At 43.8% G+C, this 144,179-nt stretch overlaps 3 protein-coding genes across 7 annotated transcripts; 1 reads left to right on the top strand and 2 right to left on the bottom strand.

Moving 5' to 3' along the window:
• Positions 1-6,409: 6,409 nt before the first annotated feature.
• LOC115142272 (E3 ubiquitin-protein ligase RNF26-like) lies at positions 6,410-10,246 on the bottom strand. The gene has a single exon (XM_065000184.1). It carries the CDS (start codon positions 9,650-9,652, stop codon positions 8,297-8,299), a length of 1,356 nt encoding a protein of 451 aa, XP_064856256.1. The 5' UTR covers positions 9,653-10,246; the 3' UTR covers positions 6,410-8,296.
• A 17,126-nt stretch (positions 10,247-27,372) lies between these two features.
• Positions 27,373-99,404, top strand: LOC115141496 (cell surface glycoprotein MUC18-like). 5 transcript variants are annotated; one of them, XM_029680403.2, is made up of 17 exons: positions 27,373-27,555; positions 85,833-85,957; positions 86,282-86,513; positions 86,629-86,699; positions 86,944-87,031; positions 87,577-87,756; positions 88,117-88,244; positions 88,470-88,605; positions 88,990-89,105; positions 90,244-90,385; positions 90,475-90,605; positions 90,980-91,121; positions 93,042-93,077; positions 94,287-94,340; positions 95,339-95,465; positions 95,923-96,028; positions 96,254-99,404. In XM_029680403.2, the coding sequence occupies exons 1-17, from the start codon at positions 27,492-27,494 to the stop codon at positions 96,281-96,283; spliced, it is 1,908 nt and encodes a 635-aa protein (XP_029536263.1). In that variant the 5' UTR covers positions 27,373-27,491; the 3' UTR covers positions 96,284-99,404. The 5 variants fall into 5 exon arrangements, with proteins under 5 accessions (XP_029536263.1, XP_029536266.1, XP_029536267.1 ...); XM_029680405.2 differs by having other exon boundaries at positions 27,374-27,555; positions 85,830-85,957; positions 96,249-99,404; XM_029680402.2 differs by having other exon boundaries at positions 27,378-27,555; positions 85,830-85,957.
• A 2,538-nt stretch (positions 99,405-101,942) lies between these two features.
• On the bottom strand, positions 101,943-140,906 carry LOC115141495 (E3 ubiquitin-protein ligase CBL-like). The gene is given in 18 exon segments (XM_029680401.2): positions 101,943-110,096; positions 110,612-110,818; positions 111,131-111,237; positions 111,507-111,677; positions 111,875-111,969; positions 112,133-112,498; positions 112,794-112,870; positions 112,873-112,924; positions 113,614-113,835; positions 114,005-114,136; positions 114,478-114,565; positions 116,117-116,254; positions 117,526-117,647; positions 120,950-121,106; positions 121,707-121,853; positions 131,251-131,344; positions 131,347-131,497; positions 140,077-140,906. Coding segments are annotated over 18 exon segments (2,781 nt in total). The 5' UTR covers positions 140,221-140,906; the 3' UTR covers positions 101,943-109,785.
• Positions 140,907-144,179: the final 3,273 nt, after the last annotated feature.

The following is a 144,179-nucleotide window of genomic DNA, read 5'->3' as shown; positions in this document are numbered from 1 at the left end:
GGTGCTTTCACCTTATGACATCCAGTGGAACAGCCACTTTACAATAGTGCATCTAGGTCTTTTAAGGGGGGGGGGGGGAGAGGGATTACTTTATCCTATCCTAGGTATTCCTTAAAGAGGTGGGGTTTCAGGTGTCTCCGGAAGGTGGTGATTGACTCCGCTGTCCTGGCGTCGTGAGGGAGTTTGTTCCACCATTGGGGGGCCAGAGCAGCGAACAGTTTTGACTGGGCTGAGCGGGAACTGTACTTCCTCAGTGGTAGGGAGGCGAGCAGGCCAGAGGTGGATGAACGCAGTGCCCTTGTTTGGGTGTAGGGCCTGATCAGAGCCTGGAGGTAGTGAGGTGCCGTTCCCCTCACAGCTCCGTAGGCAAGCACCATGGTCTTGTAGCGGATGCGAGCTTCAACTGGAAGCCAGTGGTGGAGAGCGGAGGAGCGGGGTGACGTGAGAGAACTTGGGAAGGTTGAACACCAGACGGGCTGCGGCGTTCTGGATAAGTTGTAGGGGTTTAATGGCACAGGCAGGGAGCCCAGCCAACAGCGAGTTGCAGTAATCCAGACGGGAGATGACAAGTGCCTGGATTAGGACCTGCGCCGCTTCCTGTGTGAGGCAGGGTCGTACTCTGCGGATGTTGTAGAGCATGAACCTACAGGAACGGGCCACCGCCTTGATGTTATTTGAGAACGACAGGGTGTTGTCCAGGATCACGCCAAGGTTCTTAGCGCTCTGGGACGAGGACACAATGGAGTTGTCAACCGTGATGGCGAGATCATGGAACGGGCAGTCCTTCCCCAGGAGGAAGAGCAGCTCCGTCTTGCCGAGGTTCAGCTTGAGGTGATGATCCGTCATCCACACTGATATGTCTGCCAGACATGCAGAGATGCGATTCGCCACCTGGTCGTCAGAAGGGGGAAAGGAGAAGATTAATTGTGTGTCGTCTGCATAGCAATGATAGGAGAGACCATGTGAGGTTATGACAGAGCCAAGTGACTTGGTGTATAGCGAGAATAGGAGAGGGCCTAGAACAGAGCCCTGGGGGACACCAGTGGTGAGAGCACGTGGTGAGGAGACGGATTCTCGCCACGCCACCTGGTAGGAGCGACCTGTCAGGTAGGACGCAATCCAAGCGTGGGCCGCGCCGGAGATGCCCAACTCGGAGAGGGTGGAGAGGAGGATCTGATGGTTCACAGTATCGAAGGCAGCCGATAGGTCTAGAAGGATGAGAGCAGAGGAGAGAGAGTTAGCTTTAGCAGTGCGGAGCGCCTCCGTGATACAGAGAAGAGCAGTCTCAGTTGAATGACTAGTCTTGAAACCTGACTGATTTGGATCAAGAAGGTCATTCTGAGAGAGATAGCGGGAGAGCTGGCCAAGGACGGCACGTTCAAGAGTTTTGGAGAGAAAAGAAAGAAGGGATACTGGTCTGTAGTTGTTGACATCGGAGGGATCGAGTGTAGGTTTTTTCAGAAGGGGTGCAACTCTCGCTCTCTTGAAGACGGGAGGGACGTAGCCAGCGGTCAGGGATGAGTTGATGAGCGAGGTGAGGTAAGGGAGAAGGTCACCGGAGATGGTCTGGAGAAGAGAGGAGGGGATAGGGTCAAGCGGGCAGGTTGTTGGGCGGCCGGCCGTCACAAGACGTGAGATGTCATCTGGAGAGAGAGGGGAGAAAGAGGTCAGAGCACAGGGTAGGGCAGTGTGAGCAGAACCAGCGGTGTCGTTTGACTTAGCAAACGAGGATCGGATGTCGTCGACCTTCTTTTCAAAATGGTTGACGAAGTCATCTGCAGAGAGGGAGGAGGGGGGGGAGGGGGAGGAGGATTCAAGAGGGAGGAGAAGGTGGCAAAGAGCTTCCTAGGGTTAGAGGCAGATGCTTGGAATTTAGAGTGGTAGAAAGTGGCTTTAGCAGCAGAGACAGAGGAGGAAAATGTAGAGAGGAGGGAGTGAAAGGATGCCAGGTCTGCAGGGAGGCGAGTTTTCCTCCATTTCCGCTCGGCTGCCCGGAGCCCTGTTCTGTGAGCTCGCAATGAGTCGTCTGCATACCCCTGTTACCTCCTTTGTCCCACCTCCCACACATGCGGTGACCTCACCCATTACAACCAGCATGTCCAGAGATACAACCTGTCTCATCATCACCCAGTGCCTGGGCTTACCTCCGCTGTACCCGCACCCCACCATACCCCTGTCTGCGCATTATGCCCTGAATATATTCTACCATGCCCAGAAACCTGCTCCTCTTATCCTCTGCCCCCAACGCTCTAGGCGACCAGTTTTGATAGCCTTTAGCCGCACCCTCATACTACTCCTTCTCTGTTCCGCGGGTGATGTGGAGGTAAACCCAGGCCCTGCATGTCCCCAGGTACCCTCATTTGTTGACTTCTGTGATCGAAAAAGCCTTGGTTTTATGCATGTCAACATCAGAAGCCTCCTCCCTAAGTTTGTTTTACTCACTGCTTTAGCACACTCTGCTAACCCTGATGTCCTTGCCGTGTCTGAATCCTGGCTCAGGAAGGCCACCAAAAATTCAGAGATTTCCATACCCAACTATAACATCTTCCGTCAAGATAGAACTACCAAAGGGGGCGGAGTTGCAGTCTACTGCAGAGATAGCCTGCAAAGTAATGTCATACTTTCCAGGTCCATACCCAAACAGTTCGAACTACTAATTTTGAAAATTACCCTCTCCAGAAATAAGTCTCTCACTGTTGCCGCCTGCTACCGGCCACCCTCAGCTCCCAGCTGTGCCCTGGACACCATTTGTGAATTGATCGCCCCCATCTAGCTTCAGAGTTTGTTCTGTTAGGTGACCTAAACTGGGATATGCTTAACACCCCGGCAGTCCTACAATGTAAGCTAGATGCCCTCAATCTCACTCAAATCATCAAGGAACCCACCAGGTACAACCCTAACTCTGTAAACAAGGGCACCCTCATAGACGTCATCCTGACCAACTGGCCCTCCAAATACACCTCCGCTGTCTTCAACCAGGATCTCAGCGATCACTGCCTCATTGCCTGTATCCGCCACGGAGCCGCAGTCAAACGACCACCCCTCATCACTGTCAAACGCTCCCTAAAACACTTCTGTGAGCAGGCCTTTCTAATCGACCTGGCCCGGGTATCCTGGAAGGACATTGACCTCATCCCGTCAGTTGAGGATGCCTGGTCATTCTTTAAAAGTAACTTCCTCACCATTTTAGATAAGCATGCTCCGTTCAAAAAATGCAGAACCAAGAACAGATACAGCCCTTGGTTCACTCCAGACCTGACTGCCCTCGACCAGCACAAAAACATCCTGTGGCGGACTGCAATAGCATCGAATAGCCCCCGTGATATGCAACTGTTCAGGGAAGTCAGGAACCAATACACGCAGTCAGTCAGGAAAGCTAAGGCCAGCTTCTTCAGGCAGAAGTTTGCATCCTGTAAAAAAGTCGGCCCGAGAATTGAACTTCCAACTTCCCTCGAACAGCAAGACTTTCCTCACTGCAGCCTGCCTGAGTTGTTATGTGGAGATTTAGCTGGCTCGGAATTCAGCGACCAGGGTGTGGAAACTGGACATCTGAGCAGCAATCTCAGCGGAGCCTCCAAAAATGTTACGCCCCTGAAAACAGGGGAGAAATAATCACGAGAGTGATACGGTGTTGTATTCTCAATTCAACCTATAGTTCAATCATTTCACAAAAGTAACACATTACATAACAGAAAACCCATTATACAAATAACACAGCAAAATATCTTATTAACAACACATGCTATCCTTCACTTCAACCGAGCAGGGCTAATATTACTCTCTTCAAACTTAACTCTAACTTCCTCAAGACGTTACTAAAACACACCTTAAACACTCTTGACATGTTCGCTAGTTATAACATTTAAATTACTATTTTTATCATCAATAAAGTACATTCAACGTATAGTTCAATGAGAAAAGACCGCGATATTCCCCAGGAATATGGGTGGAGACCAGAGCAATCGATCTCCGGCTCATAGATTAAGAACATTTCGTAGATCACAGATTAACACTTTTAGGCACCACAAAATAAAGTAATCAACATAACGTTTACACATTACTCTCACAATTCGTACCCTTTGACAGATTTGAACTTTAACACAATTATATGAATGTTATCAATCTCTATCAACTAATACTGAATGCATCTTTTTAACCTTAGATGTTTTAAGATCCTCAAATACTATGAACTTACTAATACTTTTCAATGTATAACAGACTATGAATATGTCCTTTAACCTGTCACATTAGCATAATGGCTACATTTATACTGCCTTCAGAAAGTATTCAGACCGCTTCACTTTTTCCACATTTTGTTATGTTACAGCCTTATTCTAAAATGGATTAAATACTTTTCAATCTACAAACAATATCCCATAATGACAGTGCAAAAACAGGTTTCTTTATGCAAATGTATATATGTATATATGTAAATATTACATTTACATAAGTGTTCAGACGCTTTACTCAGTACTTTGTTGAAGCACCTTTGGCAGAAATTACAGCCTCATGTCTTTTTGGATATGAGGCAACAAGCATGGCACACTTGTATTTGGGGAGTTTCTCCCATTCTTCTCTACAGATCCTTTCAAGCTCTGCCAGGTTGGATGGGGAGCGTCGCTGCACAGCTATTTTCAGGTCTCTCCAGAGGTGTTTGATTGGGTTCAAGTCCGTGCTCTGGCTGGGCCACTCAAGGACATTCAGAGACTTTCCCAAAGCCACTCCTGCGTTGTCTTGGCTGTGTGCATAGGGTCATTGTCCTGTTGGAAGGTGAACCTTCGCCCCAGTCTGAGGTCCTGAGCACTCTGGAGCAGGTTTCATCAAGGATCTCTCTGTACATCTTTCCCTCAATCCTGACTAGTCTCCCAGTACCTGCTGCTGAAAAACATCTCCACAGCATAATGTTGCCACCACCACGCGTCACCGTAGGGATGGTGCCAGGTTTCCTCCAGACGTGACACTTGGCGTTCAGTTCAAAGATTTCGATCTTGGTTTCATCAGACCAGATAATCTTGTTTCTCATGGTCTGAGAGTCTTTAGGTGCCTTTTGGCAAACTCCAAGCAAGCTGTCATGTGCCGTTAAATTAGGAGTGGCTTCCATCTGGCCACTACCATAAAGCCCTGATTGATAAAGTGCTGCAGAGATGGGAAAACCTTCCAGAAGGACAACCATCTCCAGAGGAATTCTGGAGCTCTGTCAGAGTGACCATAAGGTTCTTGGTCACCTCCCTGACCAAAGCCCTTCCCCCCCGATTGCTCAGTTTTTCTGGGCGGCCAGCTCTAGGAAGAGTCTTGGGGGTAACAAACTTATTTCATTTAAGAATGATGGAGGGCCACTGTGTTCTACGGGACCTTCAATGCTGCAGACATTATTTTGGTACCCTTCCCCCCTTCGACCTCATGGCTTTGTTTTCGCTCTGACATGTACTGTCAACTGTGGGACATTATATAGACAGGTGTGTGCCTTTCCAAATCATGTCCAATTGACTTTACCACAGGTGGACTCCAATCAAGTTGTAGAAACATCTCAAGGATGATCAATGGAAACAGGATGCCCCTGAGCCCAATTTCAAGTCTCATTTCTGGACCCCAGGAAGAGTAGCTGCTGCTTTTGCAACAGCTAATGCCGATCCTAATAAAATACCAAATAGTAAAGAGACTGAATACTTATATAAGTAACTTATGTAACATTGTTTCATATATACATTTGCAAAACTGTCTAAAAACCTGTTTTCGCTTTGTATTGTGTGTAGATTGATGGGGGAAATGTTTTAATAAATCGATTTTAGAATAAGGCTGTAACGTAACAAAATGTGAAAGAAGTCCAGGAGTCTGAATACTTTCCGAATGCACTGTATATGGAATCTTCAACATCTCCATTCTACTTGGTTTTCACGAAAATCTAGCAGTTTAGTGAACTTCAGAGTGGTGGATCAATATAGAAATCTTGGCAATGGTGGCATAGCAATGGTAGGAAATATGGGTTTTAACTCAAAATGTATGTTGGAAACACTGTCCTATCATCACGGAATTTGACACAACATGTTACCAATGTCTAGTGCGTGTAATGCGAAACCCTTATTTGGGGATTCATTGGTCAAGAGGACCGGAATCAATTACACATTCAACATTGGTTTATCAACAAGGAAATAATAGCCTTGATTATGTCGCAGATAATAATAGCCTTGATTATCTCATATTATGATGAGCAAAATATCCTGTGAAACAGAACTGGCCGTGGTTCTCTTTCTGGTGGATTGTAAAATCAGGGCCTAGGTTTGCTCACACAAGCAGGTAAACCCAGTCTGTAACAAAAACACAGTCGATTGACTGCTCTGAACTGGAACGCGAAGTAAACAGTGAAAATACATAAAATAAATGGTTTTCCCACAATAGAAAAAGACAGAAAAACAGTACCAAGATATGTTTGTTTATTGTCTCACAGACATTTGTCATTCACATTAGTGAGTCTGGCCACATTCATAAACCTTTATAAAACAAAATACATGCTTACAATTAAGTCATTTAGCGGACTCTTATTCAGAGACTTACAGGAACAATAAGGGTTAAGTGCCTTGCTAAAAGGCACAGACATATTTTTCACCTAGTCAGCTCAGGATTCGAACCAGCTACCTTTCATGTCCCCCGGATACACAGGTCAGTCTTCCTAGATAAAATAAGCTGTGTGAATGGCCACATGTCTGTGATAAGAGTCCACTGTATCTGTAGATAGGAATGTCACGCAATGAATAAAGGCCTTTGGGGAAACCTGACAGGAAAAGAGGTCAACTCAGAATATAACCTAGGATTTACTCTGGACTCAAATATATGCCCATCTTTTTTCATAGATTAGTATCAATACAATGTCACGTCATAGACAATTCATGGGCCCAACTTTTTTCTCTCCAGATTTTTATCAAGATGTCACATCATAGACAATTGTTGGTTTCATAATTACTATAAAAATAAAGAAAAAATGGGGCTGTTAAGAAAATGCTAGGCTGCTTGAAAATAGTTGGTTTGGTACTAGATAAAAGGGATAAAGGGCAAAATTATTGAATGAGTGATTACAGAACCTGTTGAAATAACAGAAAAGACATTAGGAAATTATTGTAGGCTACACAATGTCAATGAGACTAAAACAACCACAGAAGGACATCAGTGTGGTTCACGTTCGAGGTTGTCTGTCACAATATTGAAGTCACTCCGTCATGTTTGACCCCCAAAAAATCTTACAGGCAGAGCCCATCCAAGATGTATTTATGAAACCTTGGTCCAAATAAAAGGCATATCAAATATGCCTTTTATTGTCACTTAAACGGGCCTTTCTCCAACACTTGCAAACTAATTCAATAACCATTTGCAGTTTGTGTAACATGGCATTTCACAGAGCTTTGATCAATACTTATTTTGAGCAAAGAAAAAAAAAAAGGAATTATGAAGCCATTACTGACTAATGGTGGTCATTTTGAACAGCATGTCAATGTTTGATCACAAGACAAAAACATTACAATAACTATAAAGGAGAATATACCTTGTGTGGAGCATAAATTAGGTAGCGTTCATATGTCAGCATAGTGGAAAGAACTGGCTTACACTACAGTGATCCAAATGATGGCATAATCATTAGAACAAAACAAACCTGTGTAATATGACAAGACATAGATCTGGTAAATAATTTCTCTTGACACTGATATTTTTTTAGACAACCATAGCTTATGAAATTAACCCCCGATCCCACAATAGAAAATTATTTCACACTTTTTACAGGTCCCTGAATATGAACTGCTTGGAACAATATTGGCTATTGACAAATTTCATTTGAGAGGTTGTCACCATTTAAATCTAAGCATAGGCTACAAAATGTGTTCTTACGATAACATGTCGTACTGTACTGACGCCTGCGTTTTAAACTTCCATTGAATGCGTTCAAACTGAACCTATGCTGAATAAAGGAAATGAACTGCTACACAGCAAACATTCCTTTAAGTTCACACACCACATACAGTTTGGAATGACCATGAAGTGTTCAGTAATATGAACAAGCAAGTATAAAAATAAATGTAGGCAAGCACTGCCATGGTTGTCTGAACAAAACACAGGCATCATTTAAGACATCAGCCATGGGTGACAAGCAACTCAAGCACAGTGGACTGGACATGGATAGCAGTGTGCCTGAGCTGCAACGTACTGCTAGTGTAGATGTAGCCTAAAGTCTCTGCACGTTCGAAACCTGAGATTCAACACGTTAACAATGCAGCGCTCTGGGCCACACGCCCCACCCTCGTTCGGTCCCTCACAGATACACATCCATGGTATTAAGGATCATATGGCGGCAGAGCGGACAGTTCTGCTGGTAGATGGGCTGGCGCAGCAATATGTTGGTACAGTCCCGACACAAACACAGGTGGCGGCAAGGCAGCAGCACCACTGTCTTAGTACTGTCCTGGCAGATTATGCACTTCTTCCTCTCTTCCTGCTCCTGGAGAAGAGTCAGTAGGCTGTCTTTTGGGGGACCCTTGGAACTGGTGCCCCCCTCCTCTGAGGAGAGGTTATGTTTCTGTATAGGCCTGTATGTGCCGCTAGAGCTGGGGAATGCTAGGTCCCACAGGTCATCCATTAGCTGGCGAGGCCGAGCAGCGTGTTCAGCGTGTGGTGCAGTGTCTCCTGCCCTACCGTCCGGAAGAGCCCTCTGCTCTCTGTCACTGGGTTCAGGTTGCCTGGTGTGGCCCTCACCCCTCACTCTGATGTTCCTGTAGACTGGTGTTATCGTTTGGTATAGGAGGCTGGCCTGCCGCTGAAGCCTTTGCCACACGCCCCTCCCCAGCATGCAGAGGCGATGGAGCACCCTCTGTAGGACCTGCAGGGTGGGGAAAGAGTTGAAGTAACCGACGGCGTGGCGGGCTCCAAGACGGGTCAGCTCAGGGTTCATGTAGATTGTGGCGGTGACAACAATGGCAGCCGTGAGAATGAGGCCATAAATGTTCAGGAGGAAGACGCTGACGAAAATGTGTCCGAGCAAGCCTAGGAAGTCCAGGGCTAGCCTGACGGGAGTCCAGAGTACGACTGAGGTGCCGACCAGGCTGCTGTAGAGGAAGGTGAAGAGTGTGAGGGTGAGCTCCATAGCCTTCTGCAGTGGGTAGGAGACCGCCTCCCACATGCTGACTACAACAGAGTAGACGTTCTGGGTCCCGATGAGCAGCAGGTTGACCACCGTGTTGACCAGGTAGAGCACCAGGCTGACTGCAATGCCACAGCCCTCCCACACCTGCTGCAGCAAACAGAGGCCACACAGCAGCCCACGGTGGAAGAGATCCCTGACATGCAAGAGAACATGTGAGGACAAGTAGCCCACCATTTTGAAACTCTCCAAAATACCTCCCAAGAGCTGCAGCCAGCGCCCTAACATGTTAACTGTCCCCTGGGCCAGAAGTGATACGCTGTCCATCATGGCAACCATGCAGAACACAGTGAAGTTCCAGCACTTCACCATTGAGTTGGTCAGTATCATGGGTAGCTTATTCACAAAGTTGATACATGCCGCCAGGAGCCGTATCACTGAATGGACTATTAAGAAATTTAGGTCCAGGAGGAAGAATATGAAATCGAAACATTTCCCAATAGTGCAAAAGACAAGGTTCACCAGACCCATGATACAGCTCTTACTCGAGTTGGTCCACTGTCTTGATCAATTAACTTTGTCTGGCCAGCAAAGGTTACATAGCTAGCTAGATAACGTTAGCTACTTCGTCCTCGGATGCGTTCACTTCTCCTTCGGTTCAATTAGCCAGTTTAGCTAGCTAGCATAACAAAGCTAGCTCTACTAGCTAACATAACTATCTGCCAAACACGTTGGTCGGGCACATTCCAGTTGCAATTTGAAATAACCAGCTGTGCAACCGCGTTTGTTTTGGCTAAAGGGCGAACATATGCACACACTGTAATCAGCGGATGTTTACTTTCAAACTTGAGCTGGCTATAGTAACTAGCTAGCTCTTCGGTTAGCCGATTAGCTAACAAACTGTTCTTCCTAAATAAATTCCCGTCTTGCGATCACAAAATGTTCCATCTCCTCATGCCCCGTCTTCAATAACGTATATCCTTGTGCAAAATCCACCATAATCCAATGCAAGATAAAGGAAGTTGACGACGAAAAGTCACAAAACAGACACGGGCTGTTACCTGTACGGTGGCCGCCATAATGGTTTCGGGTTGGTCACATGATCTTCTCCTCTAACGAATCACGTCCGCGAAGCGTGTTACTCTAAACTTCTTCTTCTTCTTCTTCTTCTTCTATGAGGTTTAACGGAAGTTGGCATCCAATATATTTTGCATTACCGCTACTTACTAGATTGGAGTACAACTCCCTTATACTTTCCTTTAATACAAATAAAAAAAGTTTTTAATTTTTAAAAATATATTTTTAAATACCTTACCATCTAACACTACACTCACAAAAAAATAACACCACCCTACTCCACTATTTAAATATATTTAGGGCCTCCCGGGTGGCGCAGTGGTCTAAGGCTGTGCCACCAGAGATACTGGATTCGAGCCCAGGCTCTGTCGCAGCTGGCCGCGACCGGGAGGTCCATGGGGCGACGCACAATTGGCCCGGCATCTTCCGGGTTAGGGAGGGTTTGGCCGGCAGGGATATTCTTGTCTCATCGCGCACTAGTGACTCATGTGGCGGGCCGGGTGCAGTGCACCCTGACCAGGTCGCCAGGTGTACAGTGTTTCCTCCGACACATTGGTGCGGCTGGCTTCTGGGTTGGATGTGCATTGTGTCAAGAAGCAGTGCGGCTAGGTTGGGTTGTGTTTCGGAGGATGCATGGTTCTCGACTTTTGCCTCCCCCGAGTCCGTACGGGAGTTGCAGCGATGAGACAAGACAGTAACTACTACCAATTGGATACCACGAAATTGGGGAGAAAAAAGGGGTAAAATATTTAAAAAACAAACAAACAAAAAATATATATATATTTAGTCCTACCTCATGCCAACAGCCTGAAAGGATGGGACATCACCACTTAACACACCCTGTAACTCTTCTGATGTCAAGTCTCGCACACCATTGCTATAAATGCTAAAAATCAATTCTTACTGAAACATATATCACTTGTTGGTCTATCCCTCTGTACTGGTACAGATCTACTGCTAAACACCACTCCTCTCAAGATCCCTCCCTTTTGACCCATCTTCCTCTACTTTCTTCACTGCCTCAGAATAGGACAACTTCTGCACTACTCTAACCCTTGAAACCTCAACCTCCCTCTCTCACACGACACATTTCTGATCCCCAGCCCCCATGGGCACCCCTACAATTAACACATACCACCTCTTTCCCCAATGCTACCCATTCCTTTGTCTCATGCCCTTCTGCACACTTCTCACACCTAGGAACCTCCCTCCTACACACTGCTGCCAAATGCCCATAAGCTTGACACCTGTAACAACGTAATGTATTTGACACGAAAGCTTGTACAGGGTAACTTATATATCCTAACATCACTTTGTCGGGCAAAGACTCAACATCAGAACTCAAAAGAACAGACAATGACTCTTCTGTTTCCCCACTCTCGCCACCCTGTCTGTGTCGCACCAAACGACAAGCATCACTCACACAGGAATTTTCCCCTTCAGTTGGTCAACTTTTACATTTACTGCTATCCCAGTAACCACTCCTTTCAATGGCGCCCTTTTCTGGAGAGCGAAACAATTCACATTTCTTGCACCCGTTCGTTTAACGCCGAGCGCCTTCTTCCTCTGACCAGCAGAAACACAAACAATTATTGCAAGACCCCTTCTGGTTACTCTCACTAATTCCACAGTACCCAATTCTGTTTTCACCCACCCTGAAACCACAAATGGATCAGCCAAAAGGCAAGGGTCCACCTTTTCCATAAACTTCACTCCTACTGTCACAGACTCATCTTTATCCTGACCCTCGGTGCAAGCCTCGACATCATCACTTCAACATCATTCACTTCTATTTCTCCTCCTGTCTTCATCTCACTTTGCTTACACTTTCTACCATTCTTCTTTAACAAACCATCTCCCTTTTTTCAGCCATTTCCTCCCTCTCTCTCTTAGACCTCCTCTGCCTCTCTTTTTCCCTCCATTCCTCCTCCATATTCCAAGTATACATCTCCTTATTATAATACTGCACTTCTCCTGACATACATCTTGTTCCTGCTTTCTCAAGGAACGCCATTTGACCGGCTGTCACAATCTCCGTACAATGAACACGAACCCCTCGGGATCTAATCAAAATTCATTCCCTGAATTGAAGTCAATGTACATAGTTGGAAAATAACTTTGATGAAACTACATTCAACAATTCTACCGGTGCGCTGGTTTTTGTGTGACTGATTTTTGGGACTAATCATAATTTCACAGGTGTGCACGTTCACCTATAGGCAGGGGCGCAACTTTGGTTTTAGAAGTATTAATATTTTTTGTTTAAAAACATTTATTCACTTCAAACAGCCTACCCCACCACTCGGAGGCGTCCGCATGGTCCTAAAGCACACCGTAGCCCCAGTTTTGTATCACATTTCAATGATAAAACAGTGGGGGACAAAATTCAAATTCAGAATGGGGGGGGGGGACATGTCCCCCCGTCCCCCTGTCCCCTATGAAAGTTACGCCCCTGCCTATAGGGTACATGGCTAGATTTGTACTGGGTTGCCGAGATTGCAAGGCGAACACCAAATTATCTCAGATGACGATTAGGACTAAATGTCATGCAATTTTGCATGCCTTTGATCCACAAATAACTAAGCAATAAACTTCCCATCAATGTGAACAAAAAATCTCAAATGGGCCTTGGGAGTCTGAAGTTTTTTGAAGGCCTCAATATACTTACAAATGAATCTCTTAAATTACTGCATAGATTTTACACAGTAGGCATTCGTTCTAAGGAGGATCTAGATTTTCATCTTAACCAAGACAAATATGTTTATTTTCCATACTCTTACAAAACCCAGTCAGAGGTTTATCGGTAGTATGGAGCGGCGTATCCCTATATTCACCATACAAAGACAAGCAGCCGATGACCGACAGGAGCATTTTTTCCTCACTTTAAACATTTGTCAGAGACGACAGTCCCACAATTTACAACCTCATGCTCTAGAGCCAAAATGGAAACGGTCTCGTTAGAGGCCCTGGGTAAAATAAACAAACAATATTGAAATGGATCCCAGATTGGAGAACAACAGAAGCCACCCATGGTAAAATAAGAAAACACCTTGACGCACTTCCCACTTCCTACCCGCTAAGGACTCATTTTCTACAATTGATTTTCCCGCCCACCACTTTATTTCCATGCTGTAATAGAGAATGTGACTGGCTGACCCTCCCTTACATCCTTCTACATGATCGGCAGGCCTGATTGCGGTATGGGCTGAAAAAAAGAGGGTCATCCTTTTAACACAGGAAGTGAGGCACTGAGAAATATCAGAAAAAAAATAAAACTACTGTTGAACGTGGAAATTCCCCAGGAGTACATTCTTGCTCTGTGAAAGTTTCCCTTCCCAGGACCATGGGGATGGCTTTACTTGGTCGATATGGTCGTCACTTGTTAGCTCAATTTCATTTCTAATGTTAGAAAGCCATGCTCAATGTTATGATTCATTTAAAAAACGTTTTAGGAATGAGTTCAGAGATTTGAGAATTAATCCATGCTTTTGTCACTTCTAGGTTAGACTACTGCAATGCTCTATTTTCCGGCTACCCGGATAAAGCACTAAATAAACTTCAGTTAGTGCTGAATACGGCTGCTAGAATCCTGACTAGAACCAAAAAATTTGATCATATTACTCCAGTGCTAGCCTCTCTACACTGGCTTCCTGTCAAAGCAAGGGCTGATTTCAAGGTTTTACTGCTAACCTACAAAGCATTACATGGGCTTGCTCCTACCTATCTCTCTGATTTGGTCCTGCCGTACATACCTACACATACGCTACGGTCACAAGACGCAGGCCTCCTAATTGTCCCTAGAATTTCTAAGCAAACAGCTGGAGGCAGGGCTTTCTCCTATAGAGCTCCATTTTTATGGAACGGTCTGCCTACCCATGTCAGAGACGCAAACTCGGTCTCAACCTTTAAGTCTTTACTGAAGACTCATCTCTTCAGTGGGTCATATGATTGAGTGTAGTCTGGCCCAGGAGTGGGAAGGTGAACGGAAAGGCTCTGGAGCAACGAACCGCCCTTGCTGTCTCTGCCTGGCCGATTCCCTCTTTCCACTGGGATTCTCTGCCTCTACCCTGTTACGGGGGCTGAGTCACTGGCTTACTGGGGCTCTCTCATGCCGTCCCTGGGGGGGTGCGTCACCTGGGTGGGTTGATTCACTGTTGTGGTCGGCCTGTCTGGGTTGGCGCCCCCCTTGGGTTGTGCCGTGGCAGAGATCTTTGTGGGCTATACTCGGCCTTGTCTCAGGATGGTAAGTTGGTGGTTGAAGATATCCCTCTAGTGGTGTGGGGGCTGTGCTTTGGCAAAGTGGGTGGGGTTATATCCTTCCTGTTTGGCCCTGTCCGGGGGTGTCATCGGATGGGGCCACAGTGTCTCCTGACCCCTCCTGTCTCAGCCTCCAGTATTTATGCTGCATTAGTTTATGTGTCGGGGGGCTAGGGTCAGTTTGTTATATCTGGAGTACTTCTCCTGTCCTATTCGGTGTCCTGTGTGAATCTAAGTGTGCGTTCTCTAATTCTCTCCTTCTCTCTTTCTTTCTCTCTCTCGGAGGACCTGAGCCCTAGGACCATGCCCCAGGACTACCTGACATGATGACTCCTTGCTGTCCCCAGTCCACCTGGCCATGCTGCTGCTCCAGTTTCAACTGGCCTGGGCCCTAGGACCATGTCCCAGGACTACCTGACATGATGACTCCTTGCTGTCCCCAGTCCACCTGGCCATGCTGCTGCTCCAGTTCAACTGTTCTGCCTTACTATTATTCAACCATGCTGGTCATTTATGAACATTTGAACATCTTGGCCACGTTCTGTTATAATCTCCACCCGGCACAGCCAGAAGAGGACTGGCCACCCCACATATGCTCTCTCTAATTCTCTCTTTCTTTCTTTCTCTCGGAGGACCTGAGCCCTAGGACCGTGCCCCAGGACTACCTGACATGATGACTCCTTGCTGTCCCCAGTCCACCTGACTGTGCTGCTGCTCCAGTTTCAACTGTTCTGCCTTATTATTATTCGACCATGCTGGTCATTTATGAACATTTGAACATCTTGGTCATGTTCTGTTATAATCTCTACCCGGCACAGCCAGAAGAGGACTGGCCACCCCACATAGCCTGGTTCCTCTCTAGGTTTCTTCCTAGGTTTTGGCCTTTCTAGGGAGTTTTTCCTAGCCACCGTGCTTTTACACCTGCATTGTTTGCTGTTTGGGGTTTTAGGCTGGGTTTCTGTACAGCACTTTGAGATATCAGCTGATGTACGAAGGGCTATATAAATACATTTGATTTGATTTGATCTGATTTGATTTGATTTGATTTGATTTGCCCATTTTCTTGTAAATGCCCCTTTGACATTCCAAAAATAGACATCACAGATGTGATAAACTGAGCTAGAACTCAGTTAGAATGGATGGACTCACTCTTCATGGTGTGGGGTAGGATTGGACATGCCCTGAAACACTGTCTGTGGGACGTGTAATGATTAATAGCCTCTAATTACTAATAATCACCATGGAGACAGGGATTTGCAAAAGCTTGCGTCTCTTATCAAAGTGTCCCTTTGTCACAGTTCATGTTATTGTGATGGAGTTTAGTAGAAACAGGACTCCAAATATCTCTCCCACTCTTCCCCCGAGCCCTCTTGCCCCCTGCACACACTCCGTGCTCCCACCCGTGTGCACATTGGACAATGGCCCTCTCTCATTCGAACAGACAACCCCAAAACAACTTGCTCTTAGGTCTGGCCTGGAAAGAATTACTTATTTTCCTCTTTCCTTCCTCTAGGCTCTCCTTAAAACTTAAGCTATCTCTTTCCACCACAGAGAGCGAGCGCCATAACAAACAAGAACAGTGTCCAGTCATCAATTACACTCGTGCAGGGACCAGGGTACACCAGGGGTATGTGCTAAAGGTGCTAGCCTAGAGAATACGTCAAAGGGGAAATGCCAGGGCAACCGGATTCATGGACAAAATGTAAGTGTGTTTATTCCCAACGGACGTAGATTAAGATTCTCATGGGTATAAAGTTTAATGTAAAGGGACACAAAGACAACCATCAATAAAGCACTTCCAAAACATCACCTAAAATGCTCAAATAAATAAGACATGCAGATCTGAAGTTGTGAAGATCCTGATTTCACAAGCAGAGATGTCAGTTTTGAATAAAAGCAGGACGTTTGTTTGGAACACCCCACGCAGGGTCTTCTGTGTCCCCTCACAAAATTCCAGAATGTCCTGACTTTCTGTCCCTATATGTCAGCCAAATTAAAAGCTTACTCTCTTGGGTCTTCTAGGGTCTTTGCAGTCCCTGGGAACTGCACGGAGGAGAGCCATCCAGGCACTTTGTTTGTGTTGTCTCAGTTCCAGTCTATTTTATTTCCCAAACTAAATGCTCCCAATCTTCCCAAACCCTCGGCCTAGGATTGTATATCATTACAGGTAAAGAGCGCACATTCTTAAGATGAATCCTGATATGACTTTGTAAAAAAAAAAGTTGACATCGGCAGCTTCTCTGTTTATAGTGTACATCGCAAATACAAAGCACATCTACTAAATATTTGACTTGTATAATTTGCAAATTTACATCATTCATGGTCAAGGGAAGAGCTGATGACAGCTACAATTGAAGTATAAACCCACTTACTATCAATAACCTCGGAAGAATAGAGCTGACACAACCTATCATAACAAAGTGGCAGTAAGACTTCTACCGTTCCAAAACCCACAACATCGAAGTCATGACGAATGCTGTTAAGGCCAAAGTTGCTGTGATATAGTAAATGACTGGCATTTCATTTTTATTGAACCTTTATTTAACTAGGCAAGTCAGTTAAGAACAAATTCTATTTACAATGACGGCCTAGGAACAGTGGGGCTAACTGCCTTGTTCAATGGGCAGAAACGACAGATCATTGATCATTGACCTTGTCAGCTCAGGGATTTGATCTCGCAACCTTTCGTTTACTGGCCCAACGCTCGAACCACTAGGCTACCTGCTGCTCCAAATAAAAAAATGACTATGCTATGGCAATTTGTTTCAATATAAGCGTCTTGTCTTCCAGGTATTTCTGGAAGGCTCTAATATACAGTAAACATGTTACATGACCTAGTTGTAAAACATGAGTGATCGGCGGAAACGACTGGATTGTCTTTCCATTTCCTCTCCTCTACACGTCAGCTATAAACTCCACCCTTCCTCATGTGCTCCCAGGCAGACTAAATCACTTTTTTGCCCGCTTTGAGGACAATACAGTGCCACTGACACGGCCTGCAACGAAAACATGCGGTCTCTCCTTCACTGCAGCCGAGGTGAGTAAGACATTTAAACGTGTTAACCCTCGCAAGGCTGCAGGCCCAGACGGCATCCCCAGCCGCGCCCTCAGAGCATGCGCAGACCAGCTGGCCGGTGTGTTTACGGACATATTCAATCAATCCCTATACCAGTCTGCTGTTCCCACATGCTTCAAGAGGGCCACCATTGTTCCTGTTCCCAAGAAAGCTAAGGTAACTGAGCTAAACGACTACCGCCCCGTAGCACTCACTTCCGTCATCATGAAGTGCTTTGAGAGACTAGTCAAGGACCATATCACCTCCACCCTACCTGACACCCTAGACCCACTCCAATTTGCTTACCGCCCAAATAGGTCCACAGACGATGCTATCTCAACCACACTGCACACTGCCCTAACCCATCTGGACAAGAGGAATACCTATGAGAATGCTGTTCATCGACTACAGCTCGGCATTCAACACCATAGTACCCTCCAAGCTCGTCATCAAGCTCGAGACCCTGGGTCTCGACCCCGCCCTGTGCAACTGGGTACTGGACTTCCTGACGGGCCGCCCCCAGGTGGTGAGGGTAGGCAACAACATCTCCTCCCCGCTGATCCTCAACACTGGGGCCCCACAAGGGTGTTTTCTGAGCCCTCTCCTGTACTCCCTGTTCACCCACGACTGCGTGGCCACGCACGCCTCCAACTCAATCATCAAGTTTGCGGACGACACAACAGTGGTAGGCTTGATTACCAACAACGACGAGACGGCCTACAGGGAGGAGGTGAGGGCCTACAGGGAGGAGGTGAGGGCCCTCGGAGTGTGGTGTCAGGAAAATAACCTCACACTCAACGTCAACAAAACTAAGGAGATGATTGTGGACTTCAGGAAACAGCAGAGGGAACACCCCTATCCACATCGATGGAACAGTAGTGGAGAGGGTAACAAGTTTTAAGTTCCTCGGCATACACATCACAGACAAACTGAATTGGTCCACTCACACAGACAGCATCGTGAAGAAGGTGCAGCAGCGCCTCTTCAACCTCAGGAGGCTGAAGAAATTCGGCTTGTCACCAAAAGCACTCACAAACTTCTACAGATGCACAATCGAGAGCATCCTGGCAGGCTGTATCACCGCCTGGTACGGCAACTGCTCCGCCCTCAACCGTAAGGCTCTCCAGAGGGTAGTGAGGTCTGCACAACGCATCACCGGGGGCAAACTACCTGCCCTCCAGGACACCTACACCACCCGATGTTACAGGAAGGCCATAAAGATCATCAAGGACATCAACCACCCGAACCACTGCCTGTTCACCCCGCTATCATCCAGAAGGCGAGGTCAGTACAGGTGCATCAAAGCTGGGACCGAGAGACTGAAAAACAGCTTCTATCTCAAGGCCATCAGACTGTTAAACAGCAATCACTAACATTGAGTGGCTGCTGCCAACACACTGTCATTGACACTGACCCAACTCCAGCCACTTTAATAATGGGAATTGATGGGAAATGATGTAAATATATCACTAGCCACTTTAAACAATGCTACCTTATATAATGTTACTTACCCTACACTATTCATCTCATATGCATATGTATATACTGTACTCTAGATCATCGACTGCATTCTTATGTCACTAGCCACTTTAACTATGCCACTTTGTTTACTTTGTCTACATACTCATCTCATATGTATATACTGTACTCGATACCATCTACTGTATGCTGCTCTGTACCATCACTCATTCATATATCCTTATGTACATATTCCTTATCCCCTTACACTGTGTATAAGACAGTAGTTTTGGAATTGTTAGTTAGATTACTTGTTGGTTATCACTGCATTGTCGGAACTAGAAGCACAAGCATTTCGCTACACTCGCATTAACATCTGCTAACCATGTGTATGTGACAAATAAAATTTGATTTGATTTGATTTGATTTGATTTGTGACACAATGATATGATGAGAATTGTCCATCCACCCGCTGATTGTGAAACCTCACCTGCTATAGCCTACATACCACTGCTAGAGTAGTCTGTGCTGGGCTGAAAGAATTGTAGGAACGAATTCCCAAGCTAATCCAATTACTGACAGCTGTGTCCTCTCACCTCACTCCTACCTCACTACTACTCACTACTACCAGAATGTCCATTGACCATACGGCTCTACTGTATTTAGATCAATACCTTTGTCTCACAAGAATACTGCACATTGTATTCTATCATGTGAATGCCAAAGAGGCAAGGCATGGTTCACCGTTGCTTCACTCTGTAGTAGCAGAATATGTGATCCTATTCATAATAAGTGACCCTCTGGGGATGCACCAATGTTTTTAACAATATACAAGCTGAGTTTTACAAAATATAAAAAACATTTTCACATCCCCCCATTTCCTGTATTCATGGCTGTTGTTGCAATACATTACATTGTGGATACAAAAAGTATTTCCTTCACCTTCATTATCTTCATAACAGAAAAGTGTAATATGATACATTCTGTTGACATTACAATTGTTAATTTGCCTAAACTGAGTGAATTAATGTGTGTTATATTTCACTGGCCTTGAGTGGTTAGGTTGAACAATGAGATTGTTTTAGAAACAGGGGCCCATGCTAGGCCATACAGGAAGTGGAAGCATCAACAACCCCTTTGTTTACATCTGCCTTTCATCCAGAGGTGTCATAATTTCCCTGTTTGACTTCTAAAGTTCATCCACACACCAGCCACCACACGGTTGGCCTCTGTCTTACCAAAGGTTACAGCACTAGTAGTCCTAAAGTAAAGCATACATTTTCACACACAAAAACTGAACCAAGATCATCTAGAGAATCTAAATCAAAGTTTCACCTGCAACATGAAGAAATATGTTGCCTTGAAATCTTTTCAAATAATGTCAAGCATATTTATGTATTGTGTGTGATAGGCATTGCTCATATACAGACCTGTTTCCCTCCCTAGGAGTACTCTGGGGGTGAGTGTCGTGGATTGGAGCTTTTACTGAACCAGATGAAATGGATTAGCTGTAGATTGAGGGTGGAGGATGAGGAAGAAGAGAAGAAGGAGGCAGTTGTGGTCCTTAATCTGCGTTGATCAGATTTTTTTCCCGAAATATAGGGGGGGGGGATAAAAGGAGATGTCCGGTTTGTTGAATGACCTTCGTTACGGGTTTAGAAAGTTTGAGCCCCCAGATGGCAACACACCGGCCCTGCACAGGACTACACAGCACTGCACAGGACTACACAGCACTACACAGCAGAAACAGCGCATTCGAAAAGTATTCAGACCCTTTGGCTCTTTACACATTTTGGCACGTTTACAGTCGTATTCTAAAATTGATTCGGAATTATTTTCCCCCATCAATCTATTCTCAATATGCCACAATGATAAACCAAAACGTTAAAAAAAAAAGTATTTTAGCTAATTTATTACAAATAAAAAAACAGAAATACCTTATTTATGTAAGTATTCAGACCCTTTGCTATGAGACTCATGTGTCAAAATTGAGCTCATGTGCATCCTATTTCGATTGGTCATCCTTGAGATGTTTCAACAACTTGATTGGAGTCCATCTAGGGTAAATTTAATTGATTGGACATTATTTGGAAAGGCACACACCTGTCTATATAAGGTCTCCCTGGTGAAGTTGCATGTCAGTGCAAAAACCCAGCCAAGAGGTGGAAGCAATTGTCCCTAGAGCGCCGAGACAGGATTGTGTCAAGGCACAGATCTGGGGAAGGGTACCAAAATATTTCTGCAGCATTTGAAGGTCCCCAAGAACACAGTGGCCTCCATCATTCATAAATGGAAGAAGTTTGGAACCAAAAATACTCTTCCTAGAGCTGGCCGCCCAGCCAAACTGAGCAATCGGGGGACAAGGGCCTTGGTCAGGGTTGTGACCAACAACCTGATGGCCGATCTGACAGAGCTCCAGGGTTCCTCTGTGGAGATGGGAAAACCTTCCAGAAGGACAACCATTTCTGCATCACTCCAGCAATCAGGCCTAAGCATGTTGGTGGCAACATTATGCTGTGGGGATGTTTTTCAGCAGCAGGGACTGGGAGACTAGTCACAATCGAGGGAAAGATGAATGGAGCAAAGTACAGAGAGATCCTTGATGAAAACTTGCTCCAGAGTGCTCAGGACCTCAGACTGAGGCGAAGGTTCACCTTCCAATAGGACAATGACCCTAAGCACACAGCCAAGACAATGCAGGAGTGGCTTCGGGACAAGTCTCTGAATGCCCTTGCGGGTCCCAGCCAGAGCCCTGACTTGAACCCTATCGAACATCTCTGGAAAGACCTGAAAATAGCTGTGCATCGACGCTCCACATCCAACCTGACAGAGCTTGAGAGGATATGCAGAGAATAATGGGAGAAACTCGCCAAATACAGGTGTGCCAAGCTTGTAGCGTCATACCCAAGAAGACTCGAGGCTGTAATCGCTGCCAAAGGTGCTTCAACAATGTACTAAGTAAAGGGTCTGAATAGTTATGTAAATGTGGTATTTCAGTTTTTATTTTTAATAAATTTGCAAAGAAAATCTAAAAAACAGTTTTTGCTTTGTTATTGTGTGTAGATTGATGAGGGAAAAAATGTCTTTAATAAATTGTAGAATAAGGCTGTAACGTAAAACCAAATTTAGAAAAAGTTTTAAAAAAAGACTGAATACTTTCCGAATGCATTGTAATGGGAAGCAACGATGAAAGACTAAAAGCTTTTGTCTCGAAGGAAGCACAAGCATCTCTTCCATCTTTAATCATGGTATCATTATTGATGCCCCTTGCATTTACCTCACTACAAAGGCTTTTAAGTTCACAGTAGTCTGATCAGGGGTGGGATTGGCAAAGTGCAGATAACTCCACAGAGGCCCCTCCCACGGCCTCCATTAGGTCACCACAACAAATAAATAAAATACATATCTTAACAAACACAGGCTTGAAATAAAGCAATAAACGTATCCAAACTAATGATGAAATATTTTAATTGTAATAGTTCACCATAATACTGTATATCATATCCCAATTAAATTTTTATAATGTACTCATTATATATCTCATTATAATATATAATTCCTATACACTGAGTATACAAACATTAGGAAGACATTCCTAATAGTTGCACCCCCTTTTGCCCTCAGAGGGAAATAGACTCTACAAGGTGTCAACAGTGTTGCATAGGGAGGCTGGCCCATGCTGACTCCAATGCTTCCCACAATTGTGTTAAGTTGTCTGGATGTCCTTTGGCTGGTGGACCATTCTTGATACACACCGGAAACTGTTGAGCATGAAAACCCCAGCAGCGTTGCAGTTCTTGACACACTCAAACCGGTGCGCCTGGCACCTACCACCATACCCTGTTTAAAGCGCTTAAATATTTTGTCTTGCCCACTAATATTCTTTCTTGACCACACATAGAGTACATTCAGAAAGTATTCACACCCCTTGACTTTTTCCACATTCTGTTTTGTTACAGCCTGAATTTAAAATGGATTAAATTTAGATTTTGTGTCACTGACTATACACAATACCCCATAATGTAAATAAGAATTTGTTCTTAACTGACTTGCATAGTTAAATAAAGGTTAAATATATATTTTTTTTAAAGTCAAGTTAACAAATGAACTTTAAAGTCAATTAATCCAAAATTAAAATCTGAAATGTTTTGAGTCAATAAGTATTCAACCCTGTTCTTATGGCAAGCCTTAATATTTTTGGGAGTAAAAATGTGCTTAACAAGTCACATAGTAAGTTGCATGGACTCACTCTGTGTGCAATTATAGTGTTTAAACAGTTAGAGTTTAATGGCTGTGATAAGAGACATGAAGATGGATCAACAACATTGTAGTTACACCACAATACTAATCTAAATGACAGTGAAAAGAATGAAGCCTGTACAGAATACAAATATTCCAAAACATGCATCCTGTTTGCAATAAGGCAAAAAAAAAGAAAAACTGTACTAAAAAAATCCTGAATACAAAGTGTTATGCTTGGGGCAAATCCAATACCAAACATCACCGAGTACCAGTCTTCATATTTTCAAACATGGTGGTGTCTGCATCATGTTATGGGTATGCTTTTCATCGGCAAGGACTAGGGAGTTTTTTTTTAGGATAAAAGGAAACAGAATAGAGCTAAGCACAGGCAAAATACTAGAGGAAAACCTGGTTCAGTCTGCTTTCCAACAGACACTGGGAGACAAATTCAAATTCACCTCAGCAGGTGTTTGCTTACCAAGACAACATGGAATGTTCTTGAGTGGCCTAGTTACAGTTTTGACTTATATCGTCTTTAAAATCTATGGCAAGACTTGAAAATGACTGTCTTGCAATGATCAACAACCAACTTGACAGAGCTTCAAGAATTAAAAAAGTATTATGTGCCAATATTGTACAATCCAGGTTTGCAAAGTTCTTAGAGACTTACACAGAAATAATCACAGCTGTAATCACTGCGAAAAGTTAGACTGTTTTTGGACTCCCTAAAAAGACCTCTGTCTACATGTACCGGATGTTTGCTTTCAGCAAAGAGTAGTAGTTTCTTCTTCTTGAGTCCACAAGTTCTTCATCATGCGGCAAATGTACTGGGGCTTGGGTTTCCAAAATCACAGATAAAGCACAGTTTAGGGGCAGAGGAATCAGCAGAGCAATCTAAGTTTTCTAATAGGCCTTGATTTATCAATTGGAACAGCTCTTAGTCAAGCAATGGAATGCTTGGGAATGCTCTGGAACTAACTGAAATGTAATTCCACGCCATGTCTGCGTTACGAATCCGGCAAGAGAACAGGTTGTAATTATTTCAGCATAATTACATTTTAAGGGATCCCCAGTCCGATCATATCTTTCACAATGGTTTTTCCCACCATTGATCTGTTATATAAGTCTGTGCTCACTGGTCAGTACTGTGGTCACCAAGGAAGTATTCATCACGGACCTGAGATCTGATAGGACAGCCATGACTGCAGGGGCCCCTGTAGGCCCCTAGGGCCCCACGACCCAACAGCTGTTGGCCAAGCTGAAATATGCAGATGAAATAAATAACTCCATTGGTGATTGTCTTCTCTGAGCTTTCTAAGATTTATGTAATGCTTTTCATAAAGCACATACCATGTCCATGTGGCTATGCTTACCCTACAATGGATACTATTCAATGTACAACTACATAGATTGGTAACATTTTTTTCTAATTTGGCGTACAGAAATTGAGGCCATGAGTGACTTGTTAAAAAAGAATGGTAACGATTGGCCCATAGTGGGCACTGTTATAAGCAGTCTCACTGAAAATCTTATATCCGTTGCCCCGTTTGACCTAGAGACTTGAAACGTTATATGTAGGTGTCTTTCTCCATGCTGAACAAAGGTTCATCAGGATAGATTTTCCTCCACCTTGGAAATGTTGGTAAACCTTTGAAAAACATATTTCCCATGAACCATAAGTCCAGATAACACATAATTACACCTCTTAACTCCCGAGAGTCGTGTTACATAAAATCCCAATCTATATCTATAGGCTTAAGCTAGAGATATTTGGCATCCACCAGTGTCGCACTTCCGCGTCTGCAGTGAAAAGTCACAGAGCTAGAGCGATGTTTGTCAGACCACGAGACATCCCGAAAATCGGTCTTCTCAGGTAAATGTCTGTAGCGTCCGAACGGTTTGACCTATAAAAACAATCATGCCCACTCTATGGAAAGGGGAGACTCTCACAAACACGATGGTGTGCCAACTTCTGTTTGGTAGCTTCCGAACCGTTTGGGCTAAAAATGAATGGGACCCCACTGTGGAAAGGGGATGTTCTCCCGAACACGTTCTCTCTATGACCCCCACAAGTGTCACAGGATTCATCTGAAGGTAACCGGTATCGGTTTAAAAAACGAATGGAAGTATGAAAGTAATTCTGTGCCTTAACCCAAATAATTGTTTTGATACTTAAAGGGGTACTACAATTCTAAATCAAACAGCTAAATGATCCATACTATGACCATCTTAAAACATTTTCAGTGATCAGCTTAGCACCCTCCACCTTCTCCAAACGTCTTAGACTTTAAATTATTAACTTAGTTTGAAAAAAGCTAATGGATTGGTTAAGAGATGGCTGAGTTATTGATAAATAAGGAAATCGTATTTTACGTGTCCATTTAAATCTTTTGTAAATACACTCAACAATGGCCTATCAACTTGAAACCTTTTAGGGTCATCAAAGACATTACCATGATGAACCATATTACATTTGCCACTAAAATCTTTAAAAAATAAGGAAACTATTTAACAATTACCTTTTTTTTTGACTATGTAGAGCTATTAAAATAATTCTAAAAGTCAGATTCACTCCAAATTGGGTCTTTGGAATAATCACAATAGTCCATAAAGAGTATGAGAAAATAATGTTGATGCATTCAAAGATGGCCACCAGTAGATGCATATTAGCAGATATGCTAATATGCTAAAATATGCTCAAATACTTTAAGAATCTTCTTATCTTGAACCATAGGACCAAATGACATCACATTTGGAATGTAGGCCCATGGTGCATGTCTTAAATACCCAAAAGATCGCTGAGTTATTGACAAATAAAAATAATCTGCTTTTACGTGTCCTTCAAAACCACTGTAAATACAGTCCACAACAGCTGGTCAACATGAAAATTGTCATCGCTATCACAGATGTCCCTAAAAATGAACCACATTGAATTAGGTATTGATATCTCAGAAAACAAGGATCTATTAACAACTCATTCTTTGCATATGTAACGTTAATGCTCAAAATCATCTGCAATCATCTTCTCCTCATGAACCATACTTCAGATCCACTCCAGATTTTGTATTTAGACTCATTACATCAGTCTTTAATGGTTTTGAGAAAACATTGTTGTTGCATTCAATATGGGTGCACAGTACCTATAGGTCCACGTTAGCACATGTGCTAAAAATACATAGGAACATCTTCTTCTCATGAACCATAAGTCAGATTGACTCCCGATTTGGTATATAGACTCAATAAATTAGCCATGGATGAATTTGAGAATGATTAGTTGCTGCATTCAAATACAGTCATGCTACACCACTAGGTGGCACTATATCACACCAGGGCTTCAAGAATTGAACAGATGGACATGGGGCCATGACATTTTGTAAATGTTAACCATATGTAAACCATATATACACTCTATCTAGAACCTAGAATGGTTCTACCTGGAACCAAAAAGGGTTCTCCTACTACCCTTTTTTCTGTGTGTATATGTTCTTAGAAGCTGTGTGAATAGGAAGTCACTGCAACCTAACATGTCTGCACCACCAGACTCTTACTTCAGAGTGATCTGGTCTTGCAATTTGTAGTCTATGACATTTCAGATTTAGATATGATAATTTATGTAGTTTGGATGTAGTGTAAGTACTTTTTAAATCTAACTTTAGTTAAGTGAACTATATTTTTCTTAAGGGTAGCTTTAGTGTAGCTTAACTTCTTCCAGTGGGACGTAATTGGTATCTTGGTAAACTAGATTTTCAGAGTAGCTTCCCCAACACTGAAACTCAATACATTAAGTAATGACTTTAAGAATGATTACCTGCATTCAAAGATAACCAACCTACAGCACTAGACTAAACTTCTCTTGGATCATCGTTGTGGACGCAAATGCTAATGTTTTCACTGGTTGCACATAAAATAAGATAGTTCCTACATGATGAGCGCTTGCTTTGTTGTCCAACAGATCTTGTGTCCTTTCTGTCATCCTCTGAACCCCGTTAATTGCTTCTCACTGCTATATTTTCTATTATATCCTATTCCATTCTAGACATTTGAGGAACCCTTGTACCAAACCATGTTATCATTTAGGCTATCTGTTCATAAAGATTAGGCAACTTACTGTATTGAGCTCCCTTCCCCTATAAGTTCCTCCTACCAACAGCACAGTCGCTGTCAACACTATCTGCCCTACATCTCTTGCCTCTCTTAACACCCTGCGTCTGTCTTGCCGTTTGCCAGGATCGGCCAGTCTTCACACTCACTCTCAGGACGACACTGGGCAGAAGAGACAACATGGCTTTACGAATGAACGCTTCCACGTTCGTGGGACTTTCCCTGCTTTCTCTGACCTGGAAAGGTATGTGACCTAATGCAGATCTAACTTCTTGGAAACTCTGCATAGGATGCGGTTTTCAGCGGTGTATCGTTTTGTGACTGTACTGTACTGTACATTGGAAACTTTGCGGGGTTGCTTGGCTACTGAAGGCTGGCTACTTGATGGAGCGCTACTCTGCCCCGCTCTGAATAAGGCTGCGTAGACCCAGCAAACTTCAAACATGTGATGTTGCTACCTTGTTCTGACATTTATCTGGTCAATCGTTTATGTAAGTTGAAATGCAAATTATATCTTATTATCACACATTTTTTATTTAGCTGCATGGGATGTAAAAAGCATATCTGTTTTCTACTGTCAGTTATAGTTCAATTATACTGTAAGGAATTAAACGTTTTTTTTTAAACCTTTATTTAACTAGGCAAGTCAGTTAAAAACAAATTATTATTTACAATGACGGCCTATCAGGGAACATATTTTTTTTACCTTGTCAGCTCAGGGATTCGATCCTGCAACTTCTCAGTTACTCTAACCACTCAGGCTACCTACCGATCCAATGTATGTAGACTAGTTACAATAACGAATTAATACACGTAACTGGAAATCTTTGCGCATTACACCAGAACACATGTACATGTCTAATGCGTTTAAAATAGTTATTTATTTGTCATCATATAAATAATAGTAGTAAGTGAACAGAATAAGTGGAATGAATTGGTCCCCTATACAGCGATTTCTGTCTTGAAAGATGGTTATACGATTGTGTCATTTAGCCTATGCATATTAACAAAAAAGGTAAGCTGTTTTTTTATGCTGCATGCATGCCCTCACTATTACTATATATGATTCTTTATTTTGTTTTGACTGAATACCCAGAGACTATAATTTTAAGAATGTGTGACTCTTGTGGAATGCAATCTGTAACTGGCTATGAAAAAATATGAAAATGGGCTCAGACCACTTTTCTAATCTGTTCTATAGCTTACTTTATTTATTTTTAGATCAAAACTATATTAGACTATTTATTCAGATAACTTCAATTGTGAAAAGCATTGCACTGATGTGATTATATATTTAAGCAATAAGGCACCTGTGGTGTGGTATATGGCCAATATACTACGGCTAAGGGTGGTTCTTAGGCAAGATGCAACGCGGAGTGCCTGGATTACAGCCCTTGGCCATGGTATATTGGCCATATACCACAAACCCCTGAGGTGCCTTATTGCTATTATGAACGGTTTGCCAATGTAATTAGAGCAGTAAAAATAAATGTTTTTCATATCCGTGGTATACGGTCTGATATCAGCCAATCTGCATTCAGGGCTTGAACCTCCCAGTTTATAATTGACCATAATGAAAGATTTAAATTATTTATAATTTTAGGGAGCCTACTCTAAGGTCTAGCTATGTTTTTGTTAGATGCTTCGCAGATATACTGGTTGTTACAAATGTTTTTGGGTCATTTGGTGGAATATGGAAAATCAGCTGCCTAGCTGCTTACCGTCAGGTCATGTCTTCCTACCAGGGTTAATCTTTGTCAGTCATGTTACAGTAGTGAATAGCATGTCTGTGTTATCACCAGACCACGAGACCTGAGTCAAACATCATCACTGTGTGATGGGTGCAGTAGGCCTGCACTTACCAAATCTACACATACATCAAACCAGAACGATTCCTAGGTGAAAAGGTGAGGGGAAATGAAGGAAAAATGTTTGCTTATGGATGGAAACAAGACACATTGTATTTGTATTTTTTAGGGATCCCCATTAGCTAGTCTTCCTTGGGTCCAAACACATTAAGTCACTTACATCACAAATAAAACAGTACATCATATAACATTATTACACCACAACATATCTACAATACAAAATGTATAACACCACCGTACAACAGTATTACACAATATACGTGTGTGTCGAGTGCGTGTGCTAGCATCTGTGTGCGAATGCATGTGTCTGTTCCTGTGTGTGTTTCTCTTCACAGTCTCCTCTGTTCCATAAGGTGTATTCTTATCTGTTTTTTAAAATCTGATTCTACTGCTTTGCATCAGTTATGTGATGTGGAATAGAGTTCCATATAGTCATGGCTATACTATGCACCTCCCATAGTCTGTTCTTGACTTGTGGATTGTGAAGTGACCTCTGGTAGCATGTCTTGTGGGGTATGCATGGGTGTCCAAGCTGTGTGTTAGTAGTTTGAACAGACATTTTGGTGCATTCAGCATGTCAACACTTCTTTCAAAAACAAGTAGTGATGAAGTCAATTTGTCCTCCTCTTTGAGCCATGAGAGATTTACATGCATATTATTAATGTTGGCTCTCTGTGTACATTTAGGGCCCAACCATGCTGCCCTGTTCTGAGCCAATTGTAATTTTACGAGGTCCCTCTTTGTGGCACGTAACCATATGACTGAACAGTAGTCCAGGTGCGACAAAACCTGTAGGACCTGCCTTGTTGATAGTGTTGTTAAGAAGGCAGAGTAGCGCTTTATTGAGGACAGACTTCTCCCCATCCTAGCTACTATTGTATCAACATGTTTTGACCATGACAGTTTATTACAATCCAGGGTTACTCCAAGCAGTTTAGTCAAATCAAATCAAAGTTTATTTGTCACGTGCGCCGAATACAACAGGTGTAGACCTTCCAGTGAAATGTTTACTTACAGGCTCTAACCAATAGCGCAAAAAAGGTATTAGGTGAACAATAGGTAAGTAAAGAAATAAAACAGTAAAACGACAGTGAAAAACATTAGTGAAGCAAAATACAATAGCAAAGCTATAAAAGTAGCGAGGCTACATACAGACAGTTAGTCAGGCTGATTGAGGTAGTATGTACATGTAGATATGGTTAAAGTGACTATGCATATATAATGAACAGAGAGTAGCAGTAGCGTAAAGAGGGGTTGGCGGGTGGTGGGTGGCGGGTGGCGGGACACAATGCAGATAGTCAATTCTACTTGCTCAATTTCCACATTATTCATAACAACATTTATGAATGAGATTTATCTAAGGTTTAGGGTTTAGTGAATGATTTGTCCCAAATACAATGCTTTTAGTGTTAATATTTAGGACTAACTTATTCCTTGCCACCCATTCTGAAACTATCTGCAGCTCTTTGTTAAGGGTTGCAGTGATTTCACTCGCTGTAGTAGTTAACGTGTATAGTGATTAGTTGCCTGCATACATAGACATACTGGCAAGTCATTAGTAAAGATTGAAAAAGTAAGGGGCCAAGACAGCTGCCCTAGGGAATTCCTGATTCTACTTGGATTATGTTGGAGAGGATTCCATTAAAGAACACCCTCTGTGTTCTGTTAGACAGTTAACTCTTTATCCACAATATAGCAGGGGGTGTAAAGCCATAACACGTGTTTTTTCAGCGGCAGACTATGATCTTTCAGCGGAAGACTATAATGTCAAAAGGCGCACTGAAGTCTAACAAAACAGCTCCCACAGTCTTTTTATCATAAATTTCTCTCAGCCAATAATCAGTAATTTGTGTAAGTGCCATGTTTGTTGAATGTCCTTCTCTATATGCGTGCTAAAGTCTGTTGTCAATTTGTTTACAGTAAAATAGCATTATATCTGCTCAAACACATTTTTTTCCAAAAGTATACTAAGGGTTGGTTACAGGCTGGTTGGTCGGCTATTTGAGCCAGTGAACGAGGCTTTACTATTCTTGGGAAGCGGAATGACTTTTGCTTCCCTCCACACACTTTCTAGTAGGCATAGACTAAAGATAATATTGCAAAAAGGAGTGGCAATATCATTCGCTATTATCCTCAGTAATTTTCCATCCAAGTTGTCATACCCCGGTGGCTTGTCATTGTTGATAGACAACAATATTTTTTCACCTCTTCCACACTGACTTAACGGGATTCAAAATTACAATGCTTGTCTTTCATAATTTGATCAGTTATACTTGGATGTTAAGGTTTTCTTCCGTCGAAAGAGAGGAAGACCAAAATGCAGCGTGGTTATTTGTATACATATTTAATAAAGATGAAAACACGAACAGTATACAAAAACAATAAACGTGAAAACCCGAAACAGCCCTTTCTGGTGCAACCAAACACAGAGACAGGAACAATCACCCACCAACAAACAGTGCACCCAGGCTACCTAAGTATGATTCTCAATCAGAGACCATTAATGACACCTGATATTGGCAATCTGATTGAAAACCATACTAGGCCGAAACATACAAATCTCCAAATCATAGAAAAACAAACATAGACTGCCCACCCCAACTCACGCCCTGACCATACTAAATAAATACAATACAAAGGAAATAAAGGTCAGGACATTGGATGTGTAGTGTCAGGATTTGTTGCTGGCGTGTCATGCATAACTTAGCTAATCTTGCCAGTAAAAAAATAATTCAAGTAATTGCCAATATCAGTGGGTTTTGTAATGAATGAGCCATCTGATTCAATGAATGATGGAGCCGAGTTTGTCTTCTTGCCCAAAATTTTATTTAAGTTTTTTATAGCCTTTAAAGATTTCCCTTGATGTCAAGCAAAGAGGCACTGAGTTTGAAGGTAGGCCTTGAATTACATCCACAGGTACACCTCCAATTGACTCAAATTATGTAAATTAGCCTATCAGAAGCTTCTAAAGCCATGACAGAATTTTCTGATATTTTCCAAGCTGTTTAAGGGCAGAGTCAACTTAATGCATGTAAACGTCTGACCCCCTGGAATTTCGATACAGTGAATTATAAGTGAAATAATCTAATGTCCTAACCGACTTGCCAAAACTATAGTTTGTTAACAAGAAATGTGTGGAGTTGTTGAAAAATGAGTTTTAATGACTCCAACCTAAGTATATGTAAACTTCCGTCTTCAACTGTATTATCCAGATACTGACTGTTAGCACTTGGTTGTTTATAGCAGCTTCCCACAAGAATGGGCTTTAAGTGAAGCAGATGAACCTGTAGCAATATTACTTCAACAGTATTTAACATGAGTTCCTCTCTAAGCTTTACAGGAATGTGCTTCTGAATATAAACAGCACCACCCCCACCATAACCATTTATTGCTACCACTGTATCATCAAATGTATTATCTAAGTGAGTTTCAGAATATGAATGCCATCTGTTATAAGCACGATATTGATTTATTTTTTTTAGCACTTTTCTGGGATGCTTGATTTTTTTATTGCATTAATTGGAAGCTTAGCAGAAGTAGACATGCTCATGTTATTTATGTTTTAGCTAATAGTGTAGGGTGAGCTGCACACAGTGGACGTCCTACTAGGGAACATGAACCCTGGTCATTGACAAATGATTACTGCATACAATAGCTGTAGGATCAACAGAGGCATTCAGGGCAGTTAGAGGGACATAAATTAGGTTACTTACATTATGTCTGCCAATGCCCCTGGGATAATGTACATTTGCTGCAGCATTATGACAACTCAGCGACAGAATGGTAGGGATTATCTGAGCTGGGCGTGGGTCATTGATAAGTCATTGTCTCAACGCAGCCTTGAAATGCGTGGACCGAGTCCAGGAGCCAAGACGATTCGGATGAAATCCATCATTCCTTTGGATCATCTTCTGTTTCCAGAAGGTGTCAAAGTTATCCTGCTGAATTCTTTAACACCCGCCTGAAATAATTGGTTGCTTTTTGGAATCTTTCAGTGCTAGAATCAGGTCTTTACAATCTATTATCAGATGTTCTGAGCTAGCCCCCCTAATGTAGATTGAAGCAGAAGCAGCCTTGTAATGTCAGTAATCCAGGATAGCACAGAGTTTTCCCCCCGGGAACCATGATGTTGCCTACCATAGAACTGCCGATGACGACAGCTGGTGCAATGGTTGAGGAGGTCCGGCCTTTCTTTCGCCTTTCGTGGTTTTGCAAAACCCTTGAGGACCAAAGGCTAGTGGGGCCCGATGGACCCGAGCCAGCTGTAGTATCCATTGTGGATAATGAATAGGCCGGAGACTCAGACAGCCTCACGGTCTGATGAGGATGGGATCTCTGAAGATCTGAACCTGAGGTACCGGAGAGGGAGACAGTACAGAGGACGAAGGCGCAGGTTCCTCCGGATCCGATCTCGAATCAGAAGCCGCCATGGAAGAAGGTGCCGAAGCCTCTGGATCGAGGGCAGCGAAGCTGTTTCTAGTGTCCGGTCCGGACATAACATCTCCAAGGAGATCCCCCGTTGCAAGAGGACAATGTTTTCAATTTACACTGCGAGTGACATTTCTCCATGTCTGGTTGGCAGGATTGAGAACAGGAACATCCCACCAACTCCAATCTCCAAAGAAGGGGGAGACGCCTTCTGGGAGGGATCCCTGCAGAGTTCCGGACAGTTGGCTGTGGACAGCCGACACGGCGGCGACACTTCCATCAGGCCAGAGTGGCGTCCGGCTACTTGTGTGGAGGAGAAAGAAAAAGCAGGCGGGCGTGGATTCCCAAGTAGCTTGGTTAGGTTCACTATCTGTTTGCTAAGAGTAGGCACTTTGCCCCTGTAGTCCTCTGCAAGCAAACAGCTGCTACATTGGAAGTCTTGTTGGTCCACATTGTCCCGGAATAAAAGAAAATTAAACACAGCTCCTGCAGCATTGAAAACTTTTGTTAGTGTCCTTCACTTGAGGCTCCATGCCAGCTAGGCTAGCTAAGCCAGCCGGGCTTCCATGTCACCCCTCTTGACAGGGAACTCCCAACTTGTCCGAGAGAGAACCACACGGTGATCAAAAATGTCAGGCCAAGGTAAGCTTACACCCAAACACATAATTAATGTAATTTTGTTTTTAAATTTACGATGTGAAAAATGAATGGTGGTGTAGAGTATTATAACTCAGGCTAGTAAAACACGTTTGTCAACAACACAATCCTTATTTATAGATCGGTCGTTTCAACCCCTTTTTAATCATACCGTTTGTCTGTTTTTGTTTGTTTAGACAGACGGTCATGGCTTCCCTCCTTTCCCCTAGAAACCTTCCTTTGCATGTCTGACTTCCCTTCCCTCTTACCCCTTTACATCCTCTTCCCACCTCCCCTTTTATCCCACACCCCTTGTCTCTCAGGAAGGTGATGCTAGTTTTGGACTACTGTCGGAATGCCATAGCTATCATGTTAAAAATGCAGATAGCAGGGGTCGATAGCAGGGGTCGATAGCAGGTCATGTGAATTTATAGGCTACGTCCTCAGTCTTTACTGTCGGTCATGTTCTTGATATCTTACTATGGATTTGGATTAACACCATTCAATTCATGTTGTCAAGTTTAATTTCAAACAAGTTCCCCTTTCCTGCAGTCAAATGACGTAATGGGCTTATGGATGGAATGTTATTAATCTTTTTTGTAATTTCATAATTAAATAAACTTTTTTTTACCTGCAGAAAATCTGGTGTTTCTATGTCAAACAGTTTGGTTATATTTCAGTCTTTTTCAGTATTATTGTTTTTTTTAGACTAGCAACTACCTCAAACACATGGTTATGGGCTTACAAAAAAAGAAGACACCTGCACCATGTCAAATATAGAGTTGAAATGTATTCAATTTTGAGTTTGCATCCCAATATAACACTTTATACACATCACAGAAGACTGAAATATAACAAAACTGTGTGACCCTGCAGTAAAAGGTTAAACACACATGATTTCGAATGTCCATACGCTGTCTGTCTGGTCTATTCTTTGATGGGCATCATTCACATCTGACAGCTGCATGAAACGTCAGATGCGTTCAGTCTGAAAAGAACGTGTCTAGTCTGGTCTTGCTGTGTTGGAATTCATATCAGCCTCAATTGATTACTATGCCAGAGTGATCAAAAGTTATCACCCTTATCCCCTTGCTATCCAGGCCAAGCGTTATATTGGATACAGAATGCCAGCATGCCAGCTTGTTACTGGCCACAAGGCCCCAGCAAATACTTTGATATTTACCCTCAAAGTAGCAACATTACTTTAATAATTTATCTAAATACATAAATGATGCTGCTTATGCCTAAATAAAACCTTATGTTTTCTGGGAAATGTATTGAGGGCTCTTTTCTGTCTCAGCTTTTCACGATAGTAAAAACATTCTATTCTGAGGCATCAAAGGAGGGATGGTAGCATCAGGGATTCCTATAACGACCCTTTGATAATGATAGAATGTACTTCCTGTAACACCAGACAATTACAGGGTCAAAGGGCATGCTCATCACAAAGACATCTCCCATTAAATGGCCATCTTTTTCACCATGGCTGAGAGAAGCTGGTGAGGGCCTGGGTGCCCCATTCCAGACAACTGCTACTGCGAGGGGCTGCCTGTCAATGTACACAATAAAAGTCCTTGTGCCCAACCTCACAACTTTTACATAATGAAGTGCAGATCTGGGCAGCGAATCAGCAGAGAGCTGTGCTTGAAACGGAAGTCCCTAAATTCAGGCCTCTGGCAGAGGGGATAGAGCGTGGAATGCCACTGTTTCACTTCCAAGCCCCATTTTAATTTTCACTGTGACACAGTTCTTACATTAGAAAGCCTTGTTCACCTTAGCCTTCTGATAAGAGCAACCAGTTACAGCCAGTGGAATGCATTCTCCATCCCCATCCTGTTTAGGTAGAACCCCCCTACAGTCAAATGTATCCAGGAATTCAAGTAGTAACCTGGGACGTGATCCTGCATAATTCATATATTTTTTCACACTCTGATTGGAATCATTGTGAGTGAAGCCTCACCACTGACACATGCCTGATGTCTTTAATGATCAGATATGGTGGTTGGGGAGAGTGTACGGTATGTACCTAGGTGCAATAATTAACATTTAGGCATAGATCAGTGGGCCCCATCATACTTTTTTTTTTTAAACAACTCAATATTCCACATATTTATCGTTAACTTTTTCATGAATCATTCATGCATGTGTAATGACAACATATACATCATCAATCAAATGTGTGACATAACAAATGTAACGGATCATATTACATCATGTGCAACACCTTAGAAATGTAGTTATGTAGGTCTATACAAACGGCTTTCTAATTTTACATTTGAAAGCAAGCCATAACCAACAGACACAAAGTCCTTGTGACAAAGTCAAGAAACAGGCCACCTGCGCTTTTCGATATCGTTTGTTGTTACTGTGCAACATCCATCAGAAATGTTTGCGTAATGTAAATTCACACAATGGCCATTCTTCACACAATGGCCATTCATCGGTTGTAGACCTGTGTGACAATGGCCAGATCTCTGTGCGGAATCAACAGGAAAAGCTAAAAACTCAAAGGACGAGCCCTTCTGATATATGCCTAAAGAGAAAGTTAATATCAGACCCCAAGCAATGATAAACATTTAAATCATATTGGCAAACATGAGGTACTATGAAATTGTTTTTTAAAGCAATATCTAAAATAAATACACATTCCTCATAAACTCTATCTTGCAAAGCATAAACTTGTAACCTACATCAGCACACGTACTAAAATTAATCATTTCAAAGAATTAGCAAGAAGGGACAGGAACAGAAACATGAATGTAGGACACTTCATGTGATTTCTTTTTCAGCATTTAGCATCTTGCACTGTCTTGCCTCATTCTTGTAATCTGACTAAAGAAAAAGAGGACAATGAGGCTGAGTTGTGATGATGTTGCTTGGTTACTGGTATGGTGCTCTGAAGTCTGAAGACACACCCATGGTAACTGGGAAAGTACCTGATTGATCGATAGTCACGATGTTGTAAAAACATGTTGTCCTCACCTCTAAATGGCTAGAGGCAGTTGTCAGGGTATGGTTTTTAGGGAAGTTATGGGTCATTAAGGAAACTTGGGGGCTTTTCCAAATTGCATTAGGTTAAAACAACAACCAGAGTCAGTTAAGGATCTGCTGGCGTAATGTTAGTTTAATTGTACCCCAAAGGATCTGTCCTGCAACCGTATTTTTGCTATATCTGGCTAGCTAGAAAGGAGCACATTATCTTTACGTTGAGCAGCCTGTCAAAGCTATTGAACAAAGCCAGGCTTCCTGAAGTACCCTCTCTAAGTAGTCTGCAGCCATACTCGTGTAAGGATTCAGGAAAGTTCCACAAGCCAAGTTAGTGATTATAAATAGAATTTTAAATAGAATCAATCTTCCAAACCATTAACAAGATGGCGAGATGGCACTGACAGAGAGGGTCGCCTCACTTCTAGTCCTTAGGAAACTATGCAGTATTTTTTTTTCTGTATTATTTCTTACATTGTTAGCCCAGAAAATCTTCAATGTTATTACATACAGCAGGGAAGAACTATTGGATATCAGAGCAACGTCAACTTACCAACATTATGTCCAGGAATATGACTTTCCCGAAGCGGATCCTTTGTTCACACCACCACCCAGGCATTTGATCTGATCCCAGAGTCCGACCCAAAACAACTTTGCCGCAGAAGATATAGACGAAGCGACCTCCTGGTCAGACTTCGGAGGCGTGCACACCACCCACCGCTTCCGATAACAAGGTAGACGGAATTAGGGCAAGGGTTGCCTTCCAGAGAGACATCAGGGTATGTTGTCGGAGTCGGCACAGCCACCAGGATTCCTTATGTGTCGTGCTGACAGAAATTAACATCTCTCTGGGAAGAAGAAGGGCGGGGGTGCATGCTTCATGATTAACGACTCATGGTGTAATCGTAACAACATAGAGGAGCTCAAGTCATTTTGTTCACCTGACCTAGAATTCCTCACAATCAATTGCCAACCACATTATCCTCCACGAGAATTCCTGTCGGTTATTGTCACAGCCGTGTATATACCTCCTCATGCCGATACCATGATGGCCCTCAAGGAACTTCACTGGACTCTATGTAAACTGGAAACCATGTATCCTGAGGCCTCATTTATTGTAGCTGGGAATTTGAACAAATTTGAGAACAAGGCTACCTAAATTCTATCAGCATATTTATTGTAGCACTCGTGCGGGAAATACACTGGATCACTGCTACTCTAACTTCCACGATGCATGCAAGGCCCTACCCTGCCCTACCTTCGGCAAATCTGACCATGTCTCCATTTTGCTCCTCCTGTCCTATAGGCAGAAACTCAAACAGGATGTACCCATGATGAGAAATATTCAACGCTGGTCTGACCAATCGGAATCCAAGATTGTTTTGATCACGCGGACTGGGAAATGTTCCGGGCAGCCTCAGAGAATAATATTGATTTATAAGCTGATTCGGTGAGTGAGTTTAAAAGGAATTCCGTTGGAGATGTTGTCCCCACTGTGACTATTAAAACCTACCCTAACCAGAAACCGTGTATAAATGGCAGCCTTTACGCAAAACTGAAAGCGTGAACCACCGCATTTATCCATGGCAAGATGACTGGCAATATGGCCGAATACAAACAGTGTAGTTATTCCCTCCGCAAGGCAATCAAACAAGCAAAATGTTGGTATAGGTGCAAAAGGGAGTCGCAATTCAATGGCTCAGACACAAGACATTTGTGGCAGGGTCTACAGGCAATCACAGACTAGATAAAGAAAACCAGCCACGGACACCGACGTCTTGCTTCCAGACAAACTAAACACATTCTTTGCTCGCTTTGAGGATAATACAGCGCCACAGATGTGGCCCGCTACCAAGGACTGTGGGCCCTCCCGCTCCTTCTCCATGGCCAACATGAATAAGACATTTAAACGTGTTAACCCTAGGGAAGGCTGCCGGCCCAGGCGGCATCCCTAGCCGCGCCCTCAGAGCATGCACAGACCAGCTAGCTGGTGTGTTTACGGACACATTCAATCTCTCCCTATCCCAGTCTGCTGTCCCCACATTCTTCAAGATGGCCACCATTGTTCCTGTACCCAAGAAGGCAAAGGTAACTGAACTAAATGACTATCGCCCCGTAGAACTTACTTCTGTCATCATGAAGAGCTTTGAGAGACTAGTCAAGGATCATATCACCACCTTACCTGCCACCCTAGACCCACTTCAATTTGCATACCGCCCCAATAGGTCCACAGACAATGAAATCGCCATCACACTGCACACTGCACACTGCCCTATCCCATCTGGACAAGAGGAATACCTATGTAAGAATGCTGTTCATTGGCTACAGCTCAGCATTCAACACTATAGTATCCTCCAAGCTCATCATTAAGCTTGAGGCCTTGGGTCTCAACCCCTCCCTGTGCAATTGGGTCCTGGACTTCCTGATGGTGGTGGTGAAGGTAGGAAACAACATCTCCACTTCGCTGATCCTCAACACTGGGGCCCCACAAGGGTGTGTGCTCAGCCTCCTCCTGTACTCCCTGTTCACCCATGACTGTGTGGCCATGCATGCCTACAACTCAATCATCAAGTTTGCAGACAACACAACAGTAGTGGGCTTGATTACCAACAACGACGAGACCTCCTACAGGGAGGAGGTGAGGGCACCCGGAGTGTGGTGTCAGGAAAACAAACTCTCACTCAACACCAACAAAACAAAGCAGATGATCGTGGACTTCAGGAAACAGCAGAGGGAGCACCCCCCTATCCACATCGACGGGACAGCAGTGGAGAAGGTGGAAAGTTTTAAGTTCCTCGGCGTACACATCACGGACAAATTGAAATGGTCCACCCACACAGACAGTGTGGTGAAGACAGCGCCTCTTAAACCTCAAGAGGCTGACGAAATTTGGATTGCCACCTAAAACCCTCACAAACTTTGACAGATTGTCACGCCTGCTCCCGCTCCTCCCCCCCTGGCACTCGAGGGCGCCAGGCTCCCCAGCATTGCGGACTCCTGCCACCATCATTACGTACACCTGCCTTCCCCCCGTCACGCGCATCAGCGTATTATTGGACTCACCTGGACTCAGCTGTTTATTACCTCCCCTATATTTTTCAGTTCCCCATCTCTGTTGCTGCATTGATTGTCGTTTGTCATTATGTATCTGTGTGTTGACGCTGTTTCTGTCTTGCTCTTTGTCTGTTCCTAATTAAATGTCAACTCCCCGTACCTGCTTCTCGTCTCCGGCGTCGGTCCTTACACAGATGCACAATTGATGCACAATTGAGACCGGGCTGTACGGCAACTGCACTGCCCACAACTGCAAGGCTCTCCAGAGGGTGGTGCGATCTGCACAACGCATCACTGGGGGCAAACTACCTGCCGTCCAGGACACCTACAGCCCCCAATGTCACAGGAAGGCCAAAAAGATCATCAAGGACAACAACCACCCGAGCCACTGCCTGTTCACCCCGCTACCATCAAGAAGGCGAGGTCAGTACAGGTGCATCAAAGCTGGGAACGAGAGACTGAAAAACAGCTTCTATCTCAATGCCATCAGACTGTTAAACAGCCATCACTAACACATGCATGCCTACATACAGACTTGAAATCATTGGTCATTAATAAATGGATCACTAGTCACTTTAATAATGCCACCTTAATAATGTTTACATATCTTGCATTACTCATCTCATATGTACAGTATATACTGTATTTCATACCATCTATTGCATCTTGCCTATGCCGCTCGGTCATCACTCATCCATATATTTATATGTACATATTCTTATTCCATCCCTTTACTTAGATTTGTGTGTATTAGGTAGTTGTTGTGGAATTGTTAGATTACTGTTAGATATTACTGCACTGCCGGAACTAGAAGCACAAGCATTTCGCTACACTCACAATAACATCTGCTAACCATGTGTATATGAACAATAAAATTTGATTTGAAGTTGTGGAGGACACCATCTGAATTGTGAAACAAGTTAGAGAGTACAGCAGTGGCTACCAGGACATTCTGTTTGCTGTGTTATCAGGATGAAAAGGCCTAATGGTTTAAGGCTGTTGTGAACGACTTTCAATACTAGAGATGGCACGAGTAGAGACAACAATGGACAGAAGCCAGGAAGGGGAATGTCCTCTGTGAAGTACAGATCAGAGGGTATGAATCGTCCCCACAGACAGGCATTACCACAATCAATACACTGTATGCTGGATCAGAATGGGGAAATTAAAGGAGCAGTCCATTGAGTTGTTTGTTTGTGTGGAGGCTCCCTCCCAGGCCCCTCCACTGTTTCCATCAGGGAATTGTTGACACGTTGTTACCACTGGCTAGCTTGCTTAAGCTAATTGGTTGCACACAACCACTGCTCGATCAATTAAGCAATCAGCAATCAGTTGAATTAAATCTCTGTTTTAAACAGCCATACAAATGTTTTTTATGATAAAGAAAGACAATTCTTTAGGCTTTTTTGTATTTTTTCCAGGTTCAGATTTGGTTTTGATTTTGATTGGTTCAACGCTGCATTCAATTATGCATTAACAGATTGGCTTGATGTGATATTGTTATTACAGTCTTTCAATGTCTGCAGATGTGCAATGAGGCAGCCCGTATGTAAGAAACCTACCACATGTTGCATTAATATCTGTTCTCCACTGGAGCTGTCGAACAATCCATTGATCCGTTAATGTTTAGTGTGTTTGAAATCGCTTCAGATGTTACCAGAAATGACACCACTATCTTGCCAACTGTACCTTATACCTTAGCTCTTTTGATTCCCTTTGAACTGATCTCAGTAGACAGATGCACACAGAACTGCAAACAGTGGTGTAAAAAGTACTTGATTTTCACACTTGAGTGAAAATAAAGATAACTTAATAGAAATTGCCTCAAGCAAAAGTGAAAGTCACCTATTAAAATACTACTTGAGTAAAATTCTAAAAGTATTTGGTTTTAAATATAATTTAGTATCAAAAGTCAATGTAGTTGCTAAAATATACTTGAAGTATCAAAAGTAAAAGTAAAAAGTACGGATAATAAAAAAATTCTAATGTTAATCAAACCAGGCGGCACAATTTTCTGTCCAACACTCAGACATAATTTAAAAACAAAGCCTTTGTGTTTAGTGAGTCCGCCAGATCAGAAGCAGTAGGGATGACCATGGATGATCTCGTGATAAGTGCGTGAATTGGACCATTTTCTGCCCTGCTAAGCATTCAAAATGTAACGAATACTTTTGGATGTCAGAGAAAATGTATGGAGTAAAAAGTACATCATTTTCTTCAGGAATGCAGTAAAGTAAAAGTAGAAGTTGTCAAAAATTTAAATAGTAAAGTAAAGTACAGATGCCCCAAAAAAACTACTTAAGTAGTACTTTAAAGTATTTTTACTTTACACGACTGGCTGCATACACCTGGCACTTAAACTGTCTGAGAGAACCCAGACTGAGGTTCAGGTTACTGAGGTCTTTATAATCCAGTATTCTGTCTGTCTTCATCCCCCTGGGGTCACTTCTCAAGTACTGCTGCTACCTGATTCCTCTAAAGTCCTCCAGCCTCTGGAATCCCCCTGTATTGGCCACCCACTCTCACTCCTCCGTCTAGCTCATGATCTCTGGTCATTTGCGTCGATACAGGCGAAGGGTTATGTCATTGGAGCTGAATAAGTGTCAGACTGGTGTCATTGACATAATGCTTGACTGCTGTAACTACATGCCTTGAACTACCTGTCATTTATCTAGCCTGGAGGAGACTGGTGGGAGTACCTATATGAGGACGGGCTCATTGTTATGGCTGGAATGGAATGAATGCATCGGAGTCAAACATGTCTTTTCCATATGTTTGGTATGTTTAATACCGTTCCATTCATTCCATTCCCGCCATTGCAATGAGCCCATCCTCCTATAGCTCCTCCCAACAGCCTCCTCTGATCTAGCCTAACAATTTAGCGGAAAATGCTAAATATATTACTGCGAGAATTGCTGCACTGCCCACACACGTTACGTGATCTCGCCATCACAACCACAGTCATGTAAAGCCCCCGTCATCAAACTCACAGAACAAGAGATTACAGAGACATTTGATTCATTGTTTCGATCACTGTACGTTGTGTCGTCTTGGACATTTTAACTGCAGGAATAACCAATAACTAGCCTGCTTTGTAAGAGAGAGGACATCTATTAGGTTACACATCCTTTGATTGGTTATTAGTAGCTTTTCACACAGAATACACAAACAAAACACTTAGTGACTTACTGCTGTGTCATCAGCAATTTAATATAAGGCTTCCTACTCTCTCTCTCTTCCCCTGAGCTCATGAGAAGAAACCAAGTTCATAGGAAATATTGCTCCTTTTGGTATCTGAAGTATCTTAGGTGTTTCTGTTTTGAGAGCAGACATTTTTTCTTATTGCAGTTGAGTCATTTTACTCCCTTGAATAGCTTACTAAGCCAGTCTTGGGTCTGGGTTAAAGCAACAAACCAAACCAAGTCAAACTCTGTAGGCCGGTGCTTGGCAGCCATAAATTGATGCTTTGTCCACTGAGGAAAAGTAATTTTGTTTTTTTCTTTGACAAATAGAGAGCTCTATTCCTGGCCAAGAACATCAGCGGTCACTTAAATTGCTGCTCTGCTTTTGCACAAATGTAATTAGTGAACTGAAGTTGGTCATTCATAAACATGAGTTTGATCAAGGTCCGGAATACAAATCTGACAACTGAATTTCGGTTCAATTTCTTTCATATCAGTTCAACTTAGCTCTACAGTTGTGGCAGTATCTTACATTGGGTATGCTCACAAAGTTGGTTTTTGAGTTGTTGGCGTTGTCCTCTAGTAAACCTTGATTCTTCGACTACGCCCACATTTTTGTCACTTTTATGGGCCTTGTGAAAACCTAGTGCCCATATCTATTTTTTTTTCAGTCTAAGAGTGACAAGGGAAAGACAGCTTTGAGTTGAAACTCAATGGTAATCAGTATATAACAACCCAATGTGGCCAGCCAGCAGTGGTAAGGAAACTGCCAGCTAGGCTATCCAGACAAACATCAGGAGGTAATAACAGTTTATAGGGCTAAGGCCTGATTTCCACCCTGGAATTGGAAGACAGCTTTACCAGAAACGACTCCTAGATCGGTGCCTTATTTTACTGACTGTCAAAGGATTTACACAGACTACACTTCACAAAACGGAAGCACTGCAATAACAGTAGGTCTCAATTTCATTACTCTTTTAGGTTGAAGGTTTTTATTGTCTCCACCTTAAATATATTGAGATGTTTGGAATCTAAATGAAGTCTGATGTGAATATGCCTCCTGTTCATAGAGCCCTGGGTCGTGTTCCTGTGGGCATACTGTACCAAAACACTTTGCAGCGGAGGACAAAAACAACTGTTTCTTTCACATAGTTTCACATAGTTCACATAGCTCTCGCTCCCCCTCCTTGGTGCTCGAGGGCGCCAGGCTGCCCATCATTACGCACACCTGTCACCAACGTTACGCGTACCAGCGCGTCTTTGGACTCACCAGGACTCCATTACTTTGTTGATTGCCCCTCCTATATCTGTCTGTTTGATCCCTTTGTCAGCATATAGTTGTTTTGTTTCCCCTGTCCAGACACTGTCCATGTTCTGTTTCATGTCCGTTGTTTATTAAATGTCCACTCCCTGTACTTGCTTCTCGTCTCCCAGCGTCTCTCCTTACACCTACTGAACATAGCGCTCCAAGAGAAAGTGCACCCTGGCTCTCTGGCTCCGTCCCTGTCTCCTGCTGCTACTGACTGTCATCAACCCCCAACCGTTTACCTTGCCACATGTTTACTAATGCAAATGATACATCGGGCTCATGTGACACAGTAAATTCCCACAATTACAGCATATAGGACAGAGAGGTTACTCACAGAGTATGAAAATACATTATTTCAATCCCAGACAAAAACCTCCTTTCTCCCAGATATTGTATCCTGAGTTTAACATCTTCTTGTAATCTATATGTTATTTATTTGAGGAAGTATAAGGCCAACCAGTTGCCTGTTTCTGTCACTTTCCCTCAGATAAATACCATGATATGGTTTACATATGGTAGGGCATAGTGAATATTTTTATGTTTGCAGACTGGAATTTTGGCAATAATAGGGTGAAACTGACACCATTCACACACTAACTAGTGGGATGTACAGTATGTGTGGTACAGATGTAGGATTTTAATTTGTTCACTCTTTTGTTGTTGAGAATTTTCCTGCACATCAGGAAATGCAAACTTGTAGTATATTCAATGTTTAAAATGGCTTTTACAGTTTGTAATTTCCATTTAAAATGTCAGACTTGATTTGCCCAAACAAAAAAATGTATCAATCCCTGCAAAAAATGTCCATTAATTATAATCCACATAATAATTCACAATTCCTCTTGATGCAGGTGTCACGTTCTGACCTTAGTTATTTTATTATGTCTTTGTTTTAGTATGGTCAGGGCGTGAGTTGGGTGGGTTGTCTATGTCTAGTTGCCTGTGTCTGCACTAGTATTATATAGCTTACGCTGCGCCTTGGTCTCCTCCGTACATCGAACGTGACAGAATGACCCACCAAACAAGGACCAAGCAGCATGAAAGGGAGGAACAGCGCTTTGTGGAGAAATGGACCCGGGAGAAGGACGAGTGGGTAACAACCTGGGAGGAGATTGAGAGGTGATCGATCGATCCAGAGAGAGTGCCAGTGCCCGCCTGGGATTCTATGGAACAGTGCGAGGAGGGATACAGGAGAATGGAGGAATGGCGATGATATAAGGGTACAAGGCTAGCACGGAAGCCCGAGAGGCAGCCCCAATATTTTTTGGGGGAGGGGGCACACAAGGAGATTGGCTGAGTCAGGTCGGAGACCTAAGCCTATTCCTCGTGCTTACCGTGGGGAGCGTGTCATTGGCCGGGCTAGAATGAGCATCCAGCCAGGAAAGAGGGTGCCGGCTCAGCGCTCCTGGTCTCCAGTGTACCTCCATGGACCAGGATATCCTGCGCTGGCTCTGCGTACTGTGAGTCTGCACAGCCCTGTGCGTCCTGTGCCAGCACCCTGCATTTGCAGGGCAAGTATAACCATCCAGCCAGGACGGGTTGTGTCAGCTCTACACTCCAGACCTCCAGTACGCCTCCACAGCACGGTAGGTCCTGTGCCTGCTCCCCGCACTCGCCCTGAGGTGCGTGTCCCCAGCCCAGTACCACCAGTGCCAACACCACGCACCAGGCTTCCTGTGCATCTCCAGAGCCCTGTATGCCCTGTTCCTCCTCCCCGCACTCTCGCCCTGAGGTGCGTGTCCTCAGCCCGGTACCACCAGTGCCGGTACCACACACCAGGCCTCCAGTGCGTCTCCAGGGTCCAGTACTCCCTGTTCCTGCCCCTCGCACTCGCCCTGATGTGCGTGTCCCCAGCCCGGTACCACCAGTGCCGGCACCACACACCAGGCCTATAGCGCCCCTCGGCAGTCCAGTACACCCTGTTCCTGCTCCTCGCACTCGCCCTGAGGTGCGTGTCCCCAGCCCGGTACCACCAGTGCCGGCACCACGCACCAGGCCTATAGTGCGCCTCGGCAGTCCAGTACACCCTGTTCCTGCTCCTCGCACTCGCCATGAGGTGCGTGTCCCCAGCCCGGTACCACCAGTGCCGGCACCACGCACCAGGCCTACAGTGAGCCTCGCCAGTCCAGAGCGTCCGGCGACAGTACCCAGTCCAGAGCGTCCGGCGACAGTACCCAGTCCAGAGCGTCCGGCAACAGTACCCAGTCCAGAGCGTCCGGCGACAGTCTACAGACCAGAACCTCCTACGACAGGCCGCAGACCGGAACCTCCTACGACGGGCCGCAGACCGGAACCTCCTACGACGGGCCGCAGACCGGAAACTACCACGACGGGTCACAGGCCGGAACCTACCACGACGGGTCACAGTCCGGAACCTACCACGATGGGTCAGAGTCCGGAACCTACCACGACAGGTCGGTCCCAGTCCGGATCTGCCAGAGTCTCCCGTCTGTCCTGAGCTGCCAGAGTCTCCCGTCTGTCCTGAGCTGCCAGAGTCTCCTGTCTGTCCTGAGCTGCCGGAGTCTCCCGTCTGTCCGGTGCTGCCGGAATCTCCCGTCCATTCTGGACCCATGGCTTGGGTCCCCAGTCCGAGGTCGGCGGCGAGGGTCGCCGCGTTAAAGAAGCCACGGAGGCGGGTAAAGAGGTGGAGAAGGACTATGGTGGAGTAGGGTCCACGTCCAGCGCCAGAGCCGCCACAGCGGACAGACACCCACCCAGACCCTCCCCTATAGGTTAGGTTTTGCGGCCGGAGTCTGACCTTAGTTCTTTTATTATGTCTTTGTTTTAGTATGGTCAGGGCGTGAGTTGGGTTTCTTGTCTATGTTCCTTTTTCTATGTTTTGGGATTTCTGTGTTTGGCCAGGTATGGTTCTCGATCAGAGGCAGCTGTTTATCGTTGTCCCTGATTGAGAACCATATTTAGGTAGCCTGGTTTCGCTTTTAAGTTGTGGGTGATTATTTTCCGTGTTAGTGTTTGTACCACACGGGACTGTTTCACTTTGTTATTTTGTGTGTTATAGTGTTCAGTTTGTCTTATTAAAAATGGACAATTACCACGCTGCAAATTGGTCCGATCTCTCTTACTCCTCATCAGAGGAAGACGACGAACGTTACAGCAGGATTATTTTCCTGTTGTAGCGAACTGTCTCAAATTACTATGCTACATCTGTACACGGGTCAGCTATGGAGGAATGCACTCAATTCCAGCACATTATCACTGAACCCACTTCATTGTGAAGCAATGCGTGGCTGTTATAACACTAGTGCACAATTTACAGTGTCTACATCAGTCATCCATGATTTCCAAAAATCCAAGGCACTCTTCAAAATTAATAAAAGTGAAGATGACTTCATTTTTAATGGGGGGGGGTTATAATATACCACGACTAAGAGCTGCTCTTATCCACGAAGCAAAGTGGAGTGCCTGGATTCAGACCCCTTCCCTTTTTCCACATTTTGTTACGTTACAGCCTTATTCTAAAATGGATTAAATAAATGTTTTCCTCATCAATCAACACACAATACCTCATAATGACGAAGTGAAAACAGTTTTTTTCTTTTTTCTTTATGAGACTTGAAATTGAGTTTAGGTTCATCCTGTTTATATTGATTAGAGTCCACCTGTAGTAAATTCAATTGATTGGACATGATTTGGAAAGGCATATACCTGTCTATACAAGATCCCACCATTGACAGTGCATGTCAGAGCAAAAACCAGTTGCTTTATATACACCATTTTAAAGATAACTTCTTGTAAATCCAACCACAGTGTCCGATTTCAAAAAGGCTTTACGGCGAAAGCACACCTAACGATTATGTTAGGTCAGCGCCTAGTCACAGAAAAACATACAGCCATTTTCCAGCCAAGGAGATGGCTCACAAAAGTCAGAAATTGCGATTAAATTAATCACTAACATTTGATGATCTTCATTAGATGGCACTCACAGGACTTCATGTTAGACAATAAATGTTAGTTTGTTCGATAATGTTCCTCTTATGACCAAAACCTCCTTTTTGTTTGTGCGTATAGTCCAGTGATCTGAATGCACAAGGCGCGGGCACTAAGTTCAGACGAAAAGTTTTAAAGTACAATAAAAGTTTGTGGAAACATGTCAAACGATGTTTTTAAATCAATCCTCAGGTTGTTTTTGTCATGAATAATCAATAATATTTCAACTGGACAAAAGCTTTGTCAATAGAAAAGGAGAAACAAGAAAGGCTTGGCTCATGTCTGGAAATTTCCACTGTCCACTCATTGAAAGTGGTGTATCTCCCTCATTTTTCAGAGTAAAAGCCTGGAACAAAGCCTAAAGACTGGCCACATGTAGAGGAAGCCATAGAGATTGTGAACTGGGTCCTAAGTCTTTCTTTGGTGGATAGGCTTTCAATGGAAAAACAGACTTTCAAAATAATAGTACTTCCTGGTTGGATTTTCCTCTGGTTTTCGCCTGCCATTACCGTTCTGTTATACTCACAGACATTATTTTAACAGTTTTGGAAACTTTAGAGTGTTGTCTATCCAAATCTACTAATTATATGCATATCCTAGCTTATGGGCCTGAGTAGCAGGCAGTTTAATTTGGGCACGCTTTTCATCCGGAGGTGAAAATACTGCCCCCTGCCCAAGAGAGGTTAACTAATTTGTCAGCTCAAGCCATCTCCAGTGACCATACGCCCAGATTAGCTGCAGGGAACTAGAGTGGAGCCCAGGAAAACACAGACACTAACTGCACAGAAATGTCTTACTTTTAGTTCAATATTAACCATTAATATAAAAGAAAACAGGTAAATATGTCATTTTTCTATCACAGTGGCCAGACAGAACAGCCCCCTTGTAGTTTGTCAAAAGGCACCTAATGGACTCTCAGATCATGAGAAACAAGATTCTCTGGTCTGAGGAAACTAAGATTGAAGTCTTTGGCCTGAATGCCAAGCATCACGTCTGGAGAAAACAAGGCACCGCTCATCACCTGGCCAATACCAGTAAAGCATGTGAAGCATGGTGGTGGCAGCATCATGCTGTGGGGATGTTTTTCAGAGGCAGGGACTGGGAGACTTGTCAGGATTCAGGGAACGTGAATGGAGTAAAGTACAGAGAGATCCTTGATGAAAACCTGTCCCAGAGCGCTCAGGACCTCCAACAGGGGCGTAAATTCACCTTCTAACAGAACAATGACCCAAAGCACACAGCCAAGACAATGCAGGAGTCACTTCGGGATAAGTCTCTGAATGTCCTTAAGTGACTTAGCCAGAGCTTGGACTTGAACCTGATTGAACGTCTCTGGAGAGATCCAAAAATAGCTGGCCAGCGACGCTCCACATCTAACCTGACAGCTTGAGAGGATCTGCAGAGACGAAAACTCCCCAAATACAAGTGTGCCAAGCTTGTAGCGTCATACCCAAGAAGACTTGAGGCTGTAATCGCTGCCAAAGGTGCTTCAACAAAGTACTGAGTAAAGACTGAGTACTGAGTGAATACTTCTGTAAATGTGATTTCATTTTTTAATACATGCAAACATTTGTTTTGTCATTTTGGAGTATTGTGTGTAGATTGATGATGATTGATAACAATTTAATCCATTTTGAATAAGGCTGTAACGTAACAAAATGTGGAAAAAGTAAAGGAGTCTTACCAATGTAATTAGAGCATTACAAATAAATGTCTTGTCATCAAATCAAATTTGTCACATGCGCTGAAAACAATAGATGTAGGCCTTACTGTGAAATGCTTACTTAAAAGCCCTTAACCAGCAATGCAGTTCAAGAAGGAATTAAGAAAATATGTACCAAATAAGCTAAAGTAAAAAATTATATTTAGTAACACAACAAAATAATAATAACAAGGCTATATACAGGGGGTACCGGTATCGATTCAATGTGCAGGGGTACAGGTTAGTCAAGGTAATTTGTACATGTAGGTAGGGGTAAAGTGACTTTACATGATAATAAACAACAATTCAGCAGCAGTGTAAAAACATATGGGGGGATAGAAGTTGTCATAACTCTCCTGTGACGATCTGAAGGATCAGGTTACAGTGGGTCCGCTCTACAGTGTGCTCTCTCTCATAGAGGGGGAGAGCGGGAAGTCGACTGTTTTATGGTCGGTCATAAAATACGCTGCCCCTGTGCTCTGTAGTGTTCGAGATTGGAATGTAAACTGTGGAACACTGGGAGAACCTTAGACATCAAAAGTTTGAATAATTAAACAATATTTCTATTGTTGAGAATGTGGGAGTGGTCCGTGTGTTTCATTTGGGGATCTCATGAAGGACAGGAAACACACATAACTGTATCTCTTAAAGTGTACATTTCCCAGCTGTCAGGTTTACATCTAAATGTTGTGAAACGTGATTAAACATGAAACAATTTGTGAAAATATGTAACGTGATGTTAACCTTCTAAATGAGAGTATGGATTTTCATGTAAAGTTTAACTAGTCAGTAGCCACACCCCTGTGAACCCAGACATCACATTAGGTGTCATAGAACCGCCCCTTCTTCCACAGAGTATAAAACCCACTTCCTACAAAGTTGGTGGTCTGCTTGGAACATGTAGGTATTACAGACTTGGTCAAGGAGAGGTTGAAAATGTCAGTGAAGACACTTGTCCGTGCATGCATTGAGTGCACATCCTGGTAATCCATCTGGCACCGCGGCTTTGTGAGTGTTGACCTGTTTAAAGGTCTTGCTCACACAGTCTTCCGGAACAGCTGGTGCTCTCATACACGCTGTTGCTTGCCTCGAAGCGAGCATAAAATACATTTAGCTCATCTGTTAGGCTTGCGTCACTGGGCAGCTCGCAGCTGGGTTTCCCTTTGTAGTCCATATTAGTTTTCAAGCCCTGCCACATCCGACGAGCGTCAGAGCCAGTGTAGTAGGATTCAATAATATTCCTGTATTGACGCTTTGCCTGTTTGTTGGTTCTTCTGAGGGCCTAGCGGGATTTCTTATACGCGTCTGGATTAGTGTCCTGCTCCTTGAAAGCGGCAGCTCTGGCCTTTAGCTCGATGCGGATGTTACCTGTAATCCATGGCTTCTGGTTGGGGATGACGTCGTCGATGCACTTATTGACGAAGCCAGTGACTGAGGTGGTATACTCCTCAATGCCATTGGATGAATCCCGCAACATATTCCAGTCTGTGCTAGCAAAACAGTCCTGTAGCGTAGCATCCACGTCATCTGACCACTTCCGTATTGAGCGAGTAACTGGCACTTCCTGCTTTAGTTTTTGCTTGTAAGCAGGAATCAGGAGGATATAATTATGGTCAGATTTGCCAAATGGAGGGTGAGGGAGAGCTTTGTATGCGTCTCTGTGTGTGGAGAAAAGGTGGTCTTGAGTTTTCTTCCCTCTGTTTACACGTGACATGCTGGTAGAAATGAGGTAAAATGGATTTAAGTTTGCCTGCATTAAAGTCCCTGGCCACTAGGAGCGCCACTTCTGAATGAGCATTTTCTTGTTTGCTTATGGCCTTATACAGCTGGTTGAGTGTGATGTTTGTGCCAGCATCGGTTTGTGGTAGTAAATAGACGGCTATGAATAATATAGATGAGAACTCTCTTGGTAGATATTGTGGTGTACATATCAAGGCACAAGGCGAGACCCAAATGCAGACACAGGAGGCAGATGGTTGGAGTCTTACAATGTTTATTAATCCAGTGGGGTAGGCAAGAGTATGGTCGTAGACAGGCAAAAAGGTCAAAACCAGATCAGAGTCCAGGAGGTACAGAGTGTCAGACAGGCTCGTGCTCAAGGCAGGCAGAATGGTTAGGCAGGCTGGTACAAAGTCCAGAAACAGGCAAGGGTCAAAACCGGGAGGACTAGAAAAAGGAGAATGCAAAAAGCAGGAGAACGGGAAAAAACACTGGTTGACTTGGAAACATACAAGACGAACTGGCACAGAGAGACAGGAAACACAGGGATACACTGCAGAAAATAAGCAACACCTGGAGGGGGTGGAGACAATCAAGGACAGGTTAAACAGATCAGGGCGTGACACTACAGCTTATCATAAGGTATTCTACCTCAGGCGAGCAATACCTTGAGACTTTTTTTAATGTTAGACATCGCGCACCAGCTGTTATTGGCAAATAGACACACCCCCCCGCCCCTCGTCTTACCAGACGTAGCTTCTCTGTCCTGCCGATGCATGGAAAATCCCTGCCAGCTATATTATCTGTGTCATCGTTCAGTCACAACTCAGTGAAACATAAGATATTACAGTTTTTAATGTCCCGTTGGTAGGATAGTCTTTCTCATATAGCATCCATTTTGTTTTCCAATGATTGCTCGTTGGCCAATAGAATGGATGGTAGTGGAGGTTTACTCACTCACCTACGAATTATTAGCCCGACCTTCGCCCCCTATTTCTCCGTCTTTTCCTCACGCAAATTATGGGGATTTGGGCCCGTTCCCGTCAGAGCTGTATAATACTTTGCGTCAGACTTGTTAAAGAAAGAATCTTTGTCCAGTTTGAGGTGAGTAATTGCTGTTCTGATGTCCAGAAGTTATTTTCGGTCATAAGAGCCGGTAGCAGCAACATTATGTACAAAGTAAGTTTAAAAAATAAGTTACAAACAATGCGGAAAAAACAAATGGAAGCCAACCCCCCCGGACCCATTAAGTCATATCCGTGGTATATGGTCTGATATACCATGGCTTTCAGCCAATCAGCATTCAGAATGCTGATTAGCTGACATTTATTTTTACTGCTCTAATTATGTTTGTAACCAGTTAATAGTATACACTATATATACAAAAGTATGTGGACACTGTAGCTGACAGGTATATAAAATTGAGCATACAGCTGTGCAATCTCCATAGACAAACATTGGCATTAGAATTACCTTACTGAAGAGCTCAGTGACTTTCAACGTGGCACCGTCATATGATGCCACGTTTCCAACAAGTCAGTTAGTCAGATTTCTGCCCTGCTATAGCTTTGCCGGTCAACTGTAAGTGCTGTGAAGTGGAAAAGTCTAGGAGCAACAATGGCTCAGCCGCAAAGTGTTATACCACACAAGCTCACAGAACGGGACATGCGAGTGCTGAAACGTGTAGCGTGTAGAAATCGTCTGCCCTCGGTTGCAACACTCACTGCAGAGTTCCAAACTGCCTCTGGAAGCAACGCCAGCACAATAACTTTTCGTTAGGAACTTCATGAAATAGGTTTCTATGGCCAAGCAGCCGCACGCACACAAGCCTCATGTGCAATGTGCAATAACCATGTGCAATGCCAAGCGTCTGCTGGAGTGGTGTAAAGCTCGCTGCGTTCTCTGGAGGGATGAATCACGCTTCACCATCTGGCAGTCCGATGGACAAATCTGGGTTTGGCAGATGCCAGGAGAACGCTACCTGCTTGAATGCATAGTGTCAAATGTAAAGTTTGGTGGAGGAGGAATAATGGTCTGGGACTGTTTTTCATGGTTCAGGCTAGGCCCCTTAGTTCAGGTGAAGGGAAATCTTAATACTACAGCATATAATGACATTCCAAACAATTATGTGCTTCCAACTTTGTGGCAACAGTTTGGGGAAGGCCCTTTCCTTTGTCAGCATGACAATGCCACTGTGCACAAAGCAAGGTACATACAGAAATGGTTTGTCGAGATCGGTGTGGAAGAACTTGACTGGCCTGGAAAGGGCACTGACCTCAACCCCATGGAAAACCTTTGGTATGAATTGGAATGCCGACTGCGAGCCAGGTCTAATCAAATCAAATCGTATTTGTCACATACACATGGTTAGCAGATGTTAATGCGAGTGTAGCGAAATGCTTGTGCTTCTAGTTCCGACAATGCAGTAATAACCAACGAGTAATCTAGCTAACAATTCCAAAACTACTACCTTATACACACAAGTGTAAAGGGATAAAGAATATATACATAAAGATATATGAATGAGTGATGGTACAGAGCGGCATAGGCAAGATGCAGTAGATGGTATCGAGTACAGTATATACATATGAGATGAGTATGTAAACAAAGTGGCATAGTTTAAAGTGGCTAGTGATACATGTATTACATAAAGATGCAGTAGATGATATAGAGTACAGTATATAGGTATACATATGAGATAAATAATGTAGGGTATGTAAACATTATATTAAGTAGCATTGTTTAAAGTGGCTAGTGATATATTTTACATCAATTCCCATCAATTCCCATTATTAAAGTGGCTGGAGTTGAGTCAGTGTGTTGGCAGCAGCCACTCAATGTTAGTGGTGGCTGTTTAACAGTCTGATGGCCTTGAGATAGAAGCTGTTTTTCAGTCTCTCGGTCCCAGATTTGATGCACCTGTACTGACCTCGCCTTCTGGATGATAGCGGGGTGAACAGGCAGTGGCTCGGGTGGTTGTTGTCCTTGATGATCTTTTTGGCCTTCCTGTGACATCGGGTGGTGTAGGTGTCCTGGAGGGCAGGTAGATTGCCCCCGGTGATGCGTTGTGCAGACCTCACTACCCTCTGGAGAGCCTTACGGTTGTGGGCGGAGCAGTTGCCGTACCAGGCGGTGATACAGCCCGACAGGATGCTCTCGATTGTGCATCAGTAGAAGTTTGTGAGTGCTTTTGGTGACAAGCCAAATTTCTTCAGCCCCCTGAGGTTGAAGAGGCACTGCTGCGCTTTCTTCACGATGCTGTCTGTGTGGGTGGACCAATTCAGTTTGTCTGTGATGTGTACGCCGAGGAACTTAAAACTTACTACCCTCTCCACTACTGTTCCATCGATGTGGATAGGGGGGTGTTCCCTCTGCTGTTTCCTGAAGTCGCCCAACATCAGTGCACGACACCACTAATGCTCTTGTGGCTGAATGGAAGCTAGTCCCCGCAGCAATGTTCCAACATTTAGTGGAAAGCCTTCCCAGAAGAGTGGAGGCTGTTGTAGCAGCAAAGGTGGGACCAACTCCTTATTAATGCCCATGATTTTGGAATGAGATGTTCAATGAGCATACATACTGTTGTGTCTTTGGCTATGCCGGATTAAGTGATATGACATGCTATTCTATAAAATAATTTTCCCGTAATTAATATTACCTGATTGAGCTAATCATGTAAATGTAATTAACTAGAGAGTCGGGCACCACAAAATAATATTTATAGAGCTGTTATCTTCCGAATAATTTCTTAAAGACCTAGTCATATTTTACATCAATAGCAGTCAATATTAATCGTCATCTTAATTCAGTCTCATCTGAAAGTTGTAAATTCTTGGTTATCTGCACGAACCCTGGCTAACAAGTTGGATCAGCAATATAAAATTGGGTTTAATTATTTATTTACTAAATACCTAACTAATCACACAGAATTACACATACACATATTTAAATCATAACTTGATTACAAATGACGTCTTAAAGGAAAACGTCCCTAGCGGGCTGGTTACACAAAAGAAAAGGGCTGGGTTTGAGTGAAAGAGCGGGAAGACTGAGGAACAAAGGGTGAAGCTGTGCTATCGTAAATACAATATCTTATGCATTCTAAATTACCGCCCATTTGGAAAAGGAAAATGCAATAAATATTTACTCTGAGCTGCGCTTCGGTAGGTTGGTGGTAGATGGCCGTGTTGCCCAACTGAGTCCTTTGTCCTTTGAAGAATGTCTCTGCTGGTACATTGAATACATTGTAGTAATGTTGTTGTGTGGTAGACGGGATACTCTGTCTTTTCCTTCCTAACCCTCGTTTGCAGTGGCTATTGCTAACTCAACGGCTAGGAGGTATCACTTCTGTAGTGAATAAGAGTTCAAAGTTCATACCATTCACAATCAAAGCTCACGCTGATGTTGGCTTCGTTCTGTAGTTATCTGAACCATTCTGACATCGGACCGTCGTCATCACATCCTCGGAACAGGAGGTTATATTGTCGTCAATGCTTTATATAGGAAGGGAGAGGAGGGCGTGTTTGAAAAGTTTTATAGCCCATGTCTCTTCACAGGGGCGGGCCACTGATTGAGCAGAGCCCTACCTTATGAAAGCCCAAATATCACATTTTAGAAGCTAAAATCAAATTTCATCCCATCACGAATAATTTCATATTCAAACATTTAAATTGAACAACAATTCCATGTGAATATGATAACTCTGATGTGTAGACTTTCCACTGTAGTGTTTATGTCATCTTATCATTGATGAGAATGTCTCAGATGACAACCGAACTGACATCATATTCATTAAGTACCACCGCATATGTTCAATTGGTCGGATTACCAGAATATAGTTCATTTCCCCCCACCTTCTGATGTTCCCAGAATCTCTATGTTAACCAAGGGTTTTGCAAATGTAACATCAGTAGGGTAGAGAGAGGAAAAAGGGGGGAAGAGGTATTTATGACTGTCATAAACCTACCCCCAGGCCAACGTCATGACAATACTTTTGGTTATGTTGTGTACCACAGCTAAGAGCTGTATGCAGGCGCTCCGGGTTGCGTCATTGGTCATACTCCACACCCCCTTGGGCATCCAGGACTATCCGGTTGATAAAATAATCAATAAGGCCCGAGGGGGTGTGGTATATGGCCAATATACGGCGGCTGAGGGCTGTTCTTACGTACAACGCAACGCCTGGATACCACAAACCCCAGAGGTGCCTTATTGCTATTATAAACTGGTCACCAACATAATTAGAGCAGTAAAAATACATTTTTCATATCCGTGGTATACGGTGTGATATACCACGACTGTCTGCCAATCAGCATTCAGGGCTCAAAATATTACACACTAGTCTGTTATGATTGCACCTTCATCATATTGTCTATCTGTATCAGTCTATGATTCTATTTCACACCTACACAATTAGTAATGACTCTCAATTTGTTTTGCTGTCTGGTGTTTTCTCAGAGGCCAAGGCATGATACCATAGAAGGACATTATTTAATGTTTTGGATACAATAACCAAACAAATTTGTCGGGACAAAGCCCTGTCGGTATGTAAACAGTTGCTTTAATATTTGACTCATCATCTGGTCGTGAAAGAGTATTGTTGTTTTCTCCAGATTTCTCATTTATTAAGATGTTATATGTGCCAATTCTTGCCGTCTCTGCCTGTTTTAGGAAGAAAATGTGGGGAGACAAAGGCTGAGAGCGAAATTAAATCCTGCTCGCTTTATTTTCCTCATTGCCCCTCTGGAGCAGTTGTGGTCATGTGTTTCAGCAATTGGCATATTTTTGAGGCTAAGCACCTCTCACTGTATTCGGTTATTAGATAATATAGCTCCACTCATTACAGTAGTGTCACGATAAAGGATTGGAGAGAGTCAGGGATGACAGCTGTGCTGTGTGAGTCTGTGTGAACCAATGGAGTGACATTGGTTTGAACTTTTCACCCCCTCAGCTGACAACACACACACACAGGCAGGGAGAAAGGCACGCATGCACACACACTTTGATCTTATTGACTGCTACATAAAATGTGTAAACATTCCATGCAAACCGTCCAAACTTATGAACTAGTTTGTTCCCTTTTTTGATCATGGATAGAGATACATATCGTTTCGATCACCGTAAGCCTTTATACCAAGTGCTAACATACCTAAGGTAGTACTAACAGCCTGATTGTGCCATGAATGAAAGAGGCCTGTTCTGTTCTGTGTGCTTCACTGTCCAGTGTCTACTGTCACATGAATTGTGTTGTTTGTAAGCCACATCTAAAGTCCAGAGCTATGTACTCGATTTTCAGGAATCTGAGCACTTAAAAAGGCTTTGCGTTTGGTAAAATGGTCCTTCTACACTGTCTTTGTCGAGTCATTTAGCGCCTAATTCCAGATCAAATTGAATAAGGCTCTTACATAGAGTAGACAATGGGCTAAATGAGTGAGGATGAACTCAAGGATAGCATTTTTATGTATTTTCATTCAGTTTGAAGGTAGTTTTGCGAGCTAATGACTAACTCGTGTTTGCACAATTACTTTGGTATCTACTATCATGCTAGCAGGCATCATAGACTTCCAGTCATTGAATTAATGCTAGTTAGCAATTGTGCTAACGCTAGTTAGCAACATCCTTCAAACTGCACGCAGCGGCATAAAAATGTATCTTTGGAAGTAGATAAAGGGCTTCATTGCCAAAATCCCGAAGTATCCCTTTAAAATTTGGAGATGGAACTCTGTGCTGTGTATTGTTTTGGTATAACTGGCATCATCATTGCTTAAATGTCAAATGTGAGAAAGTACAGACATGCTACTGTAAATATGCACATTTCTGTTTCTAACAGAAGCAACAGTACCATCTGGGCCATGTTTTGCCAACAAATTTGAAATCTTACAGATAGAGAGCTGATGTGATTCCTTATTCCTTATGTTCTATGTTATATGTGGTGTAGATTTTAAAAAGACGATAGTTCTCTTTGAGACGCTCTGCTATTTAGAATTCTACCGGTTCCTACCGATCTTTCAATGAGAAACACATTTAAATTAGATCAGATAGGTGTGTTGTAACTTTTGTAACATTGACATTAACATACAGCACCAGTCAAACGTTTGGACACACCTACTCATTCAAGGGTTTTTCTTTATTTAAACATTTTCGACACTGTGAAATAATAGTGAAGACATCAAAACTATGAAATAACACATATGGAATCATGTAGTAACCAAAAAAGTGTTAACTTCTTTGGGCTGGGGGCAGTATTGAGTAGCTTGGATGCGTAGCCTCTTCTGTAGCCTGTCAACTATGTGTCTGTCTATCCCTGTTCTCTCCTCTCTGCACAGACCATACAAACGCTCCACACCGCGTGGCCGCGGCCACCCTAATCTGGTGGTCCCAGCGCGCACGACCCACGTGGAGTTCCAGGTCTCCGGTAGCCTCTGGAACTGCCGATCTGTGGCCAACAAGGCAGAGTTCATCTCAGCCTATGCCTCCCTCCAGTCTCTCCAGTCCCTCGACTTCTTGGCACTGACGGAAACATGGATCACCACAGATAACACTGCTACTCCTACTGCTCTCTCTTCGTCCGCCCACGTGTTCTCGCACACCCCGAGAGCTTCTGGTCAGCGGGGTGGTGGCACCGGGATCCTCATCTCTCCCAAGTGGTCATTCTCTCTTTCTCCCCTTACCCATCTGTCTATCGCCTCCTTTGAATTCCATGCTGTCACAGTTACCAGCCCTTTCAAGCTTAACATCCTTATCATTTATCGCCTTCCAGGTTCCCTCGGAGAGTTCATCAATGAGCTTGATGCCTTGATAAGCTCCTTTCCTGAGGACGGCTCACCTCTCACAGTTCTGGGCGACTTTAACCTCCCCACGTCTACCTTTGACTCATTCCTCTCTGCCTCCTTCTTTCCACTCCTCTCCTCTTTTGACCTCACCCTCTCACCTTCCCCCTACTCACAAGGCAGGCAATACGCTCGACCTCATCTTTACTAGATGCTGTTCTTCCACTAACCTCACTGCAACTCCCCTCCAAGTCTCCGACCACTACCTTGTATCCTTTTCCCTCTCGCTCTCATCCAACACTTCCCACACTGCCCCTACTCGGATGGTATCGCGCCGTCCCAACCTTCGCTCTCTCTCCCCCGCTACTCTCTCCTCTTCCATCCTATCATCTCTTCCCTCTGCTCAAACCTTCTCCAACCTATCTCCTGATTCTGCCTCCTCAACCCTCCTCTCCTCCCTTTCTGCATCCTTTGACTCTCTATGTCCCCTATCCTCCAGGCCGGCTCGGTCCTCCCCTCCCGCTCCGTGGCTCGACGACTCATTGCGAGCTCACAGAACAGGGCTCCGGGCAGCCGAGCGGAAATGGAGGAAAACTCGCCTCCCTGCGGACCTGGCATCCTTTCACTCCCTCCTCTCTACATTTTCCTCTTCTGTCTCTGCTGCTAAAGCCACTTTCTACCACTCTAAATTCCAAGCATCTGCCTCTAACCCTAGGAAGCTCTTTGCCACCTTCTCCTCCCTCCTGAATCCTCCTCCCCCCCTCCTCCCTCTCTGCAGATGACTTCGTCAACCATTTTGAAAAGAAGGTCGACGACATCCGATCCTCGTTTGCTAAGTCAAACGACACCGCTGGTTCTGCTCACACTGCCCTACCCTGTGCTCTGACCTCTTTCTCTCTCTCTCTCCAGATGAAATCTCGCGTCTTGTGACGGCCGGCCGGCCGCCCAACAACCTGCCCGCTTGACCCTATCCCCTCCTCTCTTCTCCAGACCATTTCCGGAGACCTTCTCCCTTACCTCACCTCGCTCATCAACTCATCCCTGACCGCTGGCTACGTCCCTTCCGTCTTCAAGAGAGCGAGAGTTGCACCCCTTCTGAAAAAACCTACACTCGATCCCTCCGATGTCAACAACTACAGACCAGTATCCCTTCTTTCTTTTCTCTCCAAAACTCTTGAACGTGCCGTCCTTGGCCAGCTCTCCCGCTATCTCTCTCAGAATGACCTTCTTGATCCAAATCAGTCAGGTTTCAAGACTAGTCATTCAACTGAGACTGCTCTTCTCTGTATCACGGAGGCGCTCCGCACTGCTAAAGCTAACTCTCTCTCCTCTGCTCTCATCCTTCTAGACCTATCGGCTGCCTTCGATACTGTGAACCATCAGATCCTCCTCTCCACCCTCTCCGAGTTGGGCATCTCCGGCGCGGCCCACGCTTGGATTGCGTCCTACCTGACAGGTCGCTCCTACCAGGTGGCGTGGCGAGAATCTGTCTCCTCACCACGCGCTCTCACCACTGGCGCCTCCCTACCACTGAGGAAGTACAGTTCCCGCGCAGCCCAGTCAAAACTGTTCGCTGCTCTGGCCCCCAATGGTGGAACAAACTCCCTCACGATGCCAGGACACCGGAGTCAATCACCACCTTCCGGAGACACCTGAAACCCCACCTCTTTCAGGAATACCTAGGATAGGATAAAGTAATCCTTCTCACCCCCCCCCCCCCCTTAAAAGATTTAGATGCACTATTGTAAAGTGGCTGTTCCACTGGATGTCTTAAGGTGAACGCACCTATTTGTAAGTCGCTCTGGATAAGAGCGTCTGCTAAATGACTTAAATGTAATGATGTAAATGTAAATAAGTTTCCCAGAGTAAACTGTCTGCTACTCAGGCCCAGTTGCTAATATATGCATATTATTAGTAGATTTGGATAAAAAACACTCTGAATTTTCTAAAACTGTTTGAATGATGTCTGTATGAGTATAACAGAAGTCATATGGCAGGCAAACACCTGAGAAAAAATCCAAACAGGAGGTGGGAAATCTGAGGTTTGTAGTTTTTCAACTCTTGGCCTATCGAATACACAGTGTCTAAGGCTTCCACTAGATGTCAACAGTCTTTAGAACCTTGTTTGATGCTTCTACTGTGAAGTGGTGGCAAATGAGAGGGGAATGAGTCAGAGGTCTGCCAGAGAGCAACGAGCTGGTGACACGCGTTCACGTGAGAGATAGCTTGAGTTCCATTGCATTTCTGAAGACAAAGGAATTCTCCGGTTGGAACATTATTGAAGATTTATGTTAAAACATCCTAAAGATTGATTCTATACATTGTTTGACATGTTTCTACAGACTGTAATGGAACTTTTTGACTTTTCATCTGCTCCTAGTGATCGTGCGTCATGAATTTGGAATACTGGGCTAAACCCGCAAACAAAAAGGAGGTATTTGGACACAAATGATGGACATTATCGAACAAAACAATTTTTTTTTGTGGAACTGGGATTCCTGGGAGTGCATTCTGATGAAGCTCATCAAAGGTAAGTGAATATTTATAATGCTATTTCTGACTTCTGTTGACTACACAACATGGTGGATATCTGTTTGGGTTGTTTTGGTCTCTGAGCGCCGTACTCAGATTATTGCATGGTGTGCTTCTTCCGTAAAGTTTTTTTGAATTCTGACACAGCGGTTGCATTAAGGAGAAGTGTATCTATAATTCTGTGCATAATAGTTGTATCTTTTATCAATGTTTATTATGAGTATTTCTGTAAATTAATGTGGCTCTCTGCAAAATCACCAGATGTTTTGGTACTGAACGTAACGCACCAATGTAAACTGAGATTTTTGTGTATAAATATGAACTTTATCGAACAAAACATACATGTATTGTGTAACATGAAGTCATGTTGCCTTGATGACAGCTTTTACACACTCTTTGCATTCTCTCAACCAACCTTGTGGTCTTGATGTCTTCTACAATGTAGAAAATAGAAAAATAAAGAAAAACCCTTGAATGAGTAGGTTTGTCCAAACTTTTGACTCGTACTGTATATTGCTAAGAATGTGAGAGGAGGGAGACTCCCCAAGCAGGTCTCAAACTAGCACCAATGACGAAAACCCTAACTACTGTCCCAATAACAGATATCTTTAGGTTATGTGCCAGTATCGTTAGCCCCTGTCTAGAAGAAACCCTAACCCCTCCTCCCTGCACACGTGTGTAGATTTGAAACAATTTAGGTGTAAGCAACAGAGTGAATGCACTTCAAAGTGAAACTGTGCTCTGTTAAAAGTACACTCACGAAAAACGCTTAATGATCATAGTGATTCAGGAGTATCGTGAAAACAGGTAAATATGCCCCACAAAAATTAGACAACTATACAGAAAGTAAATAAGTAAATTAAATCAATGATAGTCAAATTAACTGATACCTGACACAGACATAGTGGCCTACCAGGAAGATCTGAATGCTGTGAACCAAGAGGCTGTGAGTTAAAATCCCAGGTGAGGACATAGTGAATAATAATTACTGTATAAATGGACATGCAACGTGTAGTCAAAGTGTGTTAAATATGTAAGTTGAAAACACTGCATGTTAAAATCAGTGTGTGTGAGTATTCCTAACCTTGCCAACAGACAAATGTAGCTGTGAATTGATCAGTGGTTCACCAATCAAGGCCTTGATGGGCTTGGCAACAGTAAAAATGTGTAATGGAACAATTTTGGGGGGGATGACGTCCTGACAAGTGATACACAAAAATGTTACTGCCACGTTCCCATTCAACTTTAATATCTTACATTATGAGAACATGGTAACCATGTTCTGTTTATGTTTGGTGGGGCGTTGACGGAATATTCTCCTAACCCTCAGAAAAACTGGACACAAAAATTAGGGGAACATTATAGGTAACATTGTAAAAACATTCTCTCTCCCTAGAATTGTTGGCTGGGATATGACTGATTCTCAGTCTGTGCTGAAGCTGGGAGCCTAGGATTATTATGAAACGCCTTCACAACGTCAAAAGCCCATTTCTACCTGCCGCTTACATGCGTCCTGTGTCCTGGTCTGTGCCCACATTCTGATGACCATGTGTAAACATGACAAACCTTGATCAGATAAAATAATTGTACAGGTTTGTACAACATGGCGCCGACAGAGATGGTCGCCTTGCTTCGCATTCTTTATGTATTATTTCTTACACTGTTACCCCAGGAAACCTTAAGTCTTATTACATACAGCCGGGAAAAACTGTTGGATATAAGAGCAACATCATGTTACCAACATTACGACCAGGAATACGACTTTCCCGAAGCGGATCCTCTGTTTGGACCACCACCCAGGACAATGGATCGGATCCCAGTAGGCGACCTAAAAAAACGGCGCCGCAGAAGGGGCAGACGGAGCCGTCTTCTGGTCAGGCTCCGTAGACGGGCAAATCGCTCACCGCTCCCGAGAATACTACTCGTCAATGTCCAGTCTCTTGACAACAAGGTAGACCAAATTCGAGCAAGGGTTGCCTTACAGAGAGACATCAGAGATTGTAACATTCTCTGTTTCACAGAAACATGGCTCACTCGGGATGCGTTATCAGAGTCGGTACAGCCACCCGGTTTCTTCACGCATCGTGCCGACAGAAACAAACATCTCTCTGGTAAGAAGAAGGGCGGGGGTGTATGCCTTATGATTAACGAGTGGTGGTGTGATCATAACAACATACAGGAACTCTTCACCTGACCTAGAATTCCTTACAATCAAATGCCGACCGCATTATCTACCAAGAGAATTCTCTTAGATTATAATCACAGCCGTGTATATCCCGTCCAAGCAGACACTTCGACAGGCCTGAAAGAACATCATTGGAGTCTATGTAAACTGGAAACCACGTATCCTGAGGCTCCATTTATTGTAGCTGGGGATTTTAACAAAGCTAATCTGAAAACAAGGTTCCCTAAATTTGATCAGCATATCGAATCTGCGACCCGTGCTGGCACCATTCTGGATCATTGCTACTCTAACTTCCGCGACGCATACAAAGCCCTCCCTCGCCCTCTTTTGGGAAATCTTACCACGACTGACCATTTTGTTTCTCCCAGCCTATAGACAGAAAACAAAAAAAGGAAACACCAGTGCTCAGGTCTGTTCAACGCTGGTCCGACCAATCTGATTCCACGCTTCAAGATTGCTTCGATCACGTGGGCTAGACCCACTCCAATTTGTTTACCGCCCCAATACGTCCACAGACGACACAATCGCAATCACACTGCACACTGCCCTAACCCATCTGGACAAGAGGAATACCTATGTATGAATGCTGTTCTTCGATTACAGCTCAGCATTTAACACCATAGTACTCTCCAAACTTGTTATTAAGCTCGAGACCCTGGGTCTCGACCCCGCCCTGTGCAACTGGGTCCTGGACTTTCTGACGGGCCGCCCCCAGGTGGTGAGGGTAGGAAACAACATCACCACCCTGCTGATTCTCAACACTGGGGCCCCACAAGGGTGCGTTCTCAGGCCTCTCCAGTACTCCCTGTTCACCCATGGCTGCGTGGCCATGCATGCCTCCAAATCAATCATCAAGTTTGCAGATGACACTACAGTGGTAGGCTTGATTACCAACAATGACGAGACGGCCTACAGGGAGGAGATGAGGGCCCTCAGAGTGTGATGTCAAGAAAATAACCTCACACTCAACATCAATCAACAAAACAAAGGAGATGATCGTGGACATCAGAAAACAGCAGAGGGAGCACCCCCCTATCCACATCGACGGGACAGTAGTGGAGAAGGTGGAAAGTTTTAAGTTCCTCGGCGTACACATCACGGACAAACTGAATAGGTCCACCCACACAGACAGTGTGGTGAAAAAGGCGCAACAATGCCTCTTCAACCTCACGAGGCTGAAGAAATTTGGCTTGTCACCAAAAACACTCACAAACTTTTACAGATGCACAATTGAGAGCATCCTGTCGGGCTGTATCACCGCCTGGTACGGCAACTGCTCCACCCACAACCGTAAGGCTCTCCAGAGGGTAGTGAGGTCTGCACAACGCATCACCGGGGGCAATCTACCTGCCCTCCAGGACACCTATACCACCCGATGTCACAGGAAGGCCAAAAAGATCATCAAGGACAACAACCACCCGAGCCACTGCCTGTTCACCACGCTATCATCCAGAAGGCGAGGTCAGTACAGGTGCATCAAATCTGGGACCGAGAGACTGAAATACAGCTTCTATCTCAAGGCCATCAGACTGTTAAACAGCCATCACTAACATTGAGTGGCTGCTGCCAACATACTGACTCAATCAGGCGCAGGAGGCAGAAAGTCAGGCACAGGAGGCAGAAAGTTCAGGATGGCGTTTATTCCGCACAGGGAAAAAAATAGCGCTCGCCAAGAATACCGGGCGCACAATAACAAATGCCCAACAACAAATGCCCAACACAATACGTACTGCCACACAGAAACACAGTGGGAAAAATAGTTAAGCCCGCACAAAGAGCAGGCGGGCCTACCGGCTTAAATAGCCCAACTAATCAACCTCAACAAGGAACAGGTGAAACTAAACAGACAAAACAAACAGAAAAGTGAAAAGGGATCGGTGGCAGCTAGTAGGCCGGTGACGACGACCGCCGAGCGCCACCCGAACAGGGAGAGGAGCCACCTTCGGTAAGAGTCGTGCCACTTTAAGAATTAAATATTGGATGTAATAAATATATCACTAGTCACTTTAAACAATGCCACTTTATATGTTTACATAACCTACATTACTCATCTCATATGTATATACTGTACTCTATACCATGTACTGCATCTTGGCTATCGCCGTACATATGTACATATTCTTATTCATTCCTTTACACTTGTGTGTACAGTGTAGTTGTTGTGAAATTGTTAGATTACTTGTTAGATTTTGCTGCAAGGTCGGAACTAGAAGCACAAGCATTTCGCTACACTCACATTAACATCTGCTAACCATGTGTATGTGACCAATTTTTTGAGTGATTTGATTTGATTTGATCATCTTGGAGCACGAAAACACACCATGCTAATGCAAGGTGAAACCAGGGGTAGAGATTCCCTTGATCCACTAAATGTACTTTATGCTGCACAGAAACATAAAACATATGCTAATTGAATCACTTGAACAGCTGTCATATGTCTTCCAATTTCCAATACTATCAGCTGGAGAGGCTTGTGGGAGACTCTTGTGGCGGCCAGATTCTCAGATGGTGGAATGCATCAGAAAAGTAGCTTCTGAAGCTCCCCTTGTCTGGCACACAGGCCATCGCTCACACAGCACAGAATTTATGTGGACACAGCTGATGCATTGAAGCAGATGTGCTTCTGATTTGCGAGGTGAAACAAACTACAGCATCTCAATGTGAAAGGCAGAAAGTTATTTTCGGTCATGTGAGTTTAGAATGTTCCAGCGAAAATGTTAATTTCCAGGAAGAAGCTAATATACACTATGTGTCTGGATTTTCATCATTTTGTGGAGAATCTGTTAAATATTCTGTGTGGAAAATATTGTAGATCTTCAATACAAAGTATTTCATGAACTTACTGTGAACTACAGAAAGCTTACATGACTCTTACTTAACTGTGGTATTTAATGTCATGACTGCAGGGTGCATTGGTCATTTCTAAAGCTATCTCTCAAGCTAAGCCTATGTGATTGTGGTTCTCAACCCCTTGACTTTTGCTCTGGGGTCAAACACACTAAAACACTATGGTGAGGTTTAATGACCTGAGAGAAAACACTCAACACCAGCCAGTCACCATCGAGCAGTAGAGGAGGAGGAGGATAAGGAAGAAGAGGACCCTTCCTGGTACTACCACTCCTTATGTTCTCTCCTTGACTCCTATAGACACAGTGGCCAATCGCTGTGGAGTGCTCACTCCTGTCTCACTGTCAAGTGAAATAGATAGACAATTCTGGACAGTGGACAGGGAACTGGGTTCAGTACTGTGAGTCTTCTGAGAGGGTGTGTGTGTGTGTGTTTATATGTGTGTGTGTTTATGTGTGCGAGCATTCATGTGTGTGTGCGCGTGTGGTTTGGCCCTTCCATAATGGCCACCTTATCCCAGTGGCAGCCATGATGGACTGAGAATGCTGAGCATTCCTCAGATATTCCTCCCCCTGCCTGCCTGCTTCTCTTCTCTTCTGTTCCCCCACCAGATTCAGGGGCATAGGGCCTCCGGCCCCTCAGACCAGCCCTAGATTCCTGCCACAGTTCTCAATTCAGCCACCGTGTTGAATAGTGCTTGGAATCCTACTGAATAGCTCTTTTAACACCCAAGGCGTCATCCACTTATCTCTCATCCATAGAAACCCTAGTGTCTTATTAGCCTATAACTATACTGAACAAAAATATAAATGCAACATGCGACAATTTCAATGATTTTACTGAGTTACAGTTCATATAAGAGAATCAGTCAATTGAAATAAATTCATTAGGACCTAGTCTATGGATTTCACATGACCTGGCAGGGGTGCAGCCATGGGTGGGCCAGGGAGGGCAATGGGCCTCACTTAGAAGCCAGGCCCACCCACTGGGGAGCCAGACCCAGCCAATCAAAATGAGTTTGTCCCCCCAAAAGGGCTTTATTACAGACAGAAATACTCCTCAGTTTCATCCGCTGTCCAGGAGGCTGATCTCAGATGATCCTGCAAGTGCAGAAGACGGATATGTAGGTCCTGGCCAGGCGTGGTTACATGAGGCCGGTTGGACGTACTGCCAAATGATCTAAAATGACGTTAGAGGCGGCTTATGGTAGAGAAAGGAACATTAAATTCTCTGGCAACAGCCCTGGTGGTCGTTCCTTCAGTCAGCATGCCAATTATGCGCTCACTCACTGACAAAACTGCATATTTTAGAGCTGCCTTTTATTGTCCCCAACACAAGGTGCACCTGTGCAATGATCATGCTGTTTAATCAGCTTCTTGATATGGGGAAATGCTCATTAATAGGGATGTAAACACATGTCTGCACAATGTTTGAGAGAAATAAGCTTTTTGTGCATATGGAACATTTCGGGGATCTTTTATTTCAGCCCATGAAACATGGGACCAACACTTAACTGTTGCGTTTATATTTTTGTTCGGTATATTTGATACAGCAGATGTGATTGAATGTCGTTGTAGATGAGCCAGACTAGCCAGAGAAAAAGAGAAGTTCCATTTCTGTAGTTGATGGTAAACATGACACATTGAATATTGTCTTTGGCATCAGCAACGTCCATTTGCATTTCGGATCTCGGATCAAAAGTGAGGGAACACCGGAGTCCCTCTTGCAGAGCCTCAAAGAGGCCTGCTTTTAGCTGAAGGCCTGAATATGTATTTGGAGAGCACTGGAATGGCCCTCGGGAGCTCATTTGATTGGTTGAAATGGGGGAGCAGAGGAGATCGCTCAGCCACAGACAGAAGCAGTGTGTCGTCCAATGCCATCAGTACACGCTGCTGCTTAATAATGGATGTTGTTTTCTGAAACACCAAACGTCTCTCTGCTGATCTATGGCACATTTGGAGCCTTTTAGTGCAGACCGCATTACTGACTCCCTGGATGGCTCCACCTGAGTGTTTGTGTTTGTGTGCGCGTGTGCAAGTGCATGTGCGCGCGTGTGTGTGTGTGTGTGTGTGTGTGTTTTTGCTGTTTCATGGAACATACATTAGAGCACTCTGGTAGTGTCAGCGTCTGTTTACATTCCAGACAGTGTTCTTCTCTCTGGCCTTACTGTACAGTTGCCATTAGCCTACTGTAACTCTGTTCGGACAGTGTGCAAATCATATCACGATTATATGTTGTATGGGGCCTCCTTATAGAGCTGTATTATTGGGTGAGGTCATTTAAATCTTAGCATCTTTCATGAAGAAGCACATGAAATAAATACACATTATTTTAATCTATCTTTGCAGTAGCTCTTCGTTATAGCTACTGTATGCTTTGGAGATTCAGGCTGCATCACATCCGGCTGCGATTGGGAGTCCCATAGGGCGGTGCACAATTGGCCCAGCATCGTCCGGGTTTGGCCGGGGTAGGCCGTCATTGTAAATAAGAATTTGTTCTTGCCTAGTTAAACAAAGGTTAAATTTAAAAAAAGAAAATAGCTATTTGGAGGATGGGACACCATTTAGCTAATCTAAGATGCTCTAAAGCATAAAATGTTCAACCCTTATAAGTCTATTGACAAACCCATGTGTCACTCTAAGTAACATAATAAAAAAATCCCCATCAAAATCTGTCTAAGCCTAAGCCTTCCGCATCTGCGGTGGAAGGTGGCCAGGCTACAGGCGTGTTTGTCAGTCCATGAGACATGCCGGAAATGGGTCTTCTTATGAAAACGTTTGTAGAGTCCTAACACAATTGCGTTCTCCGTTTTGCTCTACGACCCCCACAAGTGTCAAGGGACTTGTCTAAATGTAACCCATACGAAAATGAATGGAGGTGTGGAGGTAGGTTTGTGGCAAAAAAAATGGGGTTAAATATGTGTAAAAAACAACCATATTTACTGAGCTTTCTTATATCTCTTAGATATAGGACAGACACTTCAAAGTCTTATTCCTTCTTATTTATTTATTTTTTGGGCCATTTATGAATGTGTTATTCAATGCGTTTCTAAGGGTTATAGTAGTAAGGCTCAATATTCTATATATATATTTTTTTATTAAAAAAAATGTTTGATACCTAAATGAGTCCTAAAATTCACAGTTAAATAGCTAAATTATACATGGTATGACCATCTTAAAATGATGATATATGTTAACTTTAGTCCCCCCCCCTTATACTTTTAGATTAAGAGTACCTTCAAACTGTGAAATTGACGGTGACAAGAAATAGTCTTGTTAGTTCAGAATTGCTACAGATAACCTGAAGCACATTGGAAAAAGCTACTGCATTCTCTTGTCAGCCTGCATGTAAATCATTTGAAGTTTCTTCTCTTCTTCCATTGTTATGGGCTGTGTCCCAAATGGCAACCTTTTCCCTATATAGTGCACTACATTTGACAGGGGCCCATAGGGTGCCTTGGGACGTAGATAGGAGGTTCCAGAGCTCCATTGAGCCTCGGCCCAGACCAGCCAAGGGCACCGACTGGCAGACATTACACAGACAGGCTTATTGAGAAGTACTTGGCTGGGGCTCGTCCAGTTTTCCCCTCAGGCCTGGTTTCTAGAGGTGTGTCACTGTTAACATAGATTGTATTGTACATTTTTTAGGGCTGCATTGAATCACGACCGCCTAGTATTTGCAGGACACATTTTCTGAAACAATGTATGCAGTATTTGCTTTGCTCAGAGATGGTGTTGAGATGGTTCTGTGATTATTGTGAGTACAGTAAAGATATGGAGATAAGTTCCTCCTTGTTTTATTCAGTCCTTTAGCTATATTCAGTCCATTAGCCTATTTGCAGGACTAGCATACTGAGATGAAATAAACACTAGTTTTGATGTCACTATAATGTACCAATTCATTGCTCTGATTCGACACATACTTTTTAATAGGGAACAACTCTTGAGGTAAAATTAGCTCCAAAACAAAGGTGATTTTATTTTATCTCCACATCAAGGCCTTTTTTCACTGCATGGATATCGATTGCCTTTAAAACAGGGATCATCAACTAGATTCAGCCACGGGATGATTTTCTCTTGAGTGAATGGTTGGGGGGCTGGAACATAATTACAAATAATTTGCCAATTGCAAATTGATAGCAAGAAGCCCAAACAGATATTACATTTAGCTAAAAACATAATAATTTCAAACCTTGCTTACATTTGTATACAATGTATTATGCATGGGAATACTTGGGAATAGTTTTCCAAAATTAAAATCACTTGGAGCTGATTTCCTGGTGTTTTTACAGTCTTTTATATCCAACAATGATTAAAAATAATAATAATAATAATAAATACAAATTCAGACCACCTGTTGGGGAACCCTGCTTTAAAATATTACTCATGGGGGCCTTCTATGTCCTACATGGTGAATGGTTGCTTCTCTGGCACACTCAACCCCTTGTATAGTACTGTGTACTACCTGGTATTGATTCATGCCACTTTCAAGGTACACCAAAAAAGGAGAGAGCTGCTCTCGAATACTTCATTATGTTGGCTCGGCCTGCATGGGCCAATTGCTTCCAGAGGTGGCTATCTTTAGATCTGCCACTGAGAGAGAGACAGAGAGAGAGAGTTCCAGCATACATTTCATACTTCAGAAGGCATGTCATGGGATTTGCTCTGTCGTCACAATGAAGGCGGCACGAAAATAATATCGTCCCTACTGGCCATTCCCATACTTCTGTGTTATTTTAGCCTTTTCTTGAGTACACAAATCCTTTTGGAGGCCACATTTTTCAAAATGTGGGAAGGAGGATGGAAGGGTAAATTTGTACCACAATGTGACAAGGCATAAGGTGGGAACAGTTTGCAGTTACAATGCAGTTGTGAGATGGCGTCCATTTTGTTATGATTTCACTTATATCATCCCACATAATTTCAGAAGTCATGTATAAACTTTTATGCATAGGGTATGCAAACTGAGTGTTGGAGTGTGTGCGTGGAGGAGACCAACAGGTTTCCAAGTTATCAAAGCAGGAGAACACAGTGAACTCTCTTTGGTGTTCATCTTTTGAGGTAATGCCAAAGAAAAAACAAATATTTAAAGAGTGATTAGGCCAGTGATTCTGCTGAATCTTCAGTAGTAGTCTTCAGTCTCTTCACAGTGGGAGCCAGAGAATATTCTAGACTGGGCCGTGTTCAGTAGGGTACACCGTAGAAACAGTAACCTTATTGGACAGGTTCAGGTAGTACCTCCCTGTTTCACAACCTTTCTCTCTTACGGAACATGTCATTCTAGACAACATCCAGATGGACCAATAGAAGAGGAGTGTTAAGGTAAAAAAAAAAAAGAAAAATCCACCTTGAGGTCATTTTAGGAACAGGTGTGCTGCTGAAAGAGTAAGAAGGGATCGGATTCACTGAGAAAAAAATGTTCTCTTGCGTGTGTGGTCCCATTTCTCCATCTTATGTTTACTTTCTGCTCATCTTCCTACTCCTCCTAACTTATAAATCATTGGACTGTAACGGTATGTTGACTGGCCCCCAGAGTAGGCATTAGACGATGACCCAGGGGAAAGGATTTGGGTCATGGTGACCAGGCAGCCGCCGTTTGCTTTTGGCATGGGAATCTGCTTATTGCAGCTGCCCATGTCAGTACTCCTCTCAGCATGTAAAGTTTCACCTGAATCACAACCTCTTCCAGAACTAGCTAGCTACTGTAGCTAACTCAGCACAGTGAAGTTGGAGTTAGCTGTTAGCCAAGCTAGCATTAGAAAGGCTAACTCAGCAGGAGCCATAGCAGGTCTGATGAGTTGGAGCTCAGCCATAACGCTAACATTGTCCTAACGTTACGCCACTACTGTAGCTAGCACCATGAAGGCAGTATTTGGGACCCGTACACACTGTAATTAGGTCTCAAGACATTTCAGAATTGGCCCATTGTTGCTGTGATGACATATAAAAATGGCTCTGTGATGTTTTTGACCCCCTGTGTCTCCCTGTTTTATTTGTATTCTTTAGGGTTTCTTGTTGGAATGTATACTGTAGCCACTGTGTATTGGTTTACTCATGGTCCAATGCCAAGGGCTTTGCCTATTAGCCATGCCTTATTCAGGCAGGGGCCAAATTATTGTTGAACACATAATTTAACACATTTGTTCTAACTGGTTGGAATTGAATGCAAAGTACAGACATTTACAGAACTACTGCCATTACAATAATTGTTCAACATGGTACTACAGTTTTTGACATTAAAAGTAGCATGTTATACGGTACTGCATATGTATCAAAGGGAACCCAGTCGTCCCACTGGTGAAATCTGGGTTGTTATTCTTCACAACAGTGCTAATGATATACAGTATGTATGTGTTTTTAAGTTCTCGGTTATCTATAACAGGGTTTCCCAAACTCAGTCCTGCCCCCGGGTACATGTTTTTTTGTTTTTGTTGCCCTAGCACTACACAGCTGATTCAAATAATCCAAGCTTGATGATGAGTTGGTTATTTGGGGGGGGCTAGGACCGAGTTTGGGAAACCCTAGTCTATAGCTAGTAGTGAGACACGTTTTTCAATAGCTCTTCTGATAAGAAGTGTTGTCACCGTGCTGTTGCTATTCAAAACCTAGCAGGAAGTTGTAAATAAAATGCTCTGGGGTGAAGTTTCCACTAGGTACAGATCAAGGATCAGCTTCCCCTCCACAATCCTAAGTTTTACACATTAGTGGGAAAAATCATAAATTGATTTAACATCAGTGTCTAGGGGGTAACTACACTCTGCTCTTAAACTCCCAAAAGAGGATATTGAAAGTTAATGAGCCAGGCAATCATTAGGAGACGGCGAAGTCCTGGTGTCCTAGTGTCTGATGCTTCATAGTGGGCTTCTTCTCATTCGCTCTGAAGCATGCACGCCTGTGATCACGTTGCCATTCTCTTTGAAGGTCTAGTCACAAAGCATATTTGATGATAAGACTTTTAACATGTTCTGTGTGGGCAGACGTGCTTGTCTGCAAATTGTATGCCTGTGTCGCGTAACTTCTGAGGATCAGTGTTTTTGACAGATAAAAGGGCATTTGATGGATCTGATGATAAAAGGGGAACTCTTTCTTTGGTGCCTGTTAGGAAAGACAGAGGGTAAAGCAGCAGAACTCATTTGATTGAGGAGTTCATGACAAGGCCCTCATATTTACATCTTTGGGAATGCCTCAGAGAGAGATTCCTCTCAAGGATTTTAAGACTTCTAGTAAGGCAACAGGGGGAACTAGTGGTACACAACATAGCAAGGCAGCAACACATGACAACACAACATGGTAGCAACACAACATGGCAGCAGCACAAAACATTATTGGACACAGACAACAGCAAAGGGCAAAGAAGGTAGAGACAACAATACATCACGCAAAGCAGCCACATCTGTCAGTAAGAGTGTCCATGATTGAGCCTTTGAATTAAGAGATTGAGGCAAAAGTGTCCAATTTGAGTGTTGGTTGCAGCTCGTTCCAGTCGCTAGCTGCAGCAAACTGAAAAGACGAACAACTCAGAGATGTGTGTGTTTTGGGGACCTTTAACAGAATGTGACTGACAGAATGGGTGCTGTATGTGGAGGATGAGGGCTGCAGTAGATATCTCAGATATGGGGGAGTGAGGCCTAAGAGGGTTTTATAAATAAGCATCAACCAGTGGGTCTTGCGACAGGTATACCGAGATGACCAGTTTACAGAGGAGTATATAGTGCAGTGATGTGTCATTTAAGGAGCATTGGTGGCAAATCGGATGGCCGAATGGTAAAGAACATCTAGCCGCTCGAGAGCACCCTTACCTGTTAGTTTGGCAGCTGGGGTGAAAGAGGAGAGATTACGATAGAGGAAACAAAGTCTAGATTTAACTTTAGCCTGCAGCTTTGATATGTGCTGAGAGGGACAGTGTACCGTCTAGCCATACTCCCAAGTACTTGTATGAGGTGACTACCTCAAGCTCTAAACCCTCAGAGATCAGAGTAATCACACCTGTGGGGAGAGGGGCATTCTTCTTACCAAACCACATGACATTTGTTTTGGAAGTGTTCAAAACAAGGTTAAGGGCAGAGAAAGCTTGTTGGACACTAAGAACGCTTTGTTGTAGAGCATTTAACACAAAATATGAGGAGGGGCCAGCTGAGTATACGACTGTATCATCTGCATGTAAATAATGAGAGAGCTTCCTACTGCCTGACCTATGTTGTTGATGTAATTTGAGAAGAGCGTGGGGCCTAGGATCGAGCCTTGGGGTACTCCCTTGGTGACAGGCAATGGCTGAGACAGCAGATCTTCTGACTGTATACCCTGCACTCTTTGAGAGAGGTAGTTAGCAAAACAGGCCAAAGACCCCTCAGAGACACCAATACTCCTTAGCCGGCCCACAAGAATGGAATGGTCTACCGTATCAAAAGCTATGGCCAAGTCAATAAAAAAAGAGCACAACATTGCTTAGATTCAAGGGCAATGGTGACATCATTGAGGACCTTTAAGGTTGCAGTGACACATCCATAACCTGAGTGGAAACCAGATTGCATACCAGAGAGAATACTATAGACATCAAGAAAGCCAGTCAGTTGATAATTGACAAGTTTTTCCAACACTTTTGATAAACAGGAAAAAATAGAAATAGGCCGATAACAGATAGGATCAGCTTGATCTCCCCTTTTAAATAAAGGATGAACTATGGCTGCCTTCCAAGCAATTGGAACCTCCCCCAGAGAGGAGAGACAGGTTAAAAAGGTCAGAGATAGGCTTGGCGATGATAGGGGTTGCAACCTTAAAGAAGAAAGGGTCTAAACCATCTGACCCAGATTTTTTTATTTTACCTTTATTTAACCAGGTAGGCAAGTTGAGAACAAGTTCTCATTTACAATTGTGACCTGGCCAAGATAAAGCAAAGCAGTTCGACACATACAACGACACAGAGTTACACATGGAGTAAAACAAACATACAGTCAATAATACAGTATAAACAAGTCTATATATGATGTGAGCAAATGAAGTGAGATAAGGGAGGTAAAGGCAAAGAAAGGCCATGGTGGCAAAGTAAAATACAATATAGCAAGTAAAACACTGGAATGGTAGATTTGCAGTGGAAGAATGTGCAAAGTAGAAATAAAAATAATGGGGTGCAAAGGAGCAAAATAAATAAATAAATAAATAAAATGAATACAGTAGGGAAATAGGTAGTTGTTTGGGCTAAATTATAGGTGGGCTATGTACAGGTGCAGTAATCTGTGAGCTGCTCTGACAGTTGGCGCTTAAAGCTAGTGAGGGAGATAAGCGTTTCCAATTTCAGAGATTTTTGTAGTTCGTTCCAGTCATTGGCAGCAGAGAACTGGAAGGAGAGGCGGCCAAAGAAAGAATTGGTTTTGGGGGTGACTAGAGAGATATACCTGCTGGAGCGTGTGCTACAGGTGGGAGATGCTATGGACCAGCGAGCTGAGAATAAGGGGGGACTTTACCTAGCAAGGTCTTGTAGATGACATGGAGCCGGTGGGTTTGGCGATGAGTATGAAGCGAGGGCCAGCCAACGAGAGCGTACAGGTCGCAATGGTGGGTAGTATATGGGGCTTTGGTGACAAAATGGATTGCACTGTGATAGACTGCATCCAATTTGTTGAGTAGGGTATTGGAGGCTATTTTGTAAATGACATCGCCGAAGTCGAGGATTGGTAGGATGGTCAGTTTTACAAGGGTGTTTGGCAGCATGAGTGAAGGATGCTTTTTTGCGAAATAGGAAGCTAATTCTAGATTTAACTTTGGATTGGAGATGTTTGATGTGGGTCTGGAAGGAGAGTTTACAGTCTAACCAGACACCTAGGTATTTGTAGTTGTCCATATATTCTAAGTCAGAACCGTCCAGAGTAGTGATGTTGGACAGGTGGGCAGGTACAGGCAGCGATCGGTTGAAGAGGATGCATTTAGTTTTACTTGTATTTAAGAGCAATTGGAGGCCACGGAAGGAGAGTTGTATGGCATTGAAGCTTGCTTGGAGGGTTGTTAACAGTGTCCAAAGAAGGGCCAGAAGTATACAGAATGGTGTCGTCTGCGTAGAGGTGGATCAGAGACTCACCAGCAGCAAGAGCGACATCATTGATGTATACAGAGAAGAGAGTCGGCCCAAGAATTGAACCCTGTGGCACCCCCATAGAGACTGCCAGAGGTCCGGACAGCAGGCCCTCCGATTTGACACACTGAACTCTATCAGAGAAGTAGTTGGTGAACCAGGCGAGGCAATCATTAGAGAAACCAAGGCTGTCGAGTCTGCCGATGAGGATGTGGTGATTGACAGAGTCGAAAGCCTTGGCCAGATCAATGAATACGGCTGCACAGTAATGTTTCTTATCGATGGCGGTTAAGATATCGTTTAGGACCTTGAGCGTGGCTGAGGTGCACCCATGACCAGCTCTGAAACCAGATTGCATAGTAGAGAAGGTATGGTGAGATTCGAAATGGTCGGTAATCTGTTTGTTGACTTGGCTTTCGAAGACCTTAGAAAGGCAGGGTAGGATGGATATAGGTCTGTAGCAGTTTGGGTCAAGAGTGTCTCCCCCTTTGAAGAGGGGGATGACCGCAGCTGCTTTCCAATCTTTGGGAATCTCAGACGACACGAAAGAGAGGTTGAACAGGCTAGTAATAGGGGTGGCAACAATTTCGGCAGATCATTTTAGAAAGAAATGGTCCAGATTGTCTAGCCCGGCTGATTTGTAGGGGTCCAGATTTTGCAGCTCTTTCAGAACATCAGCTGACTGGATTTGGGAGAAGGAGAAATGGGGAATGCTTGGGCGAGTTGCTGTGGGGGGTGCAGTGCTGTTGACCGGGGTAGGAGTAGCCAGGTGGAAAGCATGGCCAGCCGTAGAAAAATGCTTATTGAAATTCTCAATTATGGTGGATTTATCAGTGGTGACAGTGTTTCCTATCTTCAGTGCAGTGGGCAGCTGGGAGGAGGTGTTCTTATTCTCCATGGACTTTACAGTGTCCCAAAACTGTTTTGAGTTAGTGTTGCAGGAAGCAAATTTCTGCTTGAAAAAGCTAGCCTTGGCTTTTCTAACTGCCTGTGCATAATGGTTTCTAGCTTCCCTGAACAGCTGCATATCACGGGGGCTGTTCGATGCTAATGCAGAACGCCATAGGATGTTTTTGTGTTGGTTAAGGGCAGTCAGGTCTGGGGAGAACCAAGGGCTATATCTGTTCCTGGTTCTAAATTTCTTGAATGGGGCATGCTTATTTAAGATGGTTAGGAAGGCATTTAAAAAAAATACCCAGGCATCCTCTACTGACGGGATGAGATCAATATCCTTCCTGGATACCCCGGCCAGGTCGATTAGAAAGGCCTGCTCGCTGAAGTGTTTCAGGGAGCGTTTGACAGTGATGAGTGGAGGTCGTTTGACCGCTGACCCATTACGGATGCAGGCAATGAGGCAGTGATCGCTGAGATCTTGGTTGAAGACAGCAGAGGTGTATTTAGAGGGCAAGTTGGTTAGGATGATATCTATGAGGGTGCCCATTCTTAAGGCTTTGGGGAGGTACCTGGTAGGTTCATTGATAATTTGTGTGAGATTGAGGGCATCAAGCTTAGATTGTAGGATGGCTGGGGTGTTAAGCATGTTCCAGTTTAGGTCGCCTAGCAGCACGAGCTCTGAAGATAGATGGGGGGCAATCAGTTCACATATGGTGTCCAGAGCACAGCTGGGGGCAGGGGGTGGTCTATAGCAGGCGGCAACGGAGAGAGACTTGTTTTTAGAGAGGTGGATTTTTAAAAGTAGAAGTTCAAATTGTTTGGGTACAGACCTGGATAGTAAGGACAGAACTATGCAGGCTATCTTTGCAGTAGATTGCAACACCGCCCCCTTTGGCAGTTCTATCTTGTCTGAAAATGTTCTAGTTTGGGATGAAAATGTCAAAATTTTTGGTGGTCTTCCTAAGCCAGGATTCCGACACAGCTAGAACATCCGGGTTGGCAGAGTGTGCTAAAGCAGTGAATAGAACAAACTTAGGGAGGAGGCTTCTAATGTTAACATGCATGAAACCAAGGCTATTACGGTTACAGAAGTCATCAAAAGAGAGCGCCTGGGGAATAGCAGTGGAGCTAGGCACTGCAGGGCCTGGATTCACCTCTACATCGCCAGAGGAACAGAGGAGGAGTAGGATAAGGGTACGGCTAAATGCAATAAGAATTGGTCGTCTAGAACGTCTGGAACAGAGAGTAAAAGGAGGTTTCTGGGGGCGATAAAATAGCTTCAAGTTATAATGTACAGACAAAGGTATGGTAGGATGTGAATACAGTGGAGGTAAACTTAGGTATTGAGTGATGGAGAGATATTGTCTCTAGAAACATCATTGAAACCAGGAGATGTCATCGCATGTGTGGGTGGTGGAACTAATATGTTGGATAAGGTATAGTGAGCAGGACTAGAGGCTCTACAGTGAAATAATCAAATAAACACTAACCAGAACAGCAATGGACAAGGCATATTGACATTAAGGAGAGGCATGCTTAGTCGAGTGATCAAAAGGGTCCAGTGAGTAGAGAGGTTGGTTGGGGTCACGGCCATTTAGACAGCTAGCCGGGCCATCGGTAGCAAGCTAGCATAGGATGGAGGTCTGTTATTAGCCACCGCGTTTCCGTCGGTAGGATTAGTGGGGTTCCGTGTGGTAGAGGGGATGAATCCAAATCACACAAAAAAACAATAGATATAGTTATAGAGGCCCAAGAAAGAAAAAAAAAGATGTTGTTTTGGTGTCAAGTTGAAGGAGCTCCTTTAGCACCTCGGACTCATTGACCGCCTGCAGTGAGAAACTTTGTAGGGGGGCAGGGGGAAAAAGAGGGAGGATCATTGGGGCTAGTTGTATTAGAAGAGGTAGGAAATGTTGGACGGCCAAGAATGCATGGCTGAGTCAAATAGGAATCCTGACTTAATGAAGTGGTGATTAGAGGTGACAGAGGATGTCATTGCACTGTCATTATGAACAATGAGTGGTGTTTATAAGTATGTATGGAAACATATATCGTGCAGTGAGCAGATTCTATAACAAACATGCATGGGGAAAATGATAACTACGCATTGAATAGCTGCTTTCTACCCTCCTGGATTGTAAAACTGTACTGTTCATCCTAGCAAATCATTTTAGCTTTGTGAAAAGTCAATTTACAGAAAACCATGGTAGAGCCCACTATACATTTTTTTGTATTATTATTTATTTTTAGTGGGAAGAATCCATAGCTGATATCGAAATATTATAAATAATATTTAGATTTGTCCCTAATCTTGTTTAGAACAGATTAATCTAGCGAGTCAGACTTTACAGCTACAAACTATTCAGAGACACACTCGTCTGACTGTGAGATCAAGAGTACATTAAATACATTGTAGGCATTATATATGAACGTTATGTAAACAAACTTTGTTTCAGGGTTGATTGGTGAGGACATGCTTCATTTAGGGGTGGAGGGTGGTTGTTGGTTGGGGGTCTGAGCACAGATGTGAATCCACTGCCCCACCCTCCCCCTCACAGGGATTTGTGCCCCTCAATAGCCCCCCCAAGCCAGACGACAGGGATGAGCAGTCTTGTCAGGGTCACCCAGAGGGGTGGAGATGTCAAAGAACCAGACGGTGCTTTGAGCTCAGGTCTCTCAGTTAGGAAAGCGCATGAACAGCCTCATTAAAATCATCAGTAGCAACATTAATTGAATCCCAAAGATGACTGCTGAGACTCTGATAGTATGTAATTAACAATGCAGGTCGTCGGCAAGTGTGGTTGAAGCCCAGATATCCTGTCAAGGTCCAGTGGTTGAAGCGGATGAGGTGGGGAGATAAAGTATTTGAAAAGATAAGAAATGGTGTGTGTGTGTGTGAGTGCCCCACACCTGCATCTCTTCTCTCCAGCTGCTGTTGGCTTGGCCTAAAGCCAGGCTAGCTAGACTGACAGACAGAGGGAGGGAGGCAGGTAGGGCACAGTGTGCCAAGTGTCCCTCCATCCATCGCTTCGAGTCAAAACACTTTCCAGGCTTTGAAAAGCCAGTGCCGTATCTCATCTACCTGTCTGGAGGCTTCTGTTTTTCTGGGCTGCAGGTTTTTTTTTTGGGGGGGGGGGGGGGCTTTAAAGTATATGAAATCTCTAAAATAGTACTCAGAATGCATAATCTAATGTGTGATAGTGCAATGAATCTGATTATCAGCCGTTGTTGGAAAATTCTACTAGATCAAATGGTGAAATTAGTATGCAGTTCCAGTATGTATTCAGACATGGTCAGTGAGTGTGCACGAGCGTGCGTGCTGTTTGTGTGGTTGCTTGTGCGCTTGTTTGCGTAGCAGCAGGTGGGTTGATTGGGTTCAGCTGGACGAGAGACAGAGATTTTTGAGGTTGATTTTCACATTAAATGGACCATGCATTATGTGGGTTGAATGCTGTAATAACACAGAATAAAACAATTAATCAAAGTCCCATGATGGTAGTGACTGCCCATTACTGCTTATCACTTGTTAACCATCATTTATTCACATTACTTTAATAAAATATGTTGTTGTGTATATTTGTTTAATGTGATGACTTCAAAGTTATCATCTCATCTCTATAGAGCTGCTGCCTATGTGGTCTGACTTCAAAGTAAATAAGGTATACTTTTATGACTACGGAATACCAACTATAAATAACTTAGATCACTTAGTTTCCCAAACTCGGTCCTGGGCACGATTAGTTTTCCCCCTCTAGCACTACACAGCTGATTCAAATAATCATCATTAAGCTTTGATTATTTGAATCAGTAGTGCAGTGCTAGGGCAAAAACCAAAACAGTTTGGGACCCAGTTTGGAAAACCCTTACCATGATCATGTATTCTCAGGTAGAGTTACTGTACCTCATGAAGCAACAGCTGCTCTCTATATATCACCTCACGATTGCGCACTCTACTCTTTTCCGTAGCGGGTGTAAAATAAACACAGACCGGACAAGTGATGCGCAATGGATTTTGGTCATTCTAGTTAATTACCACGTTTTATGCGCTTAAACTATGTAGAATATTGGCCTGTTGGAAACTACAACTCCCAACTATATCGCACAGTTCAGGTTGGATCTGATTTATCTCTGGAGAACTGTGCGATGTGCACGTTGAGCTCACATAAAAAAAACGAACCAAATGGAATTTAAATAATTGAACATATGTCCTCAATTAGTTGTTTAAAAACAGAAATATAACCTACATTTCTGGTTAATTGCTCAGCACTAGGTGTTTGTAGGCAGGAGTTATGTCTGCAAAGACATCAAAGTCTGGTGTGCAGGTATACAAAATGTTTGATATAATATGGCCTGAAAAAGAGAGCTCTTCCTTTACATGTCTTTGAAAAGAGAAACAATAATGAAGGATTAACCTGAAAATGCTTGTTTGTGTTGTCTGGTGTAATTACGCCATGCTTTGTTGGCAAGCACACAGATCTCACATGATTGAGCATGGACAGCTGGAACACTGCAAGGTGGGGCCACCTTCGGTCCTCACTTGAACTATCAACAGTGACTTCCTTGTTAGTGAAATGTAAGGAAACTCTTTTAAATCGCTCGTCTTCTTTCAGAGAGCATGTCAACACCTAGACATAATCAGAGTTGTTGTCAGCCCGCTCCAGATGTGTCTCAGACTTGTTTGTGCTAATTAGACTCAATTATGATGTTCAAAGTGGTTGGTTCTTAGGTATGCTGGCAACTGCCCCAAGCCAAAGTCTGACTTTTTTCTTCAAAAACATTCAAGAAACATTTTTTAAAGACATTCTTAATGTGTCCAGTCTAATCTACTAGGTAATCACATTCTAAAAACCTTCAAAGCGTTATGTCACAATGATGAAAGTATGTTTTCAACACCTGATATCAAGCATTTTGTTTATTTGTGTGGTAACCATGTGATTATTATCTACCATGTTAGGTAAGATAATGCCTAAAACCATGGGAGAAAGGTCTTGGTAACATCTTACAGTAGACGGCATTCATAATGCCTTTATAAGGGCATCATAAGGTTTTAAAGTATCTCTTCTGCACGTGAAGGTACTCACCTCACATGTGCACAACCTGGGACAAGGGGCACGGCTCCTCTTACATTCTGGCCTCCCGAACATCAGTAACTTGTTATAAATCTCAGTACAGAGACCAATGTCAATCCCCCACCCTCCTCCTGTTTACGCACACACAAATTCATGCACATAAACACACATAGTGCTTGTCTTGGGCAGGAGCTCACCGGAGCTGAGTACGGGCAGTTAAAATGTTCTACTGCTTGAGTTCCTGTTCCTCTTATAGAATCTTTGAAGAATCTCAAATATAAAATCTATTTTGATTTGTTTAACCATTTTTTTTAGTTAATACATGATTTCATATGTGTTATTTCATAGTTTTGATGTTTTCACTATTATTCTACAATGTTGAAAATAGTCCAAATAAAGAAAAAACAAGGAATGAATAGGTGTGTCCAAACTTTTGACTGGTACTGTATGTAGAGAGGATAGCTTGAGAATTGGAACATGATGACTGTAAACATGACCCCTTCAGAGTGAGTCAGCATTGGCCTGTTGTTCCGTTGCTAATGCACAGGAAATATTTTTGTGGGGATACCTAATTGGATCACTGTACTAAGACTACATCCTTCTTCCTCCATTAGCTTCTGGTGGGTCCAGAGAAGTGTGTGTGTGTGTGTGTGTAGAGGACAGAAGATAATAACCTGGCTGTCACTGTGGTGTTGAGATCAAAAGTGCTCAGTGAGTGTTAATGTGCCCTCAATGTGAACTCTCACCTATTAACGTGAACATGAAGATACGCACATATACATACACTGCATGTACATAGACCATGCAGCCAATAAGCCATACCCCCCCCCTCCACACACACACCCATACACTCTGTCCACATAAAAAAAAATCACACATGATTGACTTGCCACATTTCTTTCTCTTAACTCACAACATGCTACTGAAAGTGACTAATTAACGTTGCATATTGGCAGAAATGTCTAAAAGCACAGCAAGGGGTCATTACCGATCTCAATTTTTTCTATACTGTGTTATTTTATTAGGATCCCCATTAGCTGCTGTGAAAGCAACTGGCACTCTTCCTGGGGTCCACACAAAATATGAAACTTGACGTAACACAGAACATTAATGGACAATAATAGCTCAAGAACAGAATTACATCAATTTAAAAAGGGCTCACGTAGCCTACATATCAATACATACACACAAACTATCTAGGTCAAATAGGGTAGAGGCGTTGTGCCATGAGGTATTGCTTTACCTGTTTTTTAAAACCAGGTTTTGATGTTCATTTGAGCAATATGAGATGGGAGTTCCATGCAATAATGGCTCTATATAGTACTGTACACTTTTTAAGATTTGTTCTGGATTTGGGGACTATGAAAAGACCCCTGATGGCATGTCTGGTGAGGTAAGTGTGTGCAAACTATTTGGAATTTTCAACATTAATGTTTCTTATAAAACAAAGAAGAAAAATTCTAAATTCAAACTAGTAATGATTTTCTTTCATTATTAGTTTTTTTTATGCATGAGCACAATGGCTCACTGTTAGTTGTTGGCATTTCCTTTCCTACTAAGAAACTTTTCAATACACTTTCAAAACTTTCCGAAACAACAAAACAGAGCTCTCCCTCATTTCGCGTTCAACCGGAAGTGAAGCGTACTAGATTACGCTATAGGAAGGAGTCTGCTTTCATATTGTGTGTAAAGTTCATAAAGTGTGTAAAGTGCCCTTCTGATGGCCCTTCTGGCCTGTGTGTCCTCATACAGTACGATGCCTCACGCTGTGAGATGCTTGGAGGGGAAAAAAACACTCATTCCTCTGTGAGAGAGCCGAACACTGGCTCACTATGCGGTCTGTAAATTGAGTCTTTCTTCCCTCCTGAACAGTGACACACTGGAATGCAGCACATTAATATGGACATGGGTGGGCTCCCAGAATTCCTGTCATAGCCTAATTTTTTTCTTTGACCATTATGAGCTTTTTGTTGCTTATTTTCAGCTCCTACCACGTCAGGCCAGGAAGATGTGTGTGTGTGTGTGTGTGTTTATGTGCGCATGCATGCTTTAAAATTGTGATATTACAAAAACAAAGAAGTTACTGCAAACAACAAACGCTGTTTTTTCCCATCTGACATCATTGCACGTGTGCTAGAAGACAGTGGTGGGGGCGGCCATCGGCGCAGTTTCCCCCTACTGCGGACTCCATCTTTAATGTTGACACAGAAATGATTAAAAGTATGATCAAAGCTACAAACTTTCACGTCATTGTGCAAAGTGGCTTTAAACGTGACTGATTCTGCACAGTCGGCCTTCAATGTAATTGATCTCAAACTCTCTGTCTCTACAGCAGCCTGGGCCAAGGTGGAGGTGAACATGGAGGACAGAGTGGAGGTGTTCCTTGGGGACACGGCCCAGATCACCTGCATGTTCACGGTCTCAGACAGCCACGATGATGTCATTATCCAGTGGTATATGGTGAGTAATCCCACACACAAATGCATGCACATGGACAGACGCGCACACACACGTTGGCCTGGTTGCCAAATCTAACTCTGTTAGCAGTTGGCTAAAGGACCAACAGATCTGACAACCAGGTTAACACATCCCTTCCATCTCAGAACCATGTTTCACAAATTAACACATGCTCTCTCTGGGCTGAGTCAGAGGTGACGGATCCTTGAGATCCATGGGCTGACGCATAAATGTACAGATGGATCTCAAGGATCCATCTCAAGGATCCGTCACCTCTGTCTCTGCCCTGTTTTCCAACTGACAATTGAATTCAACCTTCGATCGTAGATCACGAAGACCAACGTCCGCTCGAGGATCTACTACGGAGACAGAAACGTGCAGGTAGTCGACCGGGACGGGCAGTTCACAGACAAGATCAGTGTGAACGGGATGGGGAAGAGCAGCGAGGTGGTGCTGACCATCAGGGACGTGGCGCTGGAGGATGAGCTGGAGTTCATCTGCCAAGTCAACGGACTGTCAGCGGGTAACATGGAGGGACGCACGATGCTCAAGGTGTTCGGTAAGAGTGTGATGCACCCATTGCTCTGGCCAGTTTCCTGGACCCAGATTTAGCCTAGCCCTGGACTATTCTAGCTATCGCTCCCTATGTGATGTCATCCATTGTTCCTCTCTAGCGTCGCCTGATCGTCCAAACATTGAGGGAGTGCACTCTGGGATCTCTGTCAGCAAAAATAACCCATCTAAGGTAAAAACAAACAAACTAACAACACATTGTTAGCGATAGCTACGGTCAGTGAGGACTCCAGGGTATAGCATGTGGATAAGGTAAGGGCTTGTAACTTTGGAGGACTTGTAACACTAACCATTTAGAGAAATGAAAATTAGGATGGTTTTAGTGTATAAAATATTTAAAATTAAAGCTTTTTATCCCTAAAATCGAGGAGAAAAGGGTTTACACACTGACCGTGTAATGTCATCTTTCACCATAGATAGGAAGCTGTGAGGCTAAGAATGGCTACCCCAGGCCCAACATCACTTGGTACCGTGACCAGAGCCCACTGCAGAACACGCCAGGCGGTGAGTACTACCGAGGCTTTGACCCCCGTGTCCATAGACACCCCCTGACATTAGTATCTACGCTAGGTGAAACAGAGTTGATAATAACAGCTAGCAATTCCACAACTGCTTCATGCTCTTCCTGCTTTTTGTGTGTGGGCAACGTGACAATAATAAACACATTTAGAATGTTGTAAACATGCCTCGGATCTCACAAGGAACAAACATATTTTTTTCTGTTATCAAATATGAAGATCAGATTGACTTCAGTCAAGAATTTGACAGTGAACTTAAGGAACAAAGATCCGTGATTACTATGACACAGATCATGCCTGTTGGAAAAATAGATGTCTGTTTCATGTGCCTGAATATGAAATGTGGCTGTGGATTTGAGCTGAAAATATGAAGAAAAAACAACAACATGTATTTAAAAATAGAAAACAAAAAGAAGCGATAGTATTCTGAATACCCCTTGTATTCAACCTGGCCATTGGGCATACATCAACATCTACACTTCTACAGTAACTCAAGTTCTCTGTTTTCCATATGTGCTGCATGTCTCACAGAGGTCAGTGTGGTGACCCTGGTCACTAAGGAGTCCAGTGGTCTGTACACCGTCCAGAGTGACCTTCACCTGAATGTGGTCAAGGAAGACGAGGATTCGTTCTTCTACTGCGAAGTCAGCTACCTTGTCCCTGGTGGAACCAAGATGACTGAGACCAACAAGATCAACATCACTGTCCACTGTGAGTCTACTGTGCCTCTTAATGTGTCCCACCTCATATGGAGACAGTAGAAAACTATACACATGCACAGTCACAGAGTTACACAAGTACATTGCCGTCTCAAATCGTGTTCAGTCTCAACGAGAAGTAGGAATCATAAATGCAAGCAACTATGCCACAGTGCAACGTTTTTATTTTCCGACTCTTTGTGCTATCGCCACGTGTTTCTGTCAAGTTGTGAAGTCTCTCATGTTTTGTACCGAACTTGATATGGCCACACTTGCCACTTTCCAGGTCATCTTTGTTAGCAAGAATTAGGTCTTACATCTTGCTGACTTTCCTGGATAAATAAAGGTTAAATAAAATACAAAATCTCTTCAGATCCAACCACTTCTCTTGATGTGTGGGTGGAGTCACCAAAGGGGCGTGTCAAAGAAGGAGACACAGTTGAGGTCCATTGCCGTGCCAACGGGAATCCTCAACCACCCTTTACATTCATGCACAATATGGTAAGAAACCCATGCCTACTCCTAGTCCCATGTAAAAAAATATATATATATATATATTCTGTGCCTCCAACCATAAACAGAACTATATACATTGATGCATGTGTTTACTGTAAGTGATTGGATGTGGATTGTGTGTCATTAGGTGTATGTGCGCGCGTGCATTAATTTCTGTGTCAACACACGACACGGTTGATGTGTGTTATAAATGCCACTCCCTCTCTGTAGCAAGAGTTGGAATCGGAGCTGAACGTGTTGGTCCTGAAAGACGTGATGCGTCTAAGCAGCGGCGACATCACCTGTACCTCACTAGACCTGGACACGCATGAAGAAACCGTAGGGCACACAGAGCTCTTCGTCGACTGTGAGTGAAACGTTCCTCTGGTACAGTTTCTGGGACATTAGTCATTATTAGTAGCCCCAAAAGTTGTGACATGACCAGGATAAACTTAGGACCCTCGCTATGGTCCAGTGACTATGGCCTAGAGTTATTCCCTGGCTCCGGAAAAACTCCTGGCCTAGTTATTGCAGTAGTAGTGAAATGTGGTGTAATGGAGTGCAGTGGTTCTCAAACTGGTGGTCCCAAAAAACCCTGGGGGGTCGTGAGAAGGTTTTGTGGGCTCGCAAATGTGAAACTGAATGGGGACAATGTTATACCATTGCCCCTTCGATCTGGTTACTAACATTGGCCTACTGTATGTAGAGTAGTGTAGCAGTGTTCTTAACAGTGCATGTTGTGTGTCCATAGATCTGGACCAGGCTGTGCTGATTCCCAAAGACACCCATGTCATGGCCCAGGGAGAAGAGCTGATGGCCACCTGCAATGCCCTGTCCTCCCTGCCCACACACACTGAATGGTTCAAGGTAAATTACAGTAGGCCACTGAGCCAATACCTCAACATTACAATGTGTGTGTGTGTGTGTGTGTGTGTAGAATGTGTGTTTTAAAGTGTGTGTGTGTCGCTTCACTTTCCGTGTTCTGCCATGAGGCACTGTTTTATCTGTTTTTTTAAGTTTGATTTTACTGCTCGCTTGAGTTACTTGGTGTGAAGGAGAGTTCCGTGTGGTCGTGGCAATATGTACTGTAGTGGTGCGCGTTTCTCAGTCTGTTCTGGACTTGGGGACTGTGAAGAGACCCCTGGTGGCATGTCTTGTGGGGTATGTATGGATGTCTGAGCTGTGTATTGGCTGCCTTCAACATGGCAACACCTTTCACAAAGACAAGTAGTGATGCGGTTCATTTGCCTGTTCTTCTTTGTGGCACTTGACCATATAAGAGCAGAGCGGCGCTTTATCATGGACACACCTTCCCCCATCTAGCTACCGTTGCATCAATATGTTTTGAACCTCCCAGTTTACAATCTTGGGTTACACCAAGCAGTTTAGTTCCCTCAACTTGCTCAATTGCCACATTATTCATTACAAGATTTAGATTAGGTTAAGAGTTTAGCTAGTGTTTGGTCCCAAATACAATTATTTTAGTTTTTGATATATTTAGGACTAGCTTATTGCTTGCCGCCTATTTTAGAACTGACTGCTACTCTTTGTTCAGTGTTGCAGTGATTTTACTTACTGTGGTAGCTGTAGTGTATAATGTTAAGTCATTAGCGTACATAGACACACAGGCTTTACTCAATACCAGTTGTATGACAAAAAATGTAAAGGTGAGAGGCCATGACAGCTACCTTGACATATGCCAAACTCTACCTGGTTTACGTTAGAGAGGCATCCATTAAATAACTTCCGCTGTGTTCCGTGAGATAAGTAACTCTCGATCCACAATAAGGCAGAGGATGTAAAGGATTTTGTAGAGGATTTTTTTTCAGCAGCAGACTATGATCGATAATGTCTAAAAAAAACAGCTCCCACAGCCCCCTGATATCTGTCTCGAATATGTCTTTCGAAACTCAGAAGTGTTCTTTAAGAGGTGTGGCTGCTTGATTTATATTGTTTCCCTCATAGACGTGTGTGTGTGTGTGTGTGTGTGTGTGTGTGTGTGTAGAAAGGAGAACATTTTGCAGAGGGCCACACACTGACCCTGAAGGACGCTGTGTTTGACATGGCGGGGACGTATGTGTGTGTGGTGAAGGTGCCTTCACTGGAAGGACTGGAGACCAGTGGCTCTTTACATGTCCACGTACAGGGTGAGCCCGCCTGCCTGCACGCATGCGCACACACACGCGCACACACACACACACACACAACTAACCCTCCGTCCCCCTCTTCCATGCAGGACCCCCAGAGATCAAGGAGTCAGCAGACACAGTCCTGGAGGAGGTCACAGATAAGTTCCTTAACCTGAGCTGCGATGCTAGAGGATACCCAACCCCTGTTATCACCTGGAGCTCCTCTGACGAATCACAGGTAAGCAGACAGACCGACAGTCAGTCAGACCAGCAGGAACAGAGGGCTTCTCTGGGTCAGCTCATACAGACAATGTTTAGGCTGGCTGGGAAGGAAAGAGGGACAATGGTGTGTTTTTTTCTTCTTTTGATCTATTTACACACAGAACTGTTCCGATCCTGGCTACCTGGGTCTTTTCCTGTAACAACGTTAATAGACAAAGTAACTCATGTTCAACATTCCTTTCTGAACCGATATATCTGCGATTGGTTTGTCCCAAATGGCCACCTTTTCCCATTGTAGTGCACTTTTATCGGGAATAGGATGCCATTTGGGACATAGACAATGTTTTGGTTTCAAGTCTTATCTGTGCTTTATTCCCCTGTGTGTGCTAGATCCTGAAGGAGGTGTCCCACAGACAGACAGAGGACGGGGTTCTCAGCGTGGTGAGCGTCAAGGTGACCTCTGATGTCACAGCCAACTGCAACGCCTCCAACGTCCATGGCACAGACTCCTTCCTCTTCAGCATCAAAGCCAGTAAGTTGTCTGTCCACTGTCTAATTTGTCATGTCTTGTACAGTGGGGCAAAAAAGTATTTAGTCAGCCACCAATTGTGCAAGTTCTCCCACTTAAAAAGACGAGAGAGGCCTGTAATTTTCATAATAGGAACACTTCAACTATGACAAGACAAAATGAGAAAACAAATCCAGAAAATCACATTGTAGGATTTTTAATGAATTTATTTGCAAATTATGGTGGAAAATAAGTATTTGGTCAATAACAAAAGTTTCTCAATACTTTGTTATATACCCTTTGTTGGCAATGACAGAGGTCAAACGTTTTCTGTAAGTCTTCACAAGGTTTTCACACACTGTTGCTGGTATTTTGGCCCATTCCTCCATGCAGATCTCCTCTAGAGCAGTGATGTTTTGGGGCTGTTGCTGGGCAACACGGACTTTCAACTCCCTCCAAAGATTTTCTATGGGGTTGAGATCTGGAGACTGGCTAGGCCACTCCAGGACCTTGAAATGCTTCTTACGAAGCCACTCATTTGTTGCCCGGGCGGTGTGTTTGGGATCATTGTCATGCTGAAAGACCCAGCCACGTTTAATATTCAATGCCCTTGCTGATGGAAGGAGGTTTTCACTCAAAATCTCACGATACATGGCCCCATTCATTCTTTCCTTTACACGGATCAGTCGTCCTGGTCCCTTTGCAGAAAAAAGCATGATGTTTCCACCCCCATGCTTCACAGTAGGTATGGTGTTCTTTGGATGCAACTCAGCATTCTTTGTCCTCCAAACACGACGAGTTGAGTTTTTACCAAAAAGTTATATTTTGGTTTCATCTGACATTCTCCCAATCTTCTTCTGGATCATCCAAATGCTCTCTGGCAAACTTCAGACGGGCCTGGACATGTACTGGTTTAAGCAGGGGGACACGTCTGGCACTGCAAGATTTGAGTCCCTGGCGGCGTAGTGTGTTACTGATGGTAGGCTTTGTTACTTTGGTCCCAGCTCTCTGCAGGTCATTCACTAGGTCCCCTACGTGTGGTTCTGGGATTTTTGCTCACCGTTCTTGTGATCATTTTGATCTCACGGGGTGAGATCTTGCGTGGAGCCCCAGATCGAGGGAGATTATCAGTGGTCTTGTATGTCTTCCATTTCCTAATAATTGCTCCCACAGTTGATTTCTTCAAAACAAGCTGCTTACCTATTGCAGATTCAGTCTTCCCAGCCTGGTGCAGGTCTACAATTTTGTTTCTGGTGTCCTTTGACAGCTCTTTGGTCTTGGCCATAGTGTAGTTTGGAGTGTGACTGTTTGAGGTTGTGGACAGGTGTCTTTTATACCGATAACAAGTTCAAACAGGTGCCATTAAAACAGGTAACGAGTGGAGGACAGAGGAGCCTCTTAAAGAAGAAGTTATAGGTCTGTGAGAGCCAGAGATCTTGCTTGTTTGTAGGTGACGAAATACTTATTTTGCACCATAATTTGCAAATAAATTCATAAAGAAATCCTACAATGTGATTTTCTGGATTTTTTCCCCTCGTTTTGCCTGTCATAGTTGAAGTGTACCTATGATGAAAATTACAGGCCTCTCTCATCTTTTAAAGTGGGAGAACTTGCACAATTGGTGGCTGACTAAATACTTTTTTGCCCCACTGTATATTTTATGTCAAGGTGTCCGGTTTGACTGTTAAGAGAAAATGAACAGGCAGAATATACTAACAACCGAATGATTTAATTAATGGAAACATGACAGAAAACAAGAACCTGAGATTCAAATCTTTCTTTAGTAAAGCTGCTAGAGGGGTTGGGTTAAATGCGGAAGACACATTTCAGGTGAACGCATTCAGTTGTACAACTGCCTAGGTATCGCCCTTTCCCTTTACTAGTTTTCCTTTAACTGTCAGTGTGCTAACAGGAGAGTGTCACTCTCCCTTTGCCTGTTTTCAGTTGTCCAAACGACCTCTTCAGCTCCCAGTACTACAGGTAAGCGTACCACTCTTTTAGTATATAAACACTCACTGTCATCGCTGCTGTGTCATTGGTTGAGTTCCACGTCGACTTTATTGCGGTCATGCTGCGCATTCCCGAAGATCGCTGTATCATATCAATGGGATGCTTAGATTTTGGCAAGCGTCGGGAGATCTGATCACCTGTGCAGCGTGACTGCAATAATAACAAATGACCATGGTATTGCAACAAGGAACTTCATTCATCAGTCATGCGTGCACCTTTTTTTCTCACAATTTTGTTGTTGAGCGGTTGATTGGCTAGTTGAGCTTTCCTCGGGGAGGGGGGAAAAAAAGGAAAGAAAAGGAAAAATGCGACGGGTGCTTTTAGCAATGACCAAAATCAGAATTGAAAAAGGTCTCTATGGGTGTATTAAGGTTTATACCGATGAGGACAGTCATGGTTGAGAAACCTTTTGACTAACTGGTGTGCGAGAGCTGCTTATTTGCCATGTGTTGATCAGTCATATCATACGAACACATCCCCATGTGTTCTTTGATAACTGTCATAATTAGATGGTAGATTAAATTAAATCTTTATGGGCCGGCTTTCCCAGACACAGATAGATTGACTAGTCCTGACCCGGACTAGAAAGCTATTTCAATGGAGATTCTGGGCTGTCATTGAGCACAGTTTTTAGTCCGGGATTAGGCTCAATTTGGATTCAGGAAACTGGCCATAGAACTCTTACTACAGGGTCATCCTAATTCGGACTATGTTCACTAAATGGTTGCATATCGCCCTATTGCATAAAGATCCGTCTTTGTTTGCACACAGATCAGGAGCGAGGCTGAAACTGTAGCTGTGTGTTGATGGTTAAAGTGCACTCAACATAGTCTTCTGACTCCCATTACCCCAGTGGACCGTTCACGTCATGCCAGGAAATCATTGCCTCCGTCCCTCGGAGGGAAAATCCTGTTTGTTGTTGCTTTATTGATGACAAAATATGATTAAAACAGCCGGCGCTGCTGCTCCTGGAAATCATTAGGGCATTTTTTTGGAGGGTGCAGACTGCAGAGCCGTTCCTGGTTCCTGTCTCCTACTTATCTGTGTCAGTAACAAAGGCGATAAGTGATTAGGGCCACGCTAAGTAGACAGGGCGGTTGTTGCACAGTCGTTAACAGTGTTATGTTGCCATAGAGCTGGTGTATTATCGTGATAACTGTGTCCGTGTGGTTTGTCCAGTAACAACAGTAACAACAGTAACCCCAGTAACTCCTCCGAAGAGAGTCAAGAAAGGTTTGTGACTTCTGGTCCTGGGCCACCTAGCATGCTTCGAAGGCTGCCCTGCCCACGCCTCGCTCCACCCAGCTCACACTGCCTAGACTGAACCCCCCCCCCCAGCCACCACCATCACCCTCCACACTCGCTCTTTCTCTCCACAGCACCCTCATTCTCTATGCAGGGGAGGGCTTTGTACTCTCTACTCAGGAGGCAACACTTGTGACATGGAATAATTGATCATTTAATAGGATCTCTTTGTGTGTGACTTTGTAATACTGTCTGAAAAAGTACAGTATTACACAACTTTATCTATGTGGAGAGATACTTCTAAATTATCAAGTGGAAAAATATAATTAGATGAAATCTGGAATTATAGTTTTTATTTTATATTCATACTTTGTTAGTAACAATGTTATCATTTGAATATTTTCTCTGAATGATGCTTCATGAATCATCACAAACATAACCCCCAAAAATGTTTGTTTAACCAGGCTGAAAAGTTCCATTTGCATCTGGAGCATTTTGAGTACAAACCCCCTCCTGAGAGAATGGAGTGGTATCACCCATTCTGTACCTTGATGGAAATGGATCCATCCATCTAAATCTGCATCCTTCCTCCAGGGGAGGTCCATCTCCAAGTGCACCCATCCACCTCTTTACCTTCCCCTCTCTCCCTTTGTCCTGCTGCCTCCTACTGTAGTTTTGGTTGGTATTCTCTGACAGAGAAACCACGCAGCACAACTCTGGAAAGTGTTTCTTCTGACTGATCTTTAGTCCTCAATAAAAAACGTATTCCATGATAAACAACCTGTTCAGAGACTGCACGCCTGTTCATCACTACCACCACCTGTGCATGCTGTTGTCTCTGAATGATACAAGCGACACTCCTGAATGACATGGACACGCACACATTTTTAAAAATCTGAAACTCCTTTAAGAGGGCGACGTTATCACAAAGCATTACCGGATAGGAAATGACCCGTGGTTCTGCCTCTTCTTCTTTGTCCCACCAGAGGGCAGCGGTGTGATCATCGCTGTCATCATCATCTGTATTCTCCTGCTGGCTATCCTTGGCAGTGTGCTGTACTTCCTGTACAAGAAGGGCAAGATCTCATGTGGGCGTTCGGGCAAGCAGGATCTGTAAGTGTGTTTTCCACAATTTTACTTTATTTAAGGTCTGCAAAATTCCAGAAGCATTCTCAAAATTCCCAGGTTTTCCAGGAATCCTCCACCCAGAATTGCTGGAAGAGCTGTGCATTTTTAGGGAAGGTTTTTGTAATTTTGCAACCATATTTTGGAATCATGATGATTTGTTGGATATGCCTTAGAGGAAAACTCTAAAATACCTCATTGTCATTTTTTTCCCCTTCTTCTTCATGATTTTCCCTGATGTGTCATTATCGTTTCTATCGGATACCGTTTTCACACTATTGTGCTGACCCGAACCGTACTGTGCTGGCTCAGAGTTTCTTGTCCTTTTTAGTATCGCAACTATGTTGGAGGCATAAACAGGCCAGCTTGGGTTGTCTTGGCTTAGGAGTGTGAAAAGGGTATTACATTGGTCATGCTGGTGACTGAGCTCTCTCTCTCTCTCTAGTACCAAACCGAGTAAGGACAGCACAATGGTGGAGATTAATAATGACAACACAGAGGAAGCCGTGCTTTTAGGTGTCAACGGAGACAAGAAGCCCCCTAGTGACCAGGTAACTATGGACACTGCCTATTTTTTACCTTCCTCATGAATTGTACAACCACTCATCCAAATGATAGTTAAAATGGTATCTTTTAGTATTTGAACTTTAGTGGTTAATACAATGCAATGTTGCGTTGAGGATGTTGAATGTTCCTTACCAGCTGTCCTATGATACAACCTTTAACACATTGTTTCACTTCTCTGTTTGTGTGTGTGTCCGTCCTCTGGAGTAAAGGGTGATAAGTACATGGACGTGCAGAAGTGAGTGTGGCTGTGTGAAGGGGCGACTCCTGCAGCTGCTCCCAGTCCAGTTCACTCTCTCAGGGTGGGATGGATCCTTTGATGCCTTGTGGCCTACAACTCATCTGATATGTGCTGCAGTTCTCTAACCGGATCCCACATTCTTAGTTCTTTAGCATGGCAGTGGCTAACAAAGGAGGTAGCTACGTTATGTTCAGTCATGTTTATCATTTGCATAACATAGGACATGCAGATCTAGGATCAGCCTAGCAATTTTCCTGAATGGGCTTCTTCTATGCACCCATAAGACCCAGTTAGAGCACAAAATAAGGATGGTTTTATATATATAAATGTACCTTAATCCAAATGCCAACTCAGGCAACCAATCACTGAAGATCAGCCTGGAACTGCTCTTTATGAAGTGTATATATATATTATATCCTGTATATATTTCTTTATTTAAAATAACCAGAGAAAAACCTTTTAAAAAGACATGGCTAGTTTTGGGTTTGGTGCTTTTTTTTTGTTGGTCCAGGGCGTTAGGGCGCGTTCCTCTGCAGCATAGTGGAGGAACGTGAACTAACGCCCTGGACCAGAGCTCGCTTTACTCTAGAGGTCCACCTGCTGTTGTTCTGTGCGTGATTGCCTGCCTTCAATTCCTACTTTGCTAAATGTCTGTACACTGAAACCATGGGTGCCTAAAGACAGGCTTACCTACCATGTCTACATGTATATAGCCTGCTTCATCTACCCATGTAAACCACCATACAACCTTTAAAGCGATGTTCTCAAAGTGGACTCAAAGTGGTCGTGACATCACATATCATTTAGCAAATTCCATTTTAGTTTAGTTTTTTTACTTACCCCTGAACCTAACATGTTCATTCACAAAGCCAAAAACAAGTGTAAGGCCTTGTATCCTCCTCTAATCTTATGAGAGATGGGCCTTGTTTCAATATATCCTTCCTGCTTTCCTTCATTGGAGTGATGGCTAAGCTGTCATGACTTGGATAGGTGAAGGCCTATCCAAATGAGGTCAAATCAGTGATTTATTCATGGAAGAAAGGATATGTAGTGAAATATCCAGGATTGGGTTATTTTGTACTACAGGAGCCAATAGCAGAGCTCCGATGTAGCCAAAGCTACTGATTACTTTTTCTTCCGTAAACTGCTGTCTCATTCTTGTACTGTTTGTAAATAAGAGGTTAGAATCACGCTGATATGTTTCCAGTTTCGTAAACATCTGTCTGCCTTATACATTCAGCCTCATTCTACAAGTCGCAGAATAGCTTACATTCTTTCACACTTGTTTTTATCATTCTTCGTGAAAATATCCAGTGCACTGATTTTCTTTAGTTTGTTATGATCATTTTTTGTCATGTTTTGTTTGTTTTGTCTGTGAATCTCTGGTTTAAGTTGGGTGAAGGAGTGTTTGCGTGTTTAATGCGAGTGAAACTTTAGCTAGTTTTTGATGAAAGTGAAGGTAAAATGGCTCTTTGACCTAGGGGAGAGTGGGGTAAATTGAACCAAGTTTAGCCACCCTTGTTTCTAGGAAACCATACATAAAACTAATAATTTGACCAAAATGGGAAGAGGTCATAATTTCAGGGAGTCTGTGAAGGAAGTAAAATGTACATGTAAAAAGTGGTAAGCAAGTTAGGTAAAAAAACAAAAACACATCTTCACCAAGTCAAATGCATTTGTGTTACCGGGTTCATGATGCTTGTGTCTAAACCAAAGTAGATCATTTTAAGATTGTTATATACACACACACACACATCAGTTTGGGTCTCTATAAGCTTCAATATGAGGTCCTAAACCTAGCATGAGGGCTAATATCGTCAATGTTCGCCTTGGCGTAAGTTGAGCAAATGTGTGTTTCTTCCCAGGCGTAATACAAGACATTATCGCTGGGATATGGGTTAACAGAACCTAGCCTATGTTAAGTGTTTTTAAAAATAAATTAAGTGGTGTTAAAAGATGCTAAAATTATTTAAAAGAAAAAACTATTGTGATCGTGTTGAATTGTGTTTGGGAAATAAAGTCAGACATGGTTTTAAGAGAAGTAGTAGTAATATTTCCTTCAGTACAGACATTTGTAGGCGGCTTAACTTACCCCATACGTACGTTGTGCCAAGAGACCACTTTCTTTGGACAAGCTGTCTTCAAAACTAAATGTTCACATTATTATTATTATTTCCAGGGATACACAACATTCTGACATGCACGTTAAAAAAATCAAAAATGGCTCAAATTACCCCACTCTCCCCAATGGCAAATAAACTATATTTATAATTCAAACAGGCACTCGCACATCTGAGCCAACTTTGTTGCAGGTGCATGGTAACAGTTGAATAACATGAGAAAAAAGAAGAAACCTGCATACTGCTCGTGCTAGCATCACTACTCTTTACATATTGGCCTTGAGGCATTCGTCAAGAGTAAAAAAAAAAAAAATTTAAAGACTAAAAACCTGACGAAGGCCTTGAGGCAGATACGTAAAGAGCAGTGATACTAGCAAGAGTAGTGCGTGGGTTTCTTATTTTTCTCTCCAATATAAACTACATGAAAGTCATCGGAACAGGGACTAAATGTTAAACTCTGATAGTGTTTTACACAGAACCCCTCTTGAAATGCTATGCTACCTAGTAGTTTTCATTCTACAAACAAAATTGCAAGAATTAGTTTCAGACTAACATTTCTACACCAGAGAATGGCTCGATAACAATACACTCCTTAGTTTGAGCTTTCTTAAATCACAACAGGTAAGATTCCAAGAGCTCGCCCATGGCTATGTTAAAACACAACCCAGAAGTTACTCTTATTAATAACTAAAGACACTACAGGTTAAAAGGTGGTTTGCTTAAGTCTGCATCAAATCATTAGGGCCACCAGTTTTACTCATCGTCCTCCCAATCAAATGTGTTATGGTACAATCTGAGGAGAAAAGTATGACAGTCATCAATCTTTGATAGTATGAAGTCAAATGTAAGTTCTGTACTGTCTAATTACAGCCTTCAATATCTCCCCTTTTCACCATTTTTTATTTTGATGTTTTTGACAAGAACTATCAAGTGTTCATTTTGTTAATAAAAAAAAATAAAAAGTGTAATGGTCTATGATTAACTTCAGGACAGGTGAACGGATTCCTTTTGTTTGTAAAAACTTTTTTTTATTATTAAGTAAATGCCAAATAAAAATGCATGTTCAATGAAAAACGTGTCTCTCTTCAAGACTGAAAAGACTGTACCTCATCTTGACAATCTGCAACTTTCCGTAAAAAAAAAAACAGGACTAAAAAGCAATTGATAGAAAGAATACTGTATATACTCCAAATACAGTGCCTTGCGAAAGTATTTGGCCCCCTTGAACTTTGCGACCTTTTGCCACATTTCAGGCTTCAAAACATAAAGATATAAAACTTTATTTTTTTGTGAAGAATCAACAAGTGGGACACAATCATGAAGTGGAACGACATTTATTGGATATTTCAAACTTTTTTAACAAATCAAAAACTGAAAAATTGGGCGTGCAAAATTATTCAGCCCCCTTAAGTTAATACTTTGTAGCGCCACCTTTTGCTGCGATTACAGCTGTAAGTCGCTTGGGGTATGTCTATCAGTTTTGCACATCGAGAGACTGAATTTTTTTTCCCATTCCTCCTTGCAAAACAGCTCGAGCTCAGTGAGGTTGGATGGAGAGCATTTGTGAACAGCAGTTTTCAGTTCTTTCCACAGATTCTCGATTGGATTCAGGTCTGGACTTTGACTTGGCCATTCTAACACCTGGATATGTTTATTTTTGAACCATTCCATTGTAGATTTTGCTTTATGTTTTGGATCATTGTCTTGTTGGAAGACAAATCTCCGTCCCAGTCTCAGGTCTTTTGCAGACTCCATCAGGTTTTCTTCCAGAATGGTCCTGTATTTGGCTCCATCCATCTTCCCATCAATTTTAACCATCTTCCCTGTCCCTGCTGAAGAAAAGCAGGCCCAAACCATGATGCTGCCACCACCATGTTTGACAGTGGGGATGGTGTGTTCAGGGTGATGAACTGTGTTGCTTTTACGCCAAACATAACGTTTTGCATTGTTGCCAAAAGGTTCAATTTTGGTTTCATCTGACCAGAGCACCTTCTTCCACATGTTTGGTGTGTCTCCCAGGTGGCTTGTGGCAAACTTTAAACAACACTTTTTATGGATATCTTTAAGAAATGGCTTTCTTCTTGCCACTCTTCCATAAAGGCCAGATTTGTGCAATATACGACTGATTGTTGTCCTATGGACAGAGTCTCCCACCTCAGCTGTAGATCTCTGCAGTTCATCCAGAGTGATCATGGGCCTCTTGGCTGCATCTCTGATCAGTCTTCTCCTTGTATGAGCTGAAAGTTTAGAGGGACGGCCAGGTCTTGGTAGATTTGCAGTGGTCTGATACTCCTTCCATTTCAATATTATCGCTTGCACAGTGCTCCTTGGGATGTTTAAAGCTTGGGAAATCTTTTTGTATCCAAATCCGGCTTTAAACTTCTTCACAACAGTATCTCGGACCTGCCTGGTGTGTTCCTTGTTCTTCATGATGCTCTCTGCGCTTTTAACGGACCTCTGAGACTATCACAGTGTAGGTGCATTTATACGGAGACTTGATTACACACAGGTGGATTGTATTTATCATCATTAGTAATTTAGGTCAACATTGGATCATTCAGAGATCCTCACTGAACTTCTGGAGAGAGTTTGCTGCACTGAAAGTAAAGGGGCTGAATAATTTTGCACGCCCAATTTTTCAGTTTTTGATTTGTTAAAAAAGTTTGAAATATCCAATAAATGTCGTTCCACTTCATGATTGTGTCCCACTTGTTGATTCTTCACAAAAAAATACAGTTTTATATCTTTATGTTTGAAGCCTGAAATGTGGCAAAAGGTCGCAAAGTTCAAGGGGGCCGAATACTTTCGCAAGGCACTGTATAAACATAGCGAGAAGAGAAGATCACTTTCAGCTTGTGAAGACAGGAATGTATGCTGTACTACAGTAGCTGGTCATCTCCCATGATTCCCACATTTCTTCCCAAGAGTACTAAAACATATTCAGATAAGTAATGGATTTGGGAGTTTTATTCTATTTTTAATCGATACCAAGATGAGGGGAACAAGAATTGGGTGTACCGGGCCAAAATGCAGAAAGGATCTTAGACCTTTCTTAAGAACACGACAACAGTGCTAACAATTCTTACCAAGGTGTGTTCACGCAGGGATGACTGTTGGAGGTTGACTGGTAGATTGTCCGCTTATCACTGGAAGATGAAATGGAGGAAAAGCGCACACCAATGTTGACAATTAAAACATGTTCAAGTTCACCGTAGAACCTAAAGTCCAAGGCTGCGTTCCGATTTCCACCCTTCTCCCAAAGTGTGCATTTGCACAGTGCACACTCCCCATTCATGGACTTAAAAGTATTCAGTGTAAGCGTTTGAGGTAGTTTCCAATATTGTTAAATCTATGACTGCATGCTTCGGGACTCGGGAGAAGGGTGGAGAATCAGGGCATTGCCCAACTGAAGTTCTCTTCGTCCGTTCTTTGTGATTCAAGTGACAAGACACGATTGCATCAAATTGAGGGCTGTCTATGATAATGGACACAGTGGAAATATAGATTATGATAAAGATAAATGATTATGGACAAAATAAATACAGCATAGCATAGCAATGCATATTTATTTATTTTTTTAAAGAAAAGAAAAATGCTTCAAATTCCAGAAAAGAAAAACATGATTTCGTGATGTTTTGGGGGAGGAGTACAGCAGTAAATTAATAAATATGTTTATAATGGAAAATGCATAACAAAAAACAATGGAGTCTGAAAGGTCCACATTATCGGACCATCCACATGCATAGACAGGCAGATGTTTTAAACCAAAGCTGACGTCGGGGCACTGATGGCAGTTTAGACCTTGGTAGTGAGAAAAGCTGAAGCAGTAAGGCAGCGAGAGAGAGAGGTGGACACTTGCCCAATCCCAAACCGACCCATAGCCCATATGCACTTCGGGAGGAGTGAGGGAATTCGGTAAATACAATTTGCAGAAAATGCCTCTTTTCCTATCAGAAGGCAAGAGGGAGCAATTACCATATTACTCCTAAAAAAGGTGCACAGGGGGCTAGGGTTTGATTTGGGATTGGCCAAGTTTCCTCCAAAAGCCCAAGCCAACAGCAAGCCTGGGGCACAATCAGCAGTTATGTATAAAACATGGAAAATGCATTTTTCTGCAACACAGGTGTTGCGACACATGTGAACCAGAGTAGAGGGAGATTGCTCAAGGACTGTTCAGCTATGGATAAGTACCGTTAAACTGAGACTTGACGTCTTTACTTACTCTTTTAATAAACAGTATAGCACTGTGCATACTTCCAAAGTGACGAGCATTAAAAAGTTCAATAAACGCCTCGACGGTTGAAGAGAAAAATGGCATCGAGGACAGACAGCTCCCTCTTCTGGTAAAAAAAATGGAACAATTCCACATGGGGAAAGGAGTTTGATGTGTAATGTGGTGACGTCGTCCAATAGGCAGAGGAGGCGTATAGGTAAGAACCAATACTGGACTATCTTTAGACCAACGGGCTGAAAACATGCTCTCACGTCAGACAATGCCTCATTCTAATCATCAGGAGAACATTACTGACACATATGGCACTGCGCACAAAATTAGCCACAAAAGTATACAAAAACCTTTTTTTTGGGTGGGGGGGATATCAAATCTGACATGTACAGGAATGCAAAATGAAATAAAACATAGCAATTCACATATTTTAAATCAGTAACTATACACTTCATTTTTAAAGTGACAGTATCGTAGCACAAATTGGTATAGTATGTAGAAAAAAGGTCCATATGCACTTACAGTGCCTTCAGAACGTATTCACAACCCTTGACCTTTTCCACATTTTGTTGTTGTGCTACAGCTTGAAGTTAAACTGGATACAATTTAGATGTTATGTCACGGACCTACACTTAACAGCCCATAACGTCAACGGAAAATATATTTTTTAAATGTTTACAAATTCATTAAAAATGAGAAGCGGTCTTGAGTCAATAAGTATTCAACCCCCCCCTTAGCAAGTCACATAAGTTGCATGGGCAGATTCCGTGTGCAATAATAGTGTTTTACATGTTTTCTGAATAACTACCTCATCCCTGTAACCCACACATACAGTTATCTGTGAGGTCCCTAGGTTGAGCAGTGAATTTCAAACATAGACTGAACAACAAAGGCCAGGGAAGTTTTCCAATGCCTTGCAAAGAAGGGCACCTATTGGTATAAAAATCAGACATTGGAATATCCCTTTGAGCTTGGTGAAGTTATTAATTACACTTTGGATGGTGTATCAACACACCCAGTCATTAGAAAGATACAGGCATCCTCCTAACTCAGTTTTCCGGAGAAGAAGGAAAATGCCCAGGGATTTCAACATGAGACCAATGGTGACTTCAAAACAGTTCCAGGGTTTAACGGTTGTGATAGGATAAAACTGAGGATAGATCAACAACATTGTTGTTACTCCACAATATTAACCCAATTGATAGAATGAAAAGGACGCCTGTGCAGTAGAAAAATATTTCAAAAACATACATCCTGTTGTAATACCACAAAATATATGTGGCAAAGAAATGCACTTTTTATCCTGAATACAAAGGGTTATATTTGGAGCAAACCAATACAACAGAGCACCAATCCCAATATTTTCAGCATAGTGGTGGCTGGATCATGTTATGAGTATGCTTGTAATCGTTAAGGACTGGGGAGCTTTCCAGGATAAAAATAAATAAAAACAGAATGGAGCTAACCACAAGCAAAAGAGGAAAACCTGGTTCTGTCTGCCTACCACCAGACAATATGAGATGAATTCACCTTTCAGCAGGACAAGGCCAAATCTACACTGAAGTTGCTTACCAAGAAGACAGTGAATGTTCACAAGTGGCTGAGTTAGTTTTTACTTAAATCTGCTTGAAGATCTATGGCAAGAGTGGAAAATGGTTGTCTAGCAATGATCAACAACCAATTTGATAGAGCTTGAAGAATATTTTTTTTAAAGAATGTGCAAATATTGTACAATCCAGGAGTGCAACGCTCTTAGAGACTTAACCAGAAAGACTCACAGCTGTAAATCGCTGCCAAAGGTGATTCTAACACATATTGGCTCAGGGGTGTGAATACTTATGCAAATGAGATTTCTGCATTTCATTTACAATATATTTGTAAACATGTTTTCAATTTGTCATTATGTGGTAGTGTGTGTCGATGGGTGAGAAATGTTTGTCATCCATTTTGTATTCAGGCTGTAACAACAACATGTGGAATAAGTCTAAGGGTATAAATGCTTTCTGAAGGCACATACGGAAAGTATTCAGACCCCTTGACTTTTCCCACATTTTGTTACATTACAGACTTATTTTAAAATGAATGAAATAAATTCCTCAAATCAACACACCATAATGACACGGCGAAAACAGGGTTTTAGAAATGTTTGCTAATGTACTAAAAATTTAAAAAACAGAAATACCTTATTTATATAAGTACTCAGACCCTCTGCTATGAGTCTCGAAATTGAGCTCATGTGCATTCTGTTTCCATTGACCATCCTTCAGATGTTTCTACAACTTGATTGGAGTCCACCTGTGGTCATTTCAATTGTCTGGACATGATTTGGAAAGGCACACACACACATCTATATTTAAGGTCCCACAGTTTACAGTGCATGTCAGAGCAAAAACCAAGCCATGAGGTCAAATTAATTGTCCGTAGAGCTCCGAGACAGGATTGTGTTAAGGCACAGATCTGGGGAAGGGTACCAAAAAATGTCTGCAGCATTGAAGATCCCAAAGAACACAGTGGCTTCCATCATTCTTAAATTAAAGAATTTTGGAACCACCAAGACTCTTCCTAGAGTTGGCCACCCGGCCAAACTGAGCAACCGGGGGAGAAGGGCCTTGGGCAGGGAGGTGACCAAGAATCTGATGGTCACTCTGACAGAGCTCTAGAGTTTCTCTGTGGAGATGGGAGGAACATCCAGAAGGACAACAATCTCTGCAGCACTCCACCAAGCAGGAATCGATGGTAGAGTGGCCAGACGGAAGCCACTCCTCAGCCAAAAGGCACATGACAGCTGGCTTGGAGTTGCCAAAAGGCACCTAAAGGACTCTCAAACCATTAGAAATAAGATTTTCTGGTCTGATGAAACCAAGATTGAACTCTTTGGCCTAAATGTCAAGCGTCACGTACAGAAGAAACATGGCACCATCCCTACGGTGAAGTATGGTGGGGGCAGCATCATGCTGTGGGAATGTTTTTCAGCGGAAGGGATCAGGAGACTAGTCAGAATTGAGGGAAAGATAAACGGAGGATAGTACAGAGAGATCCTTGATGAAAACCTAATCCAGAGCGCTCAGGACCTCGGCCCAAGGTTCATCTTCCAACCAGACAATGACCTTCAGTACACAGCCAAGACAACGCAGGAGTGGCTTCGGGACAAGTCTCTGAATGTCCTTGAGTTGCCTAGCCAGAGCCCAGACAAGAACCAGATCGAACATCTCTGGAGAGACCTGAAAATAGCTGTGCAGCGACGCTCCCCATCCAACCTGACTGAGCTTGAGAAGGTCTGCAGAGAAAAATGTGAGAAACTCCCCAAATACAGGTTTGCCAAGCTTGTAGCTTCATACCAAAGAAGACTCAAGGCTGTAATCGCTGTCAAATGTGCTTCAACAAGTACTGAGTAAAGGGTCTGAATACTTATGTAAATGTAATGTTTAAAAAAAAAAATGTATTATGGGGTATTGCGTATAGATTGATGAGGAAAGAAAACAAACATTTACACCATTTTAGAATAAGGCTGTAAAAAAAAGTGGAAAAGTCAAGGTGTTTGAAAACTTTCCGAATGCACTGTACATGTTCATACCTAGACAAGAATCAGTACAGTAATTAATATTAAAGGAAAAGCAATTCCGTTCTGAAACCTCACAAACCCTTTATTTATTTTTGTAAATTTAACCCTCTTTCCCCCCCAATTTTGTGATTAAGAACTTGTCTCATCGCTGCAACTCCTCATCGGGCTCGGGAGAGGCGATAGCAGAGAAATGCGTCCTCCGAAACATGACCCCCAAACCACGCTTCTTAACACCCGCTTGCTTAACTCAGAAGCCAGCTGCACCAATGTGTCGGAGGAAACACAGTTCAACTGGCGATCGTCGTCAGCCTGCAGACACACAGCCCACCACAAGGAGTCACTAGAGCACGATGAGCCAAGTAAAGCCCCACCGATCAAACCCCTTCCCTAACCCGGATGGCGCGGGCCAATTGTGCACCACCCTATGGGACTCGGTAATGGGAGCAAACCCCAGGCTGTAGTGACGCCGCAACACTGCAATGCAGTGCCTTAGACTGCTGTCACTCGGGTGGCGAAACCACACAATCCCTATTGAACATGGTGCACTCAAAAGTTACATCAACGTTTCGCTCAAGGCAACTAGGAACAGAAGAAAAATAAACTAAGGACACCACAAACCTCGTCCAGTCTGGAGACTGAGATACAGTTGAGAAGCTAGCCGATAAGATGATTCTACAGCCCATTGCGACAATCCCATTAACAGAGCCTCTCCACCTTTAGGGGTGAAGTCAATGTACCTCAATAGTACCCGTCTTGGAGATAAAATTATGGGAATTTGAGCCAGTGCAATTTCTACATTTAACCAACAATGTAAGTGAAGTCAGCACAAGATGATGTGCAAGTTATGATGACAATTAGTTATAGGTTACTTTTGTCAATTCGTGTGGACTTTCGCATATTCATCGGTATAGCCTCCCTAAAAATAGAAGTTTCTGGATTGCGTTCAAACTCTGAAGGTCCTATAACCACTGAATCGGAACACTCAAAAGTTAATGAAGACCTATCATGTAGTCATACAGGAACATGGTGCACCTACTGTATTCAATGAGTGTATTCGTTAGTTTAACAATGTGTTGTCAACTCATTGAGTCAAGACGAGTCGGAACAGTCCATGTGAAAAGTCACTTGTCTGGTTAGTGTACATATGGTATTCCTGAGTTACAGATCGGATTGCAAAATTCCAGAAATGTTCCCACAATTCCCAGGTTTTCCTGGAATCAGGAAGTAATAACAGGGAGGGGAATCCTAAAACTTGGCAATTCTCCAACCAGGATTTTGGGGAAACCTCTCCGTGAAAACAGAGAACAAAATTTCCACATTCCCAACTGGTCCACAAACCCTGCTGTTACGTTGACCCAAACAACGGATGTAATATCTCTGTAGGAAAAATAAAGTAAAACACTCTTTATAACCCTGTCAATGTGTGACCGGAAAGGTTTACAAAAATAAATAAGAGTGATATAGAATGTGCAACTTTCTGTCCACTTTTTGGGGGGGGTGCGACTCATCAACATTTTGGGTGTGCGTCTCAACATGTCCTTGTTCCCTAAGCTACTGGGCTTTTTGCAGCTGTGCAATTAAGACGATCCTTAATAACAAAGCTTGCACAACACCCAATTTCATCTGGATTAGATGTACTCCCCTGAGTTATGGCACTGTTCCTTTTCTTCAATCACATGGTTCGTTCTGCCGGTGCTACCACTTCAGTCAATATGCTGACAGTGCGATTTATGATGTCATCAGAATTCCCCTAAAGGCTATCCTTACACTAAAGATAAGAAAACAACTGAATTCAGCTTGAATTGCACAACCCAAGCTGCTTGCATTTTCAAGTATGCTACATCACCAAATAAAGAACACAAATGAGATACTGTCACTTTAAAAAAAAAAAGAGGTTAAACAACAATATTCACAAATGTACATTTAAGGCTTAATAGTATAGCAATAACAATAGTAGCAGCAGTAAAGCACTTCTGAATTAATAATAACAATAATGATGATAATAATAATATATTATTAAAGTAAATCGATGACATATTTTTTTTTTCTTTCACAACGCTGAACAGCTTCGGTGTATGTCTCGGACGAAGCTCTCCTCATGTCGGAGCTGTGTTCAACACATCATAAAATCTTGGCCCGGTACTGGGCCTTTAATAGAATCCGTCAATACTTTTTTGCCCACCGTTAGATTTAAGTACACTTTGCCCCTCCCATTCAGACGATTGGTAGAAAGAAGTATGTTTAGAAAGAGCACTACATTTAAGGAAGAACGACCAACCCACATTCATTTTGCACAGGGATAGAAGAGGGATTGGGACATGGGCCAATCGGGACCTCCCAGATGGCTTCGATTGATTAGATCTGACAGAATGGGAGTGGGAGTGAGAGAGAGAACCCCCTCTTCCACTGCGCTAACATAGACATCCAAGTCATCCGAAGTTGGTATCACACATTTGTGTGGCTTAACAGCAGAGCCAGGACTGCCTCTAAAAACCGTCTTAGTGAAAAAACTAAACACAGGCTTCCCAGTCCCAGTTTGGTCATCGAAATCACTGATGAGGCGATTAGATGTAGGAAATAAAGCTACCCACAGTAGAAAATGATGCATATAGCTAATAACACAGTCAAAGCAGCTTTGCTTTTCACCGGGCTTAAGTCAAATTGTCAACCGTGAACTCGGTCAGCCATCACGCGTCGCTACCCTAGTAGCCAAGTCAATGGCCAGACACACCTAACACACATCCCAGACAAAGACACATCCCAGACAAAGACACATACCCTATGGGTTTAACCTTTCCCTTAGCTGTAGATCACTTGAAAGCGCACACACACAAACCACACACTGGGCTACAACCTTAGCTGGAGATGACAGTCCAGACCTCTAACACTAACATTATGCTACTTTGAGGCAACACACAAACACTCATTTCCCCCAGAAAGTACCGAAGCAATATCATTAAAAAGGCCACATTTGACATGTTGCCAAATGTTTAGGAAACGCCTGCTTCTAAATGCTAAACCAAGTCTGTCTTTCTCCTCAAAGTGAGGTCTGGGGACTATAGAAGGGTGCTCTCTCGCTCAGAGCGGCTTCAAAGAACCACCATCTTTGTCCTCTGCAATCTATCCTTAACATGAACGACTTGAAAAAAAAAAAAGACCTTCGAAGCGGAACTCATTGGAAATATATATGTATACATTATACACATTTAATATATATTTTGTTATATATTAAATTCTTATATAGACACACGTACATGTTTTTTTTTGTTGCGAGGTGTCGATTACATTTCGGTAGAGGCCTCGGGAGGATGCGAAAACGACTGAGATAGACCGCCGAAGCTTCGGTTGCATGATGAGCCATCAGCATCACCACATGGGATATGGAGAGTGGCCCTGCAGCACATTACAAAAGGCGTCCAGACTCTCTTGAGAAATCACGCGGAGTGCAGGGCTCGGAGTCACACACAGTTAGCATCGAGCTAGCTTTGAGAGGGCGCCGGACAGGAGACTGCAGGGGCTCCGGTTAGCACTGAAGCGCTAGTACTGCAGGCGATGGGCTTTGGGCTGAGCTGGGCAGGGCTGGAGCAGAGGAGGTACTATGTAAGAATGTGCGCCGTGGAGGGAATGGAGACAAACTCGCGCAGGATATTCTTGGCCATCTCCATATTGTTCTGTGCAATCATCAGGGCTTTCTGGATGTCCTGGTAGGTATAGCCTTGGCTCATGAGATGCTCAATCTCGCTGGTGATCTGGGGGTTGGCTACTCCTCCACCTCCTTCTCCCGACCCTCCTCCGCCTCCTCCAGTGCCTAATCCAGGAGGTATGGGGCTGCGCCGGCGCTCTGAGTTGAAGCGGCGGGGGAGGGGCTTGGGCGGCCGCTCTGGGGCGTCACTGGACTCTGAGAAGGCTACAAGAACAGGAAGGAAAATAGAACAGCATTCGCATCACAAACCACAGAACAACAAGCAGCATCCACATTACAATTCAGTTCTCCTGCCCAAATCTCGCAATTCACAATCCTAAATCTTGAAGACTTAAATACAGGAATAATACATGAGGGACAACCTTGTTAAATACCCAGGGGTGGTCAACCATTCGAGATGCACTGGGCCAGGAGTTTTTCCTCAACCCGTGACTGGGACGGAAAAACTCTGGGCTCTAGTAACAGCCTATATCTTACAATTGCAGATGAGAATTGGCTATTTATTTAGCTCAAACCTGGTGCACCGTTTGTTGTACATGTCTTTATCAAATAGTTCCTAGGGTCCAGTGTTCCCTGGTCAGAAGAAACTCTCCGCCCTACAAATTAACTATAAGGGTCTGAAACACACGGCTCTGATGCCACATGCGGCTCGAACTACCCCCCTTTGAAACTCCTGACCCTACAAATTAACTATATCACTGGATTTGTGGGGGCCTTACAGGCAGACGCTCCGGGCTCGCTGTCCATGACAAGACGGCTGGTGGCGGCCCCCAGCTCGGAGAGGGTGCGTCGGGCCATGGGCAACGCTGGTTTGGGGATGTCGTAGCCGTTCTCCTCCTCTACCTCCTCGGGAAACTCCCGGACCGGGCAGGGGATCTCCCAGATGGGACCATTGGTACTGGCCATGGGGGGCAGCTCAGAGCAATCTGGGGAAGGGAGGGATTCAGTCAGGTCAGAAGGGTGAAATGAAACCATGGCATTTTAATCTCCTCAAATCAAAGGGAATTTAATAGAATGGGATAGAATAGAATAGAGTGGGCTAGAACGGTGGGGTAAAATGAGAAGAGGTGGAGTGCTGAACTAGCAAAGATGGGGCATACTAAATGCGTGTTCATAATAAGCAGAAGCAGATTGTGTTTAGGACAGAGTGGCCAAAAAGTATGAGGCAAAAGTAATTCACTATGTAGTGAATAGGGTGCCATTTGGGACACAGCCATAGTTTTGTGATAAGGCAGTACCCGAGTCTCTGGCCAGGTGAGGCAGGGAGGCTGTGAGGGCCTGGGCCTGGATGTTATACATGGCTTCATACATTTGAGGTCCTTCATCCAGGTCCTTCAGCATGGGCCTATCAAACACAGGAAGGGGAGGGAGGCTAAGAGGACATGTCATCATATGGCTAGATTTGATTATATATATATATATATATATATATTTTTTTTTTTTAAACTTGGGTTTCTCCTATTGACGTGTAATCAATTGTCAGAATAAGAAAATACATTACTGAAGATGTACACAGTACCCCTACAATATCATCACAGTTATCAAAGAACGTACAGTGAAACTTTTCAATGAAGCGTTTCTCAATGAGTGGGTCTTATAGCAGATGGTACTTACCATGAGTTAAGAGAGCTGGGCTGGGGGGGTTTCGGGGCTGGGGCCTCTGTCACCACAAGGGGGGCTGCCATGGGGGCCAGGACGGGCCGAGAGGTGGGGATCATGTAGTCGGACTCCTCGTCACTCTCGTAGGTCTCCCCCCCAGCCACAGGCTTCAGATCTGGATGGGGTCTGACAACGCAGGGAGTGAGAGGGGGACACTTAATATAAACAGATTGGGATTCTGGGACCTGATCGGGGAAAACTCTAGGTTCTGAGTATACCTATACCTATAACTCAGGTAAAGTCACTCAGCCAGGAAAATCTCCTGGGCCTTATACATCATATAGCACATTCACACAGCAGGGAGAAGAGTGTGTGTACTGTACCTTGTTGCCAGAGCATAGATGGCATTGGCCGAGACCGAAGGCCTCACTTTGGGGTTGTCATACTCCTGACTGCCAGACGCCGTGCCTCCAAAACTCTGGGGAGGAACAGAGAAGACGCCGCTCAAGTTCCATTTCTGTAAATACTCACTTGTGATCCTCACACAGTCACGTGCAACTGTACACACTCTTGGTATAGATTAAATCCATGTCTGTGAAACCACATTTAACCAACTGCTCTAACGGAAGCTAGTATTATACCTGGGCTCCCTTCACCAGCTGATGGTCCAGACTGAGCGAGCTGTTGTTCCGCTGTCCGTCTGTGCATCCGTCTAGGGCTGACGGTAGGGCCAGGGGGAGGGAGTGTCTGTTGGAGAGCTGCCTGTCTCCCACACCGGGTGGCTGTCCGGGGGCCTTGGGCACCGGCCTGGGGTTCCAGTCGGCCAGGTTGCGGTTGGGCGGGGCCGGTGGGAGCTTGGGCTCCCCCAGGGGGGTGCAGGGTAGTGGCCGTCTGCCGAGCCACCCGTCAGGCCCGGCAGAGAGAGGTCTGTCTGGTGGAGGAGGAGGCGGCAGGTTCCTCAGGGCTGGGGGCAGGGGGAGAGGCTTGTCCTTGTGGTGGGAGGACGCCTACAGGCAAGGAGGGCACAATTACAGACCATGAGGACTGAATCAATTTCATCTGTTTTCATTGGAAGTAGTAGCCTAGCTGTCATCAACAGCTGTCATGCCAAAAACACTTATTTTTAACAAAGTTTGAGGATTTTGGTCTGTGCTATACAAAACATAAATTACTGCCACTTATTTTAATTTCTATTCAACCTCCACTACGGTCCAACAGTGGCTAAATAGGCCCGACTCTCCGCACACATTTCTATTGGCGACATTCCCATTTGTTAGACTGTGAATTGCGCAGAGAGCTTGCCTTGGACGTGGTCCCTGGGCTGGATGCTCCTGGGGGGTTGGGCGGTCGGTGTTGCAGGAGGTCGAGGCGGGGGGGCACGGGGGCAGGGAGGACTGGGGCGCCAGGGACATGGGCGAAGGGGGCCGCTCCACCTGCAACATCACACGACAGCTCAGGGAGAGAGTTCTGGGAACTTGTCATTGCACACTTCCTCTTCAATACCAAAGAAATCAATTCCCAATCACATCAAAGCTGTGTGATCTCACTCTCAGAGTACTCGTCTATTCAAGCTTACTCCACGGGCGGAGTTCTGACGTGTTACAAAGAGACAGCTGAAAGATGCCGTCTCACAAGAGGAGAAAAATAAAGACCCGGCACATCAAATACCTGGAAGAAGCAAAGCTAACCCGGAAGCTTAGAAGTCAAAGATGAAAGCGATGTGATCTTACACTCTGAAGGTGCGGGAAAGAGAGAGGAAGAGTTCCTCAGAAGAGTTCAGTTTAGAGCAGGGGTGCACATTTATAGTCCACAAGGATTACAGTAGGTTATGTGCCCAACTTTCAGTAGGTAAACTTTGAGAAAGAAACGTATTATTTGTGACAGAATTTATCTGAACGTTCCACAATGTTGTACCTTGCTGAACGTGGCCCAGGGAGAGGAAGAGTAATGTAAGTTGTCCCTGGACACTTATCTTGGGTCAGTTTTCGCATTTCCCCCACTAAAATGTTAAGAATAGGGGAGGGGAAGCTGATCCTAGACCTGTACCTAGGGTAAATTTCACCAAGGAGCTACAGTAAGGAAGAAGAGTGCTCCATATCAGATTTAGCTAGACCATGCTCACCTTGGAACAGGCCAGCTTGCTCATCATGAGGTGGGGGTCTTCCAGCCGGTCGTCGTCGTCATCGTCGTAGCTGGGCGACGGGGCACCCTCTGCCCCAAAAATACCCCTGCAGCTCCCGTAGGAGCCCCCTATGGGGTCCTTGGGGTCAAAGGGGTCAACCACGATGGGCTCCGTGCCCTTGATCTCACACCGGCAGAATGGGCAGCCCTGACCCTCCGACTCCTGAAGGAGAAGAAAAGAATCGAGAGGGTGAGAGGGGGATTAGGAACATTCATGTCTACATGAGAATGCACATGCATGCACCCACATATACACTTCCCGCCCACTGACCCACCAACCCGCCCTACACCCCCCTTACCCAGCAGTGTGAAAGAGACTAGGGGTACATTACCTGCCAGGCGGTGAGACAGGAGGTACACATGAGGTGACCGCAGGGCTCGATCTTCACGTCCTTGTCGTTCTCCGCACAGATCTTACACAGCTGGAAGGTGGAGCCCATCTCACAGTACAGCTCATATTGCTCCTGAGGACACACACACAGAGATGCATAGTCAGCCATGGGATTTCAGCAGACCTCCCAGAGCGTAGGATAGCATGTACATTAAACACAAACGGAGCAGATTAAAAGCATCCGTAGTTTAGTTTGTTTCTTATATTGCCACTAAAAAGGAGCCAGGGTCGTGTTAAGTAGGGTACACCACAGCAAAAACATTTTAAAACAGAAAATAAATCAGAATTTCCTACTGGACAAGTTTAAATAGTACCCGTTTTCACTCAGTTTCAAACCGTTTCCTCTACAGAGCAGGACCCGAGATTCAGGAAGTGCAGTATGTAAGGTTATGAATGTGAGAGAGAGAGACCTACCTGTGTGACTTTGATATGGTCTTGTGGCGAGGGCTCACACAGTCCTGTGAGGTCTGGGTTCTGGGAGCGCCCGTCGGGGAACAGGTAGCTGGGTAGAGGAGATGGTCACTCACAAGGGGAAACTAACACGCATACAGTACCAGTCAGAAGTTTGGAAACCTACTCATTCAAGGTTTTTATTTTTTATTATTACTATTTTCTACATCGTAGAATAACAGTGATGACATCAAAACTATGAAATAACACATATGGAATAATGTAGTAACCAAAAAAAGGTGTTAAACAAATATTTTAGATTCTTCAAAGTAGCCAGACTTTGCCTTGATGACAGTTTTGCACAACTCTTGGCATTCTCTCAGAGGTAGGTGTGTCCAAACTTTTGACTGGTACTGTATGTTGTCTCAAATGACACCCTATTCCCGATATAAAGTACATTACTATTGACTAAAGCCACACAGGGCTGCCACAAGGGTTTAAAAACACGGCACCGGCCTCCCGGATGGAGCAGTGGTCTAAGGCACTGCAACGCAGTGCTAGCTGTGCCACCAACGATTCTGGGTTCGAGCCCAGGCTCAGTCGCAGCCGGCCGCGACCCGGGAGGTCCACGCGCAATTGGCCCAGCGTCGTCCAGGTTAGGGAGGGTTTGGCCGGCAGGGATATCCTTGTCTCATTGCGCACTAACGACTCCTGTGGCGGGACGGGCGCAGTGCACGCTGACCAGGTCGCCAGGTGTACGGTGTTTCCTCCGGCTTCCGGGTTGAATGTGCATTGTGTCAAGAAGCAGTGCGGCTTGGTTGTGTTGTGTTTCGGAGGACGCTTGGCTCTCGACCTTCGCCTCTCCTGAGTCCGTACGGGAGTTGCAGCGATGAGACAAGACTAACTACTACTAAATAATAATAAATAAAATAATTATAAACACAGCACCATATGGGGAATAGGGTGTAATTTGAGTCGCAGCTGTATGTTTTTGACTACGTCTTTCGCGTAACCTTGAGGCCTAAATGATACTTTACATAGTGGCTTTATAGAACACATGTATGAGGCTCTTTGCAAAGCAAATCACATGTAGCCTACAACCTTTCACAGACTAATTCAGCATTTGATTACAGGCTGGAAGATTCTTACCACAGCGTTTATAAAACAAAAACAGAAGTTTGAACACTGGCATACTCTAGTAACCCCAACAGTACACATTTTTTGTTTAAACCCCCGGACAAACACAACTCATTCAACTGTTGATTATTAGTTGACAAGTAGAATCAGGTGTGCTTGTCCGGGGCTACAGCAGAAAGGTGTACTGTTGGGGGTACCATTGAGTTTGGACCCAATGCTGTAGGAGACACCATTATAGCCACTATACACCCAAACCACTGACTGTACATTGCAAATCAAACTCTCCTGCTGCTTATGAAAACAGAAGGGGAAATGGAGTCGTGGCCGATGCAACATGAGACATATTGCAAGGACTTTGAGATGTAAAATTATCCCCATTGTTTATAGAAAAATCAGCTCGAGTTGAGACTGGAAAGAGCGAGAAATAGACAGAGACGAGAGAAAGAGAGACGAGAGAGAAAGATACAGTTAGAGAGACCGAGACAGGAAGGCAGACGCACAGAGAAAGAGAGGTTGGTGAACTCACAATCCTTCCCGGAAGCCGTCGATGAGGGCCTGGAAGAGGGGCTTGTTGTGGGGGATGGTCTGCAGGATGTTCCCATCTGCAGTGACGTAGCCGATGGCCCACTGGCCCAGTCGCGTGCAGCTCAGCCTGAAGATGTAGCTGTGACACACACACACAAAGGACTAATGACAATAGGGAAAACACCCTCCAAAAAATGCCCAATCCCAGCTCATCCCCACCCTAAGCAAACTCCTGGTGAGCTTCTCTGTCCTGAGTTCAATACCAAAGGATATATTTTCATTAACAAGCCTTTTATAAAGCAATTGCAGGCTTTACAAACTTTTGTAAACAATATACTGTACATGCCTATAAATTGTATTGCTTATAGTGTGAGTGTGCACACTATATGCAATTCAATTTATAAGCGTGTACAGCATACGCACGCACACACAGGCACAGCTTACAATGCTGTACACGCTCACAACGCTTGGAAACGTTTACACATCACAGGATCCTCAAGCATTATTAATATGAATACACCATCCACACATAGTTAAGTAACGCTTATTCATTCAAATCATTTTAAAAGAGTCACCAATTTTGTCATCTAGGAGTAAGAGGTTGAACGAAGGCTCAATACTTGCCGCGTTGCGTCACACACTTGTCCTCTGTTGGAGCGAGTACTGACATCCGCCCAGTCTCTACAATAGACCTATTGATGCTAGGTACCATGCTGTTCCATGTGCCACAGGGGGGGGCACGTGAGACTAGGGGTGAGGGTGGACTGGTGCCTTCTGGTGTCATTGTGCGTTCGACAGCCAAGCTGGCGGTGCTCGCCAGAGTGTGTTAGGTCGAGTTTCTTAGTGTGTGTGTGTGTAAGCTCATGACAGGCAGACTGTAAGAAAGCAGTGCAGTCTAAGTAGCTGTTTTTGGAGTGACAGCACAGGCAAGTCTCAAGTCAGTGACCATCACATATGTTGTAGGGAGAAAAATAAAGGTGAATATGTAAAGTCATGGTTATAATGAGAGAGTAACTTGAATGAAAGTGTATAATTAAGCAATAAGGCACGAGGGGATGTGGTAAATGGCCAATAAACCAGGGCTAAGGGCTGTTCTTATGCACAATACAACAACCCCCCCCCAGGCGCCTTTACTGCTATTATAAACAGGTCACCAACATAATTAGAGAAGTAAAAAATAAATGGTTTGTCATACCCGTGGTATACAGTCTGATATACCACAGATGTCAGCCAAACCTGCAGTCGGGGCTTGAACCACCCAGTTTATAATAAAACATCCTCCTCTCTCATTGTGTTTCTGCATCGACAATAGAGGAGAAAGTGTATCTGGCTGAGGTGTGTGCGCACGCGCGTCAGGGTGCATACGGTGTGTGTGCCCGTGTGTGTGTGCATGCAGACTCTCTCACTGACCTGCCAGGCTTGTGGATGAACTTCTGCAGCCGGGCCTTGACCTCATCGTAGGTGAGGAAGGCCATGTAGCCCGGGTGAGTCACCGCCAGGCTGTTCCAGTTCCTCAGCAGAGACGACCAAGGCTGCATACACCCACGCAGCACAGAGCAGAAGGTGAGTCACGTCGCCGCAGAGTGGTACAACAAAGCGGCACAACACAGTGGTACACCGTGGCGAGTAATGCAACAAATCATGGCTGACTCTTAAAAGCTCCCTTTACTTTCTCCAGAGATGCAACCTTATCTTCATGTCAGATCTGCCCCCGGGGAATGGTAATGTGGTAACGACAGTGAGAAGCTACGAATGTACTGTACTAAGAGTCAATCACCCTGCGCTGCAATACGACTGCCTGTGTGATTCAAATTAGAGAGTGTTCAGAGCACCCTGACACACCATCAGGAACTATTTTTCAGCCGTCTGTTCTTAAAATGTATGTTCGGAGACAACAGAAAAGAGGAAATAGAGTTAGGCCAGTGTTCGTACAAGTTCTACTGCTAGCAGATGGAAGCTAAACGCACTATGACAAACTCGTTTCAAATTGACTTAGCAATTAGACTAGCATGCGTAGAGGTGCGAAGGGGGATCCACACCAGTGAGTTTGTGAGGTCTCTTGACACGTCAAAAACTGTGAAAGAAAGCGTGAAGTGAACTCGTGCTGATGGTTTAGTGGCAAAATGAAGTGGAAACAAAGTGACCAAAGACCGAGCCTTGTACAATACAGTCAACCAATGGGTTATGCATGTATGGGTGACCCAACAGACCGCAACAATGCCATCCTGTCACTTCCTCTTCTAAAAGACGCATTCTCAGATGTCATTTTTTAACTGTAAAATGTGGAAGTATTTTAATTAAGACACTTCTCTTAGCCCACGCCCAATGAACACAACACTAGGACGCGACCCTTGAGTCGGCTAGGCTACATCAGCCAGCTTTCACTTCCGGCCACAACACGAACGGAAAGAAAGCGACCTCACACCCATCGTAAAACGCGTTCCTCTTTACCCTGCTGAGTGTCATGCATGCAGCATCACCGATGAGAGCCGCTAGCAAATCTACTAACGCGCTACACCTAACCGTCAGATAGCACAGGAACCATAGTCATAGATAAGACATACCGGGCAGACGGCAGTCATAATTATATACTTACTACGACAGGCAAAGGAAGCTAGCAAGTAGCAAATGAATACGTCACAAAATGGCACCCTACTCCATATAGTGCACTACTTTTAACCAGACCAGTCTTGTGTTAATAACTGGAAATGATGCTTCCATCCAATTCTACCCTACTGCAGTTTATCCACTATCGCTCTATCATACAGGTTCATTCACATGCTGATGAGAAGCACGACCTTGATGTGCAGGGGGCTTCAAAAGAACACGAGCGCTCTCGGCAAACACGCTGCAGCTATTTCGATGGCGCGTCCAAAACCCAAATAAAGGGCATGTATTCAGCTGTTCGGCACGACTCGCAGACAGCCAGCCACCTAGGTTGCACTGTATCCAATCCACTCACTATCACACAAGCCAGGGAACTAGCTGGGGCCTAAAGAAAATACAAAATAAAATGTTGAAGAAAAAATAAGACTGAAGAACACTTCCCCCTCAGGGAACAAATACTAGTTGTGCCTTAGAAACAACAAAAGAAACAGGTGACTAAAAAGGGGAAAATGTAGATAAACCTTCGCTTTGAGGTATTGAAATTGGCATGTAAGTGGCGTGGGTCATATTCATTAGGCACCAAACGGAAGAAAATGGATTGAAACAAGGGGCAACTACTTGCACTTGTCCAATTGGGACATTGGTTGTTGGTCTTTTAGCATTTAGGCCACTGCACACAGGCACAGCAGCACTAAACATGACGTGTGTGAAATTAATCTCCAGTGAACGTACATTAGTCCAAAACCAGGCTTAATCTGTGTCTGGGAAACAGCCACTAGAACGTTTTCCAATGCAACTAGATTAGCGATGCGTCACTAGTGGATCAGAATTGCAAAAATGTCAATAACGCAGTCATATTTCCTAAGGACTAGTCAGATCCCGAGGTCCTTTGTGACAGGACGGGTACGTTTTAGTACAGTTTGTTCCTCACAGCTGACTAGCAGTGAAAGAATGGCCCAGTAAGCTCTCTCTGTTCTCTGTACGGTGGCCACTTAAAATCTTGAATTAGCCCCAAAAAAGCCACTCCTCTCCTAGGCACTTAACAATTTCATCCAGTCCCGACTCCCTGTAAAGCAGCGATTCTCAACTGGTAGGTCCAAGGTTTTGAATGGGTCATGAGTGGTTTTACTTTTATTTATTTTTATACAGCAGTCTGAATTTAAACGACTAAAACCAGGTATAAAATGTTTAGAAATAATTAACCTATATTTTTTTGTAATAATTTAACCTCAACTACTTTTCTTCAATCATAGTATTTTCAATATATAGTTATTTATTTAGCAGATTTGGTTGATTTTGGAGTCTCAAACCAGAATATGGGTTATTGACAATAAAAAAAGGTGGGACTGTTGTTCCGTTGCCATTTAATTAGCACATTTACTGTCAATATAGGATTGAACCGTTTTCCAGACCGCAATGTTGGCTAAAATAAAATAAAATCGCAATGCGAATATTGGATCGCGACTAAGACAACCTGGTTCAATTTGGCTCCTGAAGCAAAACCAGTTGAGATCCACTGCTGTAAAGTGGGTTCTTTAAGAATTGGAGACTGCATTATGCCAACAACAAGAGCCAGCAAGAGACACACAACGCAGCCACTACAAAACACTGGCCCTCTCTCTCAGCAGGCAGGGATGCAGGCAACAGCCACCCGATACCTCATAGCAGAGAAACACACATGGCCACAATAAGTATTGCTTTGCCAAACTCATGTGTAGTTAGAAAGTGCGGCTATGGTAAGAGACTATTGCCTACAGTGATAGCCATCGTTTGGTCCATTACCCCCAGCTTTTAAACCGTAGATAGGAGTTAGTGATGGTATGGAGGACTATTCTATGGGAGCTACAGTAATATCTAACAAGATTACTGCACTGTCGGAACTAGAAGCAGAAGCATTTTCGCTACACTCGCATTACCATCTGCTAACCATGTGAATGTGACCAATAAAATGTGATATCCACAACACAAATACATTGTCTGACTCTTTTCTCAACTCATCTCTCAAGAGAAATTGTGTACATTGGCGCAGTGGAGTGTAGTACAAGGGGGGCTGTGTGTGAGTGTGTGTGTGTGTGTTTGAGTGTGTGCGACCCTGAATTTGAGTGTGTGTGTGCGTGCCTCTAGGCATGCGAGTGTGTGTGTATATCCATGCACTTGTGCTCGTGTTTTTGTGTGTCCATGCGCATGTACGTGTGTGATTGCACGTGCGTGTGAGTATAGGCCCAACCTGGAAAAGCCTGGTGAAGATGTCAAACTCGAAGACGGAGATGTAGTCGTTGCACGCGAGGTCGATGGTGGACTTGAGGGCCATGGCTTCCAGGCCCGAGCTGATGGGGTGGAACTCGTGCAGTGCCTGCCGGAACACCTTCCAAGGCACTATCGTCCTTAAAACACGGGACAACATCGGGACAACAAGTTTACTATACTATACCCATTGAGTTGAACAAGCAACGTTGATGCAGCGTATTAAACCTTCCCTGTTATTGCACTTACGGTGTCCGATCCCACTTCTGATTCTACCCTGAATATGGACGTTCCAAACATGTTATTCGCTACAGCGCAACAATAGTGTTTAGAGCAGGGGTCAGCTGCGACATTAAGCCACGGGACAATTTTGTCATTTTTATGGAGACATTTTTGGTCAGGCCATATGAATTCTTGTGGGCTTAATTTGGCCAGTCGCTTTTCCTGGTTCTGGGTGTTTATGGTGACTGACAAAAATGTGACTAATAAAAAGAGTTTGGTTTAGGAGGAAACCAACAAAAAAAAAAATGTGTTAAAAAAAGACTCAATTAACTACTTTCTATCGGTTTACCTAGGCTACCTCATGTAGCTTGAAACATCAAAGCAATTTCTTTCTTCCAATTTCCATCGTGTGGTGCATAAATATATCCAATCTTACCACTTAAATGTAAATACTTTCACTATGACTGGCTAGCCTGCTGTAAATGTCAACTTTTTGTAGAGAGCAGAGGTGGACTCACTTGTCCCCAAATGATCTTCTCCAGAACTCGGCGGCGTCAGCCTTGGTGATCCTGAAGTTATCCCCCTGGAACAGGCCGTTAGGGAAGATGGCTTTGAGCTCAGCCAGCATGTGACTGAAGATCAGCGACAACTTGGTCAGGTTCCGTCTACAGAAGAGGAACAGAGAGGGAGAGAGTATTATACAACTTGACGATGGATGGTTCCTCACCCTGAAAATAGTCTTATGGGCCAAGACAAACTAATCCATGGTGCGATTCCCTAAAACAGCCACTACACATTTCAGCTAAATTTAGCCACCGATAACTAATATGTCATGTTAACATGGCTTTGTAATTTCCACACCACAACATAGAGGCCAGGGGCTGAACTCCATGGTGGAAGCTGTGAGTGAGTGAGTGAGTGAGTGAGTGAGTGAGTGAGTGAGTGAGTGAGTGAGTGAGTGAGTGAGTGAGTGAGTGAGTGAGAAAGGGACTAGACCTCCATCACATTACACACGCTAGCCTGGGTGTGCAGGTTGGGGTTCGAAGGTAGAAGGGAGGGGTTGGAGGCCACAACATGCCTGGCACACTTTTCCGATTCCAGAGGCCCCTAGGCAGATGAGCAACGAGGCAAGAGGCAGGCGGGTGAACGCAGTGGCGGCAGGGGGGACGAAGTGGCAAAGAAAGCACGGAATAACACAGTGAGGGATTGTGCGAGGCTCTTGGGGGAGGGGGGGCTGGGATAATTGACATGCACAAGAGAGCGCAAGAGTGTGGCGGCAGCGTCTCTCCCTCTCTCCAATGCCAGCACAGAGGAAGGGTGGGAAAGGCCGTGTAAGGGGATAGAGGAGAGGACAGAGCCTTATGATGAGCTCGAAAAAGACAGTGAGGATACAGACACCTTGCCAAATTGTGTGAGCGCGTGTGTGCGCGTGTGTGTGAGCGCGTGTGTGTGTGTGTGCACGCCTGTGGGGGGATGTTTTGACACTCAACTGCCAAGACGAGAAGAAAAAGAAATGCAGCCTCTTTTTTTGCGAATGGCTTTGAGTGAGGCGAGGCATTCTGCAGCAGTAGAAGCCCATCTGCCCCGCTAGAAATCAGTACTGTTTCCCCTAGTCTCCTTGACACGACCCTTGCAAAACTAAGCCCGTCTGACAATTACATTCTCTAACCCCTCCTTCACACTTTCCAGTTTAAATGTCAAATTCAACAAAGCTTAATTTAATCACAACAATTTATTTTCTGCTGGAAAAGTATGCCAATTATAAGTGCCCACATTTCTAGAAGGGGACGTCCTGTTGGTGAGGTTGACATTACTGACCCTAGCTAACCGAGTGGGCAGTGACGGCAAACAGAAAGCGTATATTGGATTCACCTTTACACGCACGCACGCTGTTTGTGTCAGGGTAGTCTTGCGTTGCCATACCGCTAAAATCACGCCACTGTCACACCTCCCTTAGAGGTCGTGCAAAAATTATTTGAATGGCCTGCTGGCTCCCAGCGGCAAGATTTTGATTGGTTGCTACATTTCAAGAACCCTCCCCCACATGCTGTTGTTGCTACGTGTTATGTTCATCACCGTTTTCAGACCAGGAAGGACACATTTTGCAGAGTTGCTCCGCATGCTAGTTAGCACAATTGGAGTTCCGCCCAAGCAAGGCATTTGATTGGTTTGATGTGTTGCGTCACTAACTTCCACCGGGTGTCCACAGAGTCCTTTTACAATCTTTCCGTCATGAACTTTCCCTGGCTTCGAGTTTTAAGGAAGCCTGGTTCTTGACAAGGCTAGTGTGAGGGCATTGCTCTGTAGGTGGCAAAGTGCCCTCGGTGAAGCACACCTGTGTCCCGTCACTGGCATAGGGTATGCCTTGTGTGTGAGAGAGACTAGTGTGTATGTATCTAGTCACAATTAAGGGTCACAGTCTACAAGACAGCGAGTTAAACTGCCAATCCCGAGAGTGATGTTGTAGCTTATGAGTTTACAATGCGCCTGCCAGCGTGTCTGTTGTATGTGTGTCCTCATATCTCTGACTAGGGTAGAACTTGGTGCTACAACACTTGCTCTGTATTTCTGTGCGCGGCTGGGCATGGCTCCAATGCTACAAGGCTAAGCCAAGAGAGGCAGGGAGCCTTTAAACCTTCAAAACGCATCTCCTGTATGTTGTTTGATACAGAGACTAGCCTAGTGAACAGTGGAGACGACACACTGCTTAGCTATTCCTATCCTATCAGAGGGCAAAGTGGCGCTATTAACACATTATTAACACATTGTTTAGGCTTATCATATCCCAACAAGTGCATATAGACTTGTCCTCTTCTCTACTCCTCTTTCCTCTGTCTGTATGCGTCATCTGCTTTAACTCAAAACCAGTCTTCACAGATACAACAATAGCACAGAACGAAAGTTAGTTAGAAAGTCCAAAAGACTACGCCAAAAAAAACAACACAAACCCATTCATTATTTATGGCCATTCCTTTTCGTCTGAAAAACCCAAGGACATCGTTAGCCAGAGAGAAGAGAGGAGAAAAAGGAGAGGAGAGAAGAGGGAGAGAAAGAGTGTGATTAAATGCAACCTCACACAGCCGCCCACGCACTGTTTTTTTAACCCCGGCACAGCACTTATTTTTCTTGCGTCCCAAATGGCACCCTTTTCCCTATATAGTGCACTACTTCTGACCAGCGCCAATGGAGCTCTGGCCAAAAGTAGTGCACTATATAGGCAACATGGTGCCATTTGGGATGCATTCATTTTCTTATTCTGCACGAGCTACAGTAGTTAACCCGCAGATACATATACCCCCTCCAATCCGCCATAGCCTCGACAACAGAGCATAGATCTCCGCTGTTACCATGGCGATGGGCCAAGCTATCCCTGGATACAGAGCTCGTGGTGACCCCCTCCTCCTATAAGGGCCTGACCTTTGACCAGCAGCTGGCTGCTCCCTTCCCATTTCCAATTTTCCGAGATAGAAGGCTAGAAAGTTAAAGCGGCGGCCCACTTGAAGCCAATTACTGGCGAACGGACGGTCTGGGGGACTAAATCACAGTGGCACTACACATTAGGCCTACATGACAATCGGGGAGAGGGATTGACATGCTGTAAGCCTGGTGGTAGGCCTACTCTCAATGCAATACAATGTAGCAGTCGGGCTGTCTGTGTCTGTCTGTGAACTAGGACCCTCAACACCCACCGTGCAGCAGCAACACAATCACACCACAGTAGTCCTAGACACTTCTACAGAGAAAAACATCGCAACCACACTGGGTTCCCCTTTCATCACATTATACATTTAACTCTCCGGAACTGGCTGCTCACCGGATCTCTGTCAGGAAACAGCAGTGACAGCAGACTTACGCACACAAACAAGTGTGCTTGAGTGCACGCACGCAGAGACACATACTTTGACTGACACATCCTGACGCACCAACGCAAAACATAGAGGCTCACTTTTTCTTATTTTTCTATTAACCATTTAATTCCTCTAATATCATCCACCCTGATAAAGACTGAAAGACACGAGTCGCCGCCTAAAAACGCTCCACCCGAAAAGTGCTATTCCGTGCTAACAGTGTTAGAGAAAGCGACCGATGCATAATCTTACCATTTCCTGTCTAAATAGCCTTACGTCGCCTATTTGCTGTGTCCCCAGGTCAAATAAGGAACGGTTTAAAGCCTAATGTTCCTCATAACCCAGTAGGAGAACTATACAGTCTATATTATTTTGAAACTGGCAGCAGCAGTATGCCATAAATAAACGATGCAGTGTTGCTTCCGTGTGTGCATACGTGCATGTGTGTGTGTGTGGGAGCGTGCGTGTGCGATCGGGCTAGGGGTGATGTGCAGGCCAGTGTAACTCAAGCTGAAACGGAGCCCAGGAAGCATTAAGTGCATTTCCATTCACAGCAGCGCTAACAGTTTGACCTGCATGTGGCATGATGGGTAAAATGCCGTCAGTCGAGGGCATTTCACAAAGCCAAATTAAGTCAGAGTAGATAACTAGCATGGTCCCTAATGGCCTAATGTGAATAAAAAGTTTGTGTCCGAAATGGCACCCTGTTCACTGCATAGGGCTCTGGTCAAAAGTAGTGCACGAAATAGGGAATAGGGTGCCATTTCAGGCGCAACGCAACATTAATCTATTTTGGACTGCTCGACTAAAAAACAAAAATCTCGGCCGACCGTCAGCCTATCGAAAAAACAATAAACCAGTCGACTAAATTGGGTCAGCCCTACCTGTATATGGCAATACGTTGAGAAGTTAAATATAAAGGATATGCGAACATTGCGAGGTGGAATTGAGATACAGTAATGGTAGTAGACTACCAGTGCAACGCTTAACCATCTGAAGGGACCGAGACCAAAACCATTGCTGGCAGCTGTATTGTGAATTCACATTGAATTGTAGGATTTTTTCTTATTGTTCTTATAGGACAAATGTATTTCAAAAAAAAAAAAATTTTTTAATGCTGTTAAAACATTAAGAAATGTTTTCCATTTCTCACATCCAACCACAAATTGTCTGTCTGATCTGACAGAACTCGTCAAGAAATAGCCCAAAATTCTCAGACAGAACAGTATTGGAGTTATATATTAGTAACTGCTGGTACATGAAGTGGCAAAGAATGTCAAATTCAGCAGCGGCAGGTAGCCTAGTGGTTAGAGAGTCGGACCAGTAACCGAAAGGTTGCGAGATCAAATCCCTGAGCTGACAAGGTAAAAATCTGTCGTTCTGCCCCTGAACAAGGGGCAGTCATTGTAAATAAGAATTTGTTCTTAACTGACTTGCCTAGTTAAAAGGTTAAATACAAATAAGCAGACTCAGAGTGATGCTACAGTATGCAAAATGCAGGCTCTCTCACATTCTCTGCATGTGCCCTAAAAATGTACACATCCTTTGGAATGATTTCGTTATCTGGCAGTGCATTTCCCTATTGCTGAAATTGATCCGTTTGCGCAGACCTTTGCCAGCAAATAAGATGGGAGAGATAGTCAAAGCCAATAGCCTGCTACTGAGTGAGGAACTATTGTCTTACCAGCAGCCTGGTATAGAAAATGGGTAGTCTATAGAAAATGGGAAGTCATAGCCACGGGGCAGGCTCAGGGCTTTGAGGGACTAATTTAGAAACTGGCACATGCCCTCTGCAAATAGAGGGATGTTGTGGTACTAATACTGGCAGGGACATGAACTTGGCATGATACCACAGAGTTCCGGCAGCACAGATAGGAGGCAGAGAAGTCCCTTTTCATAGCAGCTACATACGACAACTGTTTTGTCAACATTCGAAAAGCTAACAAAATGAAACCATTTGCAATAGTTTTGTCTGCTTATTTAGAGAAGAGACTGAATGTGGCATTAGAAGAGATAGACACAACAAAAGGGGTTGTGTGAGCCACTGAGGCACTATCAGGGACGTGCAGACTAGCTTGAGACTGCCAGGTGCAAGAAGATATGGGAGGCTTCCTCTGTATGCAGAGAGAAAGGAGGGCACAGACAGCGAGTGTCTGCAGTAGTGAGGGAGATGAAGTAGAAGGCCCATGGCCAACCATGCAGATCCTTCTCCCAACATCACTGGGGTCCCACCATCTGCAATACCCTCAGCTGTAGCCGCGGAGGCTGCAGCAGGCTGTACAGGGGCTGCATGAATGTAGACGGGAGTCCTTGCTTTTAATGTTGATCTGAAAACATAAATCCAACAAGGCCAGGATCATGGGCATGTGGTGGAGTGACAGGAGGAGGAGAGAGCAGCCACGCTAAAAAGGAAAGCCGCACTCCTGTTCTGGTTTCCTGCCCCGTGGATATGAAAACGGGGCTTGGAGTAGAAGAACAGCCTTGTCTCACGCTTCGGACTGCAGATGGATTACCCCTTCCGCCCCGGGACCATTCTCCTGTTGTTCTCGTCCCAAATGGCACCCCATTCCCTACATAGGTCCTGGTTAAAAGTAGTGCACTATATTGGGAATAGGGTTCCATTTGGGAACCAGCCCTCCTCTCCCCCCCAGGATATATTAACTACCAGCAGTCAGGACGGAGCGCTGGTCAGGGGCTTAGCCAAGGAAGCCAGATCAAACGGCAAAGCTCAGGGAGGTCTGAACAATATCCGGATATAGGGGAGGTTGGAAGGGCCTATTTCTGCACACATTGATCAACTCCATACTCAGACTGGACTTTGTGGTTATAAACAGGCTAGCGTTTGCTGTGCTCCTTCTCCCTGTTGCGCACCCTCCCCCTCTCTCTGAGCGGCGTAGAAATGGCACTAGGTGGCCTGTGAGAAACAGGAAAAGGAAGCTCACAGTCTACCGGGAAGAAACTGTGTGGCGAGCACAGTGCGTGACAGTGTCACTGTTAATCATTAGTTCCCTTCTAGCAGCTCACAGCCAACACTTCACCCCCTCACACACAGCAGTGTTGCAGCTAGACTCCTATGTCAGGCCACCACCGCACAAAAAGCACAACTAAAATTAGCAAAAGGCTAGGCTTTCAGTCTACGGTGGTTGTGGTAATCAACCAGCAATTGTCAGAACGCTGAACGCAAATATCACTCTCCTCAGAACTATGGGGGCTGTGTGTCAGTATGTCTGCGTGCAAGACGAGCAAAAAATATTTGTGCTGCTCAAATCTAAATATGGAGGGTCGGACGCCAAAATGAAAATAAACTGAAGAGCAAATTTTGCGGCGGTAATATTGTGGAGAAGTCTGCAGGGCATCTCGGCACCACATCCACCCACTAGCGCTCTTTGTACTGCAACGGTCTGAGAAGAAACAACCGTGTAGGATGACCACGTAATCGTCATATTATTCATAGCTAAGCATCCATCATTTTTCACTGAAATGGTGCTCCCTCTTTATCAACAACCAGAGGAAAGGGAATAGCTAACATTTTGTCCATACAGGAGACTATTTAAGTCGAGGCTGAAGCTAACACTGTATCAAACTGTTCTAACCATCTCCAGCCTTTCCAGGAGGAACGAGAGTGGTAACTTAGGGCTCTACAGTGCGACCATTTTACTTGCATCTGCGCCTAAATATTTAGCCGTGCGACCTGGGATGTTAATTTGGGAGCACAAGCTTTAATATGTCAAACATTTTTCATTGTGCTCCTAAAATTCTGTGTGTCTGCCTACATCCCTGCAAGCCCCGCCTCTCCCATCTCTTCATTGGTTTTTAGGAGCATATACCCACATGGGTGATTGATTGAAAGACGAACTGAGGTTCACACTCCAGTCCAGTTGGTGGTGGTAATGCACCTTAAAAAGTTGGTTGCCAACTGCCATAATAAGCCCAAAGAAGAAGCCTTAACTAGAAACAACAGTTTACCCTTTTATCCGTGGATTAATTGTCGAAGTAGAGGACCTTACTCATTTCAAGTAAAAATAAAACCCCAATGTTTATATCCGGGGACAAATTAGCTAGCAACAGCAAGCTAGCTAGCTAAAATGGCTATGATCGTTTCATGCGTTTCGACCTGTCCCCAAATGAATATAGTTGATTCAGAGTTCGTTTTGATATTTCAACCTCTGTGTCCTGATCACGTCTGGTGTGGGTGGACAAAAATCAACATGCGCGCACCCGGTTTAGTCAGCATGTAAGGCACACCGTGCTAAGAACCCTGGTATGGGAGGAGTGTCACACAGCTAAGGCCGTTTGCGGCTGGTAACACACTAACCACGCTACTGGGCTAAAGCCCTCCTCTAGGCACAATAGTGCTCTTTGTCTCTGGTCCCTGTGTGTGTGTGTGTGTGTGGGGGGGGGCTTCATCGGTTACTACCAGCTCCGGCTCTAGAACCCACTCGCTCTGTAATAAAGTGATGATGAAAATGTATTTCACAAAGGAGTGGTTAAGACCGTTCAAATGGGCCCGTTACTTAATGCTAATTCAATTAGGGGGAAGACAGAAGAGGAATGTGAGCTGAGCCTCCTCCTCTCCCTTAGTGTCAGCACAAGGAGACTCATTGTCCAAAAAAACAGAAGCCATGCAAAACTACAGGCAGAGAGTCATCGCTACTCTGATTTGTTGCATTAAAAGAAGGAAATTAACCACAGTTTTCATAAAAAACGTTTTTTTTTAAAGGGTTGTGTTTTGAGTACATTGGAGATGAGCTCAGGGGCCCAACTTGTGTCAGTTAATTAAAGGAGAAAATATTTGGCCACATCCTGCCATTGATACTTGATACTTAACTCGAGCCATCATATTCATGCTCCCACTGCGTGTAACCGGTTGACCCTGGGAGAGGCTTGGAGTGTGTCCAGCAATAAGTTAGGAATGTGCATATCAAGCTTCATTGTCATTTTTAACTGTATAACCTGGGGCCATAGTTATCAAGCGTCGGAGTAGGAATTATATAGGGTGCCGTTGGCAAAGTAGAATAGACCATTTTTACAGCCTATTTCCCCAAAAGATTTAAGCCAAATCCTGCATTTCTGACGGGATTTATAAAATGTCATCAACATTAACATGCTTGTTCAACTTTGCTAAAGGCACTGCATACAATTCCCTTCTCTGAGATGCTTGAATAATTTGGCCCCTGAGCTACAAATCATAAAGGGAAAATATGATATTGGTCATGTCAAAAGACGTTAGACTACATTTTGATTAGCAATTTCATCCAAAACGGTGCTCGTTAAATTGATACAATTTAAGGCCAAGTGGCAAACAATAATGCAGGCACGAGGGATAGGTGTGTGAACATGCGGGTCTGTTCAGATAAGACGTAGTCATTGTTTGTGTGTGTCTGAAAGTTGATCTTATGTGTACGTTTGTACTGTGTATGGAGCGATATTTTTTGTTTTTGATGTTATTCAAAAAGCTACGGTGTTAAGACTACATTTTGTATTTTTGCAATTTCTTTAGCTCCTTTACAACCCTCATGTCTGTGGGAGACTAACGGCAAAGCCTGTGAACACAGAGACAGACAGAACACAGGCAAATAGATCAGCGTCACCCTGACCACAAATGTTCACTTGTACAAACCACAGCACCCTTCTCTTTGGCTGTTACTCAGTACAAGACTACATTGCTCCACTTTAAGGAGGCGCAGAAACGTACCCACCGATGAGCTCTAACCCGACACCTGCCTGCTAAGACAGGGAGGGGTTCAGCACACACACAAAAATACCCCCACTTCACTTCAGACGTAGGAGAAAGAAATTCAGAGCCTTTTCACGCTATTGTGCCGTCCCAAACCGTACTGGCTCAGATCGTTGCTTTTCAACGTGTTCCTTCAAATCACAGTTCCTGGACTTATGGTGGATGTGTAACCAAGGCCAGCACCGTACAGCTCGGCTTAGCTTTGGGCTAACGAAAAGGGTTAATATTCTGGTAGTGAATGAACTGAGCGTGATCTAACACAGGTCAGAGTGCGACCTCACAGGAGCATTTCAGGAGGAGGATAAGACGGCTCAATACAAGCACTCGTGGTACAAAAACAAAGGCACTTATCTTGAGGTCTTTTTTTAAAATCAGGAAATGGCAATTGTGAGACCAAGAAGTATTTTAGGAAAAGTACCTGCATTTCGTCAACGAGTTCGATTTCCACCTCAATCTCCAACAATGTCATCATCTCACCTGGGCTGAGAGTTCTCCTCATACATGCGCTCCTTGCCCTCCTTGAACAGGCTGATGGTCTGCTTGGTCTTCTTGGTCAGGTTCTCCATGAAACGCGGAAATACTCGTTGTCGCCTAGCGTCTCCATCTTGCCCTCGTAGCGGGACAGGATGGTGCGGAGGTGCTGGTAGGTGTCTGGCAGCAGGTCCAGGATGTAAGGTGGGCTGTTCTTCAGTGCCAGCTTGGGGTTCTGGCACAGTCGCACCACCTGGATGGAGGGAGAGGATAGGACACATAGGGGAGATGATGAATCAGCTTACTGAAACACATGAGAAGTCAGCAACGGTGGTGGAAGAGACTTAGTAGTATGCGAATACATACCAGGGTTGGGATCCATTGCTTTTTAATACAATTAGGGAAGTAAATAAAAATCCTATTTCTTGAATTGAAAAGTTGCACATTGTATTCTATGAAGATGTTTTTAATTCAGGAAGTGAATTGACCACAACCCTGACAAGTACCCAAACATTAACTGAACAAACTAACGTCTGTGCACGCTTGAGTGTTTAGCCTACATACACAACGGTCAGTGAAAAGGGGACCATCGATATCACTAAAACGAAACTACCGCTGAACACCATTTGATAAATACATCGGTATGATAGTGTGATGACGTGGATTATATTGATCATAACACTTTTCACCTAAACGTAAAATACTCTAGCTCTCTCTGACAAGTAATCATTTGCGCACCAGAGTGTCGCCAGAGCGTCAAGTCCAGTAAGGACTAGGGACTACAGGGAAGTGAGAGAGTGAGAAAAGCCACTTGGAGGAGAAGTGGCAGAGCGAGTGAAAGTGCCTGGGAGAGCGAGTGAGAGAGCAGTGCTGAGATAGCAAACCCTGAGAGTCACTAAGTGAGTCTATTTTAAGGCCTTCAACACAGTGAAGAGAATGAAATAGTCATCTCAGGATTAAAGCTTGCTGTTGGTCTGGTAATAGACACACACACAACACACACACAGGTCTGTCCCTCTCCAATACACAAAGGGAAGGCCTCTGTTTTCTTATGAATGGGCAATATTTCTATAGGCTATGCAACTGCAGGAGAAAGAGTGATGGCTGCTAATAAAAATAGGATCCCATCAGACTTCTATAGGCTAGGCCTACTATATTTATTTCTCAACTTTCCTAATATTAAGCACATTGCTTATATTTATAACAGGAGTATAGCCTACCTGGCTTGCATGAAAATAAACCACGGTGGAAAGCATCCTGCATTCGCTATTTAAGTGCATAGATGACAACCTCTTCCTCAAATGTGAGCAAGACAAAGGAGCTGATCGTGGACTACAGGAAAAGGCGGGCCAAACAGGCCCCCATTAACATCGACGGGGCTGTAACGGGGCGGGTGAAGAGTTTCAAGTTCCTTGGTCTCCACGTCACCAACGAACCATCATGGTCCAAACACACCAAGAGTCGTGAAGAGGGAACGACAACACCTTTTCCCCCTCAGGAGACAAAAGGTTTGGCATGGGTCCCCAGATCCTCAAAACGTTCTACAGCTGTACCACCGAGAGCATCCTGACCGTTTGCATCACCGCCTGGTATGGCACCTGCTGCGTAGGGCCCAGTACATCACCGGGGTCAAACTTCCTGCCATCCAGGACCTATATAATAATCGGTGTCAGAGGAAAAAAGCCCATTAATTTGTCAGGGACTCCAGTCACCCAAGTCATAGACTGTTCTCTCTGCTACCGCACGGCAAGCAGTACCGGAGCGCCAAGTCTAGGACCAAAAGGCTCCTGACTGCTGAACAATTAATCAAATGGCCACTGGACTATTTACATTGACCACCCCCACTCCATTTGTTTTGTACACTGCTGCTACTCGCTGATTATTTTCTATGCATAGTTACTTCATCCCTACCTACATGTACAAATTACCTCAACTAACTTGTACCCATGCACACTGACCAGCACCCCCTGTATATAGCCTCTATTGTTATGTTGTGTTCATTTGTTATTTATTTTTTATTTACATTAGTTCATTTGGTAAATATTTTCTTAACTCTTCTTGAACTGCACTGTTGGTTAAGGGCTTGTCAGTAAGCATTTCGCGGTAAGGTCTGCACTTGTATTCGGCGCATGTGACAAATAAAAGTTTGATTTGATATGCATTTATTTTCCGCAGCCCGTTTTGAGGCAGGTGTATGATAATGGTCCATTTTAAATCAAAACAAAATGTCACACATATATTAATTTGTTTCTGTAAAGTCACGATTAAATTAAGAATAGTCTGATGGGTGACAATATTAGCCAGTCTCCAGACCTGAACCCAATAGAAAATCTTTGGAGGGAGCTGAAAGTCCGTATTTCCCAGCGACAGCCTGAATCCTGAAGGATCTGGAGAAGGTCTGTTTGGAGGAGTGGGCCAAAATCCCTGCTGCAGTGTGTGCAAACCTGGTCAAGAACTACAGGAAACGTATGATCTCTGTAATTGCAAACAAAGGTTTCTGTACCAATAAGTTCTGCTTTTCTGATGTATCAAATACTTATGTCATGCAATAAAATGCAAATTAATTACTTTTTTAAAAATCATACAATGTGATTTTCTGGATTTTTTTTTACAGACCTCTACATGCTTTGTAAGTAGGAAAACCTGCAAAATCGGTAGTGTATCAAATACTTGTTCTCCCCACTGTATATAAGCAGTGAGTGAGTTTCAAGTTTGGGGAAGCTCCCTTTTTGCCATAAAAATGTACCTTTATAAATTATAATAAAAGCATTGCATGCATAATTGCGGTCTCTTTTGATAATGGTGTTTTCCCGCTAATGGAACATTTGCGCTTATAGCCTACTACCATGTGTGCATTGCTGCGCTTATAATGTGATGAAATAGATAAATAGTTTATCAACATTGCATGCATAACAAAGTGGTTGTATTAATCTTCACAACTGTCCCGGACTAGGTTTGGAATATTTAATTCCTCGCACAGAATAAGTCGCCTTTGGCACAATGGGGGATAGTAGATTGACATAGGCTAGTGCTTTTGCTGTTCGTTAGGCCTACTCATCTTGTTGGCTGATGAAAAGTAAATGTGGACACTTCTTCTAATATCGTCAATATGCACCTCGGAATTAGATAAGGACGCGCGCAATTGCGTCCCCGATGTGTCGGCCTTCACTTATAGCTTGTGAGAAAGACACCCGATCGCGTGACGGAGAGGTGTGTGAGTGAGAGACGCTTTGGATAACACAGCACACTCAGGGAGAAGGGAACGACGCAGCACTCTGGGCCGCAGAAGGCATGGATTTTTTTAGGGTGCATTACGGCCACAAAGGGGATGCCGCCGTGATATTCGAGGCATTATCAAGTGCTTGTCAAATTGTGAATGAGAGTGGTGTAGTGTGTACAGCCTGCGCAAAAAAAACAAAGCTTGCCTTTCAAGCTACTTTTTTTCAAGTCATCATTAGAGTCGCATCGTGAAGCATTACAATGTATGAAGCATCATAGCATATAGCCCAATGTTTGTAGAACAACTAAAGTTACATAACTCTAAATTAAGCATATAGGAATACTTATTTCTTTGTTAACCGCTCAACATAGAACAGCTGCACGTGCGCACTCCCTCAAATCATTGAGAAAATGTTTGTTTTATTCAGCTTTGTTCAATTGTGTTCTTCATACTATAAAATAATGCCACAGCATTTTAAGCAAATCTTGTATGTTAAATGAACTAGTATAGCCCACAGCCATTCGGCATAGCCACATCAGGACATTACCATTTTCTTCATATCATGGTTCTTTAGACCGGTTTAAAATAAATGGATTGATTGTGACAGTGTAGGCTATATTAAATGGATTTGTTAGACTTTTTAAAACGACTTGTAGACTGTGTTCGGAAGCCAGGAGATGCTAAATGTGTTTACGTTAATTAACGGTCAATTACCGTGAGACCGACCGTTATTTGCTTGACAATCACCACCTGACGAAATGTTGTGACCGCCACAGCCCTAGCTGAGTCACAACCATAAACACATAATCAATATACAACATAAACATGCATGCCACAGCATTCTGTGATGAATGAATAACTTGACCAAAGTAAAACAAGGAAGAGGGCCTATTTTCCAGAAATTAATCAATCATCTACTTTGTCAGCTTCTTCTTTGTGTCCATTATAAAAGCCCCATCTAAAACAGAGTGTTATCTGTTGTCTACCTTAGACTTACTAGCTACATTCATATTCAACTTGCACTCAGACAAGTCACGCTCCTCGTGCATTATAAAGAGATACAGGAGCAAACTGTCATGTAATAAAATGGAGAACGTGACTGTCGTCTCAATTCTGCACTTGAACCTATTCCGTCTATTGAACTCAGTCATCATAAACACCACCCAAATTCACAATTTGATGCTGAATTGGCCAACCTTCAAATGAACCCACCATGTCTTGAGTGGCCTAGTCACAGAGCAGGGCTGGTTGCATCTGCTTAGTGAGCTCCAGGCTGATCTTATCAGTGGAATAACATGGGGATCAAAAGACAACACACAGAGAGAAGAGGAGAGAGGAGAGGGTGAGAGATACAGAGCAAGATAGTGACAGAAAGAGAGAGAAAAAGAGACCTGCTTTGGCAAACGTTTCCCATGCCAATAAAGCCCCTCAAATTGAAATTGAGAGGGAGAGAGACAAACACAACAGAGAGACAGACAGAAACAGAGAGAGAGACAGATGCCTGGGCCCTGACAGTAAATCTCAGTACACCATCAAAAGGAACATAAAATTCAACAAACCAATTAGGATATGTCTAAAAATTCTTGACTCAGTTATAGAACTATTGTTGTGCCCTGTGCAACTGGGTACTGGACTTCCTGACGGGCCGCCCCCAGGTGGTGAGGGTAGGCAACAACATCTCCACCGCACTGATCCTCAACACTGGGGCCCCACAAGGGTGCGTTCTGAGCCCTCTCCTGTACTCCCTGTTCACCCACGACTGCGTGGCCACGCAAGCCTCCAACTCAATTATCAAGTTTGCGGACGACACAACAGTGGTAGGCTTGATTACCAACAACGACAAGATGGCCTACAGGGAGGAGGTGAGGGCCCTCGGAGTGTGGTGTCAGGAAAATAACCTCACACTCAACGTCAACAAAACTAAGGAGATGATTGTGGACTTCAGGAAACAGCAGAGGGTACACCCCCCTATCCACATCGATGGAACAGTAGTGGAGAGGGTAGTAAGTTTTAAGTTCCTCGGCGTACACATCACAGACAAACTGAATTGGTCCACCCACACAGACAGCATCGTGAAGAAGGCGCAGCAGCGCCTCTTCAACCTCAGGAGGCTGAAGAAATTTGGCTTGTCACCAAAAGCACTCACAAACTTCTCACCGCCTGGTACGGCAACTGCTCCGCCCACAACCGTAAGGCTCTCCAGAGGGTAGTGAGGTCTGCACAACGCATCACCTAGGGCAAACTACCTGCCCTCCAGGACACCTACACCACCCGATGTCACAGGAAGGCCATAAAGATCATCAAGGACAACAACCACCCGAGCCACTGCCTGTTCACCCCGCTATCATCCAGAAGGCGAGGCCAGTACAGGTGCATCAAAGCTGGGACCGAGAGACTGAAAAACAGCTTCTATCTCAAGGCCATCAGACTGGCCACCACTAACATTGAGTGGCTGCTGCCAACACACTGACTCAACTCCAGCCACTTTAATAATGGGAATTGATGGGAAATTATGTCAAATATATCACTAGCCACTTTAAACAATGCTACCTAATATAATGTTTACATACCCTACATTATTCATCTCATATGTATACGTACTGTACTCTATATCATCTACTGCATCTTTATGTAATACATGTATCACTAGCCACTAACTATGCCACTTTGTTTACATACTCACCTCATATGTATATACTGTACTCAATACCATCAACTGTATCTTGCCTATGCCGCTCTGTACCATCACTCATTCATATATCTTTATGTACATATTCTTTATCCCCTTACACTTGTGTCGATAAGGTAGTAGTTTTGGAATTGTTAGCTAGATTACTTGTTGGTTATTACTGCATTGTCGGAACTAGAAGCACAAGCATTTCGCTACACTCGTATTAACATCTGCTAACCATGTGTATGTGACAAATAAAATTTGATTTGATTTGTACAATTTAAAACTCCAAATAATACATGCAGAGTAGAATTAGGCCGATACCCGCTAATCAAAATCCAGAAAAGAGACGTTAAAATCTACAACCACCTAAAAAGAAGCGATTCCATAACAAAGCCATCACCTAGAGAGAGATTAACCTGGAGAAGAGTCCCCTAGGCAAGTTGGTCCTGGGGCTATGTTCACAAACAGACCCCAGAGTCCCAGGACAGCAAATCAAATAGACCCAACCAAATCATGAGAAAAAAAAAAAAAAAAAATTGGCCGATTAATCTGTCTTGACTTTTTTTGGTCCTCCAATAAATCGGTATCGGCTGTGAAAAATAACAATCGGTCGACCTCTATTAGAGACACACATTTCCCTTCAGATTACACAGATATCCAAAGAATTAGAAAACAAAAATCCCATTTTCATAAAACTCCCATATCTATTGGGTGAAATACCACACGGTGTCATCACAGCAGAACAGACTACAGGAGGCGCACAATACTACATGCCATCTACATGTGTTCAGTGTAGCCAACTGACTGAGGTCAGTCAGAGGGGGTCACAATAAACCCTGATGTGCTTCCAACCCAAGTGCACGAGTCCTGTCAGAGAGCAGATAAGCCTGTAGCCAAGGAAGGGAAGTCCTAGAGTTATCAGTTGGCTAAACGTGCACACACACACACACGCAAACACATCCAGTCGTGGTGGCCAAGACTAAACCAAAAGATTGCCTCTTAGCTGTTCCGCATTCCCCTCCTCCGCTCTCTCGCTAACCTCAGGATCGGAGACTGGGACAGAACCAACCCCCCCCCCCCCCCATACCACTGTGCTCTAGATCACGGGTGCGCCCCCCTACGGGCCCTGGTCAAAAGTAGTGCAATATATATGGAATAGGATGCAATTCGGGACGTAACCCATGACTGCAGGTTCCTGTTACGATAAAACCACTAAAACATTGACTAGGGACCCAATCAACACGGAAAAAGCAGTAAGCCTGTAATAACCCTCTACACCAATTCTATTCATACACTTTAACTGCTTAACTTTGAAGTTCTTAGGCAGATCTATTACAAACATGGACTGTTGTCCGAGTTGTCCTCATGATATCTGAATGGGCAGATAGGCTAACTTGTGCATGAGGCATAACCGTATGAAGAAAAACCTGTATTAAAATGGTTAAACCTGATGCAGATGGGTCAGTGTAATGATTATTAACCCGTTTTGAAAGAGGGGAAGGACAAATGCTATGAACAATACTTGATAGGATACCAGTTGCAGTAGTAGCAAACAAAGTCTCCACAAGTGTAATTTGTAAAGTTGTATCCTGCCTCGAAGCATTCTGCTAAAATCAGCATACCATAGAACACATATCGCAGGTTCTACAGTGGTTTTCCTTTCAACAACCCTCCATCGTGGACAAAGTCTTCTATTTCTAAAGGTCTTGTGGACACACACACACTTCCTCAACTTCGCCTCAGACAGACTAGACTTTGTGTGTGCCATTGATTGGGAAGCCAAGGTCACTTTCTGAAACAGAAAAGGAGAACTGACATTGCAGTGTCACTTCACTTTTTCTGTTTGTGTGAAGGGACCTCTTCTCCATACATCATTTTTAACCTTTACTTAACGGAGACAATGCAGATGTGCTTGTCTGGTGGAGAGCAATGCAAACTGGCCAACATGTGCCATTATAACAATCCTCAGGGGCTTGGGTTCTTACAGATAAGAGAAAGGAGTGACAAATGTGTAGACTACTCATAGAGAAACAAACACAAAAAGGCTTTCTTGTCCTCTGAATCACTGTGATAATTCCGTGTGAATCGCACAGGAAACTAGGGGTCAGCCAGCTACAATTTCCAAGAAATGATTTTGTGAATTGCGCCTCTTGTGAAGTAAAATGGAGCTAATTCTTTATGATGATCACATGTATTAATTTCCATGCTGCACAATACTCTGGACTTCATGAGTCACTGCTAGAGTAAGTGTTGGGAGTCGAGCAGTTAGATTGTTGCCACATTGTTTGAAAGTTATTGTGTTTGACATCTGATCTTACAATCACTGATCATTAAAATTACACTTAGCCAGCTAGCTAAATCCCAAATGATGAATAACATTTTACAACCTTATTGCGCACCTTTGTCAATGGAACGGATCTTCTGTTCTGAAAGGTAAAATGTAGCTCTGTGGCTATGGTCAAAGCCCAAGCCTAACTTTGCTCACTTAGCTAGCTACTGTTTTCAAGACCCTAATCTGGTATGATGATTGAGTCACCACCACCATGCAAGCGATATTTATTTTCTTGGTCAATGTTGCTAGCTAATGTTAATTGGCTAGCTAGCTGCCTAGGTAGCTGGCTAACATAGATAGCAATCCAGCCACCACCAGCATCAAACTAACTAGCTACAGCCATATAGGTAGTTCTAACTAACTTCAACTGGCTACATCTTCTGCAGATGAATACAATACATTACATATAATTAACTAGCTCATTTACCACTTTCTCTACCAGTCGGTGTAGCCTAGCTGGTCGGTGTAGCTACCCCTAGCTAACTAGCTAGTACTGTAGCTGTCTAGTTGGCTAATTAGCCAGCTCGCTATCTATGCTAGCTTCCTGAGCCACAGATCATCAGCCGGGTAGCTAGATGGATAGTTATATGACTGCTAGTCACCCACCTTGTCCATTAGTTTCCAGCATTTCTCCACCGTCTTTTTGTCCACGGCCCCTGGTTGGTGATTGGAATGGAGGTGGTGATGGGGCTGAAACGCGTCCTTCATCATCCCGATCAGTCCTCCGCCTTTCTTCAGATTTCCTGCCATATTAGGGTCCACTAGGGTCGGCCAGAGCGACAGTCAAGGCTGGGGGACCGCCCTCCTTCCCCAGTCAGACTAAGCAAAAACCGGGCACCCCCCGGGGAAGACAGCGCCCGAATTGGATTCGAGCGAGGGTCCGTCGGGGGGGTGGGGGGGAGAAGGGAGTTCTATCGAAACAAGGCTCCCATTAAACCCCCCACCAGTGGTTGGCTCGAGCCTCAGCGACAGTGGAGCAAGCCGCAGCCGGGTGCTCAACAAGGAAAACGACGGTTGGCAAGCAAGTCACAATGAGAAGAACGCAGATCCGCCTAGTCGACTAAAAGAAGACAACGATATCGACTTGTCTATCAGTCTGATATCCGTGTAGATTTCGCTGTATTCTTATTGACCGACCCGGTTTCCTTTTCAGCTGCTCGCTCTTTCCGTCTTCGTTCTTCTCGGTGACGGGAAGTCGCAGACTGGAGACAGTCAAGAGTCGCTAGCTTGATAATACGCTTACTGTAGAGGAAGCACTGACCGTGGCGCCAATAAACTAATTTAAAGGGACATTTACACAGATAGCGAAAATCATTAACACAATAGGAAAGGAGACGGGGTGAATAAATACACTTAGAAAAACCAACACTGCCAGCAGTTTCCCCCTCTGTGTGCGCAGCCCTTGCTCTTCCTGTTCATCCCCTTCCGTTCGCAGAACCTCTCCCTGCCCTCGTCCCCCGCCTTACACAAACGTTGCCCCCCCAACACCTCCTCCAACTACGCCCTCTTCATGCGCGACCTCGAGATGAAAATACAGGCACGCGCGTCTGTTTGCATGTCCAAGAGCATCATCTATTACGGTCGGAAATTATTTTAATTTGGCTGTGTAAATTCAGACACATTATTTTAGCACGTTTTTTTGATGTGGTAAATTCCTAACAACAACTGAGGCACCATTCACCTGTGCCTGCTCCTGTGACATGAACATTATACTTAATGTTGCAGCCTACATAAATGGGTGCTCCATGATAAGTGTGCAGTTGGCACTAACACACGTAAGGCTCTGTCTGTACCGTTGTCGTTTCATCAAATCTCTCAGATTATAATTCAGGTGTTATATACAGGCAGAGGCTTCAGTTCCGCCGATGGTAACCGCCCATCCCACCCCCCTGGAAGCCTCTTCCCCAGAGCTAATTATAGATATCACCCGTGCACGTCTGTCCTCTACATTATGCACACATTTTTGTGGTAACCGTCCCTTCTCACCGTCAATCGGGAATGATAATTCTTCAAGTTTTACCGGTGAAACAGCATCTGCATGCTAAAAGCATTTGATATCAGATTTTATTCCCATATGGGAGTATGCATTTAGATCTTCTTGAGTTATGTACAGTGTTGTTTAGAATTATGTAAAGTGAGCGAGGTTTAGAGCAGATGGTGTTAACAAACTGTAGCATAGGCCTATCTGTGTTTTGTTTCAACCAATGCACATATTTTGCCTATAGAGCCCCACAGTGGAGGTGACATATTAGGCATAAATCATAGGGAAATGCTTCTAATAATCTTTCCACCATTCATTTTTCCCATAGGGGATTTTAGAAACACTTAAAATAAGGGCTGTGTTTTGTGTAGGCTTACCCTGGTGTGACATTCTGATAACCATGTAAATGTCTCTCGGACAAGGTGACTTTTGTCAATATATTTGTCTCTATTTACGCTCATTATCGAAAATGCTAATAATAAAAATGCTAACGCTAATGATAATTGTCTGTTCAAACAGCTAACACCCAGCTCAGACACCCATACATACCCTACAAGACATTCAACCAGGGGTCTCTTTGCTGTCCCCAAGTCCAGAACAGAGGCTGGGAAATGCACAGTACTCCATAGAGCCTTAACCACATGGAACTCTCGTTCACATCAGGTAACTCAAGCTAGGAGTAAAATCTGATTTAAAAAACAGATAAAACACCTCACGACACAACACTGACTGTGAAGACACACACACACACACTCACGGCCGGTCTTGCTTTTCTGCTGCCCTAGGCGAGAGTAAAAAATGCTGCCCCAAAAAACTACAATAGTCCCAGTAAGCAATATGACGTTGAAAATATGTATTTTCCAGATATTGAAGTTAGGTTAAATTTAGGTTCTGAATGAAAGGTAAAAAGACATATTTTCCATACATTTAAAATATTTTCCAGGACTTGAAAACAACTCTTTTCCAGATATTGAAAAATACCTTTTTCCCGGACCTGGAAATCAGGTTAATTTTAGGTTCTGAATGAAAGTTGAAAATACTTATTTTCCGAATGTTGAAAATATGTATTTTCCTGATTTTTAAATCAGGCTCATTTTTGGTTCTGAATCAAAGTTGAAAATACGTAATTAATAGAAGTATATGTTTGGACCAATTCTTGTCCAGACCACACCAAATCTGAACCAAACATAGACGTCTACGATTGGTTCAGATTTTGTCCGGACCAAACCAAAAACCAATGTCCGTGGATGTGGAAATCAAGGCAGGTCCGGACTGCACCAAATAAATATGTCCAAAAGGCATTGGCATAGGTTCGCGCTTACGGACAAGCCAAATATTTTGCGCCCCTGCCTTTGTCAAAGTGGGCACTGTTTATCACAGGGCAGGGATCACAGGCATCAGCTCTCACCTAAAAATCCCATATCAAATACAGTTCTATTTGTCACATGTGCCATTTGATTAAATGTTCAGCAGTCTTATGGCTTGGGAGTAGAAACTGCTAAGGAGGCTTTTGGACCTAGACTTGGCGCTCCGGTACAGCTTGCCGTATGGGAGCATTGAGAACAGTCTATGACTTGGGTGATTGGAGACTTTGAATTTCTTTTGGGCCTTCCTCTGACATCGCCTATTATATAGGCCCTGGATGGCAGGAAGCTTGGCCCCAGTGATGTACTGGGCTGTATGCACTACCATTTGTAGCGCCTTACGGTCGGATGCCGAGCAGTTGCCATGCCAGACGGTGATGCAACTGGTCAGGATGCTTTCGATGGTACAGCTGTAGAACTTTTTGAGGATCTGGGGATCCGTGCCAAATCTTTTCAGTCTTCTGAGGGGGAAAGGTGTTGTCGTGCCCTCTTCACAACTTTCTTGGTGTGTTTGGACCATGATAGTTTGTTGGTTATGTGGACACCAAGGAACTTGAAACACTTGACCCGCTCCACCCCAGCCCCTTCGATGTCCAGGATCCAGTTGAACGCTGAGGTGTAGTCAATGAACAGCATTCTCACATAGGTGTTCCCTTTGTCCATGTGGGAAAGGGCAGTGTGGAGTGCGATTGAGGTTGCGTCATCTGTGGATCTGTTGGGGCAGTATGCGACTTGGAGTGGGTCAAGGGTTTCCAGGATGATGGTGTTGATGTGAGCCATGACCAGCCTTTCAAAGAACTTCATGGCTACCGACGTGAGTGCTACAGAGAGGTAGTCATTTATGCAGATTTCCTTCACTCTCTTGGGCACAGGGTCTATGGTGGTTTGCTTGAAGCATACTGTAGCTATTACAGACTCGGTCAGGGAGAGGTTGAACATCTCAGTGAAGAGAGCGTGATCACACTGTCATCCGGAACAGCTGGTGCTCTCATGCATGCTTCAGTGTTGCTTGCCTCGAAGCGAGCATAAGAGGCATTTAGCCCACCTAGTACAGTACCTTGCAAAATAAAATAAGCAAACATGTTTGGTGTTTGCCAAAAGGCATGTGGGAGACTCCCCAAACATGGAAGAAGGTACTCTGGTCAGATGAGACTAAAATGTAGCTTTTTGGCCATAAAGGAAAATGCTATGTCTGGTGCAAACCCAACACCTCTCATCACCCCAAGAACACCATCCCCACAGTGAAGCATGGTGGTGGCAGCATCATGCTGTGGGGATGTTTTTCATCGGCAGGGACTGGGAAACTGGTCAGAATTGAAGGAATGATGTATGGCCCTAAAGACAGGGAAATTATTGAGGGAAAC

The sequence above is a fragment of the Oncorhynchus nerka genome, linkage group LG14 (assembly GCF_034236695.1).
Source record: "Oncorhynchus nerka isolate Pitt River linkage group LG14, Oner_Uvic_2.0, whole genome shotgun sequence".
Taxonomy (NCBI): Eukaryota; Metazoa; Chordata; class Actinopteri; order Salmoniformes; family Salmonidae; genus Oncorhynchus; species Oncorhynchus nerka.
Note: the sequence above shows the minus strand (reverse complement) of the source record. Positions and strands in the feature narration are given on the sequence as shown.

What these genes read in the sequence shown, in the direction of transcription:
- LOC115142272 (XM_065000184.1), bottom strand. Translation starts at nt 9,652, where the DNA reads ATGGGTCTGGTGAACCTTGTCTTTTGCACTATTGGGAAATGTTTCGAT.
- LOC115141496 (XM_029680402.2), top strand. Translation starts at nt 27,492, where the DNA reads ATGGCTTTACGAATGAACGCTTCCACGTTCGTGGGACTTTCCCTGCTT. An exon ending in GCTCCTCTGACGAATCACAG is followed by an intron (nt 90,606 to 90,979) that starts GTAAGCAGACAG and finishes TGTGTGTGCTAG; the next exon opens with ATCCTGAAGGAGGTGTCCCA. An exon ending in CGTTCGGGCAAGCAGGATCT is followed by an intron (nt 95,466 to 95,922) that starts GTAAGTGTGTTT and finishes CTCTCTCTCTAG; the next exon opens with TACCAAACCGAGTAAGGACA.